General features: G+C 39.6%; 3 protein-coding genes and 1 long non-coding RNA gene across 6 annotated transcripts; 3 read left to right on the top strand and 1 right to left on the bottom strand.

Moving 5' to 3' along the window:
- Positions 1-2,449: 2,449 nt before the first annotated feature.
- Positions 2,450-62,704, top strand: ndst3 (N-deacetylase/N-sulfotransferase (heparan glucosaminyl) 3). Of its 2 annotated transcripts, none has more exons than XM_086083536.1 (15): positions 2,450-2,821; positions 5,652-6,832; positions 23,748-23,835; positions 26,676-26,830; positions 30,236-30,421; positions 40,672-40,800; positions 49,005-49,187; positions 49,811-49,907; positions 52,088-52,211; positions 54,543-54,717; positions 55,109-55,279; positions 55,376-55,485; positions 57,866-57,968; positions 59,543-59,653; positions 61,705-62,704. In XM_086083536.1, exons 2-15 carry the CDS (start codon positions 5,834-5,836, stop codon positions 61,732-61,734), a joined length of 2,661 nt encoding a protein of 886 aa, XP_085939662.1. In that variant the 5' UTR covers positions 2,450-2,821; positions 5,652-5,833; the 3' UTR covers positions 61,735-62,704. The 2 variants fall into 2 exon arrangements, with proteins under 2 accessions (XP_085939662.1, XP_085939663.1); XM_086083537.1 differs by having other exon boundaries at positions 2,451-2,821; positions 61,700-62,704.
- A 2,916-nt stretch (positions 62,705-65,620) lies between these two features.
- prss12 (serine protease 12) lies at positions 65,621-86,017 on the bottom strand. Its single transcript, XM_086082676.1, has 13 exons — positions 85,554-86,017; positions 84,057-84,195; positions 82,843-83,015; positions 82,616-82,766; positions 82,326-82,504; positions 81,001-81,142; positions 80,698-80,918; positions 77,007-77,148; positions 75,022-75,227; positions 74,368-74,446; positions 73,874-73,996; positions 68,387-68,682; positions 65,621-66,655 (listed from the first exon to the last, which is right to left on the bottom strand). Exons 1-13 carry the CDS (start codon positions 85,867-85,869, stop codon positions 66,294-66,296), a joined length of 2,529 nt encoding a protein of 842 aa, XP_085938802.1. The 5' UTR covers positions 85,870-86,017; the 3' UTR covers positions 65,621-66,293.
- mettl14 (methyltransferase 14, N6-adenosine-methyltransferase non-catalytic subunit) lies at positions 85,793-101,555 on the top strand. Of its 2 annotated transcripts, none has more exons than XM_086082679.1 (11): positions 85,793-85,995; positions 89,447-89,535; positions 90,385-90,466; positions 90,839-90,916; positions 91,215-91,302; positions 91,424-91,514; positions 94,547-94,688; positions 95,992-96,084; positions 98,759-98,875; positions 100,456-100,666; positions 100,760-101,555. In XM_086082679.1, exons 4-11 carry the CDS (start codon positions 90,845-90,847, stop codon positions 101,065-101,067), a joined length of 1,122 nt encoding a protein of 373 aa, XP_085938805.1. In that variant the 5' UTR covers positions 85,793-85,995; positions 89,447-89,535; positions 90,385-90,466; positions 90,839-90,844; the 3' UTR covers positions 101,068-101,555. The 2 variants fall into 2 exon arrangements, with proteins under 2 accessions (XP_085938805.1, XP_085938804.1); XM_086082678.1 differs by lacking the exon at positions 85,793-85,995 and adding an exon at positions 88,921-89,110.
- Positions 101,556-105,703: 4,148 nt separating this feature from the next.
- LOC147169844 (uncharacterized) lies at positions 105,704-107,658 on the top strand. Its single transcript, XR_015095856.1, has 4 exons — positions 105,704-105,758; positions 106,460-106,520; positions 106,713-106,764; positions 107,480-107,658. It is a non-coding gene; the product is annotated as an uncharacterized LOC147169844 (long non-coding RNA).
- The last annotated feature ends 25,075 nt before the right edge of the window (positions 107,659-132,733 follow it).

Here is a 132,733-nt window from a genome sequence, read left to right on the forward strand (position 1 = left end):
AGACATACTTGTCCAAGTATTCCGTAGCTCCTATTCTCACTATCTCGCTCACGCAGTTTTCCAAATAAGGCCAAAAGCGTGCTTGCTTCAAGCTGTGTATTTGTCACGCTAAATTGAAGTTTACTGTAAAACTGGCAAATAAAACATATGAGATTTGCAATAAAAAACCAAAAACCAAAGTCTAAAGCATATATTGTAAAACCCATACTCATAAATGAGCAAGTTTGGGAATGACTGCTCGAGTTGTATTTGATTCGAAATATGACAAAAAAAGGGCATAAAATGTTGATCACTTTTCAATTCAAGCAGATGTATGTGAATGTCTTGTTTTGCTTAAAGTAAATTTCTTGTAAATTTGACACACCACAGAGAAGAGTGTTGTTAACAACCCTGCCAAATTTGAATGAGGCTTCAAATCCTAAAACATCAAACCTTTCTCTCTGCCGATATGTCCATTGAATGCACAGAAACCACAACCCGCTCATCTGTCACCCGTCAATCAAACACCTATCATACGACCTGGAAAAATAGATATAGAAATAGCTTCTTTCATCAACGATAACAGCGACATTGCGATATAAAAAACTGCCACAATATCGTCATTGTCACACATCAGCACATCTGTTAAAAAAAGCCAGGTTGTTTTCCATTTGGGCACTTTCACCATCCTCTGGTGGTTAGTTTATTAGTGCAGTTTGATTTTAATTCGGCATGTTTTGTCCACTTATGTCTAAGACCCACGCTAATGGCCAGATGAAGGGGAACGTAATGTGTTTGACTAATTACTTGAACATGGAAATACTGAAAACTGTTTAACCTACAGGTATATTCCACAATCATTACGTCATCAGAAAGTATTTATGCTTATACGACTTATGAGGCTGAAATATTTGAACTTTTCAATATAGAATAGGCTTATTTAATAATGGCTCAAGCCTCAAGGCCACTGGCGTGCACAGGTAGACCCCTAGTGGTGCTCACAGCCTTGCTCCTCTGCCCTCTCTCAAAAAAAGTGCCCTTTGGAAAGTTCCTTTTTTTATTATTTTTTTAATAAACACTTTACTGAGGACAGGTCAATGTTGACACAATCTTTTAGAAAAGCCGCATGATTAATCGCGTGTGAAAAAAACAAACAATATGCGTCCCCTGCACGCAAACACCCGACCTAGCTCTCTCGCTCGCTCGCTTCCTTTCCTTTCCTTTGTCATGTGAACGCTAATTACCCACAGTCGCGGTGTGGGACAGACACACACACATACACACACACACACACACGCAACTCCTTCCTCTGCTGCTCCACCCCAGCCAGGTAACTGTGTTATGAATCCAGTTAAATTGTATTATTTGTTTGCCCTCTATTCCCTACCTATAATAATTTTGTTGTGAAGTAGCCTGTCTCATACAGCACAAACAACTGAGCATAAATTAGCTGATATTAGCCACCTATTGTTAAAATGCTATATGCTAATTCAATAATAGATAACGTGATAACCACCACATAGTAAGACTAATGAAGGTAAAAATAAGCTCTCTGTGATCCGTGCATTGAAAAGCATTGGACTTTGGATCATTGTAATTTGATTTGTGGGGATTATTTTGACTTCAAAACGTAATAAATTGTTGTTTGTGTCGGGTTTGTATTGTGCTAGTAGTCACAGGCAAAAACAATCCAATACGTTATTGGTGATCGAAGCATTTGCATTGAGTTGCATTGTGGAAATATAATATACTTGTGACGCCATCTCAGAATTGTCAGTAAGGTATATTCCTTGTGCACAAAAGTGCCCCCCTCCTCACCCCCCACCCAGAGCACTTGCCCCCCAAAATATCTGCGCACGCCACTGCTCAAGGCACTGTTACACTTCCTTTCCATTTTGTGTGCAATACACCTGCTGGTTAGTCAGGCAAGAACAACGTTTCATTCAATTTTTGTGATCAATGTTACCATCCCATTGGGCTACTTATGCTTTACTATCATTGTGCTTTAAAGTTGTATTTTCTCTCTCCCTGAAATGCTTTGAGTAATACAACATGTGCGCGATGAGGGAATCAGCAGAGCGCGCCGTAAACTTGCACTGGTGCGTATCCGCCCATGACACATCCTTCATCCCACTAACGTCAACTAACGGCCCGTGAGCTCTTACCGGACTGTGATCGCTGGTGCAGGAGGATTGGGGGATGTGGTGTGGGTGTGGGTGTGGGTGTGGGGGTGGGGGTGATTGTGTCAATCATCCACGCTAGTCTTCCCCCTCCCAACCCTTCACTAGTCTAGCCTCCTCCTATGTGTAGGCGCTCCTCCACAAACGCTCTTTTTTACGCACGGCCGCTATAGTCGTTAACGGACAGCCTACCATCGGTGCTCCCCTGTCTGCCTGCTCGCCTGCCAATCTCCAGCCTTAAAAGCGGAGATAAAGGCAACTTGGCGGGGAGTGAAGAGGAAGAAGCGCGTAGGGAGGCAGAGAGTGGGATAAATGGAGAGGAATGATAAAAGGGGGGGAGGCGAGCGCATCATTCCGGGTGGCTGCCCCTGCTCGAGAGAGAGAGAGGGAGAGAGCGAGAGAGAGAGAGAGAGAGAGAGAGAGAGAGAGAGAGAGAGAGAGAGAGAGAGAGAGAGAGAGAGAGAGAGAGAGAGAGAGAGAGAGAGAGAGAGAGAGAGAGAGAGAGAGAGAGAGAGAGATGGCACAGGGCTACAGCATCCAAAACACACGGGGGAGGCGCGCCACGGAGACCAGAGCACCAGACCCACACGGAGCACCATCACGCTCACCGGTCGTCCGTCAGACATCCTCCCCGCGCAGCAGCCCCTCAAGCCCCGCGAGAGGTAAGCGGGTCCTCGAGACCGGTTAATGGAGGAGTATTCACCTGGTGTTTTGTTTGTGTTCTTTCAGTCATTACTGCCTCGTTGCTCTGTGATGTTTATTCAGTATTGTTGCACTCTTGCTTTGCTGCATCTGCAACAGCACAGACGTAGATTACTTGTATTTATTTTATTTTATTTTTACATTATTAGCAACTAGGTTTCAGGTTTGCACAAAATGTCTCTCAAATTTAAAATATGTTATTAAAAATATTACATTTGCTGAAAATACCTGTGGATTAACTATCAACTAAAGTCAAGAGTGTTGGTTTTTCAGTTAGGGGAAAAAAACCACTTTCTTTAAAATTAAGAAGGTGTAATTTAAAGCACTAAAATCTTACATATTTTTCTTCCATCACTCAATAAGGGTATTAAAGTAATAAACTTATGATCTTTGTGCTCTAATGTTAGCGCCCTCATGCGACATCCAATGGCACTACAACTAGAGAGTAACAGGTTATTAAAAGGTTTTGGTGGAAAATTTGAATCAATATTGATAATGTAATCAAGTTTAACTCGTGAAGAATGAATGGAGCGTAAAGTTTGTGTTTCCTCATGCATGGGCCAACCATGAGAATCAAGACAACTCTGTCAAGAGCTGCTGAACAGGAGTTATTGATTCCTTATTCAGAGTATAAGATTCATCCCTCGAGTGTGAATTGTGTCATCTGATGATGAAGAACAAGAGGACAAGTGTCAGGAAAAATGCTATTCATGTAAGAATGGTTGCAAGAGTGAAGAAGAATGGTGAGAAAGGGGAGCAAAAAATATGCTGTGGGATCTTTTCTTCTCTGTGGCTCCCGGCACATACATTAAGATGCTAATCCTTTTTTGTCTCTCTATAATTCTCTGCATTTTGTTCCCCTCTCTCGCTTTCTGTCTTTCCTCCTTGTCTCTATTTCTCACGTTCTCTCCATTTTTTTCTGTACTGTCATAGGCTACCCTCAGATTAGCGCTCCTGGCGATAGGAGTCCGACTCTAATTTTGTGGTACTTTAGATGATTAGGTTCAGAAATAGGACAGAAGTGAGCAGAGTTTGGTGCAATTAGAGGGAATCTCTGCAGAGGTTTATAGGACTGATTAGTTGCGCTCCCGTCCACCTCCCCACATAATAACACACGACAGCTGTTGTTTATTGACTTGTGTTTTTGCTAGGGTGTCACGTGTGTGCATGTGTGTGTTGGGTAAGCCCTAAAGATACAAGTCCTTTTCAGTCATATGCGTACATAGCAGCTGTTGCACGTACTCACACTCTGTACTAAAGTAGAAGTACAGATTTGATTGCTTAGTAAATTAAAAGAAAAAAGTACAGACTGGCAGGTAAAAAAGTAAAAAATACTTTTTTTTTATAACTTGGCACAACGGAAATAAAATATCTGGTACATGCCTGTGTGGGTGTTTTTTTTTTTTCAGATGAGATAATTGCTTAAAGAATCTCGTGGTCTTGTAGGCTGGCACAAGACACAATGTAACAACATCAATCAATTCTTCTAAATAAGGCAATGAATGGCGAGTATCTTGCACTGTTGTGTCATTGTCTTTACTGTTCCGTTTCACATGTCTCCATGTCACTGGTGTTTCTCTCCACTTTATGAGATCTCAATCAATGAATATGCTTACATCCAGTTAATAACCATGTCAAAACCCAAATACTGGCAATATTCAGTTTTTGAAAGCACATACGCTCTTATTCAGAATTTTTTAAAACCCGAATAAGACCTTTGGGTAAACCCCTTTCCTAACCCCAATATTTGGTCATACAAACGTATCGGGGCACGTTCTTAGAACGGTGGTCTTAACTACTTGTATGCATGGTGGCCATCTTACGTTGCCACTCGCTAAATCAGCCTAACTTGAATACATTGATTTCTTTGTGGCGTTTTCATTTAATTTTCTGTTTCTATGGCGAAAATGCCACAGCGTGTATCTACTGTATACGGAGACACATATAGGAATATACGAGTAGCCCAAATACTCAGAGGTAAACAAGTATGATGACGCAGCAACGAACCACACTTTTGGATCGAGGAGGAAACTGAATTATTTATTAGTGTAGTGAAAGACATGAATATAATGTCTTTATTGACCGTAAGAAGAAAAAAAACGGAAATTATGACAATTTGCGTGATGATGTCTGTGCGTCCTGTAGATCAAAATATGTATGCAGGTGTAACTCTGTCCTCCGCTCACGCATATAAACGGGTAAACCCGAATGTTTCAGAAAACTGAATTTTGACCTTTACACAAATATTGACTACATGTGTAAACAGTGAATTCATCAGTCAAAAGATCTCAACTGGTGTTGTTAGGGCAGAGTATTAAAAGTATCAGAGGTAGGCGCGTCAATTAATTTTGAGTGTCCGTCATTCGGCAATTGTCAACATTCAGTACACTCATTGTTAATCTGTCAATATTTCAAGCCGAACCGTCAATCTGTCATTTGTCAATTGCGCAGCAAAATGAGCATCCGTCAATGTTTCCGTCATTCAAGGTGGGCATCCATCAACGTTCCGTAAATCATCATTCGTCAATCCGTCACCAAAATGGAACGTCCGTTATAGACGAATTGCTGAATTTATTGACGGATTGACAAGTACATTGACGGACAAAATCCCTCTTCCATCAATACTAAATTTGTCAAATTTTAGAAGTTTCCTGTCAATCGTCAGCAAAATAGGCCTCCGTCATTGAATTGGATTGACGGACCTTCTGTCAATAATGACGGAATGCCCACCTCTGATTAATATAGTAATAAAGTATTTCTGATTTATTCACTTCTCTATCCTTTTCACAGGTATTGATCCCCACTGGTCGCCCATGTGAAGATTGGAACCTTTTCAAAAATAACGTGTGTGCCTCGTCCTCCTTCACCGCCCCCGTCCCCACCTGCCATGGTCACTTGATGCACCCCTGAGTGGCCTTGCTCTCCCATCCCCAGACTCGACCAAGCGCCCCTTCCGAAAACAGGCGTCCGCCATGACGGTGGCCGTGCGATTCCGTCGCCACTTACGGCGGCTCCTCCTGCTGCTGGCCTCGTGCTGTCTCGTCTCCTTGCTCCTGTCTGCCTACTTCCTTTTCACCAACTCCTCACCTGCCATGCAAATAGGACAATCCTCCGAGCCCGCCTGCTCCCAGCCCCTCTCTATGTCCCCGTACCGCCAACTCCCGTACCCGTACCCTCCAAATCCGCCTCACACGCATGTCCACACTGACCCAGCGGTGCTAGTGCTGGTGGAGTCGCAGTACTCTCAGCTGGGTCAGGACATTGTGGCTATTTTGGAGTCTGCGCACTTCAAGTTCCGCATGGAAATAGCCTCAGGGAAGGGTGACCTCCCGCCTTTGACAGAAAAGGGCCGCGGACGATATTCGCTCATCATTTATGAGAACCTCCTCAAGTATGCACATGCAGACACATGGAACAGACAGCTGTTGCATCAGTACTGCACCGAGTTCCGGGTGGGCATCATCGGCTTCTACCGCTCCACGGAGACTTCCCCGCCTCTGCTCAAACTCAGAAACTTCCCACTAGTGCTCAGGACCAATCAGGCCCTTTGGGACTGCTGCGTGGTGTCCAGCTCTCCCATCCTCACCTTAACCAAACCCGGCACGGACCGCGGGGCCTTACCCGGCGAGGACTGGACCTCCTTTTCCTCCAATCATTCCACCTACCAAGCTGTGCTGCACGCCCGAGCCAAGGACGGAGCAGGGGCGGGTAGCGGTGACAATCCAGGGCCTGGTTTTAGTCTGGGCCTGCAGGCCACTGTAGTGCAAGACATGGGGCTGTATGACGGGGTGAGAAGGGTGTTCTTTGGCCAGGGGCTAAACTACTGGCTCCACAGACTCATCTTAGTGGACACCATCTCTTACCTCACTGACAAGAAGCTGACTTTGGGTCTGGACCGGCATATCTTGGTGGATATAGATGACATATTTGTGGGAAAGGAAGGCACCCGCATGAACGTCAAGGATGTGAAGGTATTTCCGGGGGGTACTGGGTGAATTAATCATTCTGCTAGCAAAAAGTAACTAATGTCTGCACAGTGCTGGCAAATATGATAAATATGAAGCTGTTGCCCTGGAAATCTGAAAACGTCAGCAAAATACTTGACAGGTCATAAATTGCAATGTGTGTTTGTGTGTGAAACGTATGTGTTGCCGTACAGCAAGAGAGTAATTATCTTAAATGGAAGTTTACAGGCCATTTATAGGGACAAAGACACCGAGTGAAAGAGGGTTAGAGGAGGGGTGAGAGTGAGCGAGTGAATGAGCAAGTGAAAAGATGAATGGCTCCTATTCCTCTTTTCCCACGTTCTTCCTCTTAGGCAAACTAAAGGAGAGTCGACCTCTCAAGGCAGCTATTGTTTCAACACACGCTCGCTTGAGCAGCCACACTCGGCCTACACACAAAGCCATGCGCCTCCCTGTATGGACATTTACAGTAGTTGCACACATTTGTTGCAATCTTCACAAAAGCACCAGGAATTTTGAGCTGCATTGTTTTTATCCGCCTTTCTTCATTGCATTGCAGAAACACAATTTACTTGCAAAGTCCTTTGAGACTTTTCTGTGATTAAGGGCTACATAAATACATTTGACTTGACTAACCGACGGCCCTAAAACTTGGTGAAACAGTCGGACGCAAGCCAAAAACAATCACTTCAGTTTTGGTTCACAGCCGCACTAAATTGCGGATTAAGGAAGTTAGATTAGTTTAATATACTGGATGTTTTGAATTGTTTTTGTTTTTTTCTTAATGCCTCAGTGGAATAATGCTTAAATATATGATGTAGGAAAAGATTGGGCACCTCAGTTTGTGTTTCATTAACTTTGCTCGTGTGTGTGTGTGTGTGTATATATATATATATATATATATATATATATATATATATATATATATATATATATATTAGGGGTGTAACAAAAAACGATTTGAACGACACACGGACTAATAAATCGGTCTAAAAATAGCTTGAACCAACCGATGGCCCGGTCAATACGTTATAAATCAATTTAATCTTGCTGGTACAATTTACAGGGTGCACGCTCCCCGTTCGCCACGTTGCCAATGACGAGGAGTGGAACAAAACATGGCCATATGCAATTAGCATACAGTAATCCCACAATCCTCGATGCGGCCAGTGACTCACGTGATTGGTTACAGTTCATTCACAATATCGTTCCAAGCCAATAACGCATTGCTTATATCTGCCGGCGCGGCATGCTACTGCTAGCGAGTATTAGCAGACAAGCCGTTCTGTCGCGACCTGAGGAGAGATGAAAACGGGAATATTGTGTCGGTTTCTACTCTAAACTAAACTATAATGAACTTTGAATTACCCCCTGGGCTCGCTCAAAAGTTGCGGGGGGAAACGAAGGATGACATGGCAGACCACTATTTAGCCCGTCTAGGACGTGAACCCTTGTCAGATCTTTTTTTAACTCAAGTGTGTAAAAGAAGGATAATCAGACGCTTTCACGAGCGGTATATCAGCCAGAATCGCGGAGGGATGGCGAGCACAAAGGTAGAACATCAACAGGTACGTGATCATGAACTGTTTTGGAACCGTTTAATTTTATTTTCTTGTGTCGTTGAGTACACATAGTTCACCATATAAACTCAGCACTGATTTACGTAACGTAATTGTTATTGTTTGCCGTATTAATGGTATTACAGTTGCAACTGCAGTTGTAATGCAGTAATCAAGACAAAACTTTATTGGTATGATATGTATTATAATAAAATTGCATGAGGAAAATATAGGGGTAACTGCCTGTATACAGACACAAAAATAAATATATAAAAATGTCACTGTACCACCATTTGGACAAGCATCATAATACAATAACATAGTAGAGCTGAGTGTTCTTAAAAATGAGGTAGAGGATGTATTCCTAAAATAAACTTGTATTTATTATTGTAGGCCACTGCAACAAACAGATGCTTTGCAAATGTGCAAATTATGAGATTTAGAATTAAACAAGATATTCAAACGATTAATGGAGTATCAAAAATAATTATAAATGAATTTGGCAGTTGACTAGTCAAGTAATCAAATAATCGTTGCACCGAATCGAAACTGAATCGATCCAAATTGAATCGTAATCCTACTGAATCGAACTGAATCGAATCGTTCCATTTTAAAATTGAACCGCCCTTGTATCAAATCGTGCCACATGTATCGAGATGTGTATCGAATCGTCTTGATTGGAAAGATATACACCCCTAATATATATATATATATATATATATATATATATATATATATATATATATATATATATATATATATATAAAATAAGTGTTTTCAATGGTGACATTTACTCAGGCATATAAATATTTTTGGGAATTAGACAAACAATTACAACTGCTCATTACATTATTACAAATGTAATGCGAATGACAAATGTTATTTAGTTAGAGTATGTTGTTCTTAATAAACAAGATGTAGGAGTTTGAAGGGTAACAGAGTAGGTTAGCGCTGTCAAAATGCCCTTGAGCAAGGGACTAAATCCTTATCTGTTTATGGCCATGACCATATAAAATTTAGCTGACATCTCTGTTTTCGGTGTAAACCGAATTCTCTGTTCAATCTATTTTATTATTCATTATTTAATATGCGGCAAGGTCACACTTAGTTTACATGTGATCCCCATGCTTGTGTGGGTTTCCAACTCCAAAACCCCAATAAGCAACAACATATGTAGATCATCTCTAAATAAACTATTTTATGGCTTTATTGGGGACCTCTTAGTAATCTCCCAAGATGATGTTCTCTTCTCTGTGTGCAGATTGAGAATGAAGGGTGCTTGTATAGAAACAATTAAAACATCCCAGTCATACACCCACTTTAAAAAAAAAAAGAAAAAACGTTTCCATTATTTTTGCCTATTCTTTAATTCAGATTGTGTGTGGTGTCTTTCCAAATGATCATGTTGTCTCACTGTGACCACACACAGGTGATCAAAGTAGTGGTGTGTGCGTGTGTGTGTGTGTTGGGGCGGAGATACATTTTAAATGTTGTGTGTATGTACAGCCACGTTTCAATCTGTGACATTTAGGATAGAATGCCACTTTCCATCAATGCCTGACAAAAAAAGGTCCCACCTGTCCGCGGCTGAGATGCAGGGAGGAGATGTGAAGCATGCGGCGGCTGGAAAACAAAACAAAAAACAAAACACTAATAGGTAGTGAAGTGGAGAAAGATTCCACGCTATGTATATATATATATATATATATATATATATATATATATATATATATATATATATATATATATATATGTTAGGGGTGTGAATTGCCTAGTACCTGGCGATTCGATTTGCATCACAATTCATAGGTCACGATTCGATTCGATACCGATTCATCCCGATACGAATCTATAAATTGAAAATGTATTTAAATATATATATATATATATATATATATATGAAAATTCAGGCTTATAACTGAGCCACTGCATTTAACAAACAGGTTGCAGTCTGTTGCATGTTTGAACAGCACTGAAATAAAATATCAAAGCTTAATGTTCCATTAATATAACATTCTTCCATGCTTAATGTTTGAATCCTAACCCTAAGTAAGACGTTTTGTTGAATATTCCCTTAAAAAATGGATGTTTAAAAATCGATTCGAATCGATTCGAGAATTGCGCGCTATAATATCGCGATATATTGCCGAATCGATTTTTTCCTAACACCCCTAATATATATATATATATATATATATATATATATATAGCATAGTATAGTATAGTATAGTAAACTCCGCACACATACACATTATCCACAAATTGAGCAGCCATGCTCCCTCTTGTATAAATTTTCATTTTAAGTTAGCCTGACTCCTCAGCTTTGTCCCCTAAATATACATGAGGATGAACTGGTGGTGAAACACAACGACAGGGATGTACGGAGGGTGGAGGTCAAGAGACGTTCAGACAGTGGCACAAAAAGACAGAGCCGTTGCACCTCCAACGCACACACGCGGCTGCCACATTTGCTCCTTCAGGATAGCAGGAAATCACAGAGAGGAAGACGGGAAGAAAGGAAGAAGGACGGGAGGGTGAGTGGCGCCTAGGGGAAAGAGCTCGCAGCAAACTTCCTCATTTCACAGAGACAAAATGCTGAAGGGGGAATGAGGGAAGAGGAGGGGAGGTGGAGGAGCAGAAATATGATGATGAGAAGCAACTTCTCCCGCAAATAGGTGATGAAGGTTGAACAAGGTGACAATAGTCATCATTCTCTAATGTGTGCTGAAATTATTTCACATTGCTTAATTTATTGAGTGGAATCTTAATGGATGAACACAATCCATTCTGGGATGTGGTTAACCTCAATTGTTTTCACATTATTAAATGTAACCAGAGCAGCTAATGGACATTCAATTCATCAGTTCTAGGCTCAAACTTACGATGTAACTTGAATAACTTAATAAACTAGCCGTTATAAAACTTGAAAATGAGAGTGTGCTAATTTCACACAGTGCTTCTTCTCTTCTCACGTTCACCGCTTGTTGAGGCTGGTCCTTCTTTTACAAGAGTTGAAAAAAAAACCCAATAAAACCCCAAAGGAAAAAAACAAAACAAACAGGTTAATCCTTGAATGTTTGCTGAGATAAGCTTCATTGATGTATTATGTGGTTTGCGTTCGATTAGTACAATGTTTCCCAACCTTTATTCAGCCAAGGCACCTATTTTACATGAGTCAAATCTCACTGCACACGCACAAACAAAAATGTCACAAAAAGACTGAAATGACGATGATGTTATCTTAGTTATATTCAATTATTTACAAAGGTACTCGATATGAAATGTGGGCCATCGCCAGTTAAACTAGTGACCTGTGGTTGTGTTACTTTGGCTAATGCTATATGCTATCTTGGTTGACAGTTCAACAGCTGTAAACCAATTTATGTACTCGCCATTATCCAACCTTTTTTGCTTGGTCACGGCAGCTATTGGAAGCTGGCTGCGCCGTTCACCTCGCGCCGATCCCACATTACAATATTGGAAACTCCCCGCCAGAAATGCTCAGCTACATGATTCTTAGACACAGAAGCAGGAAGTAGCTCTATTTCCGGTGGGACGAAAAAAGGCACCTTATATCGATGAGATGCGGATGAGAACATTTGATAGGAAATCATTTAAATTAAAGATGATGTATTGAAAACCAATCATAGCTCACCTGTTTTCTGGGTTTAGCTCAGTTTAGTTTAGTTTTAGTTTTAGTTTTTAAAGTTATTCATTTAAAATGACAAATAATGAAGTTATCACATTCATTCTGGACAAAATATTAACTTTTCACTGCTGAAAATGGCTCTGTGAGTCAAGGTTAAGTGCGAGTTAAGTTTACTGTTACTTCCGCCATCTCAGGAAGGAAGAGCTTTTCATTGTTCTGACTGTCACCATATGTGATTGGCATATAGATAAATGAGCACTTATGGAAAATTTAGAGCCTCCAATTACGCTTGTATTTCATCACTGTTTGTTAGTCAGACTGCACAAAATATAATTTCATTGTGAACAAATATATTCAAATGCAGGAATAGGTTATCTAAAAAGGTATCAAATTTGGTGTTGATCCAAATTAGGATTGTAGCCTTGGCAGATGTTTGCACTCTGCACTGAATGTTTCTAGTTAGGAAAGGATGTCTGCTTAATGGTTTTCTCTAAGGGATGCTATTTCATATTGGAAATTAGTACAACAAATATTATTTTTGGCACGTGTTGAAGTTTGTTTTGCTGCAAACCAAAACTCGTTTTTGAATTCCACTGAGAAGATTTAAAGTAACAAAATATACTAATTATTTCAAAACCAGCCTGTATGTAACCCTGCATGAAATTATGAAATGTTATTGAGTAGTCAGACATCCTCTTTTTCCTCCTCTTTTATTCTCTAACAAAGAAGAGTGAGGAGGACCAATTAAAATGCCACCCTCTTTCTCTCACCACTCTTCATTAGTCTCACCCCACGAGTTCATCTAGTGACAAAAAAAAAAAAAAGACACACAGCCTTCCTGGCTTCACACACGCCCAGTCACACACAGACACACACCTTTATTTCCACCATTAAAAATGATTCACAGGGAGGCAGCCAGTGGATGACATTTCTCAAAATGAGGGATGATGCCAGTCAAAAAGTGCCATCAATGATGCGAGCGTGCTGTTCTCGTGTTTTTTCTAATTTGCGCCTTTCTCGCTCTTGTCATCAAGGAGGTGTCCGAGCCTCGTTTTCCTCCTCAAGTCAACCCCCCCTTGCCGCCCTGCCAAGTCATTGATCACTATCTGCGGCCTCTTTATATTCTCCTCCTCACTCTTTTGCTCACAACGCGCTCTGTGGACTAAAGCATTTAGATGAAGCCTTAAAGGAGGGTCTTGGCTTCGATGAAAAGCTGTGTCACTGCGCGTCCTTTTCCCCTGAATGCATTGCTATGCGTAATTTATTGTGATGTTTGTACAAGCTAAACTTGAGGTGGACTGCCAGAACGTAGAAAGAAATGTCCTACATGTTTATGTGTGACGGTTGTGCCTTGCACAGTTGAAAGTGTGAGTCATATACTTTTAAAGAAGGGGGTTTTCCCCAATGTTCTCACGTTCAGCAATTCACTTATGAGTCCAAAGGTGCACAGGTTTTCTTAAAAACAGAAAGTTCAACCCAAAATCATTCATTCAAATATCTTAGCCTAATTATAAGTTGCTCAGTTTCTATGTGAAGAAAAAAAAGACTACTATAGAATTTAACCAAATCCTATTTCCTCATCATTTCCAGCAATTTGAATCGTTTTCAAAACATGCTTAATTAGGGCTCTATTTCTGTAGATAGTGCACCTGAGCCATCACAATGGCACAAATGCCGGCGTGTCCTGATTCTTGCTGTGCGTTTGCTAGTTTGGCAGACTGCTCTGTCAAGATGAGCGTTTTGGCGCAGTGAGGTCATGTCCTCTGAATTGCACCCGGCGGAGTGACAATTTAGTGGCAAAAAGTCCATCTATATTTACTCCTGCTCAGACCACGTCTAAATGCTGGCAAAGTTAGTTTAATACAATTTTGGTGAATAGATCGGAGCACATTTTGCTGACAAAATTCTGGTCCACACTTCAGCCCATTTATCAGTACTACATTGACAATAAGTGCCGTGAGCGTTTACTGCGTTGGTACACTTAGGCTACGTTTAGACCGGACCAAAAATATTGTGACGCTACGCTGGTCTCGCGCTTGATTGTTCGCGGGCTTCTCAATGGAATTTGTTTCGCTCCGCGCCACAACTTTGTATATAAACAAACTCACCAGATAAGCCAACCTCCACGCTTCTTCCTCCAAGCAAGCTCCTTTTTGGCCCGGTCCCCGTACACGTAGCTCGCCATGTTGTACAGCCCCGGGTGCCTGCAAATCGCGACGATCGAGCTATTTTCCTTTGCTATGCTACACATTCTGCACATAATTACTTCCTGTGTTTTGTCTGCTGTGTGACGTATTTGGTGACATGGACTATCTCGACACCGATTGGCCGTCGCTGACGCGATGGCGCCAAAAGTTCAATTCAGCCAACGCCGGCGAAATGGGCGAAGTAGTGAAATGCTCGCCGGAAACGTCCCAAACGCGGCGCCGGGAAATCAATCCCCCCACCAACCCCCCGCGTGAAGTCCATTGATTACAATGCAATCGCGCCACCGGAAACGCCTCCCCCACTGTTGGCGTAGCATTAGAGTGTGCGACCCTAAAAAAAAAAGTTACTCTGGAGCCCTGCTACTGGACGGCACAGCTATGCGGATGGCACACACAAACGATGGGGCTAGTGGGTGGCCTCCAAGTTCATGTCGAGATGCTAGTGCGTGACAAGCGTACCACACTTATTGGGAATAGGAGGAGCAGCTTTCATTGGCCATGAGTGAAGTCTGCTATCACCACTCCCACACGGGCGCAGCACTCCGTCTTTTAAAAAAAATCCCTGTGTTCATGTGAACATCAGATCGAAAATTAGGCCTTGTTTTAAACATCCGGATAATTTTGTATGAGGGAGAAAAAGCCCTCCATTATTCATAAGTGGGAGGTAAGCACATGAGCCATTCCAGAAGCATGTTTTATCATGTTTGCCACAAAACACAAATTCAGAGCTATGTGTTTCGGGTTAGGTCACCTTCCTGTGTCTAGTAAGGAAGACACAGAAAACAGATGGATAATTGATATGAGGACACCTTAGTTTGTTTGGGTACAAAGTCCGGATGAATTTGAGCACAGATGAAGCATTCAAGAAGTTGTGCTTGTCCTCATGTTCACTTTGGTTCTCGCTCTGACTTCAAATGAAAAGTTAAAGAAAAGGCTTTGTGCAATATGCTAATAGTCCGAACTTCAGTCAAGGTTTTGGCTGAGCGGTCCGCTATTTATTGCACATTCCTACTTAGAGTTAATCTTTAGAGCTAATTAATATGATGCATATTTGCCACTTAAGTCTGCAGAATTGAGCTGACTCCATATCCATTTGTCAGCCAGCCAAAAGCATTGCAGAGTTGGACAAGGATGAGAAAATGCTATTAAGTGCCTCAAAGTTATTTCTCATACAAGTTCAGATTACGTCATTCAGTTCTTTCATGGCCAAAGAAAGTGTCCCTAACACAGCTGGTGCAACCAACAGATGTCATGCGTGATTACTGAAAAAAACAAAAAACGTGTTTTTCAGCCTAATATAAACAAGGGACTTTGTTGTCTTTTGGGAATGTGTTACAATAAACAGCCGAAGAACAAAAGCTGTTTGTTTTTTTGTTTACTTCACAGTTTGTGTCTCATCTTTTTTTTTACGTACCTGCGACACAAAACAATGTAATGTAAAGCAGACCTTGGCACCGTGTTGAAAAGCAAAAAAGGCAGAGAGCAGTGAGAGCTATGAGGAGACTGGCATCAAGTCTCTCATCAAATAGAAATGCCTGACCCACTTAAGTTTGCTGGTCTGGTGTTCATATTACACGCATAGCTACACAAACAGGCGCACGCACTTGACAATCCATAGCAAGAATTAAATCTCATGCACAGTGCTGTTTCTCAATGAAAAAAAACATAGAAGCACAAGCCACTTAAAAAGGCCACATGCCAGAAAAACGACATTTCTCTTTCTTACTGCCAAATGTGCTTCCGTTGACCCGCGTAAGCCATTATACTAAGGACTACATATATGCATGCTGCAAATGCTTCATACTGATATCATGTTATTTCTAAACAAGATGATGAGGGAGTAAAAGAGGAAAAGGATGCACAGCTACAACATTTATGAAGTACTTTCATAGTAATAAGCTCATACAGTAAGAATAACAGAATCTGTAGAAACAAGTCACGCCAAGCAATCATAAACTTTAGTGTCCTGGATTTTGTTGGAATTTGCCATAGACAGGTTGATTTCCATCCATCCATCCGTCATCTACCGCTTATCCGGGGTCGGGTTGCGGGGGCAACAGCTTTACGAGGGAAGCACAGACTTCCCTCTCCCCAGCCACTTCAACCAGCTTATCCGGCGGGATCACAAGGCGTTCCCAGGCCAGCCGGGAGACATAGTCTCTCCAGCGTGTCTTGGGTCGTCCCCGGGGCCTCCCGCTGGTGGGACATGCCCGGAACAACTCTCTAGGGAGGCGTCCTGGAGGCATCCGATCCAGATGCCCGAGCCACCTCAACTGGTTCCTCTCAACGCGGAGGAGCAATGGCTCAACTCAAGTCCCTCCTGAATGACTGAGTTTCTCACCCTATCTCTAAGGGAGAGCCCGGACACCCTGCGGAGGAAACTCATTTCTGCCGCTTGTAACCGGGATATTTTATTTATTTATTTATTTGTTTATTTATTTATTTATTTTTGCAGTGGATATTTAAACAAAATATCAGTCATATTGAGTCATATAATCATGTTCGGCGCATTATTCAATATGGTGGTTGTAGCTACTAACTTCCCACAGCTGACATCATGTTCTTCCTCTTTAGACTAACTAGCAGAGACAAAATCAACAGCACCTCTGCTGTCTGCAGCCCTGTAGTGCACTCTATTTTGCCTTAACCGACAGCTCGACCCAATCACCACATTCTTACTAATCAATTAATTGATCTATTAATTAATTTATTCTCATTTTCACATTTTCCAAAGTGTCTACAGTTCATTAAAAAGTTCAAAAATGAAGGCCTTAATTATCATAAAAAATGACAGTACATAATTAAATCTGCTGTTCAAAGTTCCTAAAAGGCCACGGGGACAAGAAATAAGATTGCTCTATTTTCTTTAGAAAACTTTTGAATTAATTTGACAAATTTGTAGATAGTGTTTCACATTACAACATACTGAGTGACAATGTGCAGAATTTTTTTTTGTTTTCCATTAATATTAGCTTATATAATATATGTGTTTCACTATAGCAGAAAACTGTGTTAAATCAACAATTTAGAGCAATGATTCATGTAGTTGAGTATAGATAGGGTTAGGTTGTTAAATAAAATTAATAATAAAAGCTGTATATGTATATGTGTGTATGGCACGTGTACTGTATATCAAAATATTGTCACAATTTAATTATCTATATGTATATATATATATATATATATATATATATGATATATGATTTTAACTCATTTAACCCACTACAGGTGCAGCACAGGTCTTGAGGAGATCCTCTCATTTGGGGAGTCACTTGTTTTGAAGTAGAAATTATTTAACATAATTATTTGTGCCATGTTGGCCAATAGAAAAGCTTGCATATGCCCAACAAACAAACCAAAGTTAAGTTGTATCCAGTTAGCTGACAACTGAATCAATACTTATAATATATCAAATAGAGGTGGGAGGGGCCCTGTTCTCAATAAAGAGTGACCTCCGCTGTCTAATTAGAATATTAACATTGTTTTATATTGGGCTGACTTGAACGGAAAAATAAAAAAAATTGAGGAAAAAAAATGACAGAATGAGGATTTACATTCTAAAGTGGATGACAAGCCAGCTGTCCAGATGTCAATTCCCCCAACGGCCTCCATCTGTTTGAACGCCAACATCTCGCTGGCACCTCTTACTGCGCTTACGATACACATATGCACACCCGCACACACAAGCAAAGCAAACTGGCATTACTTCTGACACTGGCAATGCGATGCAGCTGTGGGATTGGGCACAGAGAGTAGGGCTATCGCTAACCGCTAATCCTCATGTGTGTTTACCTTCATTACTAGGATTGTCAATAGGCTGCGTACACAGCTCCCCACCCAGCCACCACCATCCACACTTCCACCCCGCTACTCCCGCTAAGTCAAATGCAGCCTTCTCTCTTACGGCTGGTTTTATCGCCACGCTCAGCATCCTGGAGACAGATTGGCCCGGTATTGCTTCAAGGCCTCAGCTCAATGAGATCGGCTGCCATTACCATCAGGAAAGAAAAAAAAGAAGAAAAAACAGCAGGAGATGACTTGATTGTTTCTCTGAGATTTTCGAAATGTCTTTCTGTCTAAGAGGTATGTCACGTTTAATTGCTGGGTGCAGTTTGTAGTCTTCCCCCGGGCCGCCTCGTAATGATCATCAGATCTTCACTTGGAGCTGCCCCCCCCCCCCCCCCCGCCCCCAATCAAACGTTTCTGTTTGATGGCAGCAAAGACCTACAGTTTGCCTGACACATTTTCGTTTTGCAATGGTAACATAACTTTTTTCTTGCATTTACAGTATGAATATTTTACTTTTTACTTTTCAGTTTTTTGCTTATCAGAGACATTGCATTCCTGAACATGATATGCAATTGCAGTCAAATAACGCTGTTGTAAACTTTTGAGTCCAAAAGGAATGTTCACAACATGATGACAGTATATTGCACATGACTTTAGCATTTGTCATTTCTTTGAGACTTTAGTTCAGTGTATATCCGTCTAAAGCAAGGCTGCTCAAGTTCTGTCCTCGGGAGCCCCTATCCAGCCTGTTTTCCATGTTTCTCTCCACTAACACACCTGATTCATGCTCAGGATCTTTATCAGGCTTCTGCAAAGCTTGCTGATTAGCTGATCATTAGATTCAGCTGTGCTGCAGGAGGGAAACATGGACAACAGGCTGTATAGGGGCTCCCGAGGACAGAACTTGAGCATCCCTGGCCTAAAGCATTTCTCTATAGTGATGCCACCATGGAAATTTAAGCAATGATGGCAAAGAAGGGAAAGTGTCCCGAAAGGTGCCTTTGAAACTTCCCCATTTCACCCAAAAACTTGAGATCTTCCATTGAACCATGGAAATTCATTGTATATTCATTCAAGTATATATTATGCTGTTAGCAAGAAATCCCACACCTAAATTATAAAGGAACTCAAAGCAGATAAATGAAAATAGCAAAGGAAGTGACCTTTCTAAAATGGTAGACAATGTCAAGGGGGACATTTTGGCTGATTTTAGCACTTAATGAGCACATGGTGGTGGACCTTCATTCAGCAACACGATTCAGCGAACAACCTGTCAGTGTACTGGCCAACAAATATATTTTGAATAAAAACATTTTGGGGGCGATACAAATCACTTGATATTTCACTATGACAGGATGGACATCATATGATGAAAATTCAGGGAGGCGTCCACGAGGCATCCGAATCAGATGTCTGAGCCACCTCAACTGGTTCCTCTCAATGCGGAGTAGTCCCTCATTTTGGCCGCTTGTATCTGGGATCTTGTTCTTTCGGTCACGACCCACAGCTCGTGACCATAGGTAGGGTAGGAACGTAGAACAACCGGTAAATCGAGAGCTTTGCCTTTCGACTCAGCACTTTCTTTACCACGGACCGATACAGAGTCCGCATCACTGCAGACGCTGCACCGATCTGCCTGTCGATCTCATGATCCAACCTGCCCTCACTCGTGAACAAGACCCCAAGATACTTGAACTCCTCCACTTGGGGCAGGATCTCATCCGCGCCCTGGAGAGGGAACTCCACCCTTTTCCGACTGAGGACCATGGTCTCGGATTTAGCTGTGCTGAATTTCATTCCAACCGCTTTACACTCGGCTGCGAACCGCTCCAGTGAGAGTTGAAGATCACGGCTTGAAGAAGCCAACAGTACCACGTCATCTGCAAAAAGCAGAGATGCAATGTTGAGGCTACCAAACCGGAACCCCTCAGCCCGGAGCCCCGGCTGTGACTAGGAATTCTGTCCATAAAAGTTATGAACAGTATTGGAGACAAAGGGCAACCTTGGCGGCGTTAGGGTTAGGACTCCCCAAAGGAACACGGTCAATAGCCTTCTCCAAGTCCACAAAGCACATGTGGACTGGTTGGGCGAACTGCTATGCACCCTCGAGGATCCTGCCGAGGGTGAAGAGCTGGTCCATTGTTCCATGGCCGGGACGAAAACCACACTGCTCCTCCTGAATCCGAAATTCGACTTTCCGACGGACCCTCCTCTCCAACACCCCTGAATAGACCTTACCAGGAAGGCTGAGGAGTGTGATCCCTTTATAGTTGGAACACACCCTCCGGTCCACCTTCTTAAAAAGGGGGACCACCATCCCGGTCTGCCAATCCAGAGGCACTGTCCCCGATGTCCATGTGATGTTGTAGAGGCGTGTCAACCACGACTATCCCACAACATCCAGAGCCTTTAGGAACTCTGGGCGGATCTCATCCACCCCTGGGGCCTTGCCACCGAGGAGCTTTCCAACCACCTCAGTGACTTTGACCCCAGAGATAGGGGAGCCCACCTCTGAGTCCCCAGACTCTGCTTCCTCAAAAGAAGTCGTGTCGGTGGAACTGAGGAGGTCTTCGAAGTATTCTCCCCACCGATTCACGACGTCCCGAGTCGAGGTCTGCAGCACCCCTCCTCCACTATACACAGTGTCAATGGTGCACTGATTTCCTCTCCTGAGATGCCGGATGGTGGACCAGAATTTCTTTGAAGCCGTCTGGAAGTCATTTTCCATGGCCTCACCGAACTCCTCCCATGTCCGAGTTTTTGGCTCAGCGACCGCTGAAGCTGCATTCCGCTTGGCCATATATATATATATATATATATATATATATATATTTATATATGAACAAATTGAAAGTTTATAAAAATGTAGGTAACACATTTAGAAATTTGTCATTGTTTAGCTACGTGTGCAAATGTTTGGCCACTTGTAATAAGACCTCAGAGTTTTATTATTCTGCTACATTTTCGTGATGATTGAGTGATTCTGAATAGGACACCGAAGGCGCTTTATGGTAATATTGACTAGAAAGTGTGCTGATGACCACACAAATGGAAATAGAACGCATTGTGGTGGCATACCATAAAAATTTTTAATGCGCAAGTCAGCTGTGTTTGGTATTAATGTGAAGAAACCCACCTCCCAGGCACACATAGCAATATAACAAACGGAGCGTTGGCTTTTATTGTTAAGTCACCGTAAATAAAGACTTTAAAAGTACCATAGGGCAGCAAGGGGGATTGTGGTCAGCACGTTTTCATTTTCCTCACAGTAGGATGTTCAGGATCGAATCTCAGCTTTGACCCTCCTGTGTGGCGTTTTAATGTTTTCTCATCCTTGCATGGGTTTTCTTCAGGTACTCCAACTTCCTCACACATTACAAAAATTTGCATTTTAGGTTAATTAAAGACTCTAAATCAGGGATGGGTAACTTAAATGCTTGGAGGGGGCCACCATTTTTCAACAGCATTACTTGAGGGGCAACATAGGACCACACACTTCCTAACCAGATGTATGACAAAAAGGCCATTCATAGACAAAATAGGTGTCTCTTTTTCTTCTTTTTTTTTTTATTGAAACAATGTATATCATAGTATATTCATGCTCAATGCATGTTTACAAAAATCAAACAACAACAAAGGATTTGAACAATCAAAAATAGGCACTTATTGTGTTTTCTCATGCATAAATCACCATTCAAGGACGGCACACAACCTCTCAACTGCAAACCAATATTGAGTGCAGGAACTTATTTTGTGTGTGTTTTTTCCCCATAAATCAATTCACTCAAATGTTTTATATTATTCAGGTACTATAACTGTCCTGCATGCCATTCACAATCCACAAGAAATTATTAGTCCTACTCACATTTTAGTAAAAGGCAGAGTCTATGCACCGATTGTCTGCCATCTAGTGATGAATGGTAACGTTACAACTCAAAACTATACAGTGGATCCCCACTATTCATGGGGGATAAGGATCCGGGTGCCCAGCGAATAGCACAATTCCATTTATAAGTGACGGCGATTGAAATGGCATGGAATTTTTTGTTTTGTATTTAAATTTTTATATTTCAATTATTCCCAAATCAGAGCACTATTAAAAATACTAAATATTTATACTCATTCAATTTTTTTTTTGTATTTGTCATGAAAAACTAAACATCATTTCATTACAAAGTTGTGTGATGTTTTTAAATGACCTTTGTCAAATACTGTACAGTATGTAAGTTCTGGTAAATTTTGCACATACCGGTAGTTCTTTTTTTTCGTATTTTCTGCACATAATAGTGCTGAAGACACATTAACAGGTATTTAAAACAATTATAGGGGTCTTCGGTCTATGCCAGAGTTCCATTGTTAATGTAACTTGAATTTATGCAATGTCTGACAATCCCGTCTATTGCAAAATCACCTGTGTGCTTGTTTATACCTTACTGCGCCATATCCTCTTGTGTGTCTGTGTTTTTTTTATGTTCCGGCTCGTGATATATGTTAGCTTGCGGAATATAAATGATGTGTCGACACTAATACAGCACACACTTGGACCAACTCCCACGCTAGCGCTCGCTCTTCCCGACATTTACGTTAATAATGCATTTTGACCAAGTGCATCGATGAGAGTAGATTGAGTAAAAATGCAAAGCGCTTGACAACAAAGTTAATTTAATTCCAAGTATTTGGATGTGTGCGTGTATGTGTGTGTGCGGGGCGCATGGATGTGATGTAAAGGATGTCATCACAGTGAAGACAAGGGATCAGATTAGGGCTGTGCACATCTGTCAACATGCAGCCATCTTCAATACCATTAGATTAGCGCTAATGAAGATACTGTGCCTGTGTCTCTATATTTGTACACACACACACACACACACTGAGAAAGAAACCCTGCTTGCAAGCGCCTCCTCGATCTCACATCAGTTGCTCATCTCATAAATCAGAGAAGGTTCCTGGGGATCGATTAAAAGCGGCCCGACAAACATTTTTAATAGAGACGTGGCGCTGAGCCCAACAAAACGACCCCGCAGCCTGAAATACGCACGGAATAATAAAAGTTTCATAAAAAATATTTATGGGCGCAAACAGCAAGAAGTGCAATGATAGCAAGAAGAAGATCTGGGAGAGAACAGAGGGAGTTATAGAAAGAGAGAGAGATAGAAAGAGAGAGAGAGGAGATATATCCTCCGTGCTGCTTCAGCCTTCCTTTTAAATTAGAACAAGGCCGTCTCCTGAGAATGTGACATTTGAGCAAGCGATGGAGAGATGGAGTTTCAGACGAGTGAGACGAAGGCTGCGGGTTCTCCACAGTGCAAAGAAAGAGGGTGCGGCAAAGAATGGATGGGTGGGACTGATGCAGGATCACTTGGTAATGGTTGGGAAAAAGTGAGTGACTAGGAGTGTGTGCGTGTGTGCGTTGGGGGTCGGGTAGGGGGTTATTAGCCGATCCTCTAGAGGCCTTTCATACATCGACCTTCATTAACCGGTGTTACAGCCTCAGTGTGTGTGCGCATGTGTCTGTGTGTAATGCTCTTTGGTTAACACTCATTACAGAGTCTTTGTTTAAAGGCCACTAATCTAATGAAGTCATTAAAAAAATGCAGAAAATCCTCATTTGAGCATCAACACCTGACACTAAGGGGAGGAGAAAACTGAACATTTGTATATTTTTTATCGTATCTGCCCTTCGTATCGAATCTAATTGAGTCTAATCTGATCCACAGGCGCTTCTGGATACGCAAAGACAGTTGCGTGCTCAGATCTCCAACTTCACCTTCAACCTGGGCTTTTCTGGCAAGTTCTATCACACAGGTAAGTAAAAGTCAACGTAGGAAAACTAAAAGTAAAAAGGGCCATGGTGAAACAGAGCAATACAATAATGTGCAATAGGCTGACTCATTATTAGAATAGGATCCAAAACTCTACGAAAACAGATGGTGGTGCACTGCCCTGGGTCCCTGGGTGTTCGTGGTGTCCCCTCATCAGGGTGGTTGGTTGATTCAAATTCAGATGACTTTATTGATCCCTTTAAGGGCAAATACCCCAGTCACGTGTAAAGTAAAAAATATGATAAAAACAATGATCAACAGGGAAGACAGAACCAAGAGCCACAAGATTCTTAGATTTAAAAATAGGAGAAAAGCTCTGCCCCTTTAAAGGGTTGCACAGGAAAAATGTCAGCACATAAAGCCTCATAATGAAAATTATTACAACAGAACTCTAAGTTTGAGGCAGAGTACTCCCATCTTCAATGTGCCAGCGTGAAAAAGTACGGACATTAGCGACCTTATTTTTGTAGCTGCTGCATGTGGAAATACTGGCGTATCCAGGTTTTTGTGCAGGTGCAAGGCTTGCTGCACCTCGTTTGCCAGTTTGGCAGACCGCTCTGCCCAATTCTGGTTATTTGTGATACTGTCTCCTTAAAGACCCAGTGTGTGGTCCTTAGCGCCATCTAGTAGTAAAAAAAAAAAAAAAGCATTAGAAGCATGCAGCTCAGAGAGACCACATTTCACAAGCCTACCACCAATTCTTATTATACAAACAAGCATCAAGGGAAGTGACGGCGACTTGGCAGCCGCTGTTAAGCGACGCCAAAAGACAGAGCGAGCCAGAATTAGCCGGAGTAGCTACCAAGAGCAGCTAGCCGGAGTTAATCAGGAAAAGGCCACAGTGGCTAACAAGAGCAGCTAGCGGGAGGAAGCTAGTAAGAGCTTGCGAGAGCAAAGCAGAAAATGACAAGTGACGGAACCGAATCACGGAAGTTAGTGACGACCACCTGCAGGCCGCAGCTGTGGAAGGTAAACTGTGGTTGACCCATTGGGTCCGACACTCGATGCAATAACTACATTCACAAAGTTGTCCTTTGGGCATTCGTAACAGAAGATGGCGGAGAAACATGGCAGCTGTAGTAAGGTGAGACTACAGCCTTGTAATGGAATTAGTGATTACTAGACCTACAATTATATGTAAAAAAATAAGTTTATGTGATACAACATTTTTTTTGTGTGCATATTATTGACATGAACAGTTGGTTTTTAAAATCAATGAATTTTTTAGTCACCACTAGATGGCGCTAGACTCGCTGAATGTCCCTTTAAGCCCTGCTGAAAGATAGTTTGATAGAGAAACTACACAGGTAGTTTAGGTAGTTTAGGATTTTGTTGAATTTGAGAAGTTTCCATGCAAGATCTGCGACTTTGATTGGTGGCACAAAATGCTACAAACCACCCTTTTACCCTAATCCGGCTGGCTTGCACGTATCTGTGCTCCGGGTTAGCGCCGGTCATGAAAATAGAGCCCTGGATGACTAGTATATATATGTGACAGTGTTAATATATCATCATAGATACATCTGGTGGTTTAGTTGCTTGTTGTGGGGCCACTAACAGTGATACAGCCTGTACTATTACGTCAACTCCCCGGACACTCCTTTCTTTTGCAACCTAGTCAAGTCATGTCAAGTTTATTTATATAGCCCTTAATCACAAAAGAGTCTCTCAGGGCATCACGGTCACATTCCAAAGTCCCCACAGGTGTTTAAGCTCCGCAAAGCAACTCCCAACACATGCCAGTTGCACTCCTTGGCTCATTACTTCATCCCGTCCTGTCTTGTCTTGTCCTATTGCTTAATTGTTGTGTCTTTTCCTTTTTCACAGAAAAGAGCTTGACTTCTTTGTAACGTTATAGTTGTCATGTACCATTTTTTTCTGCTATGGTTCTGTTGTTCTGTGCACAAACCTTTTTCTGACTGCCGTCATTTCCAATAACTATCACAATATAAACAACCACCGATGGAGTGTTTCAAACTCCCCTGTCGCACAGTGAGGATCTTTTCCGGCATTACAAAAAAGCGTAAAGAGCCACCATTCAAGATACAAGCAAAAACGTTTGGGATGTCCTTGGATGCCTGCTTGTTGACCTGCCATCGGTTAAATGATTTTCAAACTCTGCTGTCGCACAGTGAGGATCTTTTTCGGCATTACAAAAAAGCATATAGAGCCACCATTCAAGATACAAGCAAAAAAGTTTGGGATGTCCTTGGATGCCTGCTTGTTGACCTGCCATCGGTTAAATGATTTTCAAACATTGCATTATTGAGCAGAAAAAAACTGCTTTTTAAATTAACCCCAGAAATCTTTTTGAATTTACTAGTTACATTACCTTACTTATTGCACAAAATCCCACTGAATTCTCTCACACAGAAGTCAATATCTAAATCTTCTCATTCTGCCATATCTAATTGGGAAAAGAGATATCCAATCCTAATTTTTAGTTGATGCTATCTTAGTAATTTGAAGTCACAGTACCGTGGCATGTAAATGTGTGTGTGCCGTTGTGGCTTCAAGGGCATTTTCTGTAGTTATTCATCTGCTGCAAGAGACTCGTGTTCAAATAGAAAACAGAAGTTTGTCTTTAAAAGGATGTAAAATTGCAAACAAATGTGATATAAAATGTGAGCATGACATCTATTGGGATGGTACTACATCTCATCAGCATGGTATCTGACATCCATCTGATTTTACAACGCACGCCTAAGAGAAGCCTGCTGCTTGATAACGAACTCTAACCTTCGGCAACAGGAAGTTGTGTGTCGCTACATCTGTCACACTGCGTCCTTTTGTCCTTGTGTGTGTGTTTGTGCGCGCACGTAGGCACCGTGGAGGAGGATGAGGGAGACGATTTACTGCTGAAGTACGTGGATGAGTTCTGGTGGTTCCCCCACATGTGGAGCCACATGCAGCCTCACCTCTTCCACAACGAGTCCTCGCTGCTGGAACAGATGGTCCTCAACAAAGAGTTTGCATTGGTGAGAATGATGTACGCACACACAGACTTGGCGCTGTCAATTCCCTTGTCTTTCTTCCCTTTCATGCGTCCTTGAAATCATATTTGCTTTCTGAACCACCTCTGTGTAAAATAATTGCCATCTCTTTGCTACAAAGCACCCGAAGGCAGAGAAATATCATGCACTTTCACGCACACGCACACACACACGCTTGTCTTTCTACAGTAGCAAAAACATAGTGTCACAGGATCAAGTTATAAACATGGATAAAAGGTTTATTATTCTCGTGAAAGGACAGTAGCCTAAATTATGTTGCGCAGAATAATACTGACAGGAGAAATATAATGTCATGGACATGAACGGTGAACTCTCATTCCCTTTGAAATCGGCATGTTAGAGGTGCGTATTACCTGAGATGGTGGAAGCAGAATCTGATTTTTGTGATGCAAAGTAACAGTAGAACTGCAAGAAGTTCTCCATGTGCGTATAATGTAAAGTGGGCCAGGGTGAAAACAGATCACCGTTGTGAAGTGGGCACTTGGAGACCGCTTTCCACCTCGATAGTACATGCCTGCGCGTGACTCTACCATAGACGCACGTTGTTGTCATATTTATGAATTTAGTACGATGCAAGATCAGTCAAAATCCAGTAAAACGGCTGCTGTTGAAGATGTTGCTCCAATGAAAATGGCTGGGATTAAATGAATTAAAGACCCTACTACAAAGCAAGCTATATAAGGATTATGAGAGACGTTTCTTTATATACTGTACACTAAGAGTGTGACGATATATCGATATTGTGATAAATTGTGATACTTTGTCTCCTGATAGATTATCGATATGCCAAGTATCGCGATATTTGTAGTTAATATACAGCCACTATAACGGCTCCATTGTTCATTACTTATTGAGCAGTTACTTGGCAGGCCGCTAAGGGGAGTGCCATAAGAGTGGCGGGGAAATGTATGTAAGTCTTTAGGGGAAGAAGACTCATGAGCTTACTTTTACTTGTGTAAGACATTTATCTGTCCAGCAACTGACTCAGTTTTGCATACGTAACATTTTAAAACATATTTTATGGTTCAACTTTTTGATGCACACAATTTCTGAGGAATATTAATATTGATTTAATTGGATTTAATATTTAAGTAATTTTATGTATTTACTTTTGCAATGTTACACCCCAAAAAATTGTCACAGTTTATAAAATGAAACAATTCACTATGTAACTGACTGACGTGTTGCATGACAATAGCGTTTAAGACAGACACAAATTTGTTTACAGAAAGTGGCCTCTGTTAAGAAGACATTTGTATGTTTAAAAAAATACACTTAAGTACTCACTGTGAAGAAAACACCAGTTTTAATATTTTGTTTCGGTGAGAGGTTCCCACCCCTACTGTACATTGTTAGTGAATCACTACTCAGCATATATATGAATAGGAATATAAAATATGTACAGGTTTTGGAAAGGAAATACTAGTAACCTCTAGTGTGTACTGCCCCACTTACCTCTAATGCAAAATCACCACTATCCTTAGACATAGTCCCACAAACCTCTTTCAAATAAAAGCACCCCCCGATTGTAAACAGTTTACCTGCTAAATGGAATCATCATTATTCCCTTTTTTTTTCCCCTGGAGTCTCACCTCCTCTCCAGAGCCTTTCACTTATCCCTTGCGGTGAAATAATTCAAACAGGAGCCCTTTGGTGGAAAAAAAAAATGACCACAGATGCAAATGAGCTCAGTGTTGGGAGCCTCGCCTGACCGACACTTTACTAATCTCCTAAATCCAAACAAATCTTAATACACCCATGGCTAATGGGGCATTCACTTTAATGGCAACCCAGGAGCCATTTTTATCTCTGACTATTTAATCTGAATTCCTCAAGGTAGGCTGCTGTTATTGCTGTGCTCTCGTTTCCTCCACTCCGTGTATGTGTGTGGCAATAATTTTATGGCCGTACAGCGGTGTCACACATAAGATATGATACAGCGAGGTTGGATGTAGGTTCATGTTATTGAAGGTGAATGTAATCGTAAAGTGCAATCCCTAACCTTTATTGCACACACACAGTCCGCTCGCTCATCCTGTGAGCTCCGATGCTTTGCTTTGACGGCGTAAGTGGGTGTGCGGCACGGCGAAGGACAACACCATTTGTCTACAAGGTGCACCCAGGAAACATCCGCCCTCGCAATTACGCTCATGAACACTTATTTTTAATTTCCTCTTCTGAAGTTAGGTAGACAGCTCTCATTTTGAGTCCAGGGACCCCTCACAGAGGTGATATTTTTCCAAGGACTCCCTCGTAATTCTGACGCTAATTAAACATAACTACCATGTGCTGCCATGTGTGATTTAAGTGATACAGTAGCTCACAAGAGTACACCACCCCTCACATTTCTGCAGGTATTTAATTATATCCTTTCATGGGACAACACTGAAGAAATGACACTGACGCAATGAAAAGCATTTAGTGTCAGCTGAAAATGTCCACATTGAGCACAGTTAGTCATTTTCCCTCCCCAGTGTCACGTGATTCCTTAGTGTTACAATGTCTCAGGTGCAAATAGGGAGCAGGTGTGTTAAATTTGGCATTTGCTTCTCACACTCACGGTAAGTTCAACACTTCATAACAAATAAACTCTCTGAAGATCTGAAAAAGAGAACAGAGAGGGCCTAGGCTGTAAGACAATTGCCAACATCCTGAAACTGAGAATGCAGCACAGCGGCCAAGACCATTAGCGGCATGGCTCAGTGGTAGAGTAGTCTTGATCTGTCTGCATCGCTGTTGTCTCAGAAAGGAGCCTCTTCTGGAGATGATGCACAAAAAAGCCCACACTAATTTGCTGAAGACGAGCAAACTAAGGATATGAATTACTGGAACCAGGCCCTGTGGTCTGATGAGACCAATATAAACTTACTTGGTTCAGATAGTGTCAAGCATATCAAGCCATATCAAGATGCTGAGTAGACACCAAGATTTTATTGTGAACAGTCTAAGGCACACCTGTGCACTAATCATGGTGTCTAATCAGAATCTTGATATCGCACGCCTGTGAGGTGGAATGGATTATCTTGGCAATGGAGAAATGCTCACTATCACAGCTTTAGACTGGTTTACGAACAATATTTGAGAGAAATGGTGATATTGTGTATGTGGAAGAAGTTTTAGATCTTTGAGTTAATCTCATAAATAATGGGAGCAAAAACAAAAGTATTGCATTCATATTTTTGTTGAGTTTATATTCCGGACCCACACATTAAGGCTAGCGGGTCCCTACTGGTCCCCAGCCCTCAGTTTGAGAACCACTGTGGTAATGGAAACACATCCCATTCACCAACCATATGACCCCATTCTACAAGGTAAAAAAGAGGGCACCACTCCTCTGTGTGTTTATTGACAAATGAATTGTGTGTGCAGCAACACGACATTCCAGTGAACATGGGCTACGCCGTGGCCCCCCACCACTCTGGGGTCTACCCGGTCCACCTGCAGCTTTATGAGGCTTGGAGACGGGTGTGGAACATCCAAGTGACCAGCACGGAGGAATACCCCCACCTCAAGCCCGCCCGCTACCGCAAGGGTTTCATCCACAGTAACATTATGGTGAGCGCACACTCATGCAGCATAAGCACCCTCTTTGAACAATTACTTCCTTTACAACATCTCAATGTCTTATCTTATTGCTGTTTGTCAAGCTGGAGTTTATTTTCCTCTACCATTTAGACTCCATTCTTCAATTTATCTTGCTTGTCCAAAAAGAGTAAGAGAGAAGATGTTCATATTTTCTTGCATGTTCAAAAGCCCATTTTGCAACCTCTTTGTATAAATGCATCTGCCTCACATTAAAACATCTATTTAAAATTCTTAAGGCAGCAAAATGAGAGGAAACAATCCCTCGGTCAAAAAACGGTTTGGATATCTCTGTGGAGCAAGAAATGACTGACTTTGATGCTGCCGGCGATTGTTTCTTGCATCCTTAAACTGAAAACTGATGATGTCATGTGTCTGTGTGTGTTGGATGCAACCTTGGTGTGTTTGTGCAAGTGTGTTAAATGAATTGTTTGACCTTGTCCAACCTCAACATCCTCCTCTATGCTATAATTCAATATTTAACTGTGGCCAGTGTGGTTTAAGAGGCCATTCCAGTCTATATATTATGTGCATTATACCAGCACATACAGCAACATAATTAAGAAATAAATGATAATTGTTATTTTTCTTTACTCAGAAAATTCTATACTATTGATGGCCAGAAATTCTTGTGTTTACGTAAGTTTGTGTTGGTTTTAAATGGTATAACAGCCACTTCTGTCTGTGGGTCTTGTTTACGGTTTGACACAATAAGGATCTCAGGACCCTCTCACACGTTCACCAATCCATTCGTCACAACGTACCAATTAGCATCTTGTCATTCATGCCATCTGTTGAAGTAGCTGCTCCTCCTCCTTCATTCACGTGTCAGCCAGGCTCGTTGGCAAGACAATTGCTGCCTTTACCGCAAGAGAAATAAACAATCACGTTTGACAATAAAATTACCACTTTATGAGAGAGCACTAAGACCTGACATGTATATTTTTTTAAATTTGCTTTTATTTTTTGGCATCTTGTTGTGACATCAAAAACAATAGCGCTTTAGCAATTATTTAGCTGACAATTGTACACGTTATATTATGTGCTGTTGATTTTCCATTTAGAAGCGTCTTCATCAATTAAACAATAATATATTCAACACTGAGCTCAACAAAAATAATGTGATGAGGCAAATTACTCACATTAGCTCTTTTATGTTTGAAATTTGTTTACACAAACAGAACATAATCCACATACTACTAATACAAAAAAGAATACACATCTCTTAAAAAGCTCGTACTTTTGCTGTCAAGAAGCCTTCACTTTATTTTCACACTTTCACAATTTAAATCAACAGTGGTTACCAAAAAGTGGGGCGAAAAAATTGAACCAACCACTTAAAGGGGGTGGCATGGCTCAGTGGTACAGTGGTTATGTCCCGTCTGTGAGGTTGTGGGTATGGTACGTGTCAAATGGTGGCTATGCAAATTTCATGGTGAAAAGGCCACGCCCACTCGGCTGTGAACGTCAAACTACTGGTTGACAAAAGTCTTTCATAAAAACAAGTCCAAATGTCAGGAAAAAAGAAATCAACTTTTCCTCTAACGTTCCGAGAAGTAGTGCTTGCCTGAATCGAACAACATTCTCCTGCTGCTGGTGTTCCTTTACAATCACTTCCTTGTCATGATGCTAGGTGATGAAACTGCACTTTTAGTTGCAGGGTTGCATGAGGTGATCATTTTCGTGGGGAAATAGGACACACTGCAAGCCTGTAGTGAGCCTCTTGAAGGCAGTTTGGTGACATATGAGAGAAGTCATGACAGATCCAAGTCCTCATTTACACACAGTTTGAATGTGACCACCCTGAAGGGCAAGAATACGTTTCTTCCATTGCCCAGCACTTTAGTGATACTGCCGAGTCATGGTTATGTTGTGATCAAATGTGGAATCATCCACATTTAGCATAGGTCCAGTCAGACAGAGACCAAACCTAAAGCCTCCATTACCTCCACTTCATCCTATGTTTCAGCAATTTCTCTCCATCCGTCTCTTTCTCTTGTGCCTCTCACTTCATCTTTGATGGCTCAGAGGAGGACAGGAAGTCATCTTAAGGTTGTAAAATTGCTCTTCGTGTGTCTGCGAGCAGATTGAGAGACGCCCACCGGACCTGCGGTATCAGAACAAATCAGGCTGAGATATGGGAGATATGGGATTGTGTGCGAGCGTGTGTGTGTTTGTGTCTTTTTAAAATGTACTATATCAGTTTGAGCTATAGCTCTGTGGATAATTGGTTTGGTGAAATAGTGCTGAGTGTCTGAAGCTCTTGTGGCCTTCCATCTCTCTCTCACTCTCTCGCTCCGCCCAAACACACCAACAGCCTGTGATCTGTATGTATGTGTGAAAGAGACTATTGATGCTTTCGACCTTTATGCCACATACAGAACGGCTCTACATTACATAATATTGATTTCTGAACATTGCAATGATATCTTACTGTATACGATTGCTCTATTTAATTTCCGTCACAGAAAAGCATGTATCTCCAACTTTTGTTGAGTTATGTAGTATGAATTTAAGTGACCGTCCATTTTTATATTTTTATATTTTTAAATGATGTCGGTCCACCTTTTGCAGCAATAACAGCTTCAACTTTTCAGGGAAGGCTGTCCACAAAGGTTAGCACTTCAGTATGTTTCTTCCAGAAGCGTGTTTGTGAGGTCACACACTGATCTTGAGGTTATGATTCTGTTAAGGCCAGTCAAGTTCATCCACGCCTAACTTTGTCATCCATGTCTTTTGGACCTTGCCAGTCATGTTGGAACAAGAACAAGTCTTCTCAAAAAGTTGGGAACATGGCATTGTCTAAAATCCCTTGCTGGGTATGCTGGGCCCCCTTTTCAGGGTCTAATGGGCTTTTCCAGTTTGTGGGAACAGTTAATCAAGATCCATAAGACAGGGATGAGAACGATTGGTGTGGATGAACTTGAATGGCTCAAACAGAGTCCTGATTCGGGTTGCAAAGGAACATTTTCAGAAACTTTCCAGAAACTTCCCAGGAGAAGTCAAAATTGGGAATTTTGGAAATATTCCAAATAGGAAACTTTCTGTGAGAATTATGGGATTTTTTGGACAATTTATGGGAATTAATGGGAATTCACTAGAAATTGGGGGTAATTTAAATAAACTGTATCGTATGCAAATATAAATATAAATATTTGTGTTTTTCATAAGCAAACATCCATGTAAAATTACCAACTAGCTAGCCAATTATATATACATTATATAATTTGGGCAAGTAGGACAGTAATACCATTATAGATCAAATATCTACACATCACGGAATTTTTGGCCCTTCCACAGTTAACTATAGGCATATAATGATTAAACCCCTGACACCATGGCGATGTATTTTTTTATGAAATATTTATAATGCTGGTTCAGTAAAACCCCGCATCTCCCCGTGTGGTTGCCGCGGCCCTCTCATCTGACCCGGCTGCTGCCAAGGAGCGCTGTGTGGCCACGCAAGACCGGCCAGCCGTCTTTTTTACATGTGGAAATTGGATGGATGTTCAATTCTTCAATAAACATTTGAAACAAAACGGCTGCTCACCACAAGAAATTGTAGAGGTGGAGGAGTTGAGAAGAGGGAAGAAAGAAAGTAAAGAAGGGAGTGAAAAGAGAAAGACAACCACGAGTGGGTCGCTAATGGAAGACCTGCTGCTTACAGGGCTTAACCACTACACAATTCTTTCAGTTAGGTTCAACAGCACAAAAAGTTGTACTTGTAGTTTACACAAGTGTCAGCCAGAATCCTTTCTGGGATTTTAAGATGGCCAATTGTCATTGCACTTTGGCATTGCAAATGTGAAGGATAATTGATTAGTTTGAATTCATTTGTACAGAATGTTTACTGATAAAGGCTACTTTTGTCACTATCCCATGGAGGTCTAAGAGAAAGTGGGTGTGTGTTAAGTCTGCAGAGGCGGTGCTGGGGTGGGGCCGCACCGAATGACAACAAAAAGTTCCAACAGCTCGTTTTCTCAGGTTGGGAGTGGCTGGTGCTTGGAGAGCAGAATTAACTCCTTGACTTTATATAATCCACAGGCTCAATTGTGTGACTTTAGTAGTCTTGCGCTTTGGGCTCAAAAGTGTAGCCTCCAGGGTTTGAGCAATCATCTGTGTATGTAATGGAGGTGTGCACAGTGCATGCAGGGGGCGTGGCCTCAATAGCTTTGCAGTTTAAGCCTGTACCTTACTGAGCGGCGAAGGGTTGCAAAGGATTAAAAAAATTTGCAAAAATGTTCCCAAACAGTTTTTACTTGTGGCAAACAGTTTCTCATCATATTTGTTAAACATTTCTATGCAACAAGAAAAACTGTTAGCAACTGTTTGCATTCTTTTAGGAAATCCGACAACAACAACAGCAACAAAAAACAACATTCGCTATGTCTGCAAACAGTGAGATTAGGTCTTAAGTAGTGCTGGTGTGCATGTGATTGAGGAGTGTACTTACATTAAATCTGGCTATTTTAGCCACAATTATGATAAAATTATATTTTCTATATTATGTTCTCTTTTGAGGCCCAACCTTCAATTGTGTATATTTATTTTTTATTCCCATTAATTCCTATAAATTCCCATGAATTCCCTTTGAAAGTTTCCAACGGTATTTTGCAACCTTAGTCCTGACCTCAACCCCATATAACACACTTGCGACGAATTACAGCTGTGCTCATAACTTGGGAAGTGTTGTCGTTGTGGCCGCTTGGGTTTTGTCTGCATATTCCAAAAGATGTGCACGAGATGTTCCATCTTCAAGGTACCACTGATGCAAAGTGAGGCCTTGATGTCACCTGCATGACAATCATATTGCCTTCCGCATGGTGGAAGTAATCTGTGCGGCTCATCTGTAGTCCTCGCTCAAACACAAAAGATGGGCTGACCCATTTTTGACTCAGCAAACCCTCTCACCACAGACATATTGAGTTAGAAAGCACATTAAACTAACAGCATTTAAATGCTACTCGGTTTTGCGCCGCATTGCTACCACCTTTCTGGAAGTAATGCGCCTAACATGCCATCCGTTGCACTTGATCTGATGTTGTTTAAATATGGTCTGAACACATCTGGCAAATGGTGCAGAAGAAGGCGCTAGTTTGATGAAATTCTCATCTGCCATGTGATGTGACACCTCACAATATCCGTGACCTGCTCTAAGGTACACGTCACACATTTTTAAATTTGCTACATGCCGGCTTGACATTGGAGCTGTGTTTCATCTGTTCATCTGTCCGCTTTTTATGCCCTTTGATGAATTATTTCTGTGCTGACGAATATCTGCCTGACATGTTTGTTGCCACCTTGGCGGGCAATTTGTCAACGGAATGTATGAGGGTGCTGCAGTAAATGTACAACGAGTCAGCATTTTGTGGAACACGTGCGTCTTGGTGGAGAATGAGATGAAAAGATTAATGCTGCTCTAATTAATACACATTAAATATACAAATAGAGTAAGTCTGGCATGACTCTGTCTAATGAGGCCACCCTTGCCGGCTAAATAATATAGTAGAGCTCTCAAATGTAATATTTAAGAAAAACAGAATTGATTTGGATGATAAATAATCTTATCCTTGTATGTCCTTCCTGTTGATTGCTAGCACTGTCATCAAGGCAAGGCAAGGCAAGGCAAGGCAAGTTTATTAGCACATTTCATATACAAGGCAACTGAATGTGCTTTACACAAGGAAAGAAAACTATGGAGGTAAATTTGGTGCAAAACTAACTTGTGCAAAAAATGTGTACCTGTAGAAAAAAGTCTAAATTTGTATCTGTAAAAGTCGTGATTTGTATCTGTAAAAAAAATGTGTGCCTGTAAAAAAAAAATTTGTGTCTGTAAAAGAAATGTGTACCTGTAAAAAAAAAATTGTGTCTGTAAAAGAAATGTGTACCTGTAAAAAAAAAATTTGTGTCTGTAAAATAAATTTGTACCTGTAAAAAAAAATTTTGTGTCTGTAAAATAAATTTGTACCTGTAAAAAAAAAATTTGTGTCTGTAAAATAAATTTGTACCTGTAAAAAAAAAGGTGTATGTGTAAAACAAATTTGTATCTGTAAAAACAAATTTGTACCTGTAAAAGTCATGATTTGTATCTGTACAAAAAAAAATTTGTACCTGTACAAAAACTATAAATTTGTATCTGTAAAAGTTGTGATTTGTACCTGTAGAAATGACAACTTGTAGTCAAAGAAGTCGCCACTAGGAGTCACAAGTGGGTTTTCTGCTGCTGTTCTGTGACGTGAGTTTTGCCCCATTTGTTGCGGTACAAATGGAGCAAAACTAATTTGTACTTGTAGAGCGCCTGATTTGTACTTGTAAAGAAGGGGGCGGGCTCTGGTGTAATGAAGGGTTGTTTTGACCAATCAAGTGAGAAGGATTTGAGCGGATTGGAGCGCAACCTCATTGGTTTAGCGAACGACGGTGGCGGGACTCGCGGAAGGATACAAGCAGGACACATCGTCGCCAACCAACATACATATTAAGAATACTTCAGTCGACTGAAGTATTCTTCCTCAACATACATATTAAGAATACTGAAGTATTCTTCCTCAACATACATATTAAGAAGTATTCTTAATATGTATGTTGGTTGGCGACGATGTGTCCTGCTTGTATCCTTCCGCGAGTCCCGCCACCGTCGTTCGCTAAACCAATGAGGTTGCGCTCCAATCCGCTCAAATCCTTCTCACTTGATTGGTCAAAACCACCCTTCATTACACCAGAGCCCGCCCCCTTCTTTACAAGTACAAATCAGGCGCTCTACAAGTACAAATTAGTTTTGCTCCATTCGTAGCGCGACAAATGGGGCAAAACTCACGTCACTGAACAGCAGCAGAAAAACCACTTGTGACTCCTAGTGGCGACTTCTTTGACTACAAGTTGTCATTTCTACAGGTACAAATCGCAACTTTTACAGATACAAATTTATAGTTTTTGTACAGGTACAAATTTTTTTTTGTACAGATACAAATCATGACTTTTACAGGTACAAATTTGTTTTTACAGATACAAATTTGTTTTACACATACACATTTTTTTTTTACAGGTACAAATTTATTTTACAGACACAAATTTTTTTTTTACAGGTACAAATTTATTTTACAGACACAATTTTTTTTTTTACAGGTACAAATTTATTTTACAGACACAAATTTTTTTTTTACAGGTACACATTTCTTTTACAGACACAAAAAAATTTTTTACAGGCACACTTTTTTTACAGATACAAATCACGACTTTTACAGATACAAATTTAGACTTTTTTCTACAGGTACACATTTTTTGCACAAGTTAGTTTTGCACCAAATTTACCTCCATAGAAAACACCTATAAGCATCAACAAACACAGTAGTTAACATTCAGAGTAAAAAGAGAAAACAAAAGTACGTTACAAAATTTGTTAAAAGAGCATAGATTGACAATGTTAAAACAAACTTTAAAAATATATAGCGGAAGGAAATGTGTTATTAATATTAATAATAATATCAATAATAATAATTTAAAGGGGAAAAAAACATGATTTAAAACTGTTAAAAATACCTTAATCAAAGGTATGTAAAAAAAAAGTTAACTTGCTCACTTCAAAATGTGAAAAAAAAAAAATCCAGTTGGATGGCAACTTTGATTTTCTTCATTAGTTTATAAGAAGTTATTGTTACAACATTGGAGAAATACAGACCGTCCAGGAATAAGTAAATGGAAATCTTTAATTAAATATTATTTAAATATTGAGAGAACTATATCAGCGGACAAAAACAAAAACAGTTTGATTTTGTTTGGAAGCAAATATTTGAGGCCCTGTAATTAGCCCAATACTATTAGCATTTGTCAAATCTAATATGAGTTGGGTTAAATTAATGTATTGGATATACTATTTACTTACCATTTCTATAAATTATTATTTTCTTTCTTTTTTTTTTTTTTTGTTTCCTGAATGTTTGTTGTTGTTGTTTCTCTTTCTTCCATAACGACGAATGTATGTTGAAAGTAGCGTAGTGGAGTGTGGAGTAGGATATGTGTATGTTTATATATCTGTAGGTTATGTGATTATGTATGTTTCTAACAAGTACCGTATGTTTTGAGTTTTTGGTCATGTCTGTGTATGTCTGTTTTTTGTGCGTTGTGACAAAGTTATATTTGTTTTGTTTACATAGAACTTGGTTTAGCTTGTTTGTCAGATTGTTGTTGTTTTTTAGGGAGGGGGGGTGTTGGTTATGTTTGTGACATTTTGTGTTGTGATGAATTGTATTTCTCTTGGCTAGATAGTCTTTGGTAAAGACTGTGGGTCAGATTATTTGTATTTTGTGTGTGCTTTTTGTTTGTTCTTTGTCAGTTTTTTTAATGATTTTTTTTTTTAGAAAATGTGTTTAAATAGGAATGTTTATGTTTCTGATTTTCATTAGAGCTGGGATGTTAATGATAGATGCTCTTGGACAGTTAAGTTTGTTTTGTTCATTATTTTGTACTTTCTTTTCTTCTTCTGTCCTTTTTATGGCAAAATAAAAACAATTTAAAATAAGAAAAAGAAAAAAATCGAAGTTTTCAACCTGGATTTAAAAGCATTTACACTCGGCTAAATGCAGTTTCACCATGTTTACTTCCAACTCTGTGTTTCAATAGTTGGCCCAAGATTGTTCTATATGTTGTCTATTCATTCAGTGTACACTACACGTTGACGTTCTGATTTTTTCCAAATTGTTACATCAAAACTTGACTAATTGAAATAATACCATCTCAACACTGACTTTTCCCGTCCAGGTTTGGTGAAGATCAGGCCAGACTCCAAGGAAGTCTCAAAGCATGACATTTTGTGAAAAGTTTAGAAGTAACCATATAGTACTTCCAGCACTTTCTTACCTTCCATGTCACAATAACTGTTACTATTAAATTCATTTTTGTTTCACAGAACAGAGAGAAGTACAGCACACATATGCAAACGTGCAAGGAGAAATATCAAAATGATCGACCATATAAATGGGGACTGCAGCCATGAGTTGAGTCTTTGAGGGATTCTGTGCAGTAAGGGTGCCTCAATTGTTATCAGGACACAGACTACCTCCAACTACTAGCTGCCATTTCTACCTTGCTCTCCCATCAAAACTGAAACTTAGCCAAAGAAAAAAAACATTTACTTTCAGTGTTGCTAATAGATGAAGTGAAACTTGTGACAGTGGCCCGTGTACTCTTAAGTATGGATGCAGAAAGTAAGTAAAAACTTAGAAGGACAAGTAGGTATAGAAGAAGTAGAGCAACAAGAACTAAAATATGTTTTGGAAGCAGTAGCAAGAGATAAAAGGATTTGAGTGCCTTTCACAAGAGTTTACCAAGCACAAGAACCAAAGAAGTAGCCTCGCCATCCTTATATTCGATTTACTGGAAAATTACTTGAGACCAAGGTGCAGGGACTTATTTACTTCATTCTTAAAAATGTAATTGCTCAGGTTTTAAAAATACCACATAGTAATCTTCACAAGTCATTTTTGAAAATTCGGTTTCCACTTTTGTTGGAACAATTTGGGTACCCGGTGCACAAAGCAGGTCTCGTCAATGGATTCTTGGATGGATTTGATGCGAAAGAACCCTGATCTCAACATCATCAATTATATTTGAGATGAACTGTAACAGAGATAGTGTGAGCCATGACAGGTGTACCAATACTATGTAATCCATATTTCTTTAATCCCTGTATTTCCTCGTATTATGATGAACACGCATAAGTGTATAAACTTACATTCATATTAGGTGGTGCCTTGCAATTGACTGGAGTCAAGGATGTAAATGGGCATGTGTGAACAACCCCCTCTACGAAGCAGCATCCAACTAAATAAATAAACAAACAAATGCCGGTAAATTAATAAATAAATAATCAAATAAAAGTGCCGTGGAACTGCAGGGATGAATTAGAAGGAAGTTGTGTCCGTTATTTGTGATAAGTAGCTGATTCTGAACAAAAGATGAAGGTATTATAGTGCATCAATTGTACACACAGCAGTGCATATTTCCTCACTTTATTTTTTTTTAGGGGGAAGCTGAGCTTCCCTTGCAGTCTTAGAGCAATCACCACTGGTCTCGAATGAGCGCAATCGTAACGATGTGTCAAAGTTCACAAGCTCATTTACACATTTCTTTTGTGAATCAAATTTCCTATTGTTGATTTTTTTCATAAACATTGCTTTAGATTTTCGAGACAACTTTATCCCCGATGTATCTTTGTGTTTGTGTTGTAGGTGCTACCTCGTCAGACGTGTGGCTTGTTCACTCACACCATCTACTATAAGGAATATCCTGGTGGGCCGAAAGAACTGGACAAAAGCATACGAGGAGGAGAGTTGTTCCTCACTGTACTTCTCAACCCTGTGAGTCCAACAGTTTCATTTTCACACACTTTCATATGAGGATTGTCCACTCTTGTTTGGATCATTGCATAAAAAAAAAAGCAGCGTCAAAAAGATTTCCTACTTCTTCCGCGTGTGTAATATCTTTTTATGTTTCATTTGTTTGCTTTATGTGCATGTGTTTTGTCGTCTTGTTGTCACCGATGGCTTCTCGCTGTGAAGATGTGTTCATCTTTCCGATTTAAATTAGGTCTCACCACAGGGTGGGTTGCTTTTTCACTCACACAGCCCCCCACACACACAAATACAAACACGCACAAACGCAAAACAAATCATGTCGACACATACTGCTGTGTGTGTCAGTTCAATTTACTTTTACTTGGACTTGAACTGCATGATCAGCTTTAATTCTTTTCTGACACGTGTATGTGCCGACAATTGCACACATCGTGGAGGACCGTCATCAAGGCCAGCATGGAAAAAAGATTTCAAACACACCAACACCGACACAAAAAAAAAGAGCACTGTGCCAAGGTCAATAATAGCAGGAAGTACAAAATAGTTTATCCCTTAGTTAGCTGTTACCCGTGATGTCCTGTCCCATCCTATAGGGGGCAGTGATGCCCATTTTGAAGTGGTTAACAACAGCCAAATGACAACATTCTCAGGGCAACAAATCAATCGACTGGACTTTTCTGCTTGTTTTAGAAAAGGTTTCGCCTCTCATCTGAACAGGCTTCATAAATTCATGCAAGAAGGCTTGGTACATGGCAGTGGTGTGGCTCTAACTAAAGAATAAATAGAAACGCTCTTTGCATAGGTTACCAAGTACAAACAGGAAACAACAGCAATGAACCCTGTGAACCTTAACATAAAGTATAGAAAATGGATGAAAACATGTTGACTCTCACATGAATGCTCCTTGATTCACATTCTACAAGAAGCCTCAGGAAGGTAAACAATATACACTAAAAAATGCAAGCCACAATTTCAACTTTCTTGTTTACATTTTCTTGTATTTTTTTTCCTCACCCATTCTTGTTGCTTTATTCTTATTTTTCAGTGCATCCTTCTTTTGTTAAATGCAAAGCATGTTGACCTTTCTGAAGTAATGATCAAAGTAAAAACAAGAGACACAGTTTACTTAAACCTATTTTATGCTACCCATTAGATGTGTCCATGTTTTTACTGAAGACAACATGCTGTCACAAACAAATCTTTTTGTAATCAATTAACCTATCGATTATCCCATCATAGCTCCAAGTGGAGGAGTTCAAGTATCTTGGGGTCTTGTTCACGAGTGAGGGTAGGTTGGAGCGGGAGATCGACAGGCGGATCGGTGCAGCATCTGCAGTGATGCGGACTCTGTATCGGTACGTTGTGGTAAATAAGGAGCTAAGCTGAAAAGCAGAGCTCTCAATTTACCGGTCGATCTACGTTCCTAACCTCACCTATGGTCACGAGCTGTGGGTCGTAACCGAAAGAACAAGATCCCGGATACAAGCGGACGAAATGAGTTTCCTCCGCAGGGTGTCCGGGATCTCCCTTAGAGATAGGTGAGAAGCTCGATCATCATGGAGGGAGTCAGTGTCGAGCCGCTACTCCTCCGCGTTGAGAGGAACCAGTTGAGGTGGCTCGGGCATCTGGTTTGGATGCCTCCTGGACGCCTCCCTGGAGAGGTGATCCGGGCATGTCCCACCAGCGGGAGGCCCCGGGGACAACACAGGACACGCTGGAGAGACTATGTCTCTCGACTGGCCTGGGAACGCCTTGGGATCCCGTCGCAGGAGCTGGCTGAAGTGGCTGGGGAAAGGGAAGTCTGGGCTATCCCTGCTAAAGCTGCTGCCCCCGCGACCCGACCCCGGATAAGCGGTAGATGATGGATGGATGGATTATCCCATCAATTAATTAAATAATCGCTTATCGATAGATAGACAGAACTTATGATGAAATTCGTGAATCATTCTCTTCTTTTCATCTTTTTATCATTTAGTTTGGCTAATTGCTGTTTTCCCTGTGCTCATTTGTCCTCCAATATGAGATGTCGCTCGTAACAAAGCGACCTTTTTAAACACAACAGCAATTTAAACCCGACATGACAGTCCTCTACCAGAACTCACATACGCACACACACCCTTACACACACATTCACACTGATGATTCACTTTCCTGTCTCCCTGCTAGGTTTCCATTTGCAGAGACAAAAGCTTTCGTTAGAGTGTGTGCTTTGCAATCAATAGCGTTGTGAAGCGCGTAGCTTTCATCCCTCCAGGCTTTCCTTTTGTGTGATGATCCACGCGTTGGTAACATTGTCACTTCCCATTCAATTATTTTTAATCACATTTGGCCCATGTTGGCACTTCACTGTCAACCACCAGCATATTGGATGCACAAATGCATGCGTCCCCGCATGTTTTTTTAAACTTTTTTCATCATTCCGGGGCCACATCGCCAATCATTAAGCCAACCCCCCCCCCCCACACACACACACACACACTTTTTTTTTTCCAAACCCCCATCCCCACCCCCCAAGCCCAAGCCGGCGATTGATTGTCTGACCTGGGCTCTGCAAACAGCCAATAAGGGCAAAGCAGTCCCTGGATAAATGGCCAGAGACGTGGTGTAAAAGCCAAGGGAGAGAGTGGAATGGAGGAGGGGGAGAAGGTGGCAGACGGATTGAGTTTTAATTTTCAGGCCACGGCATCTTATGTCACTTGAGAATCCAGAAGCATACAAAATATTAGCACACACACACACACATGCACAGGCCAATGCATATGTTAATGTTTCAGCACGAGTCTGACTGTATGTTTATCATGTGCGACTTGCTGACATCAGCATAGACGTAGACATTTATCAGGGCTGACATTTACCGATTAGCTCTGTCTCTCTGCTTATTAGCCAAACCCAAAAAGTCATCACTATCGCCTCCCCCGCCTCGCTTGCTTCCTGTTTTACCGACGTTCGCCTGTCTTGGTAGCTTGACTCTTTTTACTGTCTTTTTTCCCCCTCCAAATCCCCAACCGGAGCATCCCGACTTTGCGCACTCATTACTTTTTTTGTGTTGTCTCATTTCTACTCCCCCCCTCCACTTTCTCCAGTATCCTCCTGCTCACCTCTAATAGCTCTGGCAGCTATACACAAACAAACGCACACACACACACACACACACACGCACACACACACACACACACACACAGGTTTGTTTTACTATCTTTGTGGGACCATCTAATTGACGTAATGCATTTCCTAGCCCCTTCCCCTAACCCCAGCCATAAAAAATGATTGCCTACCCCTATTCCTTACCCTAACCTCAACCATAACCCAATTCAAATCTAAACTCTAAAACCAAGTCTTGACCCTCAAAAAGAGGTCTAAACTTGTGAGGCCCAGCAAAATGGCCCCACATGGACGGGTGGGCGCCACAACTCTGTGAAATCCCGAAATGTTGGCCCCACTATGTTCAGCAACAGGACAAACCGGGAGAAATTACAAAGTGGGAGCAAAGCAGTAAAAGATAGCAGAATGGAAAGACACAGTCGCTGTTGACTGGAGCGGACAGAATAAATTGAATTGGAATCATTTGCTGTATTGACATTCAGCTTTCGATTATCCACTGTGGAGACAGAGATAGCTAAATGGGCTGAGAGAGAAAAGAGAGAGAGGCAAGGGCAAGGGGAAGGGAGAATAAAACCATGAGGGGGAGAGGGTTTCTTTTTAGTAGCAATAACAATTCAATCAAGGAAAATTGTATGTGGAACTAAGTGGTTTGTAATGGGGAATAGGCTGATAAACATCCACTGGTGGATGAATGGATGTATGCGCTATATGGACAAATGGGTATTACACCCAGCGGATGGAGAAGAAAGGGTGGAGTTGGTCTTTACTTTTTGACTGTCTGTTTTTCTCGATTGTGGAGCACCTGTGGTCATTAATGCTGGACCATGAGAGATGGTCTGCTAGCTCGCCATCTCTCTTCAAGCTCATCTCAAAACTGTATAATGAAGTCAAAGGTGATGGTTCTAAAGTTCTTCCCCACCATGCTCAACCTTACATGCCTCTGTGAATTTTGCTTTGTTTACCGGAACACAGTCATGATGGAATATAAATCTGGGTTGATAAATAGACTGAATGAATAATGGACTTCGTGGAATGAAGGATGGATGGATGGATGGTTATTTAGCGGTAGTCGATACAGTGGATTGGATGGATGGATGGAGGGAGGGAGAGAGGGAGGAAAAGAGGAAGGGATGATGGATGGATGGATGGATGGATAGTTAGCAGTAGTCGATACAGTGGATTGAATGGATAAAGGGATGGATGGATGGATGGATGGATGGCGGGATTAATGTATGGAGGGATTAATGGAAGGAGGGATGATGGATGGATGGATGAATATTTAGCGGTAGTCAATACAGTGGATTGGATGGATGGACATACGGATAGATGGCTAAATGGATGGATTGATAGATGGAGGGATTAATGGATGGATGAATTTACAGACAGACGGATGGATGGATATTTAGAAGTAGTTGTCACAGTGGATGTTTCGAAATGAATGGGTGGATGTTGACTTCAGTCCAGTCCTTGGCTACAACATACATGTGGATGGATGGATGGACGGATGGACGGATGGACGGATGGAGAGACTAACATATGCTTAACCAAGGACAATTAAATAAGTAATAAAATAAATAATAATAAGTAAATAAATACATAATAAACAAAACTTTTTTGTCTTTAAAAAGAAAAACAGTGATTGTAAGACGTAGAAGACAAGATGAAGTATTTTCTCCCAATCATCCATCCGTGTTAGCGGAGGTTACAACATGTCATAACTCAACTACATGACTGGCCTAATCCTACAAGATTTTTATGTTTATACATGAGTGTGTGTATGTGTATGTGTGTGTGTGTGTGTGTGTGTGCGTGCGTGCGTGCATGTGTGGGCCTTGATGGATTTTGAAGAACATGACTCCATGTAGCAGTGACATGCTTCATCAGAGCATCTAGGTCAGTGTGAAGCGTGAGTGGGGAGGAAAACATAAAGTGACGTTTTGGGGCAGACGAAAACTCTCCAGCAAGACGTTCAAAGATGAGAAAGGCGGGCGGAATTGAAGCCATTTGCGTGGGAGCGTCAGGAGAAAGAGACACGGGACAGAGATTAAAAGGGGGAGGCTGCGCGCTTGGCTTGATTTCTCTCAGGTTTTCAAACCTCTGCTCTCAGCACACGAATGATTTCAGCGCAACCCCAGGGTTAAACTATTAGCACTGTATTCTTTATTAAAGGCTCAAACGGGCCTCGGAGAAACCGACATGCACAAAATGAGTCACAACAGTGCATGTTGGAGAAGAAAAAAGGTTTACACGGTTCACTTAATTGAATTCTAAGCCACAGTGGGTTGTTCCACTGCGAGAGTTTGGGCCTTCCACTGTGTCAAGTGGCTTTTTAAATTCAGACCCACCAAGGTTACATTCTCTTTCTTTTCTTTATGCTCCTCGTTTGTTCTCCCCTTCTTCCATTTTTCTGCTGCACTCCAATTCCGAATGCAATCAGCCTCTCTTTCTCCCTTTGTTTAATTTGGCAGCCAACTCTCAAACTCTATAATTAATGTTTCCATTTTAGTAGCCATTCAGCTTCTCGTTCCCTGTGACCTGCACATACACACACCACACACGTATGTCCCTCGCACCCAAAGCATTAAAAGCTATTGAGTTTTCCGAACAGTACATAAATCACTTTTTGCTCCAAAAAGAGAGACAGTGACGAAGGAGTCTTGAAATACATCTTATTTACATCACTGCGTATCTATTTTATAATGTCCACATTGCGCTCCTCTTCTCCCCCCTCCCCACCTTCCCATCTGCTTGACGCCACAGGCAATATTCCTTTCACATCCCAAACGTGAATAGAAGTCTCCAGTGAGAGACTGTCTCGTTCAATTTTGCACATCTCCAAGAATGCGCATCCATGAAAGGGGAGGTTTCCACGCCGTGATTCATAGGAAACAGATTTAGTAGCTGAGTGCTTGGTGATCTTCGCTGTCCTCCCGCTATCTTACCGCAGCCACCTACTAGATTGTGATGAAAACGGATGGACAATTCATCTGTGAGAGGCCAAAACACACTTAATTGTCGTGCATCCACATTGGCTCTGTACGCACATGAACTTGCGTTGTCGCTGCTGTCAATAGGACACGCACACACACTGCCGCATATGTCATCACATCAGCATTGCGAGCCTTTGTATTCACGACAGCTTTCGAGGTTGGCCGGATGCTGATCCGTCAAAGCCCAACGCTGTCGCTTTCTATCCACGGCAACCTTCATGCTTTAAAACAGAGCCCCGACGGTCCTCTGTGTGTGTGCGCAAGTGTTCACATCCACAAGCCCTAAATATTCTGACACACAATCCCTCATGCGCACACCCAACAAATAATTCATGTCTTAATGGCTAATGTTACCATTCCTTCCAGACATTCCCCATGTCCTCCAATCACAAAAGAAGCGTGCGCGTGCGTGTGAGTGTGCGTGTGTGTGAGTGTGTGTATCCCTTGTCTCTTTGATCATCCTGTAAGAGCACCAATGCGGACTAGCACACCATCACCCCCTTCTAATCCCCCAGGTGCCCCCCACCCACCTCCCCAAACACAGAATCCGTGTGAAGCCATGTCTGCCGTCAACACCCAGCGGCCGCCTGGCGTATTGCCTCAACACGATCTGTCACAAAGACTAAATATATCAATTTCCCAGTGTCTGCTTTGCTTCTCCAAGCTGCACTCCATGTTACATAACTAAATGAGCTTTTTTTTGCACTTTGCAGAGTGATAACAGATATTGATTCCCACTGGACAGGTGCTCTGACTTTCAAATAATCTAAAGTCACAGCAATAGCGATTGGAATTCCTACCTTAACCCTGCACAAATATGAGAAATTCAATGTATTACACTTTTGCAAAGCACAATACTGCATGCTTTCTACCATGGGTTCTAAACCTGATTTCGATTGAACCCCAGGGGTTCGCGAGTCACTCTCAGAGGTTTGCCGGAGGTCAAAACACACACACACGACTTATATGATTCATGATAATATGCCCCTGCAGGTGATCATGCTACATTGCTTGGCCTACCTGTGCTGCGGGGAATTTGGTGTGCTCGGTAGTCGATTTGTGACTGTCGTGATGGTACGACGTGTGATTTCTTCATTATTGTAATCCCTTCATGTCATACTGTCAAACAACAAAAGAAAAAAGAAAGTAGTCGGACGAATAGGTGTAACATAAATTCACTTGTATAATGAAATGTATGGTGTGCCACAGGGTTCAATTCTGGGGCCTCTTTTTGTATCATCTTAAAGAAGAAGTCAACCCGTACCCCCTCAAAATTCTTGACAATAATATGTTATAAGCAGCCCCCCTAGTCTCAATATGATATGGTTAGGCAGCAAAATCCAGCCATTTTTATCAATATCAAAAGGCTGCCATTTTGCCACTTGCTGTCGAGTGAAAATTACATCATAGTTGCTCAGGTCTCAGGTAGCAACCAATCACAGCTCAGCTTCAGAAAACAGGTGAGCTGTGATTGGTCGATGCTGAGTCCTAAGCAACTGTGATGTCTTCTTCAGTCAACAGCAAGTGGCAAAATGGTCGCCCGCTGAGATAGATAAAAAAAGGGTGGATTTTGCTGCATAACTTATATTCCACAAATGTAATATTAATGTAATATTAATCAGAAAGTCATGTTTTTACTAGTGAGGTCATATATAACATTATTGTCAAGAAATGTTTGTTGGTTTCCCCTTTAAGAAAACAGCGGTGGTTGTTTTAGAGTGCTCTATAAATTTAGAGTTGAATTGAATGATGGGAGCCAGCGTCCCAACTGCATGCTTTGCAATGCCAAGTTGAGCAATTCTAGTCCAGCACAACTAAATAAACACTTCCTTAAGCTGCATCGAAATGGAGAATACAAGAACACAACACTCTGAATTCAAGGTGAAGAGAGCCCGATTCGATGAAAAGCCTACTCTCCCTGTTCATGTTCACCAAGCCTTCTACCTTTCTCTTGAATTTGAAAAAAAAAATCATACATTATTTTTCAATAAAAAAGGGTTCAGTGAATGCGCCTAGGAACCTGGTGAGGTTCAGTATCTCCAGCGAGATTAAGAATGGCTGCTTTATAGCAATGATCCCTTTTACCACTCTGTTTTTATTTCCCTTCCTCCACAGATCAGTATATTCATGACTCACCTGTCCAACTACGGCAACGATCGTCTCGGTCTCTACACATTCGTCCACTTGGCCTCTTTTCTTCGCTCTTGGACAAACCTGAGACTGCATACACTTCCTCCTCCTCAGCTCGCACACAAGTACTTCCAGTTGTTCCCTGAACAGAGGGACCCGCAATGGCAGGTGTGTCTGTGTTGTTGTATTTGGGTGTATGTTTACTTACAGCATGTGATAAACACCAATTTATGTCATGTGTTGTTCTAATCTGCTCATGATGTCAGGATCAGAAACTCTTTATCATTCAATAGAGGGAAATTGTGGTTGCAGAATAAATACATTTCACTTGGGCTAAATGAAACCTGAACCCCTTTTTGACCTTCTTGTACGAGCCCTAAAGGGAAACCGCTCAAATTCATTTTGGAGTGGATGATAAGAACAATTCAAATAGCATTAGCCTTTCTCAGGACCTGTCTATTATACATGCACCTGAGCCTGGTCTGGTGACCTTCTTCTTTGTGTCTGGCAACATTTATACAAGATTGCACACAACATGAAACGTGCTCTGTAGTCCACTCACTTGAACTATATGATCTGGGTTTGTGAGTAAAATGAAGATATTAAGAAAAATGTCATGTTGTTGACTGAAATACTTGGCATTCTTGTTGTGGATGCGTGCAGTAACAGATGTAGAACCTCATTAATCATTTAGTTGCAAGGCCTCTTTCAATAATGCATGTATGTTTAGATGTTACATTTGCATTGTAGCACTGCACATAAGCAGTCCTCCTTTGTCTGTGCTCCTACAGAATCCATGTGATGATAAACGACACAAAGATATCTGGTCAAAAGAGAAGACCTGTGACAGGTTACCCAAATTCTTGGTGGCAGGACCACAGAAAACAGGTAAGCCCAGCAGCAATATTGATATTGTAAAACAATGAGTGGTAAGACAGACAAACAGAGAACATTTGCTGCCAATGTGGCCACACTGTGCAGTGTTTTTGTGAATAATGGGCTCTTTTGCATGTTTTGGCAGATGAGAAGGATTAGTGAATCAGATGTTGGCATAAAACCAATATTGTAACACAGTTACTTGACTTCGACTTGCTCCAGTGCTGTCTGGCATTCACGTTTCAGCCATAGAAAGCCTTGACACAGCAGGCCCTATTTTCGTGCCCAGCGCAAGTTTAGCGCAAAGCGGAGACTAACTTACTATGGTCTACTATATTTCAGACAAAGGCGTGGCTGCCTGAACATGGAAGTTCTGCTCCCTACTGTATCATACTCAGAGCTGTCTAACATTCCTAATTTTCATTTACCAAAGTATTAGAATAGGTTTCATTGATGCAGTGCGTTTTCTAAATAACTGCAAACTGCAAACACAAAACAACAACAACATGTTGTTAAATTAATAACTTGGCAATGCAAGGTGATAATGCTTGGACTGGTCATCTTATTGTACACGACGATATGCAGCAGCTGCAGAATAGTAGCTGCTCTGTAAACAAGGCCATTTCCCACACAATTGATGAGCGGCAATTATTTTAATCCATCTATAGCTCTGGATCCTGTAAATGGGAGACCATTATTCTTCCCACATGCTATTTTATTTAGAGATAAAGAACTGAGCAAACACCTCTCATGCCTTTCGTTTTCCATTTTAGTCTCCTTTAAAGAAAACAACAAAGAGATACAATGCTTAAAAAAATGCATTCAACCACCGCCACCACCACCACATCAGTTTTACTCAAATTATTTGTATGTGTCTGAAATGGTTATTAGACCAAGGAAGAAGCTTTTTGATAATCAAGTATCATTATTATTAACCATTAGTTTTCAAGTTGACTTGAAGAGGAAATAATACAGCACATTAATATTTATTGAATTATTTATTCAAGATATCAACATTATACTTTTTTTCCCCTTTTTTTTTCTTTTTTCAAAAAGAGCTCAGTATTGTTCATTCGGTAATGTCATCATCATTGCTCTTCTTCTTTTTTTTTGTGTATGTGGGTGAGTATGTGAATGTGTATGTGCGTGCGTGCGTGTGTGTATTCGTTAGCTCACCAAAAACCTATTAGAAAAAATCCCATACCGTTCACCAACTCCAGAAACATCAACATTATACTTATTGACCTGTATTCCTGGAGTGGAAAAAAATGCTTTAGTGATGCTGCTGTGTGAGAGAGAAGCCCCAAATTTGGGTATAAAAAGGTGTATTTGCTTCTATTCCTGTTTAAAATGGTAAAATGTTGGGCTCACTGGAAATGAAAGCATCTGAATTCTCTTTGACAAATATACCTGGTGGAGCTTTAAGAAATGTGTTTGGTAATGTATAAATATTTTAATAGAAAGCACATTCATTGGTCGACAATCTACTGAGAGCTATATAAGAAAACTGTTCACAAAAAAAACAATAATACCCAATTATTATTGAAACGGCGTAAGATTTATTTTATTGTTGAGACTATAATTATATTATTTTTTTAAATACTACGTGTGATGCGATGTTGTTCTCTGTTAAATGATGTATTACGATCTTGAATCTAATTGTAAAGGTGTAGTTAATGGAGTGTCTGGTGCGGGTGTAGAATAAAAAATCGGCACGGACCTTTGCACACAGGATTGCCTGCTTGTAATGCCATTAATTCTTTACTGCCATAATTAGTGCTTAGCACGAGGGGTGTGAAGGTCTCTGTAATGGTGCTGATTAACCAGGTGTATTATGACCGTGAGTCACTATGGCAACGGGAATATTATGGCGTCTGTAATTCAAACACCTTTTTTTGAATGGGATCCTTGTATGTCAGAAAGGTTGGCACTAAATGAGAGGCTGAACAAATTTGTGAGGCGACGTGCTGCAGGTAAAAGGGACACAAGAACGGACGTTTTGGAATAATTTGACGGGCATGCCTGTGATCATTAGAGACAGACACATGGTATATTGTCAGCAAGTTGACTGGTGGAGGGAAGAGAAAGAATCAAATATGGCTGAGAGGGGTGACATCTGTCATACATGCACACACTCCCGTGTGCTCAACTGAATTAATCAACCCCTTTATGAATTATGCCCTTTCTTGCAGGGACGACAGCACTTTATCTTTTCCTCCTCATGCATCCCTCCATCTCCAGCAACTTCCCCAGTCCAAAGACCTATGAGGAGGTCCAGTTCTTCAACACCAAAAACTACCACAAAGGGATTGACTGGTGGGTACACACACTCTGCTATCTTTTAATGTGCTCGTCTCGGCTTTTTTTCTCTTTCCACCGATTGGCTAGAACCTAAGAAGAAGGGAATGGTTGCAAACAAGCAATTCCATTAAGAAGACCCATTTCTCCTTGCAGCCTTGAATGACACATAAAGCATTTGGATGTCTTCAAAACGATCCTTTTAAGTTTTAAAATAAAAGCTAGCAGACATGCATGGGCCTAAATTGACCAATAAATGGGTCGTTTAGCTGGAAGGGATGCAGATGCTACATACTTGAAAGTCATCTGTTGGAATTGTATAGGCAAGTCCTTTTCAATCTTTTTATTTTTGTTTTAGTTTGCAAATGACTTTTACAACTTAAATCTGACTTTGTGGACACCAGTACGGCTCCATCTGGTACTATCTGAAAGTGATTGTGTTTGTGTTGCTAGAAACGTGTAATGTAGTCCTTGTGCTGGGGTGTGTTTGTACTCTAAAGCTGTTCAACAAAGCAGGTTCTAGTAGTAAGGTTAATGATAATGAGCCTATGAGTGGACAAAAAAATACTAAACATCATCTATCAATCATTCATCCATCATTTTTCAACATTATACTCTGTGCTTCGCCTCATTTGGGTCACAGGTGAGCTGAAGCCAATTGCAGGGCACATACAGACAAACAAGCATTTACACTCAGATTCACATCTTTAGACTACTTACAGTCTTCAATTAACCTCACATGCATGTTTTCTCAAAGAGAGAGCCCGGACACTCAGTAAACTAATTTCAATCGCTTGTATTCGTGATCTTGTTCTTTTGGTCATGACTCAAAAAGCTTGTGACCATATGTGATAGTGGGAACATCGATCAAATCAAGAGCTTCGCTTTTTGGCTCAGGTCCTTCTCCACCACGACAGACGGGCGCAGAGTCTGCTACACTGCAGACGCTGTACCAATCTGTCTGTCAATCTCCCACTCCATTCTTACCTCACTCCTCACTCGCATACTTGAACTCCTCCTCTTAGGGCAGAGTCTCATTCTCAACCTGAAGTGGGAACTCTAGCCTTTTCCAACTAAACACCATGACCTAGTATAGGATTATAGAGCGTAGCAGATGAGATACAGTAAGTGCTTCCACCTCTTTTGGTCTTTGGCGATGTCCATTGATTTGTAGAATGACATGTTTGTTCATGTCTTATGTTATCCTTCCAATTCTGGAGCGACCTTGTCTTCGCTTTCTTTCCATATATCCTTGAAAGATGGTTTGTGCAAGATTTGGTTCTTATCTTGTAGCATGGCCAAACTAGGGAAGTTTTCACTCTTTCACAAATTGAAGGGTTCCAATGATGAAGTTATCTAATTTCTGATGGATTCATCAGTTCTATGTGTTGTGCACAAGACCCTCAGTAAACGATGATAGTGTTTCATCTCAAAATTCTCAATCTTCCTTTCTGAGAGTTTCCAGCTTTCACATCCATAGAGGCAGGTAGAAAAGACTACAGAATGAAGAAGGTGTTGAGGTCTGTAGTGCGCTGGCCTCTCTTTACTACTTTGTCAGACTTGCCATCATCTGCAATGGTAGCACTAAGACACTTGACTTTCTTTCAACAACCTCGAGTAATTCTCCTTCGATTGAGACTCGTTGGCTTGTCGTGTCAGATGCCTTTGACACTAACACAATGTTTTTCATTGAACCCTTCAAGGTCTCACTGTCATTATCCACATGAGCTTTGAAGTCCTTCAGCAGAAAGAGGGAGTCTCCAGCAGGAGTTACCTCTAAAACCCCTTGCAAGGACTCCAAAAAATGGGAGGTACTCTCAGCTACGCTTTGGATTTTAGAATCAATCCAACCCTTCTCTAGAGAACTGGTACCAGAGCCAAAGCTGCATGTCGAGGCAAGGGCGACTATATCTAATCAAAACCTCACAACCTCGCACACTAGTTCGGGATCCTTCCCTTCCAGAGAGGTCCCATCCACGTACCTAGAGTCAGCATCTGTAGCCAGGGATTAGACCCATAAAATTGCGCTTACAGCTCCCACCCAGCTCACGACAGCTCCAACTGTTTTAGATTATCCCATTGTTAGTTAGTAAGCCCATGAGAAGTAGGACCCACATTAACTTCTCAGGCTGTGCCACATCAGGCCTTATGGGTACAGGTCTGACCACTAGGCATAGGGAACCCTTGTCTGGTCCCTTCTGTTTATCTTGGATGACTCTACAAGGGTCATAAAGCCCCAAGACAATTCAGCTCCTAGGACCATCGGGACACACAAAGCCCTCCACGACAAGGGAGCAGGTGTTCCAAACAGAACAAAAATATAAGGAATGTGTGCATCTCTTGCCGTAGGTACATGGAGTTTTTCCCCGTACCATCCAATGTAAGCACGGACTTCCTGTTTGAGAAAAGTGCCAACTACTTCCCCTCAGAGGAGTCCCCGCGGCGAGTCGCAGCCCTGCTGCCCAAAGCCAAGATCATCACCCTGCTCATCAATCCCTCGGATAGAGCCTACAGCTGGTACCAGGTGCATGCAATCACACATACATGATGCACACACTGGCCACTTCATTTGGTAAAGTCTAATGCGGTCAAACTCAAGATCTGTAAAATAAATTCTGCCTTCATAAAAAACAAAGATGCTCAAGTTTTGTTTGACAATATCAGATAGTTGAAATTGTAACTGGATGCTGGTAGTAGTTTACAGTGACCTCTCTCATTTAGGACTTTTTGGTTTCTTATTTTGATCGCTTTTATTACATACAACATCTGAACGTCAGCTTAAAATGACCAAAGGTAGCAACAGTACTCTACTACTCTACTTAAGTATAAGTACAAATACTTGATTAAAAAAAAGAGTCCAGTAACTAAGTACAGTAGCAAAGTATTGTCATGAATGTTTATTTTTATCACCCCAGCATCAGCGAGCTCACGAGGACCATGCAGCACTTCGCTATACCTTCTTCGATGTCATCAGCGCCAGAGCAGGGTCCCCGTCCGAACTGCGTTCCCTGCAGAACCGCTGTTTGAACCCAGGCCTGTACGCCACACACCTTGAGAGGTGGCTCACGTACTACCCTGCTAACCAGGTGCCTTATGCTTCACATTGAACTTGGAACCATCTGTGTTACTTCATTTTGATATGCAACAATATGTTGTTGTTGTCGTTTTGTAATCGCAACTAGGTGATGATCATAGACGGCCATCAGCTGAAAGCAGACCCTGCTGCTGTCATGGATGAAGTCCAGAAGTTTCTGGGAGTCACTCCACACTTCAACTACTCACAGGCCCTCACGTAAGTCACGCGTCCCTGACGTCCCATAAAAGAACACTTCACACTTTATGTAGACTAAAGAATCAAGCCCTTACACCCACGGGGCCTAATAATGGAAGAAAATGGAGTTTGTTCTCCGTTGTAGTTATATGAGTGTGATTTAGCAGTGTGTGTGAGAATTATGCCCATTCATCCAGACACATCTGATGTTGGATGACAGCGCCTAATTAGCTAATTAAAGCAAATTAACACTCACATTTCTTCCAATAATAATCTGATAGCTTTCTCTCCCTCACATTCAACTTTCAGACAGCCTTGCTTCTACAAGCAGTATATTTTTGTCTCAAGCTGTGTGATTAAATATGAGGTTAGCCCAGCTCACTGTGGCAGTCCAAATCATTACAACAGCAATGGAAATGCCCCTATTGTAAGTTTGATTAGACACAATTTGACATTTTTCTCAGCTAATTATTTTTGTTATTTATGCTTAATGTTTGCATCCACAAACTAGTTCAGATAGTACAAACCAAATTCCCAAAAAGTTGGGACACTATAAAAACTGAATGCAACTATGTGCACGTGCCAAATATTAATATTTTGATCAGAATACAACATAGATGACTGGTCAAATGTTTAAACTGAGAAAATGTATAATTTTAAGGGAAAAATATGTTGATTGTAAATTTTATGGTGCCAACAAATCTCCAAAAAGTTGGGACAGGTTAAGAGAGGTTAGAGAGGTTAAGAGGCTGGAAAAGTCAATTGCACTTATAAAAAAAAAGAAACAGCTGGAAGACCAGTTACCACTAATGAGGTCCATTGGCAACTTGATTGGAGTATAAAAGAGCTTCTCAGGGTGGCAGTGTCTCTCAGAAGTGAAGATGGGTAGAGAATCACCACTACAAAAGGTGCCACTGTGCACTCGCTAAAACAAACTTTTTTTAATTTTATTTTGACAAGCTTATTTTTCATGTCACCTTCTCAGAACTCATCTTCTGCTCTACTCCATTGTCAGCTTGACAGGTGTATCAGTTATTGCTGTTTGTTTCCTCTTCCTTTTTGTTGAAGGGAGTTTCTATTGTCTGGCTTTTGGTAAGGGTCAAACAAAAGCTAAAGTTCAGCCAAGGCAGTGTTTCGTCAGTAGAGTCTGTGGGCTGCGAGTACAGGCACTAATGAAAGCTGTCTGACCTCGTGTGACAACTGTACCCGGTCTCCTCTACTGAGGAATGACGTTAATTATGTCATTGCTGTCGCATCATTACAGCATCAGATGGGAGACCTTTCATAAGAGAAAAAAAATAGCAAAGCAAATAACTGAATTTTAATAGAAATATTTTCTTGAGTTGTGTGTATTTCACTTGATCAATACAAAGCACTTTTTGAACATTTGTATGATCGCTTCTGCTCTCCCCTCCTCCATCTCTGTCTGTCATTGTTGCTGTCATGGGATTTATTGCTTTTCTAGTGACCTACTTGTTGACTAGTTTTTCACTACTTCTCAAGATGGATTGTGCGATACACCGAGAGCACTATATAGGGGACAACCTATGCTGAAGACACGTTTGAACAGTACTACTAGAAAATGCCAAATTCCCAATGGATATAGTGGAGACTGAGTGATTCTGAACACAACCTAACTGTTCAGGATGATCTTTTAGATGCATCCCATACTTGTACCTGAATGGTGAATTTGATCGCAAGAGAGGATAAATGCTCAGATTTGGCTCAAATACGTATTGCTTTTGATATTTTGGCCCTCCTTTTCCGCCATCTTTTTGCATTGTAATCCAACTCAAAGAGATTGTTTGCATTCTTACCAATTCAAGCCGGCGTGTGGCCTTTAAGAGTGGGAGAATTGCTAAACTGTTTATTAGCCAAAGCGCTGCTCATCAGAATGCAGCCTGTCTCTCTTCTCCAGACAGGGGCGTCTCAAGTTGTGTACATGGGGACAGAGAGCGCCTCTGTCAAAGATGGCAGACTGACATTCATATAAAATAATGTGCAAAGAGATGCATCTTGACAGGAGTGTGACAAAGTGTGTGTGTATGCATGGTGTATGCACAAAGACAGCCCCAAAAAAACCATGTTTTTTTTTGGTCTTGTTCTTTTGACATGGCAGCGGCCTGACAGCTCCTCAACAACAAAGACTTTTTATTTAATCTTTTCTTCCTTCTGTCTTGTCACATGGAGAAAAAGAACACTTGATGAGAACGCCAAATGATGCATGAAGATAACCAGCAATATTTACATCTTTCAGTCACATGCACATGTTCCAAAGAGAAGGACTAACAGTAATTGGCAGATATTAATAATGGATCTCATTAGATTGTGCAGAAGCTGTTAAGTGTAAATATGTGTTTCAGCCCCCAAAAATTACTCCTCCTTCCTTTTTTCTATTCAGTTTTGACCCCCAAAAGGGCTTCTGGTGCCAGCTCCTTGAGGGAGGAAAGACAAAGTGCTTGGGGAGGAGCAAAGGGCGAAAGTATCCTCCTATGGAATCAGAGGTAAACACATTTACTCTGACAACATTTAAAAATACACTGTAAAAACTGTGGTTGTGTGTGTTAAAACAAAGTGCAAAACAACTTTACAGAACAACTTGTACATTTTACTGGTATTGAATGTATAATAGACAGTAACTGCTTCTAAATACAGAATGTACATTTTACAGTACAAAATGGTATAAAAGCAGCATGTTCTTGGATCATTACAAGGCCCTCAAAGTGCTTTGCATATTGACTACTCACTTCACCTACTGATTACAAAGCATCACGAACAACTGGAGTTTCATTATCATGGATCTTTGACACCATCACAATGCGCTGGTGATCAAACCAACAACCTCAGGGTTGCAAAATGACTACTCTACCACTGAGACATGCTACCTTGTTCTTTTTAAGCTATCAGTAAAGTAAGTAAAGTAAGTTTAAAAAGCAAGTTCTGTAAAGTTGTTTATATTTGCACAGTATTTTTTTAAACAAAATTATTCTGTTAACCACAGCTGTCAGTTTTTTTTCTGTAAAAATAAACTTATTACTGTATATCTCAATTATTATTTTTTATCTGTCATATGAGTTTGTATAATGCATGTTTATTTTGGCAAAAACAAAACGTAGCAAAAAACCTACTGACAAAAATACTGCTATGATGTAATTTTAACTGTATCTCGATGTTTTTTGTTTCACAGTTTATCTGTGTTTAAATTGCAGTAATTTGTGAATTCTCAACCAAAAAAAAGTGATCTTTTTAATATTTTCTTACTGTCAAATCAACATATTCATGTAAATTACATGTTTCATTGTTTTTGTAGTTACAGTTTTTTAATGTCACGATTTTAAAGAAATTCACTGTTAATGCTACGGACAATTTATATAGTGTAGCTTGTGTATTGAATGAGCTGCAATGCGACAGTGACCATCGACAGGCAACACTTCTCCCAGGAAATGGGGTGGTCAGTATGTGGCAAACATAGCCAAAGTAAGACGGTCATTACGAGGCCCACAGTAATGACACAACACTCTTGAGAGAGGCCGGGTGGTGAAATTAGGATGGAGCGAAGCTGTGAGAAGGGGAAGATTCCATCTATAAATCTTTGTCCAGGCCAGTGATTCCACAGAGGGGGGCAAAATCACACATTTGCTCTCAAATGAAGATGAGCGCACATGGATTCAATCCATCTTCCGCGTGCAGTCGCACATGGCTAATGGGTGCTCCGCACTCACCTGTAATTAAAGTGAGGGCCAGCAGCCTCCCCGAGGGAAGACGCAAAAGTGGGAAAGACTCATCAGTATTTCTTTTGTGATTATGATAATTATTTTTCTTCTTTATGAGAAACCATGGCATTGGAATAAACAAATTGTCATTCATATTTATTGTGCCCTGGACTTTAGCATGCATTTATTTGAGATTTTTGCTATTACATAGCGATTAATGACGCTCAGCAGGTTTATATCATCCATTTTTTCTTTCTTTTCTTCTTATTGCTTCTCCTTCCCGCCCCTCACCTGTCATTTGCACCTCCATGGCGTCGTGGTTCCAATTTTGACATTTGTCCTATTATACTCTCACCCGTGCGCAGGCTCGGGCATATCTGTCCAGATACTACAGGGAACACAACGTGGAGCTGTCAAAGCTATTGCATCGCCTCGGACAGCCTCTTCCCTCCTGGCTGAGAGAGGAGCTGCAGAAGGTCAGCAGCATTCAACTCTACCGAGCTCAGCTCACTGCCGTCAACGCGTTACATATAGCACTGCTTTATATAGTTTTCACTGGACTTCAACTCACACTGATGAAAATAACTTTAAATCATTCATATGGAAGTCTGTCTTAGGAAATGTTCTGTGTTCCTAATTGTGAACAATATACTATATAAAATGAGTGAAAGCTTATGAATTAATTTTTTTAAATCCACAATCCACATTAATCAATATTTTACAATGTACAGCCTAAAATGAGTCATTAAAATCACAAATCAATTCCCAACAATATACAATAATATTACACAAGTACATTTCCTGTACAGTTGATAGTGCTTACTAATCTCTCTCATTCAATGAGAGCAGTTTTGGCCCGACTTCAGCCACTGTTTCAGTTTTTTGTTGAAGACACTTTTATTCATCTCCAATTTAAGTTCAGCGGGGAGAGCATTCCATAGTTGAGTTCCCTGATAGCAGAAGCTAGACTGTCCAAAAGTTGTCCTAAACTTTGGAGAGCTCGCAGTCCCCACTTATTGAGGCTCTGGTGGTCAATCTACGGAAGCTTTGACGCCTCACAATGAGACCAGATAGCAGTGGTGACACACAGATGTACAAACATTTAAAAGACTTTCAAAATACAAAAATTCAGAAAATATTCAAAGGTAAAAGCCTGATTATTAGGTCATGCAAATGTTTTTTTTATTTTTCAATTAATGTGAATTATAACCAGTACAAGTTACGTGTGTGAAAGTTAAATGCCTCGTGGCAGGTGTCAGTTGCTGACTCTAATTGTTTATATTTTCCCAGTTTAGTCGTCATTGCAAAAAGTACAGTAGAAAATTTAAGAAAAAATATAGTAAAATAAGAAAATTATTACTTATTATCTGCCAACAGAACAAGAACATTTCACTTAAATTTACCTGTAAGATTTTGAAAAATAAGAAAATAAAACTCTGCCCATATCAACCACAGGGGTCTTGAAAATAGTATTTTTAGACTAAAAACATGTAATAATAACTTTTTCAAGCTTTAATAAATAGAACTATTTTCTTAAAATACATAAGTATTTTTTTAACACTTGGATAACTTTGCATTAGTGTCAAGCAGGGAGGTAACGTGTGCCATTTTTATTGTTTTTGGTATGACCCAGCCACAGATTGAACCCACAACCTCCAAGTCTGAGGGTAGACAGACACTCTACCACTAGACCGTTGAATTGGTACGGGAACAAGGAAAAATGAGCTTAGTAAATATAATTAAACGAACCACTTAAAAAGCTATATTGCACTTTTGTCTGTTTTCATACTTGTATTTATTAAATTTATCTTAATACTAGATTGTGCAAAATCCCCAGTTCAGGCCCTTTGATGTTGGTTAGTTGTCATCTTAAAAGCTGGAAAATACTTGTTTTAAGCCTCATAGTTTTAAGTACTATGAGTACTATGAGTTTGAAGTACTACTACTACCTCATAGTACTTAAAACTGTCTGTTAACACTGAATGCCAAGACTGATGGATCAAATAAGATAATTAGGTAATAAGTATCTTAAAATAAGCAGAATGATCTGGTCTGGCAGTTTTATTTTAAGTAAAAATAACTTGTCAAAGCAAAATAAGCCAATTTAGGTTAAATTTAAGAAATTATAGCTTACTTAAGATTTCACTATTTGCAGTGTGCTCAGTGTGCTGCAGGCCTACGTTTCACTGGAGACTCCAAATTGTGGCCTCTTATTAACCAGTGACTTTTTGCCCAGAGTTCAGCTCTAGATCACCTTTGACCCTAATGAGGAAGTGTTATGGAAAATGGATGGATGGATGTAATCCATCAAACAGATTTTCAGCAGTGATTGCTTTGCCAGGTAGAACATGTATAAGGATTTTATACTACATGAAGTGAGAGGGAAAAAAAACAACAACTTTAAAATGCATTTACAAACGTGTCCACAAACCACATCATCTGATTAATAAATTCATCTTCTTCTACCCTTTTTACCCTCCCCTCTGTATCCACATCCACTCGGTCTTTACCTCTTTCTTAAGGTTAGATAACCTTTGCATCCACGAGCCGGCGTTAAAAGCCAAAGGTGAAACAGCGCAGAGCAAACCTGGAGCACCCGACCCTCAGACGCACCCTCCAGCGAACCCCGAGCGGGGTGCAAGACGAGGAACGCGAAGCCTTGTTTCACACCTCTGAAGGGCACAGAAGTGATGCGAGGGCAAAGAAAATGGAACGTTTGAAGGGCTGGGTGAATGGATGAATGGCTGGAGCGGCTCAGAAGTCACTGAGGACAAAAAGGAGTTCATCAAAGTTGAACTCTCACGCAGAACCTGCAGTAACTTTCAAGGTTTTGTGTGATTCTCACCTTTAATTTATCACACCGGAACAGCGCTGGTCAGCTGTGTGAATCCCATCATGTGCACTACTTCCTTGAAGCGGAAAAGAAAAAAAAATAAACGATTCCCTTTAGTTTTTGTGTTGTTCCTGCCACGGTACGAATGTGAAGAAGGGGCATCGTCTCAGGGTGTGTTTGATTTTCTATGAGTTTGTTTGTTGAGAGTGAAAGTAGCTGCTGGTAGATCTGGCAGCCCCGTTCACCTCAGAGATGTCACCCCGGGCTGTCTGCAGAAAATAAGTGGCGGGAAGGCGCCACTCAGGCAAGGAGCCTGCGCGTTATGTTTGGGCATGAAGGGGAAGAATGCCGCATCCGATATACAAGGTTGATAGTATCGATGCTGAAGACAACAGCAAAGGCAATCGAGCAAAACCAGTGGATGCAACATCCAATATGATGCCAGGCTTCTTCTTTTTTTTCCTTTTGTCACTGTATCTGCCTCCCTTTTCCTGTTTTCCTTAACACCACTTTTTAAGTTCAGTTTTATGTCAACAATCCTGAAATGTCCAAAATTAAAACCAAAATTTAAAAAAAAAATGCATACACCGGAACTCGTGTATGTTTCATATGTTTGCAGCGTGAGGTCATCACACCACAAATAAAACAGACTGCAGGACTTCAAACTGCAGTAAAAGTTGGGTTGTTTTTATCACTCGGCTGTTAATGTTCTTCTCTTTCATCATAAAGTATGAACTTTTTGTGAGAGGCCTTGAATAAAATGAAAGAATCTGAGAAGGATTTAAAGACAAAGCAGGAAAAATGAGACAAGGGAGCCATGAAAAAAAGGTATTTCTTGTAAAACAGAAGAGAGAGTGAGAGAGAAGGACTAGATATTTCCCAGCGACTTGATACAATCTGTCAGTGTATACTGTATACACGCGCCGGCCACAACATTAGGTACACCTGAACAGTCTATAGTCCAATACAAAGGCACTATCAAAAATGCTGCCTTTATGAGTGTGTTTAAATTTAATTTAGTTTTCTTTTGTTTTCTTGATCATGTCTTGGCAACTTGTTAGGTTTTCATTTCATCCTGTCCTCGTCAGCCCTTTTGTTTGTGTAAACCAATTAGCTCCCTCCAGCCATTCTCGTCTTGTCCGGGTGAGCCTTGTTTTCTCATCAATTAGTTTGTATTTAGTTCCATGCTTTCTGTCAGTGCATTAGGTCACGTAGTTTGAGCCATGTCATGATTCGCTTGTGTTACTTTGATTTAAAAAAAAATATATATATTGTTATTATTTAATTCTATTTTTGGAGGACGGTTGCTGTCTATGAATTTAGCATTTCGATTTTTCTATGAACCTTGTTTGCCTTTTTTGTTAAATACCTTTTACTCTACACTCAATATGAGTCAAAGTACACTATTGTCTTTTGGTAGGTGTCCTTAATGTATTGGCCGGTGAGTGTACAGTAGCCCTTTATAAACATGAGTATAATAATCATTTACAAATATTTTACTGTTTATTAGAAATGCATACAAGCCTACATAATGCATTCAAGATAAACTACCAGTGATAAAATACATTATCTTGATAAAATATTAAAGTCTATTAAATACAGCAGTAACATTTTGAAGCATGACACTCTTAAAGTATAATAAACTTTAGCACTGTGCCCAACTATTTAACTGCATATGAAGTGCACATTTCTTGTGAGGACTTACCTCGTAAATAAATTTAAAAAATGCAAATATATGCATATTTGGTTGGCGATATTGGTGCGACCATTACTGTGGAAGTGCCATGCATTATTTGTAGTTGTTGAAATTGTTTTCTTTATTATAGTTCAGTCTGTTCTGGCTATAAATGAAACAGAAAATCATCGCAACACAGATTATTAATATTAGTCACCCAGACCCTTTAACTCATTCACTGCCATTGACGGCTAAAAACGTCAAAAATTAATTTGAACTATTTCCATTAAATAAAAAAAAATGTCTTCCTCTTTTTGTTAACACGAGTATAAATAGTTATAAAAAAATATATTGTACATTTAGAACATATATGAAATTTGTGATTAATCGTGAGTTAACCAGTGAAGTCATGCGATTAATTAAATAATAAATTAAATTTAAAACATTATAATCTTTTCTTTTTTCTTTTTTTTATTCATTCACTGCCATTGATGGCTATAAACATCGAAAATACATTTTTAAGTATTTCTATTAGATTAACATTTTTTTTCCACTTTTGTTAACAAGAGTATGAAAACTTAGATTTTTTTGCATTGTATATTTAGAACAGATAACAAATTTGCGATTAATCGTGAGTTAACTAGTGAAGTCATACAATTAATTACAATTAAACATTTGAATTGCCTGTCGCCCCTAATTTTTTATAATCCTTTTTTTTTTTGTTTATGAATTTATGGCAGTGAATGAGTTAATGAAACCTTTTACAAACCAAATCAAGGAACACCAACGTGGTGCCTCAAAGATCACATGAATAACCTGCAGGCCTCTTAAAATTGCTCACTGGTGACAATGTGATTTGCCCTTTGTATCAATCGGTTCCCAATGTCCTGTAGGTTACCACACGGGGGCGCTCTTGTGCAGGACTGAGAAAGATTGGAACAGCGTCAGTTTGTCGCCGTCACACTCGCTCCCATTTTTAAACGTGTTACCATTACATACTTGCCTGTTCATGTAAATGGGGGCGATTCTGAAAATGGCAGCTATTCCCGTAGACAAGGTGTCACATAGCTGTAACAGTACTGGGAGAGCGAGAGTCGACAGAGACAGTGAGCACCTGCTTGTGTGTGTTTGTGTGAGCTGTTTTCATGACATGTCGGCGCTCACGTTCTTAGTTTGTAGCTAGAAGCAGAAAGAGTTAGGGTGGAATAAAATAGGTGCACAAAAACAGATTTTTAACATCCCAACCGATTTGTAAAAGCTGAAAGATGCCACACACGATAACGGAAAAAAATCGTCTTGTTTTGTGTTTGCGATTTGTCGTCCTCGATCGTTTTAGTCGTAGTTGGGAAGTAAAAATCACTATTCACTCAGCCAACACAATATACAATGATCTTTTTGTCATAAAAAAACACATAAGCATGACATTTGACATCTTATAATCTTCCTTTGTGGACTTCTTTTTGGCTGATTAAAAAGGGCGATTTGGGTCCATTTCAGTTTGATTATCAGTATGTGTGTATCCCATATTAGTTATTAAAATGAGTATATAGAGTATATAGGGATTAATTGATCATTACAAGTAATTGACACCTGCCTAAAAAGGTTTATAATTGTCAATAGTGGCCACAAGGTGGTGCCAAAGCACTACTTTTCTATGCTCCCCTATTGAGACTAAATGAAGCTCCTCCACTAGCATCATTGGCACAAGGATGCCACAAGATGGCGCCAAATCCACACTTTTACATTATACAGTGCTATGTCTTAAGCATAAAACAGCAAATAAAAAAAAAAATTATAAAGAAAATAGCGAAATATAGGTCCAAAAAAAATCTGTGAAATGTTGATATTCCTAAGAGTTAGCCACAAATATGACAGGGAACACTGATGTTTTTTTTAAATTCTTGTTTTAAGAAAGACATTGGGCTGTTTTTTCATTTTCCAAAAGTCAGTTTATTAATAAACAATACAATACAGTACATTGAAACATACAAAATCAAATCATTCATTAAAATAAGAAGACAGCATTCAGAAGCATCCGTCTTTTTCAAGTGTATCAGATTGTCCCCGTGTCTTTAAAATCTCCAAGCACAATAAATGATCACAAACAGGAAGTCAATACGTAAAAATCAATAGTAGAAAAACTGTCATGTGCTTTGATTTCAAATCACGTCTGGCCCTTCGCAGGACAAACGCTGATACGTTTTTGATGCCCGAGTGACGGACCTGCAAAATGTGACCACCATTTTAAAATGCCAAAAGAATGAAATGAGACGTTTCGCTTAGTCAAACGAGCGAGCACAATAAGCGCAGACGATTGAGTGCAAACCTGCAATCACTTCACACATACATGCTTTAATACCTGTGGTCCCGTTAAACATTATTAGTCACGTCACGAAATGTTACAATGCAAATTAGTGACAAAATACAGAACATTAAAAAAATACATTTTGGAAAAAATATTGCAAAGACATGAGTATTAAAGAACCTTATGCAGCCCATATAAATAAGTGCTTATGACATAGACATGCTTTTTTGGCGCAAAAAGGCCGGCATTTGTCTTTTTTGGGTTATATGAACCTCATTCAACTCAACTGACCAATCACGTTCGTCAGTTTGGGGACAAAGAGGTCAGTTGTGTTTTTCGGCTTCTTGGTTTCCCCTCATGATGCGCCATCACCTTGCGTATCCACGAGCTGAAGGCGGACACTTTGGTGTAGACGCCGGGCGACTGCTGCGTCCGACAGGCGTGACCCCACGACGTGACCCCGTAAACCACCCAGCCTCCTCCGGGACGCTCGCACACCAGAGGTCCGCCGCTGTCGCCGCGGCAACTGTCCACGCGTCTCTCTTGCTGGACGCTGCCAGCACACAGCATGCGGCTGGTGAACGCTCCGTGGAAATGCTGCTGGCACTGGCGGCGGGGGAGGAGAGAGATCGGCGCCTGCTGGAGGGTCTTGGAGTACGAGCGGCCTGTGGAGAAGTTCAGAAATGCGATTTGTATGCTTTCCCTACATTTGTCTTCTGGAAAATTCTACCAATTCCACCTACTGATCTGACTTTTAGCTTCAGCTACCTTACACATTTTAGGACTAATTCAAAGTATCGGTACTCGTTACATCGGCTGACACCAGCATCAGCTGCCCTCTTGTGGCCATTTAACAATCGGGAACTAGAAATTAAAAGAATAGCAATTTGTCATTAATTTCATGCAATTTTAAGGGCAACAAAAATGATACATTGCAATATATAGTTATTTATTTAAAAAATCTGTTATTGTTTTTGGGGGAAAATTTATGTATCAAAAGCACTACTGGTATTGGTACTCAGTATTGGTGACTACTCAAGAGTTGAGTACTTGCATAGGTATCGGGTCTGTAAAAAAAGTGGTATCGAACATTTCCCTAGTCACAATCAATATTATTGCCACCAGGTCAGCTTGAAACGATCCTTTAAACTTGAATATCCATTAAAAAAAAATATTTACATACCGTACTTGTCTGTTAACAAACTATTAGTTGACTTTAATAAAACGATCATTAATAAAATAAAATTTAGTTATACAATAACAATAAGAATAATAGTAATAATTAAATGAATTAACAAAAATGAATTTTCAGCTTGAATTAATAAAATAACATTTAATAATAATAATAATAAGAATAATAAGAATAATAACAATAATGAATTTTCAGCTTGAAGCCAAGCATGTCAAAATATTGGATTGTTGACATGACACTTGAACAATGAAATAGTGGTTAGTACATTTGCATCACAGTCCAGAGGTTCTGTGTTTGAATCTCACGTTAGGCCTTCCTGTGTGAAGTTTGCATGACGTCATCATCTATTATTGTATAGTTATAGGATTATTGTTTTGACAAGACAGGTGCTATTATGAAAAACATGATTAAAAACAATAACATACATCGATGAACAATCTATGACAGTTTTCAGTAGAAAACCTCGCTGGACAGAAAAGAAACACGCACCAATTTGACCACTGAACCAAAACAAACTTGAACTCGGACAATATTGATCATTTGATAAGGTTCTTTGCGGCAGCCTTCTCAGTATGTTAAATAAATAGAAGTTAGCAACAGCAAAAAAAACGTTTCAACATAGTTTCGAGTCTTTTTCCATGACTTGGTTGTTACAGTAATAAAGTCCTGGGCTGCTACGTATGTGTAAAACGCGTGCGTGTGTGCGCGTGTGAGTGATATGAAGGTGTCAAATGCAAGCACACATCTTGTTGTTAAGTCAAACAGCCGCCACCCTTCAGTACATTCGACACTTTAAATAGTCAGTGTTGTCACCGCTCAAGTCAACTCGTAAAACACCCCCCCCCCCCCCCCCACTACACACTTACGTATGAGTCAAGCAGTCATGGATTTCATAAGACAAAAGACTCTTGAACACTCAGTAGACACCTTGTGTCGTACTTGTACAAGATGTGTAGCAAATGCCACTAAGGTATTTACAGGTACACCATTTTGAATGTGTAAATAGCGAACTGAGTGGTGATGCGAGCCCACAATACTTGCAGGGATCTTTGTTCAACAACAGAGCGAGACACAAATTGGTTTTGGGTATCATCCTCTTCAAGGTGCATGAAGCATCCCCACTTCACGGGGACATCACGCTGTCAGCTTGTTTTGCAGCTAAGAGCCACTCTGCCTTCACCCCAACACGCACACGCACGCTCACCTGTATCACCCCAGCCGGTGATGTGACAGTTGCTGGCTTGTTTGAGCGCTCTCTCCTTCCTCAGGGGCAGACAGGCGGGAAGGACGTGACGGCTGAATGACACGCACTCTGCCGGCGTGTGGCCCACGGCCCCCGGCGACAGCCTAACCAAGGCCAGGTCGTAATCGTTGCTGTGGGAGCGGTAACTCGGATGCGGGACAATCTGATCGACGGCGTACTCCTCCTCGTACTCCTCGGGGACAAGAGAGTGATAGTCACCCACTCTCACTTTGTACTGCTTGGTGCTGTTTCCATACCTGTGTGCAAAAAAAAAAAAAAAGAGGGATAAGAGGCACTAAAAGAATGAGTTTAACTAAGCTGCTAATTCCCAAGTGCCTTATTAAAGTTTTCTTTTAAAATACAGAACGTGTATTATTGTGAGTGTAGAATTACACTGCAGGATGATGAGAGCTCTTGGTAATATATTGAAGATTCCTCATTAACCTAAATGATATAAACAAAGTACTTAAAAAGCTAAGATGGATTGCACTTCTTCTCCACTGCAAACAATAATATACTGTATATGAAAACATAAACATATTGTTACATTGATACCACCGAAAAAGAAGAACATTTCTTTGTAAAGACAGACTTTTTGGGAAGTGTATTTTGCAACATGAGAAGATTGAAATATCCATAGGTGCACTTGGATCTCAATTAGCCATGGACTGATAACCGGTTCAGCGTGATTTTAAAAAGTCCATGTTTCAAATCAACGGTAATTTTGAGGGAACATCTAAGCAGGGCACAATATGTTTGGCTGCTTGCAGAGATAAGTAAACGATCCTCCTTTTAAAATGTAGTTGCCTCAATCAACTTTTTTTTCTCCTTCTCCGCGTGTAACGGAGGAGGAGGGAGAAAGGAGCAAGGGAGATACTGCAAACAGAGATGCCTTTTTGCTCTGATGACTGTGCATTGTCCTAAAGTAAAAAATAATGGTGCCATCGGGTGCTAGTTAGCCACAAGGACAACATTAGCGGCCCACGGCACTGCTCTAAAAATAGCTCACCAGTGATGGGACACTGTGACTTACTAAAAAAAATAAGAACAGAAGGTTACATTTATTTATTTATTTATTTATTTATTTATTTATTTATTTTTACTTAATATGGTACATGTTTCTTCTCTACCAAATATTAAATATTTTGTTTAAAACTAAAATAGTTTATAATAAAATAGTATAACAACATAATATTACCATGACATTTCTATATTATTATTTTTTTTATGGTTTCTTAGGTAATATTCTAATTTCTTAAAATGGTGAATTTGGGGCTTTTGTTTTATTTTTATAAATTATATAAAAAAAACAAAAATTTGGAATACTGCATTTCACACTTGTTTTCTACAATATTATAATTTATTCAAATGCACTTATATGCTGTGATGCAATTTTATAACACTGCAAATTACAACCCAATTCATAAAAATTAAATACTGTCACATGAAAATATGTTTACAACATATCGCACAAGACAATTTTTTTGTGTGCAGAGCAGTTGCTCTATCTAGTGGAGATGTTGCCAAATGACAGTTCCATCAAAACTGTGAGGGGGAAAAAAAGTCATCAACATCCAATTAATCAAAATTTGAAATGCATTTTATGAGCAATAATGAGATGTGAATGTGCTCTGAATAAGAATGTTACCGGTGTGTAATCAAGAGCTAGCGCGCGCGCACACACACACACACACAAGCGCACAGGTTTGTTTTACTATCTTTGTGGGGCCATTTCGTTGACATAATGCATTTCCTAGTGACTCCCCCTAACTCCAACCATCAAAAATGATTGCCTACCCCTATTCCTTACCCTAACCTCAACCATAACCCAATTCAAACCTAAAGTCTTGACCCCCAAAAAGAGGTCTAAACTTGTGGGGCCCAGTAAAATGACCTCACAACTCTGTGAAATCCCGATATATTGGCCCCGCCATGTAGCAAAAACAAGACCACACACACACACACACACACACACACAATTTCATTTCAAATGGGATCTTATTAGATGACAGTACAGATGTACGTAATGAAGTAGAGCTTGCAGATACTTCTTTATTAAATTCTTAACATATTATTCTTGCCCGTTCATCTAACATTAACACTCGTCTTCAATGGAGCTCTGTTGACCAACTTGCCAGTGAGACATAAACACAAACACACAAAAAAGGCATGCACAAAAGGTTTGAGAATGATAACAATAAAAGTGCAGATGATCAAGTGTTTCTATAGCCACTATTGCTCACATGTTTGAGCGTATCTGAAAACGGAGACATTTGAGGAGACAAAGAGTTGGTTACCAGCTAAATACTTATACATTTATAAACACACACTCCCTCCGTCTGTTAATGTGTTTGGTGTCCGGTGTACAGTAGATATTAACTTTCAAGTAATCATGATGCCCAAGTTACCTTTCCATGTTTAAAATGGTCTGGAGTTTTGTTACAGTTGGCAGGCCCTGAGCTGTACAGTCACAAAATATAAATAGAGATAATCTGCTTGCTGCCAAATGATATCAGGTCATTTTTTCAGAGCCGCACAAACCACTAATCGTGGTGTAATACACGACAGGACATGCAAGCTGGAAAGTGATACTTAAAAAAAAAAAAAAAAAAAAAAGAGCACATGTTCAAAGAGCAGGTGAGTAGATGTGAATGTGCCAACCAGGTTTCATGCTGCAATTGGTCACATGTGAAATTTCCTATCTTGGTCAACAATGTCAAAAATGAAGAAGCAAGCAAGAAAAGTGACATTCTTAGTGTATAAGTTTTTGTTTTTTTAAGTCACACTATCTGTCTATGTATCTATCTTGAGACATAAAACTCCCCTTAGTTTAAGCGTAGTTTAAGTCTACATGCAGATGCAGGTGATCGGTGTATGCAAAGAAAAAGGAACTGCAAGAAAGTCAGCTTGCGGATGATGTAAAGTTGGTCACTGAGGAGTGGTCACTTGGAAACTACACAGCAAATCGGTCAGTGTTGAAATTTCCAGTGTTCGATCAAATATGCAGTAAGCAGTGTTATTTTAACACTGTTAAGCTACGTTCAGACCAACAGTGAGGGAGGCATTTCCGGCGCGCGCGATTGCATTGTAGTCAATAGACTTCACACGGGGGGGCGCAATTGCGTGCCAGACGGCGCGTTTGGGACGTTTCCGGTAAGCATTTTGCTACTTTGCCCATTTCATCGACGTTGGCTGAATTGAACTTTTGGCGCCATTGCGTCAGCGACAGCCAATTGGTGTCAATATAGTGTACGTCACCAAATAGGTCACAGACAAAACACAGGAAGCGGTTGCAGAACGTGTAGCGTAGTGTAAAAGTTTGTTTGTTTAATTGTCGGAGTGTGAAGCAAGCTAGCAATGCTACAATAAAGTTAGCACCACCTACCGAAGAGGAAATCCCTCCTCTTCAAATTCCATTGAAAACCCCGCGAAACAAACACGCGCAAGACCAGCGTAGCGTCGCAATATTTTCGGTTCGGTCTGAACGTAGCATTAGGATAAAAAGTTACACTGTCAGAGTAAATGTCCTTGAATTAGGATGGATGTTGGGTGTAACCTGGGCCACTTAAACAGGAAAAGTGCTACATAAATGACGTACCATTTACTCTTATTTTGGTGGTTTGAGTTCATTTTTAACACTGACACTATTGCAACACGCTCATAAGTGTTCAAACACCAAAGTTAAGTTTAGTTTGGCAGAATTCAATGTTTAAAACTGACACTAGTGTAGAGTACTTTCAACACTACTCAGTGTTTACCAGTGTAGTGTAGTGTAGTTTTAACACCATACAGTGTTGTAGTAACACTGGTTAAGTGTGAAAAAAGTAACACTTTGAAAAGTGTCAGATTTACACTCATTGGTGTGGTACATATAAACACTTTTCTAATGTTAGATTTAACACTCGGTGTTAATCTAACACTGGCGATTTTGCTGTGTATTGATTGATTGAGATTGTGCTTCTATGTTTGACTTAGACCTGCTTTTAGCTGGTCTAAATTCTAGTTTACTTCCTTTCACCAAATGGTCAGGTGCGCCGGGGGCATGTAATAAAAAAAAAAAAACACCACCAATCTGCCAGAGCACCTAGCAAGTTGCAACACGTTCTGCCAAATTCCCAAACAGGATAACTTGACAAAAATGAAGATGTGCCAGTTTTTACGTCAAGCACACGGGCACCTGTCTACGAAAAGAGAGTCCATGGTCTGATATAGATCAACACCATGTTTTCTTCTAATTTTACTTCCTGTTGTAAGGTGCGGGTGTCGCAATACTTTGATTCACATGTAGTAATGTATTTCGGAACCGTTAATACTCTGTTTTGTTTTTTTCACCCCTAGTAGTAAAAAGACTCTGTGAATGGTTCATGAAAAGGTAAAGAGAAGAAAAATACTGACTGAGTTACTTCTTCCTCTCCTTATTGTGGAAAAGTTAGGAGTTATTGGTGTGGGGTCTAGAATGAAGACAGGTTGGAGTATATTATTAAATGCAGGTTTTATGTATCCTTCAGTCACAATCCACCACTTTTCCTTCCTGCTGGCTTCTCTGCTGTGTGCATTAGTGCACCAGATGAAGTTTATGGATTAGCTATACGTCTCTGTTACGGTGAGCACCAAACCACAGCTGATCACTTCACTGTGGGACTTCCAAGTCTACGTCTATCTTGATTCACATTTGGACATAAAAAAAAGTCCTGTGGTCAGTTACAGGAAATGTATTATTAAGCATTCTCACAGAATACACAGTTTGAGGAAAATTCATGTTTAAGCCAAACTTCCACTACTCAGTGTTTATGTGGAAAATCATACTGTAAATCCCTTCGGTAGACTGTTTACCAAGAAAGCTGCAGAACTCTCTATGAACTGTCTAAAATACTTTTTTTTAAATTCCATTTTATCTCCTGACTGCAATGTGACAAATTGCACAAATAAAACAAATCATTTGTGATTTCAAACTTCCCAGTTAAAACACAATTTGAATGTTTGCTCATGCTTACATTTGCATGCACTCATCTCTCCTTCAATGAATTGGAATAAGAGAATTATGAGACTACAAATACTTTCACAACTGGATCACTGCTCTAAAAAATATATACTTAAATACACATTACAAAGAAAAACTGCACTGCTTTTCCCTTACCACCGAGTCACCACTTTTACTGTTTAAAGGGGACAAATTCTGCAAAATTGACTTCATATACCACTTTTCCTGTTCAGGTCACAGCGAACTGAAGCCAGCGGACATTGGGCAAAAAGCAGAATAGAACCGAGAATGGGCACCAGTTAATCACAGGGCACAAATAGAACCAGACAACGATTCACACTGGCACCATCAGGCGAGTGAACTACTACAACATCTGAGACTCCTAATGTGTCACCTTTGCTGGTTGCTGCATTCCCCAATATGCTTGTGCATGTGCATAAATGAATACATATGATGTGTGCTCTTACTTCTTGAAGCAGTGTGCTGATGTGAGGACCCAACAGGTGTCAATCAGAGTCGCTCCGCACACCAGCCTCCCGTCGCCTCGGGACCCCCGCAAACGTATTGCAGCCTGCCACGGCCAGCCGCTCCTAAGACACAATTGTAAACACACCAACGTACATAGAGTGGCTGCAAATGTTCACATCAGTCAATTGAGTGAAATTGATAAGGAACAACTTGATTTGAAATGACATGCTTAATTATTATTAATTATTGCACATGAACACAAACAGGAAGTGTTTAGAAGTTTATATTTGAATCTAAGTATTTTCAGTTAGGACCAAGCTAGCGGATTCTACTGCTTGCATTCTTCCTCACTTAAAATCAGGTAAAATCTTAATTATATTATGTTGCTCCACTTCAGAGAAGTAGTTGCAATTGTATTATTTTGGTGATCCATAACCCATATCTTGTTCTGTGTGCCCTTTTTAAAATCTCTTGTATCACACTGCGGCCTCACCTTAGAGAGTTCTCTCCTCCGATAATTCGACGCTGCCGAGTATGTATGAGCCGCAGCCCGCAAATCTGATTGACAGGAGCTGATTGAGACAGAAGAGAGATGTTAATCTATCAGCATGTGTGAGAAAGTCTGGCACGGCGGACGGTGGTTGCTAAACCATAAATTCAGGCTCGGATGTTGCTTTTATTAATCATTTTTCCTTTTTAAGACTTGAAATTCATCCTTTTTTTTTTATGACGAACAGTAGTTTGGGCGATACAAGGAAAATGATCACTTACTGTATATACAGATGTTAGGTCCTTTTTCAGAGACAAAACATCCCCCAGAGGGTGTTGACTTACTACAGGATATGCAAGTGTCCACAGGTAGTGTAATGTGCAGGAAACAAACAGGAATATGAGTCTGTCCCCGTGTGTGATAGACAGGGTGAAGCAGTAACATAGAAAAGGTCCATTTCACCATCTGGTCATATTTACACACACTGAAAGGGGCCATGCTAAAAATACCACCATGATTTATCTTGGCTCATTAGTTTCTCAGTACAGTGCTGTGCAGACTCAGTTCACATGCAACCGATGAATCGCAGAGTGCTCAAATTGCTATCAAAAAGCATTAAGAAAAGATCAACACAACACACCGTACTAACTGACTCACCTTCGACCTCTTTGTGGCCAGGCTGGAGTTCACCATAGTCGCAGATAACGCCGGCGTCCTCGCTATGACGACAGTTGTGCGTGCCGGGCGCCTGCTTGATGCAGTCGGCGATGGAGCGCTCGTCGCCGCTGCACTTCACGTTGTCCACGTGGATGGGTCCCGTGCCCTCGCCGAAATACGCCATCACACGGGCCTTGGCCAGCCCGCTGGAGAGGACAAATTACAAGTTGAGCGTGTTTTCTGCCTTATTATCATTTATCAGCAGCGCAAGTTTCTCCTAGTACTTTATAGGCCTGGCGGGCTGCAGGGATTTTCTTGCCCAACCACCCTCTGCCGGCGTGCACACTCCCTTCCTCTACCGACGAAAGAAAATTAGAAAGTCATTTTATTTGTGTGGACTGATCGAGAAGTCACAATTGAATTACTTACACATGGACATAATTGTACAAAAAAATGGCACTATTTCTGCCATTTAAAAAATGAATTAAATGTTTATATACAAGCATATTGAAATCTCAGTTCAAGTGTAAAAATACGATGCAAAGGCTCCTCGGTGTATCACTATGACTCAGTGCGACAGAATAATCCCAGTATGTGTCATCTGGGTCAATTTGGGTCAAAGATGAGGCTGTGTATAAATTGTATACATTTTTGCTTTATCTCCCCAAGAGAACCGTCGAGCCACAGGGGAAGTGTTGTGTATTTAACGACTTTTCACCACACCCTGCTTCAGACAGAATGATGATCCTTGCTTGGCCGTTTCTGTCTCCAGCACGCTCCACGGCGCTCTCATGCTTATGCTCTCCAGATGTGGCTTTCAACCTACACACACGTGTAGGAAGAAAGCGGCAAGCCATGTGTTGCCGGGGAGCGAAGACGGCTTTGTGTCCGTATGACAACATTCCCTCCCAATTACTTGTTATGGAAAAGGGGACAGTCTCTCAGAGGGATGTGGTAATAGGACACAGAGTGGATGAGATAGCCCGTCACTTAGCACAATCTGCTCCCCTAAGAGGTTGTTTATTTTGGTTTTCAAAAATGATGAACAGCTAAGCCATATAAAAGTGAAGAAATGACAGTAAAACTATTGGATAAGACATTCATATCGTATCAACAGTTGACATTAGTCATTGTTGTTTAACAAAAAGCTCAGTTTGAGCGTGATGAGTTATTAAGTGGAAACAGTAGATACTGTGTGACATGAAGAGATGAAAAGCAAAGGAAAAAGACGGGATGTGAGTGAGACAGTTGCCAAGTCCAAGACGTGATGATGGATTCTGCAAGCAGAGATGATGATCTGGATTCATTTAAGCGTGAGCATAGTAACATACATAACTGCAAGAACTCACAGAAGAGTTTCCTTTCACTTTACAGCAGAATCTTAGAAGGCCACAACTTTACGTACCATTAGCTCAAATACAAGAGCAGTATCAAAAATGATGACTGCGATGATCAGTTTTGATGGACCCTCCAAAGGTATTAGCTCTCTGGTCTTCATTTTTTGCTTAACAGCAAATGCAGTTTTCACAGGTGAAACCCAAAACCAGAAGCAAGCGCCATGCAACGTTAAAGCAATCAATCTAAAAGGCAGCAGCTGAGCAACTAGAAATACGATCAGTCACATGTTCCATTACTTTTGCTCACTTGTCTTGAACTATTTTGATGATTAGCTAATTGCTTCAGCATACAAATTAGCTATGCTATGGTGGTGACTGTAGCTCAGTCGACAGAGTGGCTCATCCAGTGACCAAAGCTCCAACTGTCCGCAGTCCAAGTGTCCTCGGGCAAGACAATAAACCATAATTTGCCGCCAGCGGACATGGCAAGGCAGCAGATGTAAGAATGTGCGTGCGAATGGGTCAATGTGAGGCTTTTGGGCACAGTATGGTGTAGTTTAAGCACTATAAAAGTGCACTCCATTTAGCATTTATTACCAGTAACTACAAAACCTCTACATCTTTCGCCACCTACATCTGTTCACATACCTGTATCCCATCTGTCGACACACAACTTCAGCATCCCGATCAGTCCATCCGTCATCACACACCGTCCCCCACTGACCAGACAGATAGATCTCCACCCGCCCTTCTCTAGGGCTTTCTCCTCCCACGAGCCTTACTGGGACACCTGGATAACACAAAGACACACATGAAACACTGAAGTTACGAACGCCCACTCCTATAACTCTATTTGTAACATCCTCAACATCAGAGCCCAAAGGGGTTGAATGAGGTCACACATACACATAATTTAGACTGACCATACTTAGACACTGTCCTGGCAGTGATTGAATCCCTATTTAGTTAATGATCTATGCTTCTGAGAGGCCACAAGTCTAGAAAAAAAAACACAAACATACGAGCATGTACACTCATGTTTGCAACGAAGGAAACAGCTGCAACACCTGTATTTCCTGCTATCCTGCAGATCACCCCACTTAAACCTATGTGTTTTGTTTTTCGTTTTTTGTTTTTAAAATTGTCTGTCAAAACATGCTTGTTACTCCAGGACGTCTGCGTTAGGATTGCAGGTTTACACCCACATCATTGTCTTCAAATATCATCAAATGTATCATCTATTGTGGTTTTTTTTTATTATTATTGTTGTTTCTTGTGTTTACTCAAGTCTCTTTCCATGGAAGTGTTTCTGCTCCTTCCGTGTTTTCGACATCTGGGAAAGCCTGCTCTCATCACGTCAGCCAAACCCAATGCTGTCACATGTTTTTACATGTAATAAACTTGAGTTTTGAAAAAATCTTTGACCTGGCTGCAGCGATCCAAAAGGTAGATTGAGAAAAGAGCAAAACAAGTAATTCTCCCAAACAGCCTAATCTAAAGAAAGAGCCTCCATTACTATCGTCACAATACCAACATTTTAACTTTGAGACTATACGGTAAAATATTGTAGCAAAAACAGTGGAATAATAGCTCACACCTAAACAACTTAAAATTGTATTTTATTTTTATTAAAAAAAATTATTTAACACCTACTATGAGGACACTACTTACTAGTATACTTTTGCTAAAATAAAAAGTTTGAACATTTTACAATTGAAGAAAAAACTGCTTACATTGTTACAGTATTGGATATATATATATATATATATATATATATATATATATATATATATATATATATATATATATATATATATATATATATATATATATATATATATATATATATGTATATATATATATATGTATATATATCCAATACTATACAAAAGTTTTAGGGTACCAAAGATTATTTAAGCCGGACAGTATAAATTTCTTGATGTATGTCACCTTTCGTAGCTTGATTGGAATGTCCTACTGCGCAAGTTGAATGCACCTCGTGTTTCATGCTGAACGTGAACGATAAGAATTATTTAATTACGAGCATCTACGAGTGATCCGCTTGGTTCCACATGCATTCATTCCACTTGTTTTTCTTTCCTGATTGCTTGCGTGAGATCATTTAACACATAGTGCAGGGTTCATCAATTTCGGTCATGCCTGATAACGATCCTGATCTTTATTATCAGGTGTGCTGGTAGGCGGAAACATCGAAAACCTGCAGGAGAACCGGAATTGGTGAACTCTGACATAGTGGGTGAGCTGGGGTCCAATGTGGCCGCCTACTTACCAACTCAGGCTTCTTGCCAAGTAAACGTTTATGACGGTGGTAGTGGAAGGTTTGTTACCTTTGTCCTAATTCTTACCACATCTATGCACTACCATCATGACCTTAGCGTGATGCTCTCTGACAAAAGAGAAACCAAAATCACACAAGGCAAGTTCAAACCCATGCCTGTTTTGTCTACATTGTCTGTCCTTTCCAAAATCAACACAAACCAATCTGCAATGGGGGAAGGTTCCACAGATAAACACTCACAAATCCACACAAGGAAACTCACAAATGCTTTGCAGTAATTACATAATTCTTTAGCGGCCGAGAATGTTCCTCAGGCTCTTGCCAAAGCTACCTAAGCTGTATCAATAAACCCGCAGCATGTGAAACAGCTATTTCTGTCTCCACTGTGTGATCTCTCACCAAAGAAAAGTCTCTCATGTGTTCTTTGCTGTGATGTTCAACAGACTTATCGCATAGTTTGCTGTATGTTACATTCAACAATAGCGGAAGCAACAGAACTGAACCCATGAAAACAATTTTGCTTTAATACCAGAGGCCATTGATATGAACTGGATTAATGGTGCTCACGTTCCAGACCCTTCCTCCTACTTTTTGCCAAGAGTGACGCTGTGGGGGCTTTTGCAAAAAGCACTCTAAAAACGGTCGGGATAAAAAAAAAAAATTTTTTAAATTGCGTCAGAAATGGACCAATGCAACTTTTTGAGTTATTAAATGAAATTAGTAAAGTTATGAAATTAAAATAATAATAAATAAATAACAACTTTTTGGGTTACTGTACTGTGTTTTAATAACCCGACTGAATTTGGTTGAAAATGGACCGACCCAACTTTTTGAGTTATTTAATCCAAAACATTGGGTAAAATTATATAATAACCAACAAAGCAACCAAGTTGATTTATTTATTTATTTATTCTGTCTTTTTTTTAAGGTTATTTATTTGACCCAATTTTTTGGGGTAAATTGAATAACCTAATTGAATTGGGGGGGAAAAGTTGGGAAAATTACATTAATAACCCAAAAAGCAACCCGATTTTTGGGTTATATTGTGGGTTATTTGTTTAACCCCACTTTTTTGGGGTTAATTTGAATAACCCCAAAAATTAGTTGATCCCTTGTTGACCCAACTTGGGTTATTTTTTACCCGACTGTTTTTACAGGGAGATGTGAGGAGCGCTTTTTAGACTTAAATTGGCAATATGTGGACCCACGAAAGCTTACTTGGTCACAAGCAAGGGTCTTACATTTAGGCCAGCAGGTACATTTACAATCCATCCAGTTGTTACTGCAGGGCAGGCTAATCAAGAGACTTCCCTGTAAAATCTGGCATGACATCACCATCCACCACTTGAGGGATTTAGGATTTTCTCAAATGAGATTTTAAATGAGTGCAGGTTGAGTTTGACAGAGATCTTACAAACTCTCTATTACATAGTAGACAGAGGAAATTGGTATAAATGAAGACTTTTGTTTCTTATGCCTGGCTGCTGTGGAATATGTGTGTTATACACATCAGGATCAGGCTCAATAGTGAATGTATTAACCACTAAGAATAAAAGCACCATAACTACAACAATAAATCATCATAACACATATGAGGATGAAAATAGAAGTCGTGGTTGGTCATCTAAAATTACCAGGGACCCGAGAGTGACCCTTGATAGTGTTTAGTATTTATTAAAACCACAAACCATTTAGTATTTATTAAAACCACATTGAAAGAGAATCAGAAGGGTCAGCAGTTAGAAGGTTTCAGGATTTTAAAATAATTTTACACTGTAATGAGAATGATCATCAGTGGTTTAAATTGTTCATTCTAATTTTATGACACGTTGAGGTCTGCATGGCTGTAGCTCAACTTCCCATAGCTAACTCCGTGTAATACTTTACTAAACAACAAAATGACCAACAAAACTGACAGTACAGTAGACTAAACCTCCCTTAAGGCAAAAGTGACCCTGTGCGCATATTATGACATATTGCATATTTTCAGTATGCACCCTTCTATCTGACATGTCACTGTCAGATAAGATTGCGTCTTACTAGTCGGAAGCCCGTCTCCAAGGCGTTCTGCCTTGCATGCGATGTTGACATCTTCATGGTGTGTGCAGTCATGACGGAGCCACTCCTCCCGCTTGCAGAGCAACAGGCTGGGCTCTTTGCCTGTGCAGCTCACGTCATCCAAAAGAATAGGACCAGACGCAACCCCGAAGCGAGGGACCGGCGTGATGTCCAATCCTTCAGGGACCAGAGTTTGGCCGAACCTGCACGGTCCGCACACGCGTCATAATGCAGCATGAGGAAATGATAGATTCTGGATATGTCCAAGGCATTATTTAATATCACCTGTAACCGAGTTGCCGGCACACCACTTGAGTGTTTGAGTCTGTCCAGCCATCATCACACACTGTTCCCCACTGTCCATGGTAGAAGACCTCGAGGCGTCCCTCAGAGCTCCCAGTCCCGCCCACTAACCTAATAGTTCCATCTGTGGAGATAAAACACAGATATTGACAACAAGGAAATGACACAAGGTGGTAAAAATATTATGTCTTGGAAGTGTATAATACGTCCCCCAATTTAAAACATCCTAACATCCGGACTGGATTTGGATGAGGACCCACTTTCCTGACGTCTTCTTGCTGTGCTTCAATTTCTTCAATAGACTTTCGCACTATTCTAGTTAATAATGTTTAGTATCACAAACTATGTAAATTTTTGCCCATTCGGCATCCATTGCAGCCTGATCATCCTGGAAGGGGGATTACCACATTTGCGGGGTCCCTTCTCAAGGTTTCTCTTTTTTTGCCTGTTGTTTTTTTTTTTCTTGCCCTCTTTTTCTCGATTAGGGGATGTCGTTGATATTTGTCAACTGTGGGCATGTGAAGCCCTTTGAGACGCTTGTGTGATTAAGGGCTATATGAATAAACTTGACTTGACTAATAAAGTGTAAATGCTTACTTAGCATTAGAAATAGCTAAAGAGTTGGTGTCGCCCTCTTTTTTTCCAATAAAAACACCACTAATTTATAATAATGCAGGTAGCTTGAGTCGGGCTGGGTTAAAAAAAAACTGAATAACGATATTAAATCAAGTTTCCTTTTTGAGAATGATATTGGTTCATAAAACCATGAACGGATTATTTTAAAATAACTTTTTCCTATAAATTCATAAGAAAATAGAATTTTAAAGGCCAATTTTTTTGTATCTTACAGTTCACATGAATATAAGTATTTTATTATATTTATGACAGACGTGACTTATTTCACTTTAAGACAATTCAGAATATTTTTAATTTATATTTACAATTATTAGATTAAAATTATGAAAATATTTCTATCACATCCTTGCTGATGTCACTGTTTGTGTAACACTTAAGTGATTATAACAGGTGTTACTTTCATTCATAAACTACATTATTTAACCAATTACTGACTCTGCGAAATTGTATTTGGAATTTAATGTTTGTGATGATTTTATCATGTTCCTTGATATTTAAGAAGAATTGATGTTCCATAATTAATCAATATCAAACTCAATTGAAGTGAATCGAATCAAATTGGGGATTTTTTATTTTGTATTGAATCGAACTAGACTGAACTCTTGCAAACCGAAATTTAATTGATTGAGGAAATTAGAATCGATACCTTGCCAGCCCTAAACTTGACGTACCTGACAGAGGACTGCAAGACACGCCGGCATCCTCGGAATGGAGGCAGTTGTGCTCTCCCCAAGCACTTTTCGGGCACTGCTCCACAGTGAGTTCATTTCCTGTGCATTTCACCTCATCCAGCCACACACGGCCGGAGCTCTTTCCATAATGGGCTTGGCCCCATGCCCGTGCTACACCACTAAGCGGAATAAAGAAAGTGTAGAGGAAGTATTGTAATACATACTAGACTTTCTGTCTGGATGCTTTTGGTTGATGAGGAGCAAGCAATATTAAAAGGGTGTGCCTTCACCTCAGCCCCAACTGTCGACATACCACCTCTGCATCGCTATCGTCCCACTGGTCATCACATATGGAGCCCCACTGACCCGCATGGAACACCTCAACCGTGCCCTCAGACACCGACCGGCCTCCTACCAGCCGTATAGGGAGCATCACTGCATCTGATGAAGACGCAAACGTACAACTCAACATCTTCTGTCAGAAGAAATGTATCAAATCAATCAAAACCTGACCTACCGTGCTGCTTAGTGCAGGTCACAGCTGCAGTCATAGAGCACTCTCCTCCATTCCACATGGTTTTGGGACACTGAAGCAGATCAGGTTCATCTCCCTGGCAGTGGACAGCCCGCCAGTGGAGCTTAGCCATGCTCGGACGAGACAGAGGAAGCGTATGAGCACGGCCTGAGAGGCTGGAGGGGAATCGGGGCTCAAATTATAAATCCAGGCTATTGAATAGAAGTGAGCATTGCATTAAGGTTAAAGTTTCTGCTTGTTAACCGTTTCCTTGAAATCCTATTGCAAATCTGGTTGCGAGCCTTTCAAAGCTGCTTGCAATGCCCTTTAGCCACGTGCAAGTTCATGATCTGCCATTCCCCAGCAAATATACCGTAAGCACTTTTGCACCCTGCAGTGTCCAATAACCGGTCATGTGACGCCCATCAGCGGCCATTCTGCCAGACATATGGCTGACATTTGTGCTCTCTCCTTTTTGCCTCTTGCATGAAAATGCAAGCGTGCGTGCCAGAGCGGGTTTTTAGTGTCAACAGATGGAAGTGTGCAGCGCGGACCCTGAAGTCATGACACCAAATGTGTTTGTGACCCTTTTTTTTTTAAGTTCCACAACTTAAAGTGTTACATTCTATGATTTATTTAGCGGTGAAAGCAAATGTAAGTACAGGTTAGGAAAGCAGCAGGCTGAGATCAGAGCAAGAGACTGAGGAGCAGGAGTGGTGGTAACAAGGTAAATAAGTGGAGCGCTAAAGGTATTTCAATACCTCCAGGGAATGGAGGTTTGGAATTTAAAGGTCACTGACAAAAAGAAGACCGGCGTGCAAGGCCCTTGTGAAATTCTTAAACCTTGCCATAATTTCCGATCATGCGCTCATCATCTGTCAGATAGTTGAAGACAGCGTAGCATTGTGAATTTTTATGGCGCACCTGCATCCCATATGTAGGCGTGTTGCACAAATAAGTGTTTTTTTTATGTCAAACAAAAATAGCGGGACAATAAAATATTATAATGGTCATTTCATTCGAAAAAATATATAAAAATTACAGCCTGATTAAACTAGGGGCTGACAACGTTATGCGACCAAGAGAGAACAGTAAACATAACATCCTGCTCTGTATTACATATAAATGGAAGAAATCTGGTGGACACTAATCCAAATGAGTCACCGCTGATGAGCACACATGTCCGAATGGGAATGTATGCACGTGCGCATACTCACCCCTTGCCCAGCTGCCTGCACACAACTGCAGCGTCTTCATCCCGCCAGTCGACGCTGCACACGGACGCCCACGCTCCACCCAGGTAGACCTCCACCCTGCCATCCAGTTTGGAGCGGCCCCCTTGCAGACGCACTGAACCTTGGCAAGCAGAGCAGGGGAGCCCATGGTTTTATCATCAAAACAATGAAAAATAACTCACTTTATGAGCAAAGGAAAGCTGTGAGAAATGACGACAGACACTACAGTATTACTTTCATGTGTGGTTAAATCTGGCGTGATTAAAGTGGAAGTCAACCTTAAACATTTCTTGACAATAATATGTTATAGGTGACCTCACTAGTCTGAACATGACACTCTGATTAATATTACATTTGTGAAATATGAGTGAATCCAGCCGTTTTTATCCATCTCAGGGGGCGGCCATTTTGCCACTTGCTGTCATTTGAGGATGACATCAATATTGCTCAGGGCTAAGGCAAGGACCAATCACAGCTCATTTGTTTCCTGAAGCTGAGCCGTGATTGGTTGGTACCTGAGCCCTGAGCAACTGTGATGTAATTTTCACTCGACAGCACGTGGCAAAATGGTCGCCTTTTGATATTGAAAAAAAAACGTGAAGTTGACTTCCCATTTAAGATGATGCACCAAAAAAGTTATGTATCATACTTCACTACAGTTCATCAAACAACATCATTAAACAACGGGTTTAACCGCATCATCGATGCTCAATTCAAAGAAACAAAGACAGATAAAGTGATTTTTAAGGACGAAAGATGATATAATCCAATTGAATCGAATGTTGTTAAACATGTCATTGATGAATATGTTTTGACTTTTTACATTCACATTGTAGAAGATGCATATTTTTGTTGATCGTGTGAATTTACTTAATAATTACAAAACTGCTACGAATGTATTAAACTTTTAAGGACTCGGACAACAAGCTACAGCAACATTTGACTGCTGCTTACCTGGTGAGCACGCATGGATTAAAATTAATTGATAAGACATGATCAGTACTTAATGCATGCAGCAATATTTACTAAATTACTGCCATTTCTAGATTCACTTTTTAATGAAGCACACACTTCATTAAGTACTCTTGCACTATTGAATATGTTGAACCATTTGTGAGAATATATAGCTACCTCTAGTGTGTTGCTTTATTTTTTGTAAAGGCATCATTTTAGTGCCGTAGCAGACTTTTTGTTGTATTTGAAAACCATATTGTTGAATTATATTGTGTAGACCCATTGTGTCAAAGTAGGTCAACATAAGGAGATTCTGAAGTGGGTTGGTTTAATAATACAATAAACGTGATTGCAAAGTGCATGCCAAAGCCCTATTTTTATTGCCCAGCATGTCAAACGACTTTGAAAACATAATAGTAATTGCATGAGAACACTGCATGAAAGCTAATAAATTTTAAAGGAGATACTACGCTGTTTTTTTGCAAGTGATGTGTTTCCAGGCCTGCTGCATGCGCGACTGTTTACCTTGTTTACAGTCGCAATAGCCCCAGTCGACTCTGCCTCTCTGGTTCCGGAAAAAGCACCATGCTCGGATTCTGCCGTCAGGGTTCCGGCACTGATTGTGCTCCCCGACGCCTTTTCCCGGGTGACGCTCCGTGAAGCCGCTCACCTCGCTCCAGTTCATACACCGTGCGCCAGACTCGGTGACGTCGATCGCGCCCCGGTACGAGGCGCCGGAGCCACGGCTGTCGGCGCAGTCGCCGAACGGCTGAATAAGTGACGAGTGGCCGCCGCTCGGCCACAGGAGCGCAGCCGTGAGGGCGAGGAAGAGCGCCGTCATGCTGGGGATCTGGCGCTTGGATCCCGCAGGTTCGCACACGGCGGGAATATCATCAGCTGAGGAGAACCAAGCTTCCTATTCCCAGCCAGACGCATCGCCTTGGCGTGGGACGGGAGGGAGAGTGAGGTGGGAGTAGATCAATGAAGCTGCATGACAGCACTATACGTGTGGGCAAAAAAAAGCAGGCAGACTCATATAAAGATGCCTATAGAAATGTAAATAAGCAAATGGTGCATGTTGGTGCTGCCAGGGATTTGGGGAGCCCGTGAAAAATATCAATTCTAAATTGTATTAATTTTCATGATTGGAGTCTTAATTAGTATAGATGGGCCTTAATCAGCCCTTTTCTGAACATGGTACCTTTTTCCAATTAACCTGTTCACCTGTGGAATGTCCCAAACATATTTTTTTTTATAGCATTCCTCAACCTTCCCAGTCTTTACTGCCCCTGTTCAGGTTTGTTGTAGTGTGTTTGTTGCATGCATCCAATTCAAAATGAGAGAAACATTTAGACAAAACAAAACATAATATTTATCAATTTGAACATGCATGCATGGTCTTTGTAATGTATTCAACTGAATGTAGGTTGACCGTTCCACTATCTTTCTTATCTTACACTGCATTGCACAGCATGTTTTCCACTCATGGAATCAAGGTGAGATGTAACAGATAACTGTAACCAAATAAATTTATTCTGATGAGCTCAGTTAGTCCGGATCCCCATATCCCTCTGTGCATTTTTCCTTACAATGGGGCAAGTGGTTGGGGTTGGTAAAAATGCCACTGGGTGATATATAATGAATGATACAGTGATGATTTTTAATACAGGCCCTATTTCCTCCACCATGCAGGTATACGAATGTTGCTAACATTAGGACCACTGTTGTCATTTTTGTTTTACTCTTTCTTGGAAAAATAATTGCAGAGGGCTCTGAAAAGTTGCTAAATATAGCGGAAACGTCTTAATGCCAGCAACACTGCTTTGCAGTCGTAGCTCTTGCCTGCTACCTTTCTTGTACTGGCGCCCACATGTGAGCACAAAAAATAAAAGCACAACAAAAGCACTGCGTTTTAAGTTACTTTGACGTTATGGTCACTGTGTGAGGGCCGGTCAGAAACCGTGGGTCGACCACATGTGGCCCCCCGGCCCGTAGTTTGCCCATTCTGGTTTGGTGGTATACGCAAATGAATCATACAATTAAAAAAAAATTAAAAATATTGCTGGTGTCAATTGGAATCCTTGTACCTCCGAAATCATAATTTTTCAAGAGACAACCCAATCGGCATGTTTGTTTAACTATTAACATTACTACGTTGTTAAAGTGCGCAAACCATTTTCAACACTTTAGATTGGTCAAAAATTTGTAAAAATAACACACATCTGAATGACCAAGTGTTTAGATTCGGGGAAAAATAGAAAACGTACCAAATTGTGTCAAAGGAGGTTTCGGACGGACGGCAGCGATTTACAACATTTCTAACATGAAATGCAACCATCCATTATCCATGCCGTTTATCCTCACGGGCGTGCTGGAGCCTATCACAGCTGTCTTCGGGCAGTAGGCGGTGTAAACCGTGAACTGGTTGCCAGTCAATTGCAGTGCACACACACAGATGAACAATCTTTCACACTAGGGACAATTCAGAGTATTCAATTAATTTACCATGAACGTTTTTAGAAATGTAGGAGGAAACTATGGAGTAACTGAAGAAAACCCACAAAAGAACGGGGAAAATTTACAAACTCCACCCAGTGGGGTCGGATCCCAGGATCAATCTCACGACCTCTGCAGTGGGAGGTGGTCACCCACCATCCCGTCCACGTTACTAACATGAAATACAATCAAACATATTAGAATGAATCTAATAGCAGCAACAGCTTATTTAATGTGATATGTTTTGCATTTATTTACATTTAACTAACTTTAACTTTAAAAAAAATCCAGGGCAGTACTTTTTTTTAACCTTTCATGTGCAGTACATTTTTAAATGTTTCAACTATAGCATTTTGTTGTTGTTGTAGAGTTCAGTTTTGTAACTTAACATGCTAACAAACTCAGGCTCTGTATAATAATAATTGTTATTATTATTATTATTATTATAATTATTTAGTACTGTCAAAGTTAAAGCATTGACTAATTAATTAATCACAGAAAATGATCGCATTAGTCATGTTTTAACGCAGATTAATCACGCTATTAATTTGACCGCTGATGATCCTTTAGCTGACAGCGGATGGTTACGTTAAAGGTAGCACAGGTTGTGTTTCAGCATTAAACATAACCACATGCATTAAAGGAAAGCATTTAATAAATGTTTATGTATGACATTCAGAATATTTGTTCATGTCAATCTATTGGGGTCATTTTTTCCCCATTTTAAATTATGCAAGTAATTAACTGATTAGAAAAAGAGGAGGATGAGTGTGTGCAGTGGACACAATTTTTTGAAGACATCCTCATAACATTAAATGTCGAAAATATTAACAGATAACAGGTGCTCTTTAAATTTGGCGGGCTTTTTATTTTTATTAAAAAGGCTTTTTAATTATGCGATTAATCATGATTAATAGTAGTAGTAGTAGTAGTACTGTATTGGAGAGCTAAAACATTTTGGATGGTCATTTCTTACATGTTTAACTCTGTGTATTTACATGGGTAGTAAGAGTAAGGTCGAGATGCGTGGTGAAATCCGCCTTTCATTGTGTGAATTATCTCACCTTGTAGAGCATCTCTGAACGCCTACGACATAGTAGCGTGTTTTCTCATTGGAGGAGAGATGACGCCTGTATGGCTATTTTGAATGTGAGCGTATGCCGACATACTTTATGGCGGGCGGTGTTATCAAGTGATAATCTGTGTTGTTAAAACAGCTCCATTAGTACTAGCACAAGAGGGACATGTATTACATTAATACAATAAATTAATGAATTAAAATGTAAATAAAAACTATCAAAATGTTCTCTCCTGGCCCTCAATAAAACTCGCAAACCCACCACCCCTCTAATACTATCAAACGCCCGGACATTTACAACGAGCGCTTCCACCGTAGTTCACGCGTGTAGCAAACGTTAGCTAGTTTTTTTGCTAAATGCTGGCAAGTCATTTTTGTAAACATTCCGAGGAATTAAATGCGGATTTGGTTGGTTTAGCAAAAAAACTAAGTAATTGACAAAATGAACAGTCGACTGCAGGAAATCCGCGAACGACAAAAACTTAGGCGGCAGCTTTTAGCTCAACAGGCAAGTATTTTAAGATAAGGCACCATTGTTGTTAGAACAGTAGCTAATACAGTGATCGGAGTGGTTAAGTCATTTGCAGTGTTTTGATAGTACTTTCCATTACGTGGGAAAATTAGAATGTATTTCTCACCATTACGCGTGACTTTAACGCGTAGTGTGCACAGCAGAGCAACGTGCAAACTAGGATGTGTTTAGATGTAAATTCAATTGGATACATAAATGGACACATTCACTCTTGTGTTTTAATACACACACACACGATGAACAGACACGGATGTTCATGAACAAATTATTACAATTGTTGAACAGAATCACTACATTTTACTTTGTCTACAGTTGGGAGCTGAGAGTGCTGATAGCATTGGGGCTGTGCTTAACAGTAAAGAGGAACTAAAAGAGATAGAAGAGACCAGAGAAACATGCAGGTAAGAAGTTGCAAATCCACATGGGTGCGACATGTCTGGAATTTCCCTCAAGATCAATCATAAGCATCTACCTCGCTTGCTATCATGTTAGTTTGGTCAGTAAAAACTACCAGTGGCAACACAACGTTTATCAAGATAATTGCTGGTTATGAATGTCAACATTCCGTATGCATTCAGTTGTACTTGATTTTCTCATCTGAATGTTTTCTTGAATCACATGCAGTGATTATACTAAAACGCAACTTTGGTTTTACAGCCAGAGGTGGATATGGAAGGCTCTTTATTTGTATTTTTGTTGTTGTAAAATGTTATCATGTAGCCATGTCAACATTGCAAATGCTACTCTCAATTGCCTTACCTGGATAAATAAAGGTTAACAAAAAATACTCCTTGTAGTCCAGTACCTCCTGGCCTGATTTAATTATTGTGGCCTTTTATGCTATAAACATGAATTGTGATACTGTTTTGATCACTTATTACAGTTTTGTGTGCAGTACTTCTGATGAAAAGTAAAAAATAAATAATAATAATAATAATAGCGATATTAATAAATAACAAAACAATTGTAACACGTTTATTTTCAGCATTTCATCTCTTCTGTTATTCTATGACTGTTAAAGGAGTGACTTACACCTGTTTCTGGTATCGTGTCGCAATTGCAGTTGAAAATGACGCCAAACTAGTTAAAGGCTGTTCAGGCAATTACGTTTTCAGAACGTTTGGGGTAAAGCCAGAGGCAGCCCAAAATTTGGCATGGACTGCTGCATCGAAATTTTTATATTCGTGAAAAAGCATGGGTCTGCCATTTTGCTCTGGGGTTTTTGTTAATGTTGCTGTTCTGTGTTGCAGGGCGTCATTGGATGATTCCGCCACTCCATCCAAGAGGAAGACTGAAGGTGATGACACTGAGGAAGATGTGGAGGAACAAAAAGTGAGTATTAGCGGCACTTGTATAGCCTTGAAGTATGCCATAATTACCATTAAAAGTAATTATCGTCCTGTTAAGCTAATGTACAGTATTGCAACAAGCAAATAAGAAACACTTATGTACGACAAATTTTTGTACTTTACTGTGGTGTAAATATCATTTTGGCATATACAATTATGGCATGGCTCAGTGGTAGAGTGGTCGTCTCGAGATGCTGCACCATCAGCAGATGAAAGTCAGTGTGAAGTGCTTTAATGAGTGTCTGAAAAAAAAGCGCTATACAAGTCAAAGGCCATTTAACATAATTTCCCTATGAATTGTTTTTCCAATACGGGTGATTATGAATACCAACAATTCCTTCTGTTGCTGTGTCAGGATGAAATGGAGGTGCTGCCGCCTGAGGAAAACAACCCATACGAAGAAGTCTACAAGGACTCAAGTACTTTCCTTAAGGTTGGAACAAAACTTTATTGTGCATAAAATACATCAGCTGTACTTAAATTATACTTGTGTTGAATGTGTTGCCACTCTTGTTGCTAATTAAGGGCATCCTACTGCATATTTATATACTACTATTTCTACACCTCTTTAACTATAACCACAGAATGCATTGTTCAAGATACTAATATCTTCCTGACAGTGTTGTAAAGGTAGAATACTTGGCACAGCCCTTGTGTTCTATCTTATTGGATGGACACAATCATGTGTACGTAATGTTACCATGGTTTTTACTCCATTCATTGACTTACAGGGTACGCAGAGTTTGAACCCTCACAATGATTACTGTCAGCACTTTGTCGACACAGGCCACAGGCCGCAGAACTTCATTCGAGATGTCGGTGAGTGCATTTCGCTTGGTTAAGTGTTGGCGAATCCACAAGCCTCAAATCTGTCTTTTTGTGTGTGCGTGTGTGTGTGTGTGGGTGTGTGTGTGTGTGTGTGCGTGTGTGCGGGGATCAGGCTTGGCTGATCGATTCGAGGAGTACCCCAAACAGCGAGAGCTGATCCGATTGAAGGATGAACACATCTCCACTACCAACACCCCTCCCATGTATGCTAAGCAACCATATTCAACTACATTTTCATATTATTTTTTAAACTCTGAATATAATTTATATATATATATATATACATATATATACATATATATATATATATGAAATAGATCAGCTTAGGGAGCATCTGAGGATGAATCTACACTTCAGATCTAAGTGGTCAATTCAGATTTAGTGTCCACAGCCGCTCAGGCGGTTGTCCTCACCGTTCACACTCAAGCTGGCGATGACGACCTATTACTTAGTTGCTCGCTCAGTTTTTGTTTTTTTGCTAAACGTCTTGATGCTAACCCTGGTCGCTGTTATTTGTATCAGGCAGTGTTACGCCCCGTATCCGGTAAAATAATGTGTCACAGCTGTCACTGGTCATTCATGAGCAGCAAAGCTAGCAAGAGTAGCATCGGTAGCCGAACACTAACGGCTTGATGCTAACCTAACCCTAATCATTGCTATTCATATCAAAACGCGGAAAATAAGGAAAGTGAGGCGTTACAAGGAGATCTAGTGTGACCTACAACGATCGAACATTTTTCTTAGGCCAACAGAGTCCCATAGTAAATAGTTTGCTGCTCAAATGGGATGGGTAAAAAAAAATCCCAAATAAGCGTGATGTCCCGTTCATTCATCTTTCTGGCGCTGTTAAAGTCTCAGGACAGAGATATTACTGGCTATAAATAAATAGTCAACGTGTGTGTGTTAACGTATAGTTGTTACCCGTTTCTTTCTCTTTCCTGAATGGCATTAAATCAGTAGCAAGTGCCGTTCCAGGTCTTCAAACTTTTTTGCGTAAAACCACAGCTCTGTGACGCCAAAACAGGCTCATGTCAGTTTGAACTAGGAGTGCACCAATCACAATTTTCTGGCAGATCACCGCTCCGATCTTTTAAAAAGTCTGACCTGCCAAGCCAGATTTTTCCGCTCTTGATCTTTTTTCATAACAAGCAGCATACACCTTCAGAGTTCCAATCTTATTTTATTGGAAAACATTGAACAATATTTGTGAAATAATACAAACGGCTTGTTTTAACTGCAAATGAAGTAGTTCTCTGAAATAAAAAAGAAAAGCTTATTAGTCATCAGGACAGTGGCTGACTTTCAGACCTCTGAGGAGGGAGATGAGATCGGTGGAAAAGATTGGTTTAAATTCTCAAAACTAAGGTAATCAGGGCCGATCGATCGGCGCACCCCTAGTTTGAACAAAAGCCAGCAACGCAACGTGATGGCTGAAACCCAATGAATCAAACAATTGAAATACGTCAGTAGTAAAAACAAATGCACACAATGCCAAAAGGTATTTGTTTCCATGGCTGTAGTACGTCATATACGGTTTGGCTGCTGAGCTCGCCCGCTCGGAAGGTTTTTCGGCGCAATCAAAAATCTTGAAATGCTTTGTTAATAGGTATTGATTCAAGGAACCGTTCATTTTGGCGTGTATATTATATTATATTATATTATTCGATGCAACATATTAAAATTTGTTTTAGAGCAACTAAGACACTTAAAACACTCAATGTTCAAACCTTCATATATATATATATATAAGGTTCACTACTATATAAAAAAATGAAAAATTGTCCTCAAAATCAGCGAAAAGTGATTATTATTATAAGCATTATAGCGAGGGAACGCTGTATCTGATCTGTGCATTCATGCTGCATTTGTAGCGCTTATCAGATTCAGTGTCTTTTTTAATCCACATTTAGATGATATCTGATTCCAATCTGAGGGCATTGTCACCTGAACTATGCTGCATTGCAACTCCAGCCTGACAGATGAATTCCAAGAGTGTGTTCTGCGTTTTTTGGTAACGCACCACAGAAGGACAAATAGGAGAAGTGTCAAAATAACTGTTAGTTAGTCAAACGGAACTTCCTGCTAAACAAAAATGTATTTTCAGTGTAATATGAACAGTACTATTAATTATTACCATAGGCCAATTCATTTTTACAGAAAATGTTACACTGATAGAAGTCTTCAAATGGTGTCAGTTTTGACCTTTTTTTTTTTGCTTTAAAAATGTTTTACATTTAAAGGTACAGTGAGTAAAAGTTCACCACTAGATCTCGCCAAATAATAGAATACAGCCGAAGCACAAACACTATGATGACTCTGAGAGATCATACTTCGCAAGCCTACCACCAATTAATTGTTAGCACCTCAGCGGGTGACTGCGTCTTGGCAGCCGGAGCGCACACTGGAGTTAGCCGGAGCAGCTAAAAGAACGGATAGTGGGAGTCGACCCATTGGGTCCGACATGCTGCAAGCACCACCAGGGCTAACTACGTTCACAAAGTTGTCCTTTGGGCACCCGTAGTAGGAAGATAGTGGCAAAACATGTCAGCCTTTTGTAAGGTAATATAATTACCGATTACTAGGCCTACGATTATATTTAAAAAATCTAATAAAATACGTTGATGTGATCGGACATATTTTTTTGCATGATATTGAAATCAAAAGTGTTTTTTTAAAATACAGTAATTTCTGGACTACAAGCCGCTACTTTTTTCACTTTCATTCGATCCTGCGGCTAATACAAAGGTGCAGCTTATCCATCAGATCACAAGGGAGCGCACTATAAAGGAAGCGCAAGAGCGTCAGGCAGAGCAAAACAAACCAAGTGAGCACAAATACAGTAGGAGAGACAGAACGAGAGCGAGACAATTTGCGCCCTCATTATGGAATAGCAAGTAGCGGTAACATTAAAACACATGCGGCTTACAGTCGGGTATGGCTTATATGTGAAACAAACTTGAGTATTCCCATAATTTAGCTAGCGCGTCTTATTTTCAGGTGTGCCTTATAGTCCAGAAATTATTGTAAATTAATTATTAGTTCACCACTATATGACGTGAAATAGTACACACTATGCCTTTAAGAATGTTTAAATGTTAAAGTACTTGAAATGTTATCTGGAGAGTTAATAAAGTCTTTGGAACTACATTAACATAGGTTTAGTCAAGCAGAATCACAAAAAGGGTGCTTGACCGCAATGCATACCTTGACGTAGAAATGTGTGTGCTGTTGCCAGGTACCTGCAGGACGACATGGAGCACTTTGACCTGCAGGATTTAAAAAGCGAGTTTGACGTCATCCTACTTGAGCCTCCTTTAGAGGAATATTACAGAGAGTCGGGCATCAGTCACACAGAGCGCTTCTGGACCTGGGATGATGTAAGTTTGCATGCCAACTTGATATCCCTTTTGCAAAATTGTGAGAATGTGTAAATGTGAGCAGATGCACCGGGATGGTGGTTCTGTGCAAATTATGCAGTTTGTATGCTTTTCCCAGATGCTGTCTTTATCCAGCAGGGGGCAACAAGCAGTGTTCTGGGCCCAGTATTTAAAAAAATTAAATCCAGATTAAACTGATCTACATTTCCAAATCCCACTTTTTCTATCCTGGTATTTCAAAACTTTGCGGAATTGGATCCAAATAATCCTGATCCTCTCGGATTGAGATTTCTAAATCCATGATCATAGGATCACTCCACCACCCAAGATCAGAGACAGTCAGAAGTTTGTTCTGTAGACCTCAAGGTTTGATAGGTCAAGATATCAAATGCAAATATATAAAATAGCCATTCAAAGTATTTGCTGTTGCTTGGAGTCAATGTACGCTTAAATTCTGTGTTTAAACAAGAACGTGCCAGAAGAGTCATTTTGATCATGTCTTCCAAAACATCTCAAGATGGACACAGCATCAAATTCTCCTTGCCAAGTGACAAATAAAACTTAAAATTCTTCAGCAAGAGCTCAAGAAGTAGAAAATACAATTACTGGAAAAGCAAATGTGGAACTGATTGTAGTGTGAAACTTTTAAGTTTTTGTTGCTACAATTTTTGGTTGGGTTGAGCACTTTTTTCATTATTTGGATTTTTGGGGGGGGATATTTATGGAATTTCACTTCACAAAAAAATTGCATATAATGAAGTTTAAAATATTCAAAATATATCTTTACACTATTAATTCCGGGAAATGCAAGTGATGCTTATTTATTGATGAGTATATGTGAAACTAATACATGGAATCACAATGTAATTCTACCAGAGGTGGGATTAATTTCTTGTTTTTCCAAGATCAAATTGATCCAGATTTGGGTCTGGTGTTTTGAAATAGCTAACGCAAGCTCAAATCTGCATTAAAGGCGGGATTGGATTTCCAAATCTGAATTTGAATTTTTAAAGTAATTTTCATAATTAAATATGGTTTGAAATACCCAATTTTGGATCAGATCTGGGTTTAATCCAATCCATGTTTGAAATACTGAAGATTCATCTGTCCAGTACTGTCTTATGTTATCCCATCTGCACATTTTTGAACACTTACGTGGCAGTGAGGTGGCTTTGTAGTTCTGAGGTTTGGGATTCAAATCTTGGCACCAGCCTTCCTGGTGGTCCATTCTTAATCGCATTCCTAATTGGAGCAAGTGTTACAGAAAATGGATTATTCATGTTTCCTGTTCTGTGGTTTATAGATCATGAAGCTAGAGATTGAAGAGATCTCTGCCCTTCGGTCCTTCGTCTTCCTCTGGTGCGGCTCGGGTGAAGGCCTGGACTTGGGAAGAATGGTAACTCCACCTCTTACTCAGTCATCTAAGCCAGGTGTGGCCAATTCTTTTGATTTGCGAGAATGCGAGCCACAACAGGTTCTAAAATTTGGGGGACCGGCCTAGGTATATTTGAATGGAGTATTTAGGCCAGATATACTAAAGTCTAGGTCCGTAATTAGCGGATGTGGACCGCGGACCACCTCTTTGTGGACCGGGGTCGGTTTTGGAGGTACGCCACGATGACTGACTGACGCAAGGTTAAGGCCAGTCAAGGTGTCACTACGGCTGCTATTGGCTAGGACGCCACAGAGTGGAGATTCCTTCTGCATTTTATAACCAATTCAGGAAGTAATTTTTCGTTTCCAGAACAAGAAACAAAGCCGGGGGGAGTGTTGGCTCATCGCCGTGGCAATTATTTAATCCCAATTTTTTACTGTTGGCCATAACTCGCCAAAACACAACAGCACCGTGATAAGCGAACACAGTTTTTTGTTTTTTTTATCCTCGTCACACACACAATCACACACAAACGTGGTCTCCCGGGCGGGAAGTGGGTACGCGTTGCCTGCGCATACACAGTTGCCTTCACGGAAACTATCCGGGTGGTGAGAAAAAAAAAGATGAGTACGCCATCAAACGGACCAATCACGAGAGATGTTGCGACCCGCCATCTACGGCGTACAATAATTCTAGACGTGTGCGCTGCACGCGTTACGGCTACTCGATTATGGGAAAAATAATAATCGTGATTATTATGGCAATAATTGAAATCGTGATTATTCCCCCCCAAAAAAATGTTGGGGTACAAATCAAGAACATTTTTAAGCATTTAAAAATATTAAGACCAATTAAACAAAAATAGAAACACTATAATTATGTAAGTTCCTTATGGACCAAACAGAATTTACAATAATTATATAAATTTCTGGACTATAAGCCGCTACTTTTTTCTCTTGCATTCGACCCTGTGGCTAATAAAGGTGCTGCTTATCCACCAGATCACAAGGGGGTGTACTATAAAGGAAGCGCAAGAGCAAAACAAACCAAGTGAGCACAAATACAGTTGGAGAGACAGAACAAGAGCGAGACAATTTGCTCCCTCATTATGGAAAAGAAAGTGGCGGGAACCCGGTGCGGTAACATTAAAACACCTACGGCTTACAGTCGGGTGCGACTTATATGTGTAACAAACTCGAATATTCCCCAAATTTAGCTAGCGTGACTTTACTGTATTTATATATTTATTTATGTTTATTTAAGTTGGAGTGCAGCATGTGCACTGTGCAGTATGATGATTTTTGGGGATCAAAAAGAAAATAGAGTGCTCACCCAAAGTGGCCCAGATCGTCGGTAAGCACAAGAAACTATTTCATAATGCATGATAATTTTGCTAAAAGGAAAATGACACTTTGTTTGACTTTTGAAATGCATGTGAATATTTGAATTTCCAAGACGCTTGATTCATCTTTAGTGAAAGTTTATTTTTATTTTATTGGGTAATTAATACTAAACAAGAAAGAATGAATGTGATACTGAAAATAAATGTTTAATTCCAGTAACTCCTGATTATTATTGTACAGTACACCCAGTCCCAAACTACATAAAAAAATAAAAATAATTAAATTAAATAGAAGGCCAAAATTATTAGAGGACGACGAATTACATACAGGAATCATATACCGTGTTTTTCGAAGTTGGTGGTGGGGGTACCGAAAAACATCCAGAGATGACTATTTGTTGTTCATTAACGGGGGAAGTTAGCGCACACAATTTCAGAATTATTATTATTTTTGTCACGGGGGCTTAGAAAGCCAGGTGGGCTGCTGGGCTAATAAAACACTGGAGGAAAGCCTGAACCTTATTTGAAATGAAATTTAAAAGTCTTAAATTTAACTTGCCTTAACTGTTATACTCTGACTGCACCTATCAGCTTTTATCTTCACTTTAAAGTAGAGTGTGCGGACCCTCACACTCCAGTTTCTTTGGAGAGGGGAGGGGCAGAGTTCTTCTTACCTCATTTGAAGTCGTGTGTTCGTTTGTCAAATGTGACTGTCGCTTTAAGATCGTGCACGTACTCGCACACGCGCACCATGAACGAGCCTGACACAGATGCTGCAGTTACGCTTTGGGCCAGAGGTCGCGAGTAAAAAAAGTGACAAATTGCACAAAGATCCTTTAAGATGTTGGAACTCTGTTTTGCATTGTTAGAGAACTATTCCCAAATAGTATAGCTGATATGTCACGCAGACTCAACACAACCACCTGCTCCTCTATTTGTGTGTACAACGGTACGAGCTACAGGTAGCTTCCTCATTGGCCGTCATTCCTTACACATCACAGCCACCGAGTCTGCGCCTCTAATGTCCTAAGTGTTGACAAAACACTTAAGTTCAACAAGTTCAACATTGGTGATTGTCAGCACGACTGTTCGCTAGTTAAATTGGGTCGGTTAGGGACATCTGAAAATCGGGCCTTTGCTGACTTTTCATGTGTAGCTGTATTTGGACTTTAGTTGACTGACTCAGGAGGTCAAACTCATCCTTCAGAAAACTGACTCATCCGTGCTGCAGCGAGCAATAGCTTTTTTATGCTTGCCTTTGAGCATCTTACAGTACGTGTTCAGATGATTTTGTATTGAATCATGAATCTTGACCTTGGCCAATCACGTTCACCCTCAACACAATGTTTGCAGTGTTTAAGGAAATGGGGCTTCAGGCGCTGCGAAGACATCTGCTGGATCAAGACCAACAAGAATAACCCAGGCAAGACAAAGGCGCTGGACCCAAAAGCAGTATTTCAGAGGACCAAGGTACAGCACATTAATATGACAGTTTCCATTTTATTTTGAAGGTTGACACGTCCAATTACAAAAAAAAAAAAATATTTTGCATTTCTCTCTCTCTTAAATGTTCCAGATCATCAAGACATGTTTACTGTAAAAACTCAGCGGCAACCCAAGTTAATGCAAAAGGCAGTTTTAAAATGATGCTTTGATTTATGAAGTGGAAAAATAATCCAACTGGCCTCAGGTTAGGGATGGGCGTGTACCAATACCAGCCTGATTAGCCGCGTTTACGCCGCAGGATGTTCGGGTATGGGGGGTGGTGGTGGGGGGGACTTTCACAGGAACCGTCTCAGCCGGCCCGCATGTGGCTGTGTTTCGACGAACCCATTTCGCAATGTCACGAGTTTCGATCGACACGTAAACGCCGTGCGACGGTTTCTCCCGCGACGTCACCCAAGCACCGCACGACAAAAATCACAAGGAGGAAAGAAAAAACTTTGGGTGGTTGCCATTTTTTTCAGCTTTTTTTAATGTTGGCATGGATGGCTGGTTTGAGTGAGAGGAGACGGCGTCTAGATGAAGAATTTGAAAAGGCTAACAGTAGAGTAGAACAAAAATAGGCAAAGGATTATTTATAAGAGAATTGTTTTGGTGGAAGAGACTTAAGCCGAGAATGTATCATCGTCGCGCATGAAGGTCAGATACAATTTTTTGATACTAAATCATTTTTAGCCCATCAGCACGAAAGCCCGATCGGGAGTTTATCGGGTCGGCGGAGTACCTACCCACGAGTAGGACCTCCGCTCGTCCCCTTAAGTTCCTGTAAATGCGGCCCGGTTGGGAAGGCTCCTGCAGTGGAGACACGCACACACGGGGCTGGCCTTGTGAATTTACCCCGAAGTTCCTGCGGTGGAAACGCAACTATTGGGCTTGTTTTATGATCAGCAACAAGAAATTAGGGCAATAGAAAATTGCCATTAATTTCTTTTTTTGGAGGAAAAATACTATAATGGAATATATAGGTATTTCTTCAAAATTATCTGTCACTTTTTGGGGGAATGATATGTAGTAGTGGTATTGGTATTTTATATTGGTGACGACTCAAGCGTTAAGTATCGTTCTGGAAAAAATTTGGTATTGAACATCCCTGTAACCTCAAGCGCATGCGGGTTATTCTGTGGTATGACCTTTAACAGGCAGTCCATTCTTGAAAATCCTCCAATATGACTGAGATAAAAGAATTGTGTGGGCCAAAATGATGCCACAGCAATGCAAAAATCCTAATTACAGGTTTTTGAAAACGTGTTATTACTGCCAAGGGTGTCACAAGCAGTAGCGACTGTAGTTCATTGGCAATTACTTGTTCGTGTAGGGCCAGGTAGGTTTTTTTCCCCCTACCCTTATCTGATTAAAATAAATAATACATCGTTATATCTTAGTGAGACATTAAAATTAGTTGAGTGTCTTAACCGAAACATTTAAGTGAGATAAATATGTGAAAAAGTAACAAACCAGGAAATGAAGCAAATACTTTTTCCGGGTACTGCATATAAAGTGCTACTTTAAAAGTAGACCAATTAATGTGTAACGTGGCTTATTTGCAGGAACACTGCCTGATGGGAATCAAAGGAACAGTGCGGCGAAGCAGAGATGGTGAATTCATCCATGCTAATGTGGACATCGACTTGATCATCACGGAGGAGCCCGAGATGGGAAACGTAGAGAAGCCCGTCGAGATCTTTCACATCATCGAGCACTTCTGTTTGGGCCGTAGGAGGTTGCACCTTTTCGGACGAGACTCGACCATCAGGCCTGGTGTGGCAAACGTTCCTATGCACGTCTCTGTCATTTCTCTTCTTGTTCTGCTAGGTTGGTAAACATCAAACTGTTGGATGTCTCCCCCTCCAGGCTGGCTGACAGTGGGACCCACTCTCACCAACAGCAACTTCAACCCAGAGAGCTACGCCGCACATTTCGCTTTGCCCGATTCCTACCTTTCTGGCTGCACCGAGGAAATAGAACGCATGCGACCCAAATCGCCACCTTCGAAGATGAAGTCCGACCGTGGCGGCGGACCACCCAGAGGGGGGCGAAGTGGTCCGAACGCAGGGAGAGGTGGAGAGAGAGGTCGGGAAAGAAACAGACCAAGCTTCCGCGGAGACAGAGGCGGCTTCCGGGGCCGGGGAGGCCCACACAGGGGCTTTCCCCCACGCTAGCGTAATAATGCTAACCCGACTGATGCTAGTTTGAGGTTTCCTTTGACTTGACAAGTTGCTACTGATATGGCCTCCTGATTTCCACCCAACTGGCCGCATTTGGACTACCAGTACAAGCTGTGTTTGGCCTTTAGCAATGTTGTTACATTGAAATTTTAGAATCATTCACCCTGAAATGTCATCTGTATACACTGTTTATCCAACACTGTTGTGCCAACTGTTCGTGCTCAACATATCTGTAGCCTAATAGCATAATTGTCCGTCATTTATTTTAATGTTTAGGTAAAAAAAAAAGACATGAATAAGAGTCCAGTTACCTCAATTCAATAATTGTGGACCTTGATGACTGAGTATATACACTTTTTGTTTTCTGGAAACACATTAGTATAAATGTTTTTTGTTTTTTTTTGTTTTAAATAGATGACAGCGGTTCAGATAATAGATGGATGGATCATGTCCAAATAAATTTTTTGGGTTTGTTTTTACAAGTTCATCTTTTGTATTCTTTGGTAATTTGATGAAACAGATATGATGCTTCTGGTACAGTATGCCCGTGTTGAAATGCTTCGTTAAATGAAGCGGTCGTCACTCAAGGTGAATGTTTTACGATTACATTACCAAATTAATTCCACGTCTCAAAGCTCTTGGTTTTGCATTTTTCCATTTCAAGTTAAAAAAAAGTCACAACTTGATGACAGTGTTTAGTGTTAACCGGATATAAAATACTTTAACTATATAATATAATTGTTTTACAATTGATGTGAATCACGTGCCAAACTTGTGTTTACCAGCATTCCACGCAGATGCTACTCAGCCTCTGTTACTATATCCGTGTCACTGCCTAGAAAGGTTTCTCTCAGGTATTAAAACAAAGACTGTATTCAAATGATGTCACAATTACAAAGGCACATCGGTTTCTGAACTCAAACCAGGAAAAACGTCGGAATGCCGCTTAGAAATTCTGAACAAGTCAGTGTAGTCTAACTTTACCAAGATGAAGAAATCTGACAGACAAAATAAAACCATCCATTTTCCAAACCGCTTATTCCTCACAAAGGGCCGCAGGGGTGCTGGAGCCTATCCCAGCTGTCTTTGTGCAGTAGGAGGGGTAAACCCTGAACTGCTTGCTAGCCAATCGCAGGAATAAAACAATGAAAAGATAATACAAATTTGCCAATTTTTGCGAGTTTTTTTCCGCAGAATATTGCCCCCACCCTTTAAAAAAAGATATTTATTCGTGACAAGTGGCAAATTTGCAACTTTTTTTTCACAGAATATTGCCCCCACCCTCTAAAAAAATATATTTATCCGTGGCCCAAATACGCCGTTGTACTAAAGTATATTTACTATGTTTTTTGTTTTGTTTTATTAAGGGTTTTACAAACATATCTGAAGTAATAGTTTGATTAATTCTAATTAATTGTGTGAGTGTGGTCTTGTTTTTGTTACATAGTGGGGCCAACATTTCGGGATTTCCCAGAGTTGTGGGGCCCACAAGTTTAGACCTCTTTTTGAGGGTCAAGACTTGGTTTTAGAGTTTAGGTTTGAATTGGGTTATGGTTGAGGTTAGGATCTCCTCTTCTTCCTTTGTGATGGCAATGGGCCCCGGCCGGTCTGACCCGATAATGACGCGACGCGCTAATAGCATTCATCCTTTCTACCGCAAAACTACTCAAGTGTTAAGAGAGAGAGAGAGGGATGCTGGGAGGAGGCTGCTAACATTAGCGTAGCTATGTTTAAGAAATTACATGGGCCTTAAATTGTGATCTTGGAATAACGGGGAATGGGGGAGCATTTTTAAGGGTGTGTGTGTGTGTGTATATGTGGTTTTGTCTTTTCTACATTGTGGGGCCCATACACGTGTGTTTTTCCAGGTTTAACTACCATTGTGTCTTTTTGAGGGTCAAGACTTGGTTTTAGAGTTTAGGTTTGAATTGGGTTATGGTTGAGGTTAGGGTAAGGAAGAGGGGTAAGCAATAATTTTTGATGGTTGGGGTTAGGTTAAGGGGCTAGGAAATGCATTATGTCAATGAGATGGTCCCACAAATATAGTAAAACTTGTGTGTGTGTTTAAATACGGTATAATTACTATCACCTTTGTCACCATAATTAAATCAAATAGCAATTAAACTGGCTTGCCAACAGTAGGTGATCCTCATTCATTCTAGCTGAAATACTACAGAATATAGTTTGAACCAAATACATTTATTTCTTTTAATTCAAATCTCAACAAACAGCAAAATCAACAGGAACGTTGTGACATAATGGATGTATGAGTGGCTGTACGCATGGGTGTCACGGTGTTAGTTGGACCACAATGTAGTTGCGACTAAATTATAACAATGTTGGGTATATTTCTTCAAGATACGATACATCGACAATCAATTATTGATTCATCGATTATCGACTAATGCTTAGCTCTACTACTACAAACACTGTCAATATTATGCAGTGCAGTAAGCTACTGCAATCTAAAACCACATTTTTAACTCCTGTTCATGTAAATAATGGCTACCCAGCACATGTGATCAGAAATAAAGCTTACTGTAATAAAACCTGGACATTTTTCAAGCAGCACAGATGAGAGGCGGTCCGAACCCTAACGGGTCAGACAGCATCGGTTTGACATGGCGTACGATTCGATGAACGAATCTTTTGAACGGTTCTTTTTAATGAATTGATTCTAAAGATTCAGTTCACTTCAAAGAACTGTCATGCCGATCACTGGTCAGCGCACCAGCAATACCACCATTTTGGAGAAGACACTTCCTGACAGAGTCACATGACTATCACATGGTCTTCATACCAGGATGTTCCCTATATGTTGCTTAGGGTTCTAAACACATGCAGATTAATGAGCTGCGTAGTCCTCAGTGTTTGACGATATTTACTTTTTAAACCTCATTTGGGCACATTAGTACCACGGCGTATTAGAGCCACGTATAAATATATATTTTTTTAAAGGGCGGGGGCAATATTCAGAGAAAAAAACTCATAAAGTGGCAAATTTGCGAGTTTATAAAGTGGCAAATTTGCGAGTTTATCAAGTTGCAAATTTACGAGTTTATAAAGTGGCAAATTTGCGAGAAAAAAACTCAGAAACTTACAAGAATTACAAGTAGCGTACTACTTGACTGTTTGTGCCAATACATTTTGGTTGTGTTTCCAAATAAGGAGATAGTAATTGCTTTAGCAGAAATTAACCATATGATGTCAAGCATTCGGTCTTTGAAGCGTTGTGTATGGCCACTGGCCGGCGACAAAGACGCCTCGCTTTGCGAAGGTCCACACCCAGGTTCAAACATTTGAGTTAATTCGTTAAAATGTATATTCACTTGTACATTTATGTTTCCAGAATTATTATTTACACATTCATACATTTTTGTATTTTATTTTTTGTACAAGTAGCTAAGTTGATGTGTCGAATCTGCTGCTCTCTGTCATTCACTTGCATTTACCTAAACTATGCTAGCATCTAATTGGTTAATGTTAGTCAGCTGATAGGGGATCAGGAAGTGTTGTCGCTCTCGCTGCGGTGAATGACGAGTAAAGTTTAAATTTAAGAATGAATCCGTCTCCATCCTGCCTTTTCATTTTAAAAACAGTGTCCCATTAACCACCAACGAATCTTCACACGATTAGACTATAGCTACGCTACGTGTATTTCTTGTAAGTTTTTTCTCGCAAATCTGCCACTTAATAAAGTGCAAATTTGCCACTATATACTCGCAAATTTACGAGTTTTTTAAAGTGGCAAATTTGTGAGGTTTTTTTTCTTGGAATATTGCCCCCGCCCTCTAAAAAATATATATTTATAGGTGGCCCTAATACACCGTCGTACATTAGAAACCATTTTAAAATGTTTTTGTTTTTTTTAATCAGGGGCTTTACATATCTGAAGTATTGGTTTGTTTAATTCCAGCTGTAAACACAAGCATTAACAATAGGATAGACATGTTTTAAATATATGGTATAATTACTATCTCCATTGTCACCATAATTAAACCAAATAATGATTGAACTGGCTTGCCACCAGTAGGTGATCCTCATTCATTCCAGTTGAGATTTTCTTTAATACTAAAGAAAATTGTTTTAATCAAATGTATCTACAGTATTTATTTTAAGCATGTCTCGACAAACGGGAGACATCAGCAGGAACGTTGTGACATATGCATGAGTGAATGTACGTATGTCATGGTGTTAGTTGAATCATAAAGTAGTTGAGACTAAATTAGCAAGTACCCCACTCAACCTTGGGTATAATTCTTCAAGACATGATACAGCTACATTCAATTATTGATTAATTGATTATAAACTAACTGCCTAGCTCTGTCTTTACTACTATAAACACTGTCGTTGTGTGATGCAATGCAGTTGGCAACAGCAATCTAAAACCACATCTTAACTCCTGTTCATGTAATTAATGGCCACCAAGTACACGTGTTCGGAAATATAGCTTAATGTAATAAACACTGGAAATTTTTCAAGCAGCAAGGATGAGATTCAGCCCGATTCCTAACGAGTCACTGCCTTATTTTGACATGAAAACAATGGCACGTCGGTAGAACAAGTTCTGCCAGTTTCACATACCTTGAAAAAAGAAAAAAAAAGAAAAATTAGGACATGGCATATAAATGGCATAGAATCCCAGCATGTGCGGCAAAGACAACATCATCGTACTCATCTGAAAGGTAAGAACACGCTGAATTCACGAGTATAACTTAAAAAAATCAACAACAAAAAATCAAGAATGTTTCTTTGGCAGATTTTTGTTAGTTTTAATGTGGATTTGTGGGAATATTACAAAACTGATGTGAAGGATGTTTATAAGGATTTTAAATTCATGGGGTGGAAAATGTCAATTTAGAAGGACAAAGAATAGTTGCATTTCCCACAACAGTTTCAGGTTATTTCTCAAACCAATGAGATGTCTCCAAATTTGTAATATAATTTTTCTGTTTTGTACTTTTAAGCAAACTATCTCAGACTACAATGTAAGGCAAACACACCTTCAGCAGCAACAAAAGTCACTCAGGATGGTAGAGACTTTTTCCTCCGCCTTGCCTTGATTTTTATTAGAATTATATGCCTTCAGTAATTGCAGAAATTGTTGCCATGTTTTTTTGGGGGGTGACAAAATCATTCAGAGACAAATCTTTCATCATTTCTCATCCATCCATCCACCAATTTCCTTCCTCTATCCGGGGTTGGGCCATGGTGGTAGGTCTCACTGTCGTCCCCTACGTGAGCATTAAAGTCAAAACGATGGAGTCTCCATGGGGAGCGCTCTCCAGTACTCTGAACTGTTGTTTGGTGCATAAGCACAAACACAACAATTACCTGTAGGAATTACCTTGCCTAAAGCCAAACTGGTTTTCACTTTCTGCGCCAGGATTTTGAGCAATCACTTAAACTGCTGGTTTGATTCGTTTGCCAAAGGAGCCTTGAGAAAGGTACACAAACACTCCGATTCAATTTAACCACCATAGCACAATACATTTGTATTTTTTTAATCTAAATAATATATCCTTTACTTGAATATTGGTTAGAGCACATTTCAATAACTTGTGGAGGCACTGAAATGTGTGATGTGTGGATGACAAGATATCGATTATCCAATCCATCATTTAATTTGTTTTTAACAGGAAGAAGAAATGGGAAGGGTAGAAGCTGCCGTACTCCTTCTGCTCATAGCAGGTATTTTGCTGTGCATGTTATCTATCTATCTATTTTGAGTATGTAACAAAAATACATAGTTTGGACAAAAATGTCAATTTTGAGATTTCAACTTCCTTAAAGATGAAAATGTAAATATTTGCTGTGTATATAATGTATAATACGTAATATGAAACCTGAAGATGATGATCTCGAATCGCGATTGTCCTTCCAAAGCCATGTCCCCCTTCACCATGATGCAAGTAACGCATATTTGGAGTGACTTGTAAATATTAAACAGTGTTAATGTGTGTGTTATTTATTACATTGAGGGGTAAAAAAACAAACAATGTTGAACCAACAAAATGTCATAATAATTGTATTTTCTTAATGTGACCAAATGTATTTGTGATGTAATATCCATTATGATAAAACATCAATATATGTTCTTGTCACAGCATGGCAAACAATCTTTTGACACAAAATTATTAAATCCACGCACGCACGGATGCACGCACACACACACACACACACACTCACACACACTGATGAATGCTAGGAAATGAAAATGCTAGGAAATGAAAATGGAGACATTATGGAGGTTAAAAAAATATATAAATATGACCACGCCTTTGTCAAATATGACCACGTCTTCAACAAATATGACCACATAATAAAATACATCAATGGATGAATTGAATACGTTAACAATATTCCTTTGTTATTAACAGTTCTTCTCTCAATTGAAACCTTACAGCTGAAGTTGCAACAACAATGGCACCTTCCGAAACAATGGCCGTAAATGTGACCACGGCTGCAACATCAACACCCGAGCAGCCAAGGGTGAACATGCGCTTTAGTTTGAACCAGACTTTCACGGCACAACTTTCCAATTCATCTTCTCCTGAGTTTCAAACTTTGGCGACCCAAATAGAAAACCAGGTAATTATTCCAGTAATGTTTGTTCTTAAAATGAAATGCATACTCTATATACAATACACATAGTATACAGGTTTTTCCATACATTTCAAAACTTCTGTTTTTGTTGTTGTTGTTTTTTTTGTTTTTATTAAAATTTCTTTCATTTATATACATTTATACGCTCTACATCAGGGGTCACTAACATGGTGCCTTTAGCCCGCAAGGACTTCATGAGTAGCCTGTGGGCCTGTTCTAAAAAAATAGCTCACCAGTGAAGTGCTCATTTGTAAATGTTGTTACTTACAGAGATTTATAGAAATTAAGTGTTGCATGTTAATATTTACAGTAATTGTTTTCAAAATTATTGTTGATAATTTTTGGGAAAATGATCATGAATTTTTACTAGGGATGTTGAATACCACCATTTTCAGACTGATGTCTGTACAAATACTCACTGATTCTGAGTACTAATACCTCCAGTCAGTGGTGTAGTGGTCCCTGGAGAAGGGGACACCTATGGAAATGATACAGGAAAAATAATTGATAATATTATAATTCATATTTCCTCTCCTCAGCTCAATGCCGTATATTCGATACGCTTTGGAAGAAGATTCATCCGATCCCTCGTCAATTCTTTTCGGTATGTTACAATATTTCTTGAAAAAGACGAAGCAGCATTATTCCATTTACATGTTTGCACTTAAAAATAGTCGCAATTTCCATCTTCCTTTTTTCATCAAATTTGTTCATGAATGTCTGTTGTCTTGGCTAAGCAGCAACATGCACACCCAATGTATTGGAGGTGTCAAAATATTGTTTGTTTTTTTCAGTCAAGGTTCAGTTGTGGTCCAATCCGAGTTGATATTCAACAGCTCTGCCACAGTGCCAAACGTTACTTCTGTGGAAAGCGCTCTGGTGGAGGCAGCAGGCAACAGTTCCAACTTTACCCTCCCTGTGAATGTGTCAACAATTGCCGCATTCGGTAAGATTTTGTCCTCATTCCAAATTAAAATGTGCAGATTTCATTTAACAATCTTGTTATTTGGTTGTTATAATGTGACCACGCCTGCAGCTAATGAGACCACACCTACCGAAAATGTGACCACGGCTGCAACATCAACACCCGAGCAGCCAAGAGTGAACATGCGCTTTAGTTTGAACCAGACTTTCACGGCACAACTTTCCAATTCATCTTCTCCTGAGTTTCAAACTTTGGCGACCCAAATAGAAAACCAGGTAATTATTCCAGTAATGTTTGTTCTTAAAATGAAATGCATACTCTATATACAATACACATAGTATACAGGTTTTTCCATACATTTCAAAACTTCTGTTTTTGTTGTTGTTGTTTTTTTTTTGATTGATTTTTATTTTTATTTTTATTTTTTTACCTTTCATTTATTTACATTTATACGCTCTACATCTGTTCTAAAAAAATAGCTCACCAGTGAAGTACTCATTTGTAAATGTTGTTACTTACAGAGATTTATAGAAATTAAGTGTTGCATGTTAATATTTACAGTAATTGTTTTCAAAATTATTGTTGATAATTTTTGGCAAAATGATCATGAATTTTTACTAGGGATGTTGAATACCACCATTTTCAGACTGATGTCTGTACAAATACTCACTGATTCTGAGTACTAATACCTCCAGTCAGTGGTGTAGTGGTCCCTGGAAAAGGGGACACCTATGGAAATGATACAGGAAAAATAATTGATAATATTATAATTCATATTTCCTCTCCTCAGCTCAATGCCGTATATTCGATACGCTTTGGAAGAAGATTCATCCGATCCCTCGTCAATTCTTTTCGGTATGTTACAATATTTCTTGAAAAAGACGAAGCAGCATTATTCCATTTACATGTTTGCACTTAAAAATAGTCGCAATTTCAATCTTCCTTTTTTCATCAAATTTGTTCATGAATGTCTGTTGTCTTGGCTAAGCAGCAACATGCACACCCAATGTATTGGAGGTGTCAAAATATTGTTTGTTTTTTTCAGTCAAGGTTCAGTTGTGGTCCAATCCGAGTTGATATTCAACAGCTCTGCCACAGTGCCAAACGTTACTTCTGTGGAAAGCGCTCTGGTGGAGGCAGCAGGCAACAGTTCCAACTTTACCCTCCCTGTGAATGTGTCAACAATTGCCGCATTCGGTAAGATTTTGTCCTCATTCCAAATTAAAATGTGCAGATTTCATTTAACAATCTTGTTATTTGGTTGTTATAATGTGACCACGCCTGCAGCTAATGAGACCACACCTACCGAAAATGTGACCACGGCTGCAACATCAACACCCGAGCAGCCAAGGGTGAACATGCGCTTTAGTTTGAACCAGACTTTCACGGCACAACTTTCCAATTCATCTTCTCCTGAGTTTCAAACTTTGGCGACCCAAATAGAAAACCAGGTAATTATTCCAGTAATGTTTGTTCTTAAAATGAAATGCATACTCTATATACAATACACATAGTATACAGGTTTTTCCATACATTTCAAAACTTCTGTTTTTGTTGTTGTTGTTTTTTTTGTTTTTATTAAAATTTCTTTCATTTATATACATTTATACGCTCTACATCAGGGGTCACTAACATGGTGCCTTTAGCCCGCAAGGACTTCATGAGTAGCCTGTGGGCCTGTTCTAAAAAAATAGCTCACCAGTGAAGTGCTCATTTGTAAATGTTGTTACTTACAGAGATTTATAGAAATTAAGTGTTGCATGTTAATATTTACAGTAATTGTTTTCAAAATTATTGTTGATAATTTTTGGGAAAATGATCATGAATTTTTACTAGGGATGTTGAATACCACCATTTTCAGACTGATGTCTGTACAAATACTCACTGATTCTGAGTACTAATACCTCCAGTCAGTGGTGTAGTGGTGGTCCCTGGAGAAGGGGACACCGATGGAAATGATACAGGAAAAATAATTGATAATATTATAATTCATATTTCCTCTCCTCAGCTCAATGCCGTATATTCGATACGCTTTGGAAGAAGATTCATCCGATCCCTCGTCAATTCTTTTCGGTATGTTACAATATTTCTTGAAAAAGACGAAGCAGCATTATTCCATTTACATGTTTGCACTTAAAAATAGTCGCAATTTCCATCTTCCTTTTTTCATCAAATTTGTTCATGAATGTCTGTTGTCTTGGCTAAGCAGCAACATGCACACCCAATGTATTGGAGGTGTCAAAATATTGTTTGTTTTTTTCAGTCAAGGTTCAGTTGTGGTCCAATCCGAGTTGATATTCAACAGCTCTGCCACAGTGCCAAACGTTACTTCTGTGGAAAGCGCTCTGGTGGAGGCAGCAGGCAACAGTTCCAACTTTACCCTCCCTGTGATTGTGTCAACAATTGCCGCATTCGGTAAGATTTTGTCCTCATTCCAAATTAAAATGTGCAGATTTCATTTAACAATCTTGTTATTTGGTTGTTATAATGTGACCACGCCTGCAGCTAATGAGACCACACCTACCGAAAATGTGACCACGGCTGCAACATCAACACCCGAGCAGCCAAGGGTGAACATGCGCTTTAGTTTGAACCAGACTTTCACGGCACAACTTTCCAATTCATCTTCTCCTGAGTTTCAAACTTTGGCGACCCAAATAGAAAACCAGGTAATTATTCCAGTAATGTTTGTTCTTAAAATGAAATGCATACTCTATATACAATACACATAGTATACAGGTTTTTCCATACATTTCAAAACTTCTGTTTTTGTTGTTGTTGTTTTTTTTGTTTTTATTAAAATTTCTTTCATTTATATACATTTATACGCTCTACATCAGGGGTCACTAACATGGTGCCTTTAGCCCGCAAGGACTTCATGAGTAGCCTGTGGGCCTGTTCTAAAAAAATAGCTCACCAGTGAAGTGCTCATTTGTAAATGTTGTTACTTACAGAGATTTATAGAAATTAAGTGTTGCATGTTAATATTTACAGTAATTGTTTTCAAAATTATTGTTGATAATTTTTGGGAAAATGATCATGAATTTTTACTAGGGATGTTGAATACCACCATTTTCAGACTGATGTCTGTACAAATACTCACTGATTCTGAGTACTAATACCTCCAGTCAGTGGTGTAGTGGTGGTCCCTGGAGAAGGGGACACCGATGGAAATGATACAGGAAAAATAATTGATAATATTATAATTCATATTTCCTCTCCTCAGCTCAATGCCGTATATTCGATACGCTTTGGAAGAAGATTCATCCGATCCCTCGTCAATTCTTTTCGGTATGTTACAATATTTCTTGAAAAAGACGAAGCAGCATTATTCCATTTACATGTTTGCACTTAAAAATAGTCGCAATTTCCATCTTCCTTTTTTCATCAAATTTGTTCATGAATGTCTGTTGTCTTGGCTAAGCAGCAACATGCACACCCAATGTATTGGAGGTGTCAAAATATTGTTTGTTTTTTTCAGTCAAGGTTCAGTTGTGGTCCAATCCGAGTTGATATTCAACAGCTCTGCCACAGTGCCAAACGTTACTTCTGTGGAAAGCGCTCTGGTGGAGGCAGCAGGCAACAGTTCCAACTTTACCCTCCCTGTGATTGTGTCAACAATTGCCGCATTCGGTAAGATTTTGTCCTCATTCCAAATTAAAATGTGCAGATTTCATTTAACAATCTTGTTATTTGGTTGTTATAATGTGACCACGCCTGCAGCTAATGAGACCACACCTACCGAAAATGTGACCACGGCTGCAACATCAACACCCGAGCAGCCAAGGGTGAACATGCGCTTTAGTTTGAACCAGACTTTCACGGCACAACTTTCCAATTCATCTTCTCCTGAGTTTCAAACTTTGGCGACCCAAATAGAAAACCAGGTAATTATTCCAGTAATGTTTGTTCTTAAAATGAAATGCATACTCTATATACAATACACATAGTATACAGGTTTTTCCATACATTTCAAAACTTCTGTTTTTGTTGTTGTTGTTTTTTTTGTTTTTATTAAAATTTCTTTCATTTATATACATTTATACGCTCTACATCAGGGGTCACTAACATGGTGCCTTTAGCCCGCAAGGACTTCATGAGTAGCCTGTGGGCCTGTTCTAAAAAAATAGCTCACCAGTGAAGTGCTCATTTGTAAATGTTGTTACTTACAGAGATTTATAGAAATTAAGTGTTGCATGTTAATATTTACAGTAATTGTTTTCAAAATTATTGTTGATAATTTTTGGCAAAATGATGATGAATTTTTACTAGGGATGTTGAATACCACCATTTTCAGACTGATGTCTGTACAAATACTCACTGATTCTGAGTACTAATACCTCCAGTCAGTGGTGTAGTGGTCCCTGGAGAAGGGGACACCTATGGAAATGATACAGGAAAAATAATTGATAATATTATAATTCATATTTCCTCTCCTCAGCTCAATGCCGTATATTCGATACGCTTTGGAAGAAGATTCATCCGATCCCTCGTCAATTCTTTTCGGTATGTTACAATATTTCTTGAAAAAGACGAAGCAGCATTATTCCATTTACATGTTTGCACTTAAAAATAGTCGCAATTTCCATCTTCCTTTTTTCATCAAATTTGTTCATGAATGTCTGTTGTCTTGGCTAAGCAGCAACATGCACACCCAATGTATTGGAGGTGTCAAAATATTGTTTGTTTTTTTCAGTCAAGGTTCAGTTGTGGTCCAATCCGAGTTGATATTCAACAGCTCTGCCACAGTGCCAAACGTTACTTCTGTGGAAAGCGCTCTGGTGGAGGCAGCAGGCAACAGTTCCAACTTTACCCTCCCTGTGAATGTGTCAACAATTGCCGCATTCGGTAAGATTTTGTCCTCATTCCAAATTAAAATGTGCAGATTTCATTTAACAATCTTGTTATTTGGTTGTTATAATGTGACCACGCCTGCAGCTAATGAGACCACACCTACCGAAAATGTGACCACGGCTGCAACATCAACACCCGAGCAGCCAAGAGTGAACATGCGCTTTAGTTTGAACCAGACTTTCACGGCACAACTTTCCAATTCATCTTCTCCTGAGTTTCAAACTTTGGCGACCCAAATAGAAAACCAGGTAATTATTCCAGTAATGTTTGTTCTTAAAATGAAATGCATACTCTATATACAATACACATAGTATACAGGTTTTTCCATACATTTCAAAACTTCTGTTTTTGTTGTTGTTGTTTTTTATTTGATTGATTTTTTTTTTTTTTTTTTTTTACCTTTCATTTATTTACATTTATACGCTCTACATCTGTTCTAAAAAAATAGCTCACCAGTGAAGTACTCATTTGTAAATGTTGTTACTTACAGAGATTTATAGAAATTAAGTGTTGCATGTTAATATTTACAGTAATTGTTTTCAAAATTATTGTTGATAATTTTTGGCAAAATGATCATGAATTTTTACTAGGGATGTTGAATACCACCATTTTCAGACTGATGTCTGTACAAATACTCACTGATTCTGAGTACTAATACCTCCAGTCAGTGGTGTAGTGGTCCCTGGAAAAGGGGACACCTATGGAAATGATACAGGAAAAATAATTGATAATATTATAATTCATATTTCCTCTCCTCAGCTCAATGCCGTATATTCGATACGCTTTGGAAGAAGATTCATCCGATCCCTCGTCAATTCTTTTCGGTATGTTACAATATTTCTTGAAAAAGACGAAGCAGCATTATTCCATTTACATGTTTGCACTTAAAAATAGTCGCAATTTCAATCTTCCTTTTTTCATCAAATTTGTTCATGAATGTCTGTTGTCTTGGCTAAGCAGCAACATGCACACCCAATGTATTGGAGGTGTCAAAATATTGTTTGTTTTTTTCAGTCAAGGTTCAGTTGTGGTCCAATCCGAGTTGATATTCAACAGCTCTGCCACAGTGCCAAACGTTACTTCTGTGGAAAGCGCTCTGGTGGAGGCAGCAGGCAACAGTTCCAACTTTACCCTCCCTGTGAATGTGTCAACAATTGCCGCATTCGGTAAGATTTTGTCCTCATTCCAAATTAAAATGTGCAGATTTCATTTAACAATCTTGTTATTTGGTTGTTATAATGTGACCACGCCTGCAGCTAATGAGACCACACCTACCGAAAATGTGACCACGGCTGCAACATCAACACCCGAGCAGCCAAGGGTGAACATGCGCTTTAGTTTGAACCAGACTTTCACGGCACAACTTTCCAATTCATCTTCTCCTGAGTTTCAAACTTTGGCGACCCAAATAGAAAACCAGGTAATTATTCCAGTAATGTTTGTTCTTAAAATGAAATGCATACTCTATATACAATACACATAGTATACAGGTTTTTCCATACATTTCAAAACTTCTGTTTTTGTTGTTGTTGTTTTTTTTTTGATTGATTTTTATTATTTTTTATTTTTTTTTACCTTTCATTTATTTACATTTATACGCTCTACATCTGTTCTAAAAAAATAGCTCACCAGTGAAGTACTCATTTGTAAATGTTGGTACTTACAGAGATTTATAGAAATTAAGTGTTGCATGTTAATATTTACAGTAATTGTTTTCAAAATTATTGTTGATAATTTTTGGCAAAATGATGATGAATTTTTACTAGGGATGTTGAATACCACCATTTTCAGACTGATGTCTGTACAAATACTCACTGATTCTGAGTACTAATACCTCCAGTCAGTGGTGTAGTGGTCCCTGGAGAAGGGGACACCTATGGAAATGATACAGGAAAAATAATTGATAATATTATAATTCATATTTCCTCTCCTCAGCTCAATGCCGTATATTCGATACGCTTTGGAAGAAGATTCATCCGATCCCTCGTCAATTCTTTTCGGTATGTTACAATATTTCTTGAAAAAGACGAAGCAGCATTATTCCATTTACATGTTTGCACTTAAAAATAGTCGCAATTTCCATCTTCCTTTTTTCATCAAATTTGTTCATGAATGTCTGTTGTCTTGGCTAAGCAGCAACATGCACACCCAATGTATTGGAGGTGTCAAAATATTGTTTGTTTTTTTCAGTCAAGGTTCAGTTGTGGTCCAATCCGAGTTGATATTCAACAGCTCTGCCACAGTGCCAAACGTTACTTCTGTGGAAAGCGCTCTGGTGGAGGCAGCAGGCAACAGTTCCAACTTTACCCTCCCTGTGATTGTGTCAACAATTGCCGCATTCGGTAAGATTTTGTCCTCATTCCAAATTAAAATGTGCAGATTTCATTTAACAATCTTGTTATTTGGTTGTTATAATGTGACCACGCCTGCAGCTAATGAGACCACACCTACCGAAAATGTGACCACGGCTGCAACATCAACACCCGAGCAGCCAAGGGTGAACATGCGCTTTAGTTTGAACCAGACTTTCACGGCACAACTTTCCAATTCATCTTCTCCTGAGTTTCAAACTTTGGCGACCCAAATAGAAAACCAGGTAATTATTCCAGTAATGTTTGTTCTTAAAATGAAATGCATACTCTATATACAATACACATAGTATACAGGTTTTTCCATACATTTCAAAACTTCTGTTTTTGTTGTTGTTGTTTTTTTTGTTTTTATTAAAATTTCTTTCATTTATATACATTTATACGCTCTACATCAGGGGTCACTAACATGGTGCCTTTAGCCCGCAAGGACTTCATGAGTAGCCTGTGGGCCTGTTCTAAAAAAATAGCTCACCAGTGAAGTGCTCATTTGTAAATGTTGTTACTTACAGAGATTTATAGAAATTAAGTGTTGCATGTTAATATTTACAGTAATTGTTTTCAAAATTATTGTTGATAATTTTTGGGAAAATGATCATGAATTTTTACTAGGGATGTTGAATACCACCATTTTCAGACTGATGTCTGTACAAATACTCACTGATTCTGAGTACTAATACCTCCAGTCAGTGGTGTAGTGGTCCCTGGAGAAGGGGATACCTATGGAAATGATACAGGAAAAATAATTGATAATATTATAATTCATATTTCCTCTCCTCAGCTCAATGCCGTATATTCGATACGCTTTGGAAGAAGATTCATCCGATCCCTCGTCAATTCTTTTCGGTATGTTACAATATTTCTTGAAAAAGACGAAGCAGCATTATTCCATTTACATGTTTGCACTTAAAAATAGTCGCAATTTCCATCTTCCTTTTTTCATCAAATTTGTTCATGAATGTCTGTTGTCTTGGCTAAGCAGCAACATGCACACCCAATGTATTGGAGGTGTCAAAATATTGTTTGTTTTTTTCAGTCAAGGTTCAGTTGTGGTCCAATCCGAGTTGATATTCAACAGCTCTGCCACAGTGCCAAACGTTACTTCTGTGGAAAGCGCTCTGGTGGAGGCAGCAGGCAACAGTTCCAACTTTACCCTCCCTGTGATTGTGTCAACAATTGCCGCATTCGGTAAGATTTTGTCCTCATTCCAAATTAAAATGTGCAGATTTCATTTAACAATCTTGTTATTTGGTTGTTATAATGTGACCACGCCTGCAGCTAATGAGACCACACCTACCGAAAATGTGACCACGGCTGCAACATCAACACCCGAGCAGCCAAGGGTGAACATGCGCTTTAGTTTGAACCAGACTTTCACGGCACAACTTTCCAATTCATCTTCTCCTGAGTTTCAAACTTTGGCGACCCAAATAGAAAACCAGGTAATTATTCCAGTAATGTTTGTTCTTAAAATGAAATGCATACTCTATATACAATACACATAGTATACAGGTTTTTCCATACATTTCAAAACTTCTGTTTTTGTTGTTGTTGTTTTTTTTGTTTTTATTAAAATTTCTTTCATTTATATACATTTATACGCTCTACATCAGGGGTCACTAACATGGTGCCTTTAGCCCGCAAGGACTTCATGAGTAGCCTGTGGGCCTGTTCTAAAAAAATAGCTCACCAGTGAAGTGCTCATTTGTAAATGTTGTTACTTACAGAGATTTATAGAAATTAAGTGTTGCATGTTAATATTTACAGTAATTGTTTTCAAAATTATTGTTGATAATTTTTGGGAAAATGATCATGAATTTTTACTAGGGATGTTGAATACCACCATTTTCAGACTGATGTCTGTACAAATACTCACTGATTCTGAGTACTAATACCTCCAGTCAGTGGTGTAGTGGTGGTCCCTGGAGAAGGGGACACCGATGGAAATGATACAGGAAAAATAATTGATAATATTATAATTCATATTTCCTCTCCTCAGCTCAATGCCGTATATTCGATACGCTTTGGAAGAAGATTCATCCGATCCCTCGTCAATTCTTTTCGGTATGTTACAATATTTCTTGAAAAAGACGAAGCAGCATTATTCCATTTACATGTTTGCACTTAAAAATAGTCGCAATTTCCATCTTCCTTTTTTCATCAAATTTGTTCATGAATGTCTGTTGTCTTGGCTAAGCAGCAACATGCACACCCAATGTATTGGAGGTGTCAAAATATTGTTTGTTTTTTTCAGTCAAGGTTCAGTTGTGGTCCAATCCGAGTTGATATTCAACAGCTCTGCCACAGTGCCAAACGTTACTTCTGTGGAAAGCGCTCTGGTGGAGGCAGCAGGCAACAGTTCCAACTTTACCCTCCCTGTGATTGTGTCAACAATTGCCGCATTCGGTAAGATTTTGTCCTCATTCCAAATTAAAATGTGCAGATTTCATTTAACAATCTTGTTATTTGGTTGTTATAATGTGACCACGCCTGCAGCTAATGAGACCACACCTACCGAAAATGTGACCACGGCTGCAACATCAACACCCGAGCAGCCAAGGGTGAACATGCGCTTTAGTTTGAACCAGACTTTCACGGCACAACTTTCCAATTCATCTTCTCCTGAGTTTCAAACTTTGGCGACCCAAATAGAAAACCAGGTAATTATTCCAGTAATGTTTGTTCTTAAAATGAAATGCATACTCTATATACAATACACATAGTATACAGGTTTTTCCATACATTTCAAAACTTCTGTTTTTGTTGTTGTTGTTTTTTTTTTGATTGATTTTTATTTTTTATTTTTTTTTTTTACCTTTCATTTATTTACATTTATACGCTCTACATCTGTTCTAAAAAAATAGCTCACCAGTGAAGTACTCATTTGTAAATGTTGGTACTTACAGAGATTTATAGAAATTAAGTGTTGCATGTTAATATTTACAGTAATTGTTTTCAAAATTATTGTTGATAATTTTTGGCAAAATGATGATGAATTTTTACTAGGGATGTTGAATACCACCATTTTCAGACTGATGTCTGTACAAATACTCACTGATTCTGAGTACTAATACCTCCAGTCAGTGGTGTAGTGGTCCCTGGAGAAGGGGACACCTATGGAAATGATACAGGAAAAATAATTGATAATATTATAATTCATATTTCCTCTCCTCAGCTCAATGCCGTATATTCGATACGCTTTGGAAGAAGATTCATCCGATCCCTCGTCAATTCTTTTCGGTATGTTACAATATTTCTTGAAAAAGACGAAGCAGCATTATTCCATTTACATGTTTGCACTTAAAAATAGTCGCAATTTCCATCTTCCTTTTTTCATCAAATTTGTTCATGAATGTCTGTTGTCTTGGCTAAGCAGCAACATGCACACCCAATGTATTGGAGGTGTCAAAATATTGTTTGTTTTTTTCAGTCAAGGTTCAGTTGTGGTCCAATCCGAGTTGATATTCAACAGCTCTGCCACAGTGCCAAACGTTACTTCTGTGGAAAGCGCTCTGGTGGAGGCAGCAGGCAACAGTTCCAACTTTACCCTCCCTGTGATTGTGTCAACAATTGCCGCATTCGGTAAGATTTTGTCCTCATTCCAAATTAAAATGTGCAGATTTCATTTAACAATCTTGTTATTTGGTTGTTATAATGTGACCACGCCTGCAGCTAATGAGACCACACCTACCGAAAATGTGACCACGGCTGCAACATCAACACCCGAGCAGCCAAGAGTGAACATGCGCTTTAGTTTGAACCAGACTTTCACGGCACAACTTTCCAATTCATCTTCTCCTGAGTTTCAAACTTTGGCGACCCAAATAGAAAACCAGGTAATTATTCCAGTAATGTTTGTTCTTAAAATGAAATGCATACTCTATATACAATACACATAGTATACAGGTTTTTCCATACATTTCAAAACTTCTGTTTTTGTTGTTGTTGTTTTTTTTTTGATTGATTTTTATTTTTATTTTTATTTTTTTACCTTTCATTTATTTACATTTATACGCTCTACATCTGTTCTAAAAAAATAGCTCACCAGTGAAGTACTCATTTGTAAATGTTGTTACTTACAGAGATTTATAGAAATTAAGTGTTGCATGTTAATATTTACAGTAATTGTTTTCAAAATTATTGTTGATAATTTTTGGCAAAATGATCATGAATTTTTACTAGGGATGTTGAATACCACCATTTTCAGACTGATGTCTGTACAAATACTCACTGATTCTGAGTACTAATACCTCCAGTCAGTGGTGTAGTGGTCCCTGGAGAAGGGGACACCTATGGAAATGATACAGGAAAAATAATTGATAATATTATAATTCATATTTCCTCTCCTCAGCTCAATGCCGTATATTCGATACGCTTTGGAAGAAGATTCATCCGATCCCTCGTCAATTCTTTTCGGTATGTTACAATATTTCTTGAAAAAGACGAAGCAGCATTATTCCATTTACATGTTTGCACTTAAAAATAGTCGCAATTTCCATCTTCCTTTTTTCATCAAATTTGTTCATGAATGTCTGTTGTCTTGGCTAAGCAGCAACATGCACACCCAATGTATTGGAGGTGTCAAAATATTGTTTGTTTTTTTCAGTCAAGGTTCAGTTGTGGTCCAATCCGAGTTGATATTCAACAGCTCTGCCACAGTGCCAAACGTTACTTCTGTGGAAAGCGCTCTGGTGGAGGCAGCAGGCAACAGTTCCAACTTTACCCTCCCTGTGAATGTGTCAACAATTGCCGCATTCGGTAAGATTTTGTCCTCATTCCAAATTAAAATGTGCAGATTTCATTTAACAATCTTGTTATTTGGTTGTTATAATGTGACCACGCCTGCAGCTAATGAGACCACACCTACCGAAAATGTGACCACGGCTGCAACATCAACACCCGAGCAGCCAAGGGTGAACATGCGCTTTAGTTTGAACCAGACTTTCACGGCACAACTTTCCAATTCATCTTCTCCTGAGTTTCAAACTTTGGCGACCCAAATAGAAAACCAGGTAATTATTCCAGTAATGTTTGTTCTTAAAATGAAATGCATACTCTATATACAATACACATAGTATACAGGTTTTTCCATACATTTCAAAACTTCTGTTTTTGTTGTTGTTGTTTTTTTTTTGATTGATTTTTATTTTTATTTTTATTTTTTTACCTTTCATTTATTTACATTTATACGCTCTACATCTGTTCTAAAAAAATAGCTCACCAGTGAAGTACTCATTTGTAAATGTTGTTACTTACAGAGATTTATAGAAATTAAGTGTTGCATGTTAATATTTACAGTAATTGTTTTCAAAATTATTGTTGATAATTTTTGGCAAAATGATGATGAATTTTTACTAGGGATGTTGAATACCACCATTTTCAGACTGATGTCTGTACAAATACTCACTGATTCTGAGTACTAATACCTCCAGTCAGTGGTGTAGTGGTCCCTGGAGAAGGGGACACCTATGGAAATGATACAGGAAAAATAATTGATAATATTATAATTCATATTTCCTCTCCTCAGCTCAATGCCGTATATTCGATACGCTTTGGAAGAAGATTCATCCGATCCCTCGTCAATTCTTTTCGGTATGTTACAATATTTCTTGAAAAAGACGAAGCAGCATTATTCCATTTACATGTTTGCACTTAAAAATAGTCGCAATTTCCATCTTCCTTTTTTCATCAAATTTGTTCATGAATGTCTGTTGTCTTGGCTAAGCAGCAACATGCACACCCAATGTATTGGAGGTGTCAAAATATTGTTTGTTTTTTTCAGTCAAGGTTCAGTTGTGGTCCAATCCGAGTTGATATTCAACAGCTCTGCCACAGTGCCAAACGTTACTTCTGTGGAAAGCGCTCTGGTGGAGGCAGCAGGCAACAGTTCCAACTTTACCCTCCCTGTGATTGTGTCAACAATTGCCGCATTCGGTAAGATTTTGTCCTCATTCCAAATTAAAATGTGCAGATTTCATTTAACAATCTTGTTATTTGGTTGTTATAATGTGACCACGCCTGCAGCTAATGAGACCACACCTACCGAAAATGTGACCACGGCTGCAACATCAACACCCGAGCAGCCAAGGGTGAACATGCGCTTTAGTTTGAACCAGACTTTCACGGCACAACTTTCCAATTCATCTTCTCCTGAGTTTCAAACTTTGGCGACCCAAATAGAAAACCAGGTAATTATTCCAGTAATGTTTGTTCTTAAAATGAAATGCATACTCTATATACAATACACATAGTATACAGGTTTTTCCATACATTTCAAAACTTCTGTTTTTGTTGTTGTTGTTTTTTTTTTGATTGATTTTTATTTTTTATTTTTTTTTTTTACCTTTCATTTATTTACATTTATACGCTCTACATCTGTTCTAAAAAAATAGCTCACCAGTGAAGTACTCATTTGTAAATGTTGGTACTTACAGAGATTTATAGAAATTAAGTGTTGCATGTTAATATTTACAGTAATTGTTTTCAAAATTATTGTTGATAATTTTTGGCAAAATGATGATGAATTTTTACTAGGGATGTTGAATACCACCATTTTCAGACTGATGTCTGTACAAATACTCACTGATTCTGAGTACTAATACCTCCAGTCAGTGGTGTAGTGGTCCCTGGAGAAGGGGACACCTATGGAAATGATACAGGAAAAATAATTGATAATATTATAATTCATATTTCCTCTCCTCAGCTCAATGCCGTATATTCGATACGCTTTGGAAGAAGATTCATCCGATCCCTCGTCAATTCTTTTCGGTATGTTACAATATTTCTTGAAAAAGACGAAGCAGCATTATTCCATTTACATGTTTGCACTTAAAAATAGTCGCAATTTCCATCTTCCTTTTTTCATCAAATTTGTTCATGAATGTCTGTTGTCTTGGCTAAGCAGCAACATGCACACCCAATGTATTGGAGGTGTCAAAATATTGTTTGTTTTTTTCAGTCAAGGTTCAGTTGTGGTCCAATCCGAGTTGATATTCAACAGCTCTGCCACAGTGCCAAACGTTACTTCTGTGGAAAGCGCTCTGGTGGAGGCAGCAGGCAACAGTTCCAACTTTACCCTCCCTGTGATTGTGTCAACAATTGCCGCATTCGGTAAGATTTTGTCCTCATTCCAAATTAAAATGTGCAGATTTCATTTAACAATCTTGTTATTTGGTTGTTATAATGTGACCACGCCTGCAGCTAATGAGACCACACCTACCGAAAATGTGACCACGGCTGCAACATCAACACCCGAGCAGCCAAGAGTGAACATGCGCTTTAGTTTGAACCAGACTTTCACGGCACAACTTTCCAATTCATCTTCTCCTGAGTTTCAAACTTTGGCGACCCAAATAGAAAACCAGGTAATTATTCCAGTAATGTTTGTTCTTAAAATGAAATGCATACTCTATATACAATACACATAGTATACAGGTTTTTCCATACATTTCAAAACTTCTGTTTTTGTTGTTGTTGTTTTTTTTTTGATTGATTTTTATTTTTATTTTTATTTTTTTACCTTTCATTTATTTACATTTATACGCTCTACATCTGTTCTAAAAAAATAGCTCACCAGTGAAGTACTCATTTGTAAATGTTGTTACTTACAGAGATTTATAGAAATTAAGTGTTGCATGTTAATATTTACAGTAATTGTTTTCAAAATTATTGTTGATAATTTTTGGCAAAATGATCATGAATTTTTACTAGGGATGTTGAATACCACCATTTTCAGACTGATGTCTGTACAAATACTCACTGATTCTGAGTACTAATACCTCCAGTCAGTGGTGTAGTGGTCCCTGGAGAAGGGGACACCTATGGAAATGATACAGGAAAAATAATTGATAATATTATAATTCATATTTCCTCTCCTCAGCTCAATGCCGTATATTCGATACGCTTTGGAAGAAGATTCATCCGATCCCTCGTCAATTCTTTTCGGTATGTTACAATATTTCTTGAAAAAGACGAAGCAGCATTATTCCATTTACATGTTTGCACTTAAAAATAGTCGCAATTTCCATCTTCCTTTTTTCATCAAATTTGTTCATGAATGTCTGTTGTCTTGGCTAAGCAGCAACATGCACACCCAATGTATTGGAGGTGTCAAAATATTGTTTGTTTTTTTCAGTCAAGGTTCAGTTGTGGTCCAATCCGAGTTGATATTCAACAGCTCTGCCACAGTGCCAAACGTTACTTCTGTGGAAAGCGCTCTGGTGGAGGCAGCAGGCAACAGTTCCAACTTTACCCTCCCTGTGATTGTGTCAACAATTGCCGCATTCGGTAAGATTTTGTCCTCATTCCAAATTAAAATGTGCAGATTTCATTTAACAATCTTGTTATTTGGTTGTTATAATGTGACCACGCCTGCAGCTAATGAGACCACACCTACCGAAAATGTGACCACGGCTGCAACATCAACACCCGAGCAGCCAAGGGTGAACATGCGCTTTAGTTTGAACCAGACTTTCACGGCACAACTTTCCAATTCATCTTCTCCTGAGTTTCAAACTTTGGCGACCCAAATAGAAAACCAGGTAATTATTCCAGTAATGTTTGTTCTTAAAATGAAATGCATACTCTATATACAATACACATAGTATACAGGTTTTTCCATACATTTCAAAACTTCTGTTTTTGTTGTTGTTGTTTTTTTTTTGATTGATTTTTATTTTTATTTTTATTTTTTTACCTTTCATTTATTTACATTTATACGCTCTACATCTGTTCTAAAAAAATAGCTCACCAGTGAAGTACTCATTTGTAAATGTTGTTACTTACAGAGATTTATAGAAATTAAGTGTTGCATGTTAATATTTACAGTAATTGTTTTCAAAATTATTGTTGATAATTTTTGGCAAAATGATGATGAATTTTTACTAGGGATGTTGAATACCACCATTTTCAGACTGATGTCTGTACAAATACTCACTGATTCTGAGTACTAATACCTCCAGTCAGTGGTGTAGTGGTCCCTGGAGAAGGGGACACCTATGGAAATGATACAGGAAAAATAATTGATAATATTATAATTCATATTTCCTCTCCTCAGCTCAATGCCGTATATTCGATACGCTTTGGAAGAAGATTCATCCGATCCCTCGTCAATTCTTTTCGGTATGTTACAATATTTCTTGAAAAAGACGAAGCAGCATTATTCCATTTACATGTTTGCACTTAAAAATAGTCGCAATTTCCATCTTCCTTTTTTCATCAAATTTGTTCATGAATGTCTGTTGTCTTGGCTAAGCAGCAACATGCACACCCAATGTATTGGAGGTGTCAAAATATTGTTTGTTTTTTTCAGTCAAGGTTCAGTTGTGGTCCAATCCGAGTTGATATTCAACAGCTCTGCCACAGTGCCAAACGTTACTTCTGTGGAAAGCGCTCTGGTGGAGGCAGCAGGCAACAGTTCCAACTTTACCCTCCCTGTGATTGTGTCAACAATTGCCGCATTCGGTAAGATTTTGTCCTCATTCCAAATTAAAATGTGCAGATTTCATTTAACAATCTTGTTATTTGGTTGTTATAATGTGACCACGCCTGCAGCTAATGAGACCACACCTACCGAAAATGTGACCACGGCTGCAACATCAACACCCGAGCAGCCAAGGGTGAACATGCGCTTTAGTTTGAACCAGACTTTCACGGCACAACTTTCCAATTCATCTTCTCCTGAGTTTCAAACTTTGGCGACCCAAATAGAAAACCAGGTAATTATTCCAGTAATGTTTGTTCTTAAAATGAAATGCATACTCTATATACAATACACATAGTATACAGGTTTTTCCATACATTTCAAAACTTCTGTTTTTGTTGTTGTTGTTTTTTTTTTGATTGATTTTTATTATTTTTTATTTTTTTTTACCTTTCATTTATTTACATTTATACGCTCTACATCTGTTCTAAAAAAATAGCTCACCAGTGAAGTACTCATTTGTAAATGTTGGTACTTACAGAGATTTATAGAAATTAAGTGTTGCATGTTAATATTTACAGTAATTGTTTTCAAAATTATTGTTGATAATTTTTGGCAAAATGATGATGAATTTTTACTAGGGATGTTGAATACCACCATTTTCAGACTGATGTCTGTACAAATACTCACTGATTCTGAGTACTAATACCTCCAGTCAGTGGTGTAGTGGTCCCTGGAGAAGGGGACACCTATGGAAATGATACAGGAAAAATAATTGATAATATTATAATTCATATTTCCTCTCCTCAGCTCAATGCCGTATATTCGATACGCTTTGGAAGAAGATTCATCCGATCCCTCGTCAATTCTTTTCGGTATGTTACAATATTTCTTGAAAAAGACGAAGCAGCATTATTCCATTTACATGTTTGCACTTAAAAATAGTCGCAATTTCCATCTTCCTTTTTTCATCAAATTTGTTCATGAATGTCTGTTGTCTTGGCTAAGCAGCAACATGCACACCCAATGTATTGGAGGTGTCAAAATATTGTTTGTTTTTTTCAGTCAAGGTTCAGTTGTGGTCCAATCCGAGTTGATATTCAACAGCTCTGCCACAGTGCCAAACGTTACTTCTGTGGAAAGCGCTCTGGTGGAGGCAGCAGGCAACAGTTCCAACTTTACCCTCCCTGTGATTGTGTCAACAATTGCCGCATTCGGTAAGATTTTGTCCTCATTCCAAATTAAAATGTGCAGATTTCATTTAACAATCTTGTTATTTGGTTGTTATAATGTGACCACGCCTGCAGCTAATGAGACCACACCTACCGAAAATGTGACCACGGCTGCAACATCAACACCCGAGCAGCCAAGGGTGAACATGCGCTTTAGTTTGAACCAGACTTTCACGGCACAACTTTCCAATTCATCTTCTCCTGAGTTTCAAACTTTGGCGACCCAAATAGAAAACCAGGTAATTATTCCAGTAATGTTTGTTCTTAAAATGAAATGCATACTCTATATACAATACACATAGTATACAGGTTTTTCCATACATTTCAAAACTTCTGTTTTTGTTGTTGTTGTTTTTTTTTTGATTGATTTTTATTTTTTATTTTTTTTTTTTACCTTTCATTTATTTACATTTATACGCTCTACATCTGTTCTAAAAAAATAGCTCACCAGTGAAGTACTCATTTGTAAATGTTGGTACTTACAGAGATTTATAGAAATTAAGTGTTGCATGTTAATATTTACAGTAATTGTTTTCAAAATTATTGTTGATAATTTTTGGCAAAATGATGATGAATTTTTACTAGGGATGTTGAATACCACCATTTTCAGACTGATGTCTGTACAAATACTCACTGATTCTGAGTACTAATACCTCCAGTCAGTGGTGTAGTGGTCCCTGGAGAAGGGGACACCTATGGAAATGATACAGGAAAAATAATTGATAATATTATAATTCATATTTCCTCTCCTCAGCTCAATGCCGTATATTCGATACGCTTTGGAAGAAGATTCATCCGATCCCTCGTCAATTCTTTTCGGTATGTTACAATATTTCTTGAAAAAGACGAAGCAGCATTATTCCATTTACATGTTTGCACTTAAAAATAGTCGCAATTTCCATCTTCCTTTTTTCATCAAATTTGTTCATGAATGTCTGTTGTCTTGGCTAAGCAGCAACATGCACACCCAATGTATTGGAGGTGTCAAAATATTGTTTGTTTTTTTCAGTCAAGGTTCAGTTGTGGTCCAATCCGAGTTGATATTCAACAGCTCTGCCACAGTGCCAAACGTTACTTCTGTGGAAAGCGCTCTGGTGGAGGCAGCAGGCAACAGTTCCAACTTTACCCTCCCTGTGATTGTGTCAACAATTGCCGCATTCGGTAAGATTTTGTCCTCATTCCAAATTAAAATGTGCAGATTTCATTTAACAATCTTGTTATTTGGTTGTTATAATGTGACCACGCCTGCAGCTAATGAGACCACACCTACCGAAAATGTGACCACGGCTGCAACATCAACACCCGAGCAGCCAAGAGTGAACATGCGCTTTAGTTTGAACCAGACTTTCACGGCACAACTTTCCAATTCATCTTCTCCTGAGTTTCAAACTTTGGCGACCCAAATAGAAAACCAGGTAATTATTCCAGTAATGTTTGTTCTTAAAATGAAATGCATACTCTATATACAATACACATAGTATACAGGTTTTTCCATACATTTCAAAACTTCTGTTTTTGTTGTTGTTGTTTTTTTTTTGATTGATTTTTATTTTTATTTTTATTTTTTTACCTTTCATTTATTTACATTTATACGCTCTACATCTGTTCTAAAAAAATAGCTCACCAGTGAAGTACTCATTTGTAAATGTTGTTACTTACAGAGATTTATAGAAATTAAGTGTTGCATGTTAATATTTACAGTAATTGTTTTCAAAATTATTGTTGATAATTTTTGGCAAAATGATCATGAATTTTTACTAGGGATGTTGAATACCACCATTTTCAGACTGATGTCTGTACAAATACTCACTGATTCTGAGTACTAATACCTCCAGTCAGTGGTGTAGTGGTCCCTGGAGAAGGGGACACCTATGGAAATGATACAGGAAAAATAATTGATAATATTATAATTCATATTTCCTCTCCTCAGCTCAATGCCGTATATTCGATACGCTTTGGAAGAAGATTCATCCGATCCCTCGTCAATTCTTTTCGGTATGTTACAATATTTCTTGAAAAAGACGAAGCAGCATTATTCCATTTACATGTTTGCACTTAAAAATAGTCGCAATTTCCATCTTCCTTTTTTCATCAAATTTGTTCATGAATGTCTGTTGTCTTGGCTAAGCAGCAACATGCACACCCAATGTATTGGAGGTGTCAAAATATTGTTTGTTTTTTTCAGTCAAGGTTCAGTTGTGGTCCAATCCGAGTTGATATTCAACAGCTCTGCCACAGTGCCAAACGTTACTTCTGTGGAAAGCGCTCTGGTGGAGGCAGCAGGCAACAGTTCCAACTTTACCCTCCCTGTGATTGTGTCAACAATTGCCGCATTCGGTAAGATTTTGTCCTCATTCCAAATTAAAATGTGCAGATTTCATTTAACAATCTTGTTATTTGGTTGTTATAATGTGACCACGCCTGCAGCTAATGAGACCACACCTACCGAAAATGTGACCACGGCTGCAACATCAACACCCGAGCAGCCAAGGGTGAACATGCGCTTTAGTTTGAACCAGACTTTCACGGCACAACTTTCCAATTCATCTTCTCCTGAGTTTCAAACTTTGGCGACCCAAATAGAAAACCAGGTAATTATTCCAGTAATGTTTGTTCTTAAAATGAAATGCATACTCTATATACAATACACATAGTATACAGGTTTTTCCATACATTTCAAAACTTCTGTTTTTGTTGTTGTTGTTTTTTTTTTGATTGATTTTTATTTTTATTTTTATTTTTTTACCTTTCATTTATTTACATTTATACGCTCTACATCTGTTCTAAAAAAATAGCTCACCAGTGAAGTACTCATTTGTAAATGTTGTTACTTACAGAGATTTATAGAAATTAAGTGTTGCATGTTAATATTTACAGTAATTGTTTTCAAAATTATTGTTGATAATTTTTGGCAAAATGATGATGAATTTTTACTAGGGATGTTGAATACCACCATTTTCAGACTGATGTCTGTACAAATACTCACTGATTCTGAGTACTAATACCTCCAGTCAGTGGTGTAGTGGTCCCTGGAGAAGGGGACACCTATGGAAATGATACAGGAAAAATAATTGATAATATTATAATTCATATTTCCTCTCCTCAGCTCAATGCCGTATATTCGATACGCTTTGGAAGAAGATTCATCCGATCCCTCGTCAATTATTTTCGGTATGTTACAATATTTCTTGAAAAAGACGAAGCAGCATTATTCCATTTACATGTTTGCACTTAAAAATAGTCGCAATTTCCATCTTCCTTTTTTCATCAAATTTGTTCATGAATGTCTGTTGTCTTGGCTAAGCAGCAACATGCACACCCAATGTATTGGAGGTGTCAAAATATTGTTTGTTTTTTTCAGTCAAGGTTCAGTTGTGGTCCAATCCGAGTTGATATTCAACAGCTCTGCCACAGTGCCAAACGTTACTTCTGTGGAAAGCGCTCTGGTGGAGGCAGCAGGCAACAGTTCCAACTTTACCCTCCCTGTGAATGTGTCAACAATTGCCGCATTCGGTAAGATTTTGTCCTCATTCCAAATTAAAATGTGCAGATTTCATTTAACAATCTTGTTATTTGCCTGCCAAAACATTCTATTGTACATTACTTATTTAAAGATCGGAGAGTGAATTTTCATAGTTTTGCCTCGCATGATTCCGAATGGTATTCTTTTAAATAAAAAACAAACAAACAAACGTGAGAGGTCCAACCTTACAATGATGACCCATATCAGGAAACTTGAAGAAAGATCCGACACCAATTTTAGGCAAAATAAAAAAGTACTGTACCTTGTTTAATAATAATAAAATACATCAATGGATGAATTGAATACGTTAATAATATTCCTTTGTTGTTAACAGTTCTTCTCTCAATTGAAACCTTACAGCTGAAGTTACTACAACATTGGCACCTTCCGGAACAATGGCCGTAAATGTGACCACGCCTTCCACAAATGTGACCACGCCTGCCGCAAATGTGACCACACCTACCGTAAATGTGACCACGCCTTCTGCAAATGTGACCACACCTTCCGCAAATGTGACCACACCTTCCGCAAATGTGACCACACCTTCCGCAAATGTGACCACGCCTGCCGTAAATGTGACCACGCCTGCAGCAAATGTGACCACGCCTTCCGCAAATGTGACCACGCCTGCCGTAAATGTGACCACGCCTGCCGCAAATGTGACCACGCCTGCCGCAAATGTGACCACGCCTACCGCAAATGTGACCACGCCTGCCGCAAATGTGACCACGCCTGCAGCAAATGTGACCACACCTTCCGCAAATGTGACCACACCTTCCGCAAATGTGACCACGCCTGCCGTAAATGTGACCACGCCTGCAGCAAATGTGACCACGCCTGCAGCAAATGTGACAACGCCTGCAGCAAATGTGACCACGCCTGCCGCAAATGTGACCACGCCTGCCGTAAATGTGACCACGCCTGCAGCAAATGTGACCACGCCTTCTGCAAATGTGACCACGCCTGCCGTAAATGTGACCACGCCTGCCGCAAATGTGACCACGCCTGCCGCAAATGTGACCACGCCTGCCGCAAATGTGACCACGCCTGCCGCAAATGTGACCACGCCTGCCGCAAATGTGACCACGCCTGCCGCAAATGTGACCACGCCTACCGCAAATGTGACCACGCCTGCCGCAAATGTGACCACGCCTACCGCAAATGTGACCACGCCTGCCGCAAATGTGACCACGCCTGCAGCAAATGTGACCACGCCTGCCGCAAATGTGACCACGCCTGCAGCAAATGTGACCACGCCTGCCGCAAATGTGACCACGCCTGCCGCAAATGTGACCACGCCTGCAACATCAACACCCGAGCAGCCAAGGGTGAACATGGGCTTTAGTTTGAACCAGATTTTCACGGCACAACTTTCCAATTCATCTTCTCCTGAGTTTCAAACTTTGGCGACCCAAATAGAAAACCAGGTAATTATTCCAGTAATGTTTGTTCTTAAAATGAAATGCATACTCTATATACAATACACATAGTATACAGGTTTTTCCATACATTTCAAAACTTCTGTTTTTGTTGTTGTTTTTTATTTATTTATTAAAATTTCTTTCATTTATATACATTTATACGCTCTACATCAGGGGTCACTAACATGGTGCCTTTAGCCCGCAAGGACTTCATGAGTAGCCTGTGGGCCTGTTCTAAAAAATAGCTCACCAGTGAAGTACTCATTTGTAAATGTTGTTACTTACAGAGATTTATAGAAATTAAGTGTTGCATATTAATATTTACAGTAATTGTTTTCAAAATTATTGTTGATAATTTTTGGGAAAATGATCATGAATTTTTACTAGGGATGTTGAATACCACCATTTTCAGACTGATGTCTGTACAAATACTCACTGATTCTGAGTACTAATACCTCCAGTCAGTGGTGTAGTGGTCCCTGGAGAAGGGGACACCTATGGAAATGATACAGGAAAAATAATTGATAATATTATAATTCATATTTCCTCTCCTCAGCTCAATGCCGTATATTCGATACGCTTTGGAAGAAGATTCATCCGATCCCTCGTCAATTCTTTTCGGTATGTTACAATATTTCTTGAAAAAGACGAAGCAGCATTATTCCATTTACATGTTTGCACTTAAAAATAGTCGCAATTTCCATCTTCCTTTTTTCATCAAATTTGTTCATGAATGTCTGTTGTCTTGGCTAAGCAGCAACATGCACACCCAATGTATTGGAGGTGTCAAAATATTGTTTGTTTTTTTCAGTCAAGGTTCAGTTGTGGTCCAATCCGAGTTGATATTCAACAGCTCTGCCACAGTGCCAAACGTTACTTCTGTGGAAAGCGCTCTGGTGGAGGCAGCAGGCAACAGTTCCAACTTTACCCTCCCTGTGATTGTGTCAACAATTGCCGCATTCGGTAAGATTTTGTCCTCATTCCAAATTAAAATGTGCAGATTTCATTTAACAATCTTGTTATTTGGTTGTTATAATGTGACCACGCCTGCAGCTAATGAGACCACACCTACCGAAAATGTGACCACGGCTGCAACATCAACACACGAGCAGCCAAGGGTGAACATGCGCTTTAGTTTGAACCAGACTTTCACGGCACAACTTTCCAATTCATCTTCTCCTGAGTTTCAAACTTTGGCGACCCAAATAGAAAACCAGGTAATTATTCCAGTAATGTTTGTTCTTAAAATGAAATGCATACTCTATATACAATACACATAGTATACAGGTTTTTCCATACATTTCAAAAC

The sequence above is a fragment of the Leptonotus elevatus genome, chromosome 8 (assembly GCF_054856555.1).
Source record: "Leptonotus elevatus isolate MCC_2025b chromosome 8, RoL_Lele_1.0, whole genome shotgun sequence".
Taxonomy (NCBI): domain Eukaryota; kingdom Metazoa; phylum Chordata; class Actinopteri; order Syngnathiformes; family Syngnathidae; genus Leptonotus; species Leptonotus elevatus.

Bases quoted from the DNA above. Each gene is read 5' to 3' on its own strand.
- ndst3 (XM_086083536.1), top strand. From the start codon at position 5,834: ATGACGGTGGCCGTGCGATTCCGTCGCCACTTACGGCGGCTCCTCCTG. The intron at 40,801-49,004 runs GTGAGTCCAACA...CTTCCTCCACAG, and splicing joins TCACTGTACTTCTCAACCCT to ATCAGTATATTCATGACTCA. The intron at 49,908-52,087 runs GTAAGCCCAGCA...CCTTTCTTGCAG, and splicing joins GGCAGGACCACAGAAAACAG to GGACGACAGCACTTTATCTT.
- prss12 (XM_086082676.1), bottom strand. From the start codon at position 85,869: ATGACGGCGCTCTTCCTCGCCCTCACGGCTGCGCTCCTGTGGCCGAGC. The intron at 84,196-85,553 runs GTAAACAGTCGC...CTGCTTGCCAAG, and splicing joins CTATTGCGACTGTAAACAAG to GTTCAGTGCGTCTGCAAGGG. The intron at 66,656-68,386 runs GTGAGCGTGCGT...ACTTCTCCACAG, and splicing joins CACCGGCTGGGGTGATACAG to GCCGCTCGTACTCCAAGACC.
- mettl14 (XM_086082678.1), top strand. From the start codon at position 89,045: ATGAACAGTCGACTGCAGGAAATCCGCGAACGACAAAAACTTAGGCGG. The intron at 89,111-89,446 runs GCAAGTATTTTA...CTTTGTCTACAG, and splicing joins GGCAGCTTTTAGCTCAACAG to TTGGGAGCTGAGAGTGCTGA. The intron at 98,876-100,455 runs GTACAGCACATT...GCTTATTTGCAG, and splicing joins CAGTATTTCAGAGGACCAAG to GAACACTGCCTGATGGGAAT.